We start from the raw sequence: 144179 nt of genomic DNA on the forward strand, positions 1-144179 counted from the left end.
AGCAGTCTATGAGAGACAGGGACATGGGGAGCAGTCTATGAGAGACAGGGACATGGGGAGCAGTCTATGAGAGACAGAGACATGGGGAGCAGTCTATGAGAGACAGGGACATGGGGAGCAGTCTATGAGAGACAAGGACATGGGGAGCAGTCTATGAGAGACAGAGACATGGGGAGCAGTCTATGAGAGACAGGGACATGGGGAGCAGTCTATGAGAGACAGGGACATGGGGAGCAGTCTATGAGAGACAGGGACATGGGGAGCAGTCTATGAGAGACAAGGACATGGGGAGCAGTCTATCAGAGACAAGGACATGGGGAGCAGTCTATGAGAGACAGGGACATGGGGAGCAGTCTATGAGAGACAGGGACATGGGGAGCAGTCTATGAGAGACAGGGACATGGGGAGCAGTCTATGAGAGACAGGGACATGGGGAGCAGTCTATGAGAGACAAGGACATGGGGAGCAGTCTATGAGAGACAGGGACATGGGGAGCAGTCTATGAGAGACAGGGACATGGGGAGCAGTCTATGAGAGACAGGGACATGGGGAGCAGTCTATGAGAGACAGGGACATGGGAAGCAGTCTATGAGAGACAGGGACATGGGGAGCAGTCTATGAGAGACAGGGACATGGGGAGCAGTCTATGAGAGACAGGGACATGGGGAGCAGTCTATGAGAGACAAGGACATGGGGAGCAGTCTATGAGAGACAGGGACATGGGGAGCAGTCTATGAGAGACAAGGACATGGGGAGCAGTCTATGAGAGACAGGGACATGGGGAGCAGTCTATGAGAGACAGGGACATGGGGAGCAGTCTATGAGAGACAGGGACATGGGGAGCAGTCTATGAGAGACAAGGACATGGGGAGCAGTCTATGAGAGACAGGGACATGGGGAGCAGTCTATGAGAGACAGGGACATGGGGAGCAGTCTATGAGAGACAGGGACATGGGGAGCAGTCTATGAGAGACAGAGACATGGGGAGCAGTCTATGAGAGACAGGGACATGGGGAGCAGTCTATGAGAGACAAGGACATGGGGAGCAGTCTATGAGAGACAGAGACATGGGGAGCAGTCTATGAGAGACAGGGACATGGGGAGCAGTCTATGAGAGACAGGGACATGGGGAGCAGTCTATGAGAGACAGGGACATGGGGAGCAGTCTATGAGAGACAAGGACATGGGGAGCAGTCTATCAGAGACAAGGACATGGGGAGCAGTCTATGAGAGACAGGGACATGGGGAGCAGTCTATGAGAGACAGGGACATGGGGAGCAGTCTATGAGAGACAAGGACATGGGGAGCAGTCTATGAGAGACAGGGACATGGGGAGCAGTCTATGAGAGACAAGGACATGGGGAGCAGTCTATGAGAGACAGGGACATGGGGAGCAGTCTATGAGAGACAAGGACATGGGGAGCAGTCTATGAGAGACAAGGACATGGGGAGCAGTCTATGAGAGACAGGGACATGGGGAGCAGTCTATGAGAGACAAGGACATGGGGAGCAGTCTATGAGAGACAAGGACATGGGGAGCAGTCTATCAGAGACAAGGACATGGGGAGCAGTCTATGAGAGACAGGGACATGGGGAGCAGTCTATGAGAGACAGGGACATGGGGAGCAGTCTATGAGAGACAGGGACATGGGGAGCAGTCTATGAGAGACAGGGACATGGGGAGCAGTCTATGAGAGACAGGGACATGGGGAGCAGTCTATGAGAGACAAGGACATGGGGAGCAGTCTATGAGAGACAAGGACATGGGGAGCAGTCTATGAGAGACAAGGACATGGGGAGCAGTCTATGAGAGACAGGGACATGGGGAGCAGTCTATGAGAGACAGGGACATGGGGAGCAGTCTATGAGAGACAGGGACATGGGGAGCAGTCTATGAGAGACAAGGACATGGGGAGCAGTCTATGAGAGACAGGGACATGGGGAGCAGTCTATGAGAGACAGGGACATGGGGAGCAGTCTATGAGAGACAGGGACATGGGGAGCAGTCTATGAGAGACAGAGACATGGGGAGCAGTCTATGAGAGACAGGGACATGGGGAGCAGTCTATGAGAGACAAGGACATGGGGAGCAGTCTATGAGAGACAGAGACATGGGGAGCAGTCTATGAGAGACAGGGACATGGGGAGCAGTCTATGAGAGACAGGGACATGGGGAGCAGTCTATGAGAGACAGGGACATGGGGAGCAGTCTATGAGAGACAAGGACATGGGGAGCAGTCTATCAGAGACAAGGACATGGGGAGCAGTCTATGAGAGACAGGGACATGGGGAGCAGTCTATGAGAGACAGGGACATGGGGAGCAGTCTATGAGAGACAGGGACATGGGGAGCAGTCTATGAGAGACAGGGACATGGGGAGCAGTCTATGAGAGACAAGGACATGGGGAGCAGTCTATGAGAGACAGGGACATGGGGAGCAGTCTATGAGAGACAAGGACATGGGGAGCAGTCTATGAGAGACAAGGACATGGGGAGCAGTCTATCAGAGACAAGGACATGGGGAGCAGTCTATGAGAGACAGGGACATGGGGAGCAGTCTATGAGAGACAGGGACATGGGGAGCAGTCTATGAGAGACAGGGACATGGGGAGCAGTCTATGAGAGACAGGGACATGGGGAGCAGTCTATGAGAGACAGGGACATGGGGAGCAGTCTATGAGAGACAGGGACATGGGGAGCAGTCTATGAGAGACAGGGACATGGGGAGCAGTCTATGAGAGACAGAGACATGGGGAGCAGTCTATGAGAGACAGGGACATGGGGAGCAGTCTATGAGAGACAGGGACATGGGGAGCAGTCTATGAGAGACAGGAACATGGGGAGCAGTCTATGAGAGACAGGGACATGGGGAGCAGTCTATGAGAGACAGGGACATGGGGAGCAGTCTATGAGAGACAGGGACATGGGGAGCAGTCTATGAGAGACAGGGACATGGGGAGCAGTCTATGAGAGACAAGGACATGGGGAGCAGTCTATGAGAGACAGGGACATGGGGAGCAGTCTATGAGAGACAGGGACATGGGGAGCAGTCTATGAGAGACAGGGACATGGGGAGCAGTCTATGAGAGACAGGGACATGGGGAGCAGTCTATGAGAGACAGGGACATGGGGAGCAGTCTATGAGAGACAGGGACATGGGGAGCAGTCTATGAGAGACAGGGACATGGGGAGCAGTCTATGAGAGACAGGGACATGGGGAGCAGTCTATGAGAGACAGGGACATGGGGAGCAGTCTATGAGAGACAGGGACATGGGGAGCAGTCTATGAGAGACAGAGACATGGGGAGCAGTCTATGAGAGACAGGGACATGGGGAGCAGTCTATGAGAGACAGGGACATGGGGAGCAGTCTATGAGAGACAGGGACATGGGGAGCAGTCTATGAGAGACAGGGACATGGGGAGCAGTCTATGAGAGACAGGGACATGGGGAGCAGTCTATGAGAGACAAGGACATGGGGAGCAGTCTATGAGAGACAGGGACATGGGGAGCAGTCTATGAGAGACAGGGACATGGGGAGCAGTCTATGAGAGACAGGGACATGGGGAGCAGTCTATGAGAGACAGGGACATGGGGAGCAGTCTATGAGAGACAAGGACATGGGGAGCAGTCTATGAGAGACAAGGACATGGGGAGCAGTCTATGAGAGACAAGGACATGGGGAGCAGTCTATGAGAGACAGGGACATGGGGAGCAGTCTATGAGAGACAAGGACATGGGGAGCAGTCTATGAGAGACAAGGACATGGGGAGCAGTCTATGAGAGACAAGGAGATGGGGAGCAGTCTATGAGAGACAAGGACATGGGGAGCAGTCTATGAGAGACAAGGACATGGGGAGCAGTCTATGAGAGACAAGGACATGGGGAGCAGTCTATCAGAGACAAAGACATGGGGAGCAGTCTATGAGAGACAAGGACATGGGGAGCAGTCTATGAGAGACAAGGACATGGGGAGCAGTCTATGAGAGACAGGGACATGGGGAGCAGTCTATGAGAGACAGGGACATGGGGAGCAGTCTATGAGAGACAAGGACATGGGGAGCAGTCTATGAGAGACAGAGACATGGGGAGCAGTCTATGAGAGACAGGGACATGGGGAGCAGTCTATGAGAGACAAGGACATGGGGAGCAGTCTATGAGAGACAGGGACATGGGGAGCAGTCTATGAGAGACAAGGACATGGGGAGCAGTCTGTGAGAGACAGGGACATGGGGAGCAGTCTATGAGAGACAAGGACATGGGGAGCAGTCTATGAGAGACAAGGACATGGGGAGCAGTCTATGAGAGACAAGGTCATGGGGAGCAGTCTATGAGAGACAAGGACATGGGGAGCAGTCTATGAGAGACAAGGACATGGGGAGCAGTCTATGAGAGACAAGGACATGGGGAGCAGTCTATGAGAGACAAGGACATGGGGAGCAGTCTATCAGAGACAAGGACATGAGGAGCAGTCTATCAGAGACAAGGACATGGGGAGCAGTCTACGAGAGACAAGGACATGGGGAGCAGTCTACGAGAGACAAGGACATGGGGAGCAGTCTACGAGAGACAAGGACATGGGGAGCAGTCTATCAGAGACAAGGACATGGGGAGCAGTCTATGAGAGACAAGGACATGGGGAGCAGTCTATGAGAGACAAGGACATGGGGAGCAGTCTATGAGAGACAAGGACATGGGGAGCAGTCTATGAGAGACAAGGACATGGGGAGCAGTCTATGAGAGACAAGGACATGGGGAGCAGTCTATGAGAGACAAGGAGATGGGGAGCAGTCTATGAGAGACAAGGACATGGGGAGCAGTCTATGAGAGACAAGGACATGGGGAGCAGTCTATGAGAGACAAGGACATGGGGAGCAGTCTATCAGAGACAAAGACATGGGGAGCAGTCTATGAGAGACAAGGACATGGGGAGCAGTCTATGAGAGACAAGGACATGGGGAGCAGTCTATGAGAGACAGGGACATGGGGAGCAGTCTATGAGAGACAGGGACATGGGGAGCAGTCTATGAGAGACAGGGACATGGGGAGCAGTCTATGAGAGACAGGGACATGGGGAGCAGTCTATGAGAGACAAGGACATGGGGAGCAGTCTATGAGAGACAAGGACATGGGGAGCAGTCTATGAGAGACAAGGACATGGGGAGCAGTCTATGAGAGACAAGGACATGGGGAGCAGTCTATCAGAGACAAGGACATGGGGAGCAGTCTATGAGAGACAGGGACATGGGGAGCAGTCTATGAGAGACAGGGACATGGGGAGCAGTCTATGAGAGACAGGGACATGGGGAGCAGTCTATGAGAGACAGGGACATGGGGAGCAGTCTATGAGAGACAGGGACATGGGGAGCAGTCTATGAGAGACAGGGACATGGGGAGCAGTCTATGAGAGACAGGGACATGGGGAGCAGTCTATGAGAGACAGGAACATGGGGAGCAGTCTATGAGAGACAGGGACATGGGGAGCAGTCTATGAGAGACAGGGACATGGGGAGCAGTCTATGAGAGACAGGGACATGGGGAGCAGTCTATGAGAGACAGGGACATGGGGAGCAGTCTATGAGAGACAGGGACATGGGGAGCAGTCTATGAGAGACAGGAACATGGGGAGCAGTCTATGAGAGACAGGGACATGGGGAGCAGTCTATGAGAGACAGGGACATGGGGAGCAGTCTATGAGAGACAAGGACATGGGGAGCAGTCTATGAGAGACAAGGACATGGGGAGCAGTCTATGAGAGACAAGGACATGGGGAGCAGTCTATGAGAGACAGGGACATGGGGAGCAGTCTATGAGAGACAGGGACATGGGGAGCAGTCTATGAGAGACAGGGACATGGGGAGCAGTCTATGAGAGACAGGGACATGGGGAGCAGTCTATGAGAGACAGGGACATGGGGAGCAGTCTATGAGAGACAAGGACATGGGGAGCAGTCTATGAGAGACAGGGACATGGGGAGCAGTCTATGAGAGACAGGGACATGGGGAGCAGTCTATGAGAGACAGGGACATGGGGAGCAGTCTATGAGAGACAGGGACATGGGGAGCAGTCTATGAGAGACAAGGACATGGGGAGCAGTCTATGAGAGACAAGGACATGGGGAGCAGTCTATGAGAGACAAGGACATGGGGAGCAGTCTATGAGAGACAGAGACATGGGGAGCAGTCTATGAGAGACAGGGACATGGGGAGCAGTCTATGAGAGACAAGGACATGGGGAGCAGTCTATGAGAGACAGGGACATGGGGAGCAGTCTATGAGAGACAAGGACATGGGGAGCAGTCTGTGAGAGACAGGGACATGGGGAGCAGTCTATGAGAGACAAGGACATGGGGAGCAGTCTATGAGAGACAAGGACATGGGGAGCAGTCTATGAGAGACAAGGTCATGGGGAGCAGTCTATGAGAGACAAGGACATGGGGAGCAGTCTATGAGAGACAAGGACATGGGGAGCAGTCTATGAGAGACAAGGACATGGGGAGCAGTCTATCAGAGACAAGGACATGGGGAGCAGTCTATGAGAGACAAGGAGATGGGGAGCAGTCTACGAGAGACAAGGACATGGGGAGCAGTCTACGAGAGACAAGGACATGGGGAGCAGTCTACGAGAGACAAGGACATGGGGAGCAGTCTATCAGAGACAAGGACATGGGGAGCAGTCTATGAGAGACAAGGACATGGGGAGCAGTCTATGAGAGACAAGGACATGGGGAGCAGTCTATGAGAGACAAGGACATGGGGAGCAGTCTATGAGAGACAAGGACATGGGGAGCAGTCTATGAGAGACAAGGACATGGGGAGCAGTCTATGAGAGACAAGGAGATGGGGAGCAGTCTATGAGAGACAAGGACATGGGGAGCAGTCTATGAGAGACAAGGACATGGGGAGCAGTCTATGAGAGACAAGGACATGGGGAGCAGTCTATCAGAGACAAAGACATGGGGAGCAGTCTATGAGAGACAAGGACATGGGGAGCAGTCTATGAGAGACAAGGACATGGGGAGCAGTCTATGAGAGACAAGGACATGGGGAGCAGTCTATGAGAGACAAGGAGATGGGGAGCAGTCTATTAGAGACAAGGACATGGGGAGCAGTCTATGAGAGACAAGGACATGGGGAGCAGTCTATGAGAGACAAGGACATGGGGAGCAGTCTATGAGAGACAAGGACATGGGGAGCAGTCTATGAGAGACAAGGAGATGGGGAGCAGTCTATGAGAGACAAGGACATGGGGAGCAGTCTATGGGAGACAAGGAGATGGGGAGCAGTCTATGAGAGACAAGGACATGGGGAGCAGTCTATGAGAGACAAGGACATGGGGAGCAGTCTATGAGAGACAAGGACATGGGGAGCAGTCTATCAGAGACAAGGACATGGGGAGCAGTCTATGAGAGACAAGGAGATGGGGAGCAGTCTATGAGAGACAAGGACACGGGGAGCAGTCTATGAGAGACAAGGACACGGGGAGCAGTCTATGAGAGACAAGGACACGGGGAGCAGTCTATGAGAGACAAGGACACGGGGAGCAGTCTATGAGAGACAAGGACATGGGGAGCAGTCTATGAGAGACAAGGACATGGGGAGCAGTCTATGAGAGACAAGGACATGGGGAGCAGTCTATGAGAGACAAGGACATGGGGAGCAGTCTATGAGAGACAAGGACATGGGGAGCAGTCTATGAGAGACAAGGACATGGGGAGCAGTCTATGAGAGACAGGGACATGGGGAGCAGTCTATGAGAGACAGGGACATGGGGAGCAGTCTATGAGAGACAAGGACATGGGGAGCAGTCTATGAGAGACAAGGACATGGGAAGCAGTCTATGAGAGACAAGGACATGGGGAGCAGTCTATGAGAGACAAGGAGATGGGGAGCAGTCTATGAGAGACAGGGACATGGGGAGCAGTCTATGAGAGACAAGGACATGGGGAGCAGTCTATGAGAGACAAGGACATGGGGAGCAGTCTATGGGAGACAAGGAGATGGGGAGCAGTCTATGAGAGACAAGGACATGGGGAGCAGTCTATGAGAGACAAGGACATGGGGAGCAGTCTATCAGAGACAAGGACATGGGGAGCAGTCTATGAGAGACAAGGAGATGGGGAGCAGTCTATGAGAGACAAGGAGATGGGGAGCAGTCTATGAGAGACAAGGACATGGGGAGCAGTCTATGAGAGACAAGGACACGGGGAGCAGTCTATGAGAGACAAGGGCACGGGGAGCAGTCTATGAGAGACAAGGACACGGGGAGCAGTCTATGAGAGACAGGGACATGGGGAGCAGTCTATGAGAGACAAGGACATGGGGAGCAGTCTATCAGAGACAAGGACATGGGGAGCAGTCTATGAGAGACAAGGACATGGGGAGCAGTCTATGAGAGACAAGGACATGGGGAGCAGTCTATGAGAGACAAGGACATGGGGAGCAGTTTGTGAAAAGAAGGGAATGCTCTTCAGGTCCATACAATAAAAATGTCGCAGTGCGACACCATAGACTATCATTATAAAAATTGTCGCGCGACAAATGTAGCAGTGTAGTTGTGCCCTATGTGTCATGCGACTTATTGTCACGCAACACATGCCGTCGTGTAGCCCTAGTCTAAAGCTGACCTACAGCAGTGAAGAAAAATGGCTGGGTTGTTATGGGAATGTAACGCCTAAGAGTGGCATTACCACCTTTTTGCACCCCTCTACTATCTCCTATGGGTGTTTCTGTGTCATCTTATGCATCTATTTCAATGTCCTGCAAAAATGTGGTCTACCAGCAGATGGCAGCAATCTTGGCAGAGCTAGTTTTCCAAGAGTGGAGCCTTCTATCCATTCTGGCCCTCTCTAGAGAGGGAGGTGTTAGTTACGGCGGGTTCAGACCTGAGCGTACTGAACGTACGCTCAGTACGCGCGATTGTACGGGCGTTTACAATCGCGCGTAGGACAGAAGCGAACGCCCATTGTCGCGTGTTCCCGGAAGTCTATGTACGGGAACGCGCGACACTACGCCCCAAAAAAGCTCCTGAACTTCTTGGGGCGTCGGTAGTTTTACAGCGCGATCGTACGCGCTGTAAAACGCCCAGGTGAGGACCATGCCGATAGGGAGGCATTGGTTTCTCCTTGCTGAGCGTTTTACAGCGTGTAGGAACGCGCTGTAAAACGCTCAGGTTTGAACCGGCTGTTAGAGTTAGTCTAGCTTACCCCCTGTAAAGGGAAGGCTGTGTGCCGGCCAGCAGAGCCTGTCTGCTCGGCTGGGCCCGGAGGCCTGAGCTGAGTGCTTCCAGAGACAAAGATAAAGCTAAAGATCCCAAGACGGAGATAAAGAAATAAAGATAGAGTCAGACTACAGAAAGTAAGTACTTCAGCAGAAAGGAAAAGTTTATATTTAATCCTGATAGCACCGCCGAGCTAAGAGAGTGACAGATGTAGCAGAGCCGAATGTGTTTGCCTGCCAGAAGTTAAGCCAAAACCTGCTAGTAACCAAGATAAAGTTGGAAGATGGTTCCCTGATGCAAGTTTATTCAAGTAAAGCTGTTTCAACTTCAATAAAAGTCTAGACTCCATTCATTTCTTCAAAATTCCTCAACCATTCACCCTATTTGCACTGCTGCGGACGACTACTCTTGGGGTTCCGGATATCCAGGTAGGAGCACCGCACCTAAAGGGACACTATAGGCAGCCCTTACACCACTCTAGCATTCCTACACCTGGATTCCACCATCACCTTCTACATAGGGGGACTTAGTCCCTCGTTGCTGAAATGCAACTGGTGTCACGACAAAAACTCACATAACACTGTAGAAGAGACCCCTGGCGCTGGACCAGCCTGCTGCAGAAACCTGGAGTAAAACTGTGTGTATGTGGAGACTAAGGGCCTGCGAGCTTCTATTGGCTAATAAGGGACATGTGACCGTGTGGATGGCAGTTGGGATTTGAAGAGAAAGACTTGCAGGCTTGTATTGGCTAATGCAGGTCATTTTTGGGGAATATCTTAGGAACGGTATGTCCTACAGAGCTGTGACCCCCCACAAGATTTCTTTTCAGGTAGCAAGGGATGTGTATAACAAGTTTTGTTGAAATCGATGGTTGCGTTTTTGAGTGATCGCGGAACATACATACATGCACACACACACATATATTGTCACGATAGGTAGGTAAGCGGGGAAATAACCAAACACAGGAAAACAAACAGAACAAACGACTAGACCCAAGAGCTAGGGAGAAAAGGGTCACCTCCTAGCGATCCCTAAAAGCTTTCCCTAAACTGCTGTGCCCATGTGCATACCCTTATGGTGGATATGCACATGCCCTTGTGCCTAAACCTAAACACCCTGGGCAAACCCTAAGCAGCAGGGAAAAGGGAAGAGGCAACCTGCTTCTTCAAACTAGGAGGAAGAAAGCGTCTCTCTAGAGGCCTAGATAAAACACACAAAGGGAAATAACGGAAAGGACTTATCTTGAGCAGAGCTGGAGCAGACGATCCACCACACATCAAGAGCTTCCAGGAAAGAACTATAACCCCCACACAGGCCACTGGGGGAAGGAGGGATAAATAGCCTCACTAACAATGAAACCCAGTACACCTGAGGGAAGGTGGATCCAGCTCAAACCCAAATCAAAACAAACAGAGGTCAGACATGTGCAGCCAGTCTGACAGACCACCGCACATTCACAGGGCAAGGCGTGACATATATACGTCCTTCTTTATACTGTATATATAGATTGTAATATATCCTATTCATTTGCACTGTTATTGCACTGTATTTTCACTGCACTTTGGAAAGGTTTAATACACAGCCAGCTGATATTGAGAGACTTTGGGACTTTCCAGCCTGTGAACTGAGAAACTAGGAATTTTCCACTAGAGTCATAAGAGACTTTGTAGAGCCAAAGCTTGTTTCACACTTGCGTGAAACAGATCCGGCAGGCTGTTCTGGCCGGAAACAGCCTTTCGGATCCGTACCTGATGGGTCCTGCCAGCATTCGAGACAGCCTGCCGGAGTGTTTCATGCAAGTATAAAACAAGCCTAAGTTTTGGAGGGGAAAAAACAGACACAGTGAACTTTTGACCGTCCGATTTAGCTCTGTCAGAAGGATGTTTATGTCTGGAAACTGCTTAGTCTTTCCCATTGACTTATATCGAGGCACAATACAAGTCTATGGCAGCCTTGAACTGCAACATTGTTTCTATTAGACTGTGCTTCTCCAGCTTCACCCCTTCCACTAGAAGTTTCTGAATCAGTTGGAAACTGTATAAAAGTAGAACCGTCAGAGCCCCTAGTGGTCTGCAGAAAGGCACCAGTGTTTAGCAGGAGAGACTCTGACAGAATGCTCGAGTGACCAGAAGAAGATGCCAAGATTGAAATACTCTTCCACAGATCCTGGGAAACCAGCCCTTTGTCCAGGGAGCTAGCCTTCTGAGAGAGAGGATCAACTAGCTCAGGCTATTCCTCAGCACAGAACCTTCTTCTGCCAGAGAAGATACTGGAGAAGCCAGCTCAGTGCACTGTATTGTTTTGCATGTGAGTTCCTCCAGTAAAGAAGCACACTGGTTTACTGCAGACCCTGACTCTGTGGAATTATTTCGCATTGGGGTGCACTACATCTGCATGCCCTTCAGAGAGCAGCAACACCAGGTGATATTTCGACATTGTCTGAGGGGCTCGGCATAGTGTTGGAACCACCCAAAACCTGGTCACTGCACCATTGAACGAGTGGTCATACATGGTCAGATTTACTGTCGAGTACAATTTTATAGGGACAAAATATCTGCAATGATTGGAGTGATTTATACATTTCATCTTAGGAATAATCAGTAGTGATGGTCATCAATCATCATCATGTTTGTGCACAATTTAGGGGCCCGTGCATTTTACAGATCCATGTTGCATAGTGCATGACAAGCATGCTGCCTGGTAGGGTTGATCATTCTGGTTAAAACGACTCTTTTCTTTTGTCTGTATGTTAAATAGCTGCAGAGATATCAGCTTTTTTATTCATACACAAATGAGCATGTTGGAGCACCAAGGGGCGGGGATGAAACCTTGGAGCACTGTCTTTGACCAGGCTAGACATCAGCATGCTGAGGACAGAGCTGTGTCCTAGCATATACATATCATATACACTACTTACTATAGTCTTATCATGTTGAGAATAGAGGTTTTCTATATTTAGAAAGCTAATACATATTACTGGTTTATTCACAGGCACAGTACATGATTATAAAGAAAACAGTAATATGTGTTAGCTTTCTAAGGCTGGAAAACCTCTATTCTCAATATAGCAAGGCTATAGCCTTTTATTATGGGTTAAATGAGGGAGAAAAAAACTGAGTAAAAAATCCAGAAGTCTCAGCTGGGATTTGAACCTAGGACATCTAGATGCTGACCACTTACCTCCAGGCTATAGCCTGATCATATTTAGAAAAGCGGTTTTCTACACTTATAAAGCTAATACATATTACTGGTATCTTTATAATCATATTGTGCCTATGAATAAACCAGTAATATTTCTAAGTATAGAAAACCTATATTCTCAACATGGTAAGGCTATAGTAAGTAGTGTATATGATATGTACATACTATTATAGTGTCCCACTTCAGGTGGATGGGAACACTCTAAAATTGTCTGTGCCAGCCTATGTCATTTTGCACTATTTATTGTTTTTTCCTTTGTCACAGCTGCTAAATTCCTATTTCAGGCTGGTGAATGCATTACATACATCCAACACTAGAGGTCTCTGTAACACCATGTATATAGGTCAGCACACAGGAAGTTAGAGAGATTAGGAGTTAGGAGGAGAGGAGACAGACTTGGCTCTGTCCTCCTGGGCCTAGCCCAGGGAGTGAAGCTACTTCAACCTTTGTAGTCTAAGACTAGGACTTATTGATCCTTTACTGTAATACCCCTTTTCATGGACCCTTCCGGGGTTTAAGAGAATAATTGCTGTATCTTGTGCAACCTTTTCAAAGAATGGAGCAGAGAGTTTGCCTGCCATAAGGGAGACCGCCCTTGGGTTGCTGAATTACTGAATATTGCTGAAGTGCAGAATAGAAATTACAGAGTATCCAAACTATTATTGAAAGGCTGAGTAACCAGAGTAAGATCAGGAACCAAGTACAAGTAAGATCCTCACTCCTACATAGTTGAGCTGGAACCTACATACACCACCTCACTGATCCTGTTACTGGGATTTATAGCTTTACCATCTGTATTTAGGACAAAGTGCTGCTATACTTATTGCAAGACAAGTAAAATTCCTATTTGGTTCAACTACTTCCTCTCTCATCATTTAACTCTATCTCCTAATTGCACCTTAGGGTGCTGGCGTCACGAACAACACCGGGGCCCAGCCACCAAAGCACACTAAGCATACCCACTACCATCAATGGCACCTCAACTTCCATCTGGCTGGTGTTTCCTGCAATAGAGAGTGCCCCGGAGGATTTAGTGCTGTCTTCCCCTCCACTGCACGCCGACCCAGGGAGTTGCAAAAAGTGAGTACAACTTCTACACCCATTGGGCACACCATTCCACTCACATACTGCCCCTGCGGTCCGGCACGTTGCACTAGGACACAGCTCTGCCCTCAGTATGCCAATGTCTAGCCCTGTCAATCAAGGGGAGGGGGAATGTGCAGAGCACAGGGGTGTTACGAAAGCAGTGCTTCAAGGATTAAGCCCCATTTCCTGATACCTCAACGTGCTCATTTGGATATGAATACAATGCAGATAACTCTGCAGCTGTTTAACATACAGACAAAAAATATATATCTTTTTAATCAGCATGATCAACCCTACCAAGAAGTATGCCTGGTTTAATAGGGTTGATAATGCTGAAGGAGGCTCTTTAAGCCCCAGGAAAGTCCCACAAACTGCCCATTTTGGGTTACATTTGCAAAATTCCGCCTGCTTCCCAGGACTGCTGGCAACTTCTCATCGAGACCTTTAATCCAGACCTGATAATGTGGAAAAATACTCTTATTCTGGATCAACAATATTTTTTCACGTAGTCTGATGTGACATGTCTTGGGCAATCTATGGAAAGACTTATAATACTGGGGTTTTCTTATGTGGCCCAGATGTTCTGTTACCTCTGACCCCCTATAGCTACACCCCTGCAGACGTACATACACCCCCCTTCTCAGAGCACTTATGGGCGCTGGAGCCCGCGCGGCATCATGGCACCACATTCCGTTAGTGCTCATGGGGAAAGCCACCCTCCATGCGCTGTGCAGGAGATCTGCTAGCTCTTCCGGGGGTCTCTTTTTCCAGGATCCTTGCAGATAGTCCAGGAGAGTAAGCAATTCTCTTATAGATTCCTCTGCCATCTGAAAAAAACATAAAACACCACAAACGCCATCTTATGTCTCGTATACATGCCTTTATTGGATAAATGGGGCTGAAGGCACCGGAGCGGGTGCGTCCACTACGTCCACACGGAAGCATGTACCAGGAAACATTCACAGCAAAGAAACACGTTCCAGATAAACCACCCTCCACATGAGAAAACGACCCCCCCCGCAAACCGTATGTACAAAGAGACATGCCGCGATGTAAGACTAACCAAGCAGGGATAACACAAGCCGCGCCGCCATGCTGTTAGTGTCTTGTGCAATACGCAAAAAATAATAAAAATAAAATAAATATAAATGTAAAAAATATTACAAGGAAAATAAAAAGCGCATTATTAAGGCACTTTATAATGTACGGACGCTACAAATATAATATCTACAGGTCACGATGTAGACGTGCTAGAAATATGAGATCGAAAATCCTGCTCTGCCTTATCTGACGCTATGGCCATCGTTGTAGCTCACCCAGCTTCCTGAGTGGCAGTTCTGTCTAGTCAGGTATCCGACTTGCCCCAGCGCGCCATACAGGTTTGTAAAAGAGGGCACGGCGGTCATTTTGGTCGTCAACCATTTTTACCCTGAAGTCCTTAAATGAGGCGTGCTTGTGCCTCCAAGTCTACACTATGGAGGCGACATTACAGAATCCATTACCCCCTCATCAACTGTGGGGTCCAACGTTACTGCAATCTAGGGCCTATGCAATTGGTAACTCAAGGGATTGCTAATGGCCTGGTGTAGTTCCCCTATCTGTCCAGCAGGTGGCAATGTTGACTGATGTTCTGCTATGCCCTGTGCGCTGGGATGGAAATTATGGCGGATGATATAAATATTTGCTGCTGATGGAGACACATTTGGCGTTAGAACATGAACTTAATGACTCGTTACGTTAATTAGACCGCGTGCACTGCAATATTAAATATTATCTGTGGACAGATTCCACTTACCAGTGCAACATGTACTGTTCTGGACTGGAATGATGGAAATATTACACTGGGGGCACCGGTTCTAGGTGTGATGAGCTATCAAGCTATCTGCATACTAGACGGAGCTTCCTCACTATATAGCACCATTATTCTGGAGGCATATACAGCATAGGCTGCAGCCTCAGGGACCGTAAAATTCAAGAAGCATCCGTAGAAGAGTTGAACTTGTCATTGGACTGTAATAAAGTTCTAATTTTACCAGCAGTCCTATGTAAAAACACATATAGCGTAGTATAATTTAATGAATTGCGCTAAATTGCGTACTCAGCTCTGCTACATCTGTACATTACCGCAGTGCTGCAAAGCCTGCCGCCTTCCCTATTCTAAAGTATAAGGCGGCCGCACACATCACGATACTAGTTCATGAACCAACCGGAAAAGGTGATCGGTTCATTATGTGCGCGCCGCTAACCGGTCGGTTCCGATCAACGGAAATCTGCTCCACTATTCGGAATAGTGGACTGGTAGAGGTGAAGGAATTTTACATTCTGTCTTTGCCCACTTGTAATAGGAGGACGCTGAGGAATGTGGTTTGTTCAGCTCACGGGAAATTGCTGGAAACTTGTCAGAATTTTTTTTTTTTTTGCATTGTTTTTCATTGAAAAAAAAATATTGCATTATTGGTATAAACAACGTCAAGGATCTGGGGGTGTAGGATGATGAAGGTGACCCGGATATCTGCTCTCTGAGTAAAGGTGGGATAATACAGTGACCGCAGTCCATGGGGAGGATATCCTGAAATACATCGTTTCAGGAAAACACAAGCAGAGAATGACAATTTCCTAAATACTGGAACATGCTGTTCCTCTCTCTGCCACCAGATGGCAGTCAACACCACGATAAGTAAATTGCAGCAGAGCAGAATGAGCATAAACTGCAAAATTTTGCAAATGATATTACATAAATATCACTGATCCGCGTACGTTGACGTACTCTAATGGTCTGCATCCTATGATGAAGAGTTTTTTTAGGGAAACGTTCAAGACTGATCTAAATTACCCTTTGTAGGCTATGTTTCATGTCCTAATAACATGGTCGTAAAACTGCCATAAAATATTTTATTGCTCTTCCCCCTCCCCCGGCTTTTTGTGTAGTTGTACTGTGGATTTATGAAATCTCGTGCACGTCCGATATATAAAATATAACGTCTAATGTACATCCCATTTACAGCTGCTGCTGGATCACAACAGTCTAAGGATCCCGCAACCCTAAAGAGTAGTAGATCTATGGAACAACCGCCCAGCAGTTGCGGGTAAAAATCTAAGTGAATCTCACTTGTTTTTAGGTCCATTGTTCTGTCTTAAGTAATTTCTTAATAAATCTTTGTAAGGTCAGAGTTGTTTTCTTGATACAGAGTTCCAAATCCTCTGGAAAGAGATAGTGTAGAGCCACCACTAGAGGGAGCTCACTGCATACTGACTTATTATTGAGTGGAATGTACTATAGTCAGCATGCAGTGAGCTCCCTCTAGTGATGGCTGCAGGTAACCACAGTTTTATCATTTCAGTGGGCAGCACGGTGGCTCAGTGGTTACCTAAGGACAACATCTGCATGGAGATGGAATGTTCTCCTCTTTTTTGCCTGGGTTTCCTCTGGTTTCTTACCCCATTCCAAAGACATACTGATAGGGAACTTACATTGTGAGCTCCATTGGAGACAGCAAGCAGTGATAATGTCTGTAAAGTGCTGCAGAAAATATCAGCACTATAGAAGTCAAATAAAAAAATAATAAGTCTTTTTCTAGGCACTTGCAGCCACCACTAGAGGGAGCTCACTGCATGCTGTCTTACCATTGAGTTTAACGGGTCATTCCCATCTCACTAAGATATGCCCCCAATGTCTGATAGGTGCGGGTACCCCACACCTATACTTAAAAAGGAGCCCGCAAAGTCCCAGAGGGCGAAACCACTTCGCTATTTTCGGCAATCCCGATTAAATGGATGGGAAGAGCAGCCACCGCTCCATTCACTTCTATAGGGCTGACGGAACTAGCCGAGCTAGCACAGAATGAATGGAGGGCAGCTGCGCATGCGCTGGGACTTTGCGGTCTCATACTTAGCATAGGGGCAGGTCATAGCGGTGGGACCCGCACCTATCAGAGAATAGGGGCTTATGCTAGCGATATGCCCCCAATGTCTCAGATGGGAATAACCCTTTAATGTACTGTATAATCAGCATGCAGTTAGCTCCCTCTAGTGGTGGTTGCAGGTAATCAGAATTTTATCATTTAAATCTCTCTCTGTGCAGGAGATTTGGAGCTTTGTATCAGAAAAGTATATATAGCTTCAAAAGATTTATACACTCTGCTTTTGAGAATTTACCGTAGAATTTAGAGGGCCGCTGTTAAAATCCATTTTACTATTTTCTGCCCATTTCAATTATATATATTTTTTCCTCCATTCACATCCAAAGCAAGGTCAAGAATCCTCCTGTGAGCAGAGAAAAGCGCATAATAAGGGCTCAGGTGACAATTACACAGAGATAAACCTCTGTTTCCAAACAGCAACCCCTTGAAAGCAGCTCCGTATGTGAATGGAGAGAAAGGCACTGAAATAAGACACAAAAGTACAAAATCTGTGACACAAAGGATGTGGAAAATGTCTCGATGAGGTGACAGTGTCCGACGTATTCTGCCGACTTTAATTTTTTTTAAAAACTATTTTTTATTTTCAACCTTTTTGAAAATGAAATTTTTTGAGCGCCACTGTAAAAATGAAATAAAATAGTTTAAAAATGATATTTTTTTTGTTTTTGTTTTAGGCTTTGAATAATTTGTCCCACCATCTAATGTGTATGGAGGCCTCCCGACTCTCCCCCAGCAGCAGATGTCTGGGTAGGGAATGACTGGGCTGCTGGATTTCAATATGCCTGATCCTTTCTTTTTCTCTCAGGGGAGATAAGCCGCTGCCAGAGATGTCTGATAGCGGATTCCTCCCCTACATGCTTGGCCGGTGAAGGATGGTCTGTGCGGGAGGATTACATAAAAAGGGACATCTTAAAGGGCAACTCTAGTCACTGCTGATTTTAACACCAATCCTTCCTAAGTCACACGGTGAAGATATAGCGAAAATTTATTTTCCTTAACCCCTCCAGGGTGGAGCCTCGATTTCGTACAACTGGGAGGAGCTTCCTCCTGTGTTCATTGTCGCCCCCTGCTGAGCAGAGCGGAGAAGAGAAGTGACAACTGCTTTACAGTAAGTGCATTGTTGGCTCACAACGGCCTCAACCTTACTTTAAGATATCAATACTGCCCCCTTGGACAAGAACATAGAACTGCACAGGTGAGTCTTAAAACCTGCACACCCTTTATACGGTGACGACTGATCCAAAGAGCTTGCAATCTAATGACAATGTTTTTTTTAAACAGACAGATCAGGCCATGATGACACAACCCGGCACGGCACCTAAAGGACCCCCTCATTACACTCCGTCTTGAACACGGTGCCGGGAACCTACAGACAATGGAAGCAGCCATTTTGTGGGCCGTACCACTGTTCTTTTAAGAAGGAGCCACGAAAAGATCTCCTGCATCCTAATAACAGGCTGCGCTCGTGAATAATCAGCTTCTGGGAATAAAAATGGCGGCTTCCATTGTCCTTCGCCGGCAGGCGGGTAGGAGTTAGAAGGGTAATTATAATGGAATAAAATGAGGTGACGGATAAGAAGACGACGAGACTCGAAACGCGTTAGTCTATAGAATATTCTGGTAAAAAAAGAAAAGTCTCTTTGTTCTGGTGACTATTTACAAAAAAATCTGCGATAGGCCTTCATCAGCCCTATTACGGTAGGCCGGGTTTCCAGTATCCGTAAGCGGGTGATCCCTATAAACGTCCTGTAGTGCATTCATGGAGCGTCAGTCTGGAGCAGGGTGGCCCCCTCCACCACCCCGCTAATTGCCATCCTTCTCTTCTGCCATCTCTCTGAGGATGTCTATCAGATTATCCAGTCCGCACAGGTAGCCGTCCTCCCGGTTGCCCTCCACCCAGGCTATCCTGTGGTTCAGCTCCTGACCGTCCGATAACGGGGTGGTTTTTCCAAAGTCGATCATCCAGACCTTGGCTTTTTCCTTCTTATCGTGGATGAAAAGTAAGGAGCTCCCGATGACCTGAGGGAGGAACACAGGGGGGAAAAAAGTTTACAATTGGGAGGAGTCACAACTCTTGTCCCCGCCCATCCTTCCTGTCCCATTTAAAGGGGGCTTCCACTCAAAACAATAATACAACCTGTGCTGTGATGGACCTAAAGACATCATCATTATATACTGAGCAACTAAGCACTTTCTGGATCTGCGGAGCCACCTGGTGCATCACTTGACTCCTCTCAGCCAATCAGCAGCCCTGAAAAACATCATGTGATGCAGTGCGCGATTTCTGTTTGCAAGATGTTGCAAAGTGCACCTCCCATGATGCTAGAGAATGTGGATGCAGCTTTGGAAGTGAATGGAGAACAACATTCACAACACGTCGGCCTATTACCAGGTGATACTCCCGCGATGCTATCACGTGAAACATTACTGAGTCGCCGTCTCGCCGTTCCCATTTGACAGTGGGTGGAGCTACATCGTTGTGGGTGGGCAACCCGAATGTTTTCAAAGCAGCTTTGGATGTGAATGGAGAAGAAAAAAACGTAAAATATCCCAAAATGGGTTGGAAAGCAATAAAACAAAGTGTACGTAAAGTGACGCCACTTTTTATGAAGATGTAAATGCGGTCTAAACGTAACCAGTTAAGTAAATTATGCTCATCTCACTCGAATGCCTGAGTTCCTAATTCCTGCGATCCCCTAAGCTAATGTACTTGGCGCTGCGCTCGCTCTGGTGTGCAGCCGGCGTAAGACTATTAACGCTTATAAATAGATAATGAGGCCTTTGTTGCAGCACAAATGAGTCAGAAAGAAAAGATTAAGAGATATTGTGTTTCAACAAAGGACCATATTTAGCAGCTCCCCTCAATATAGGCCCCGAACGCGCAAACCGGAGAACGCCCGACCGCTAGACACATAATAAGCCCCGGCCAATGAGAACCAAGTAACATACAGATGTGAGAACTTCACATACAGTTCCATTTCCACCAGCATTTTGCAGGTTAAGTCCTCATGCACACGACCGTTGTTGTGTTCCGTGTCCGCTGTTCCGTTTTCCGTGATTTTCTGCGGACCCATTGACTTTCAATGGGTCCGTAGAAAACTCGGCTAATGCACCGTTTGTCATCCGCGTCCGTGATCCGTGTTTTCAGTCCGTCAAAAAAATACGACCTGTCATATTTTTTTCACGGACAACGGTTTGCGGACCCATTCAAGTCAACGGGACCGTGAAAAAACGCGGAGGCACACAAAATTGTCACCCGCGTCCGCGCGTCCGTTTTTTTCTCTATCATTTGCATGGCAAACTTGACTTAGACTTTTTTTTACTTTCCTTCATGTCTGGTGATCCTCCAAAAAAAAAGGAAGACACACGGAAACAAAAACGGAAACGGATCACGGAACAACGGAACCCCATTTTGCGGAACGGAACATAACAACGGTCGTGTGCATGAGGCCTTAGCCACATTTTTTTGCGGCTCGGATCCGGATCCATTCACTTCAATGGGGCTGTAAAATATTCGGATAGCACTCCACGTGCTGTGCGCATCTGTTGCTCCGCTCCATGGCCCCGCAAAAAAAATAGAACGTGTCCTATTCTTGTCCGTTATGCGAACATTTCTATTATGGGTGGCCCGTTCCGTTCTGAAAATTGCGGAACGCACAAGGGCGGCATCCGTGTTTTTGCGGATCCGCAATTTGCAGACCGCAAAACACGCCACAGTTGTATAACTCTACATGAAAAGCTGCACACCTTTGTCTATACTTTGCTTTACTATTTTTGCCCAATTTCGAGACATTTTCTGTTGTTTCATCCACTTATAGATATAGCTGCTGTCCGGATTCCTGCTGGTTGCCCTGGGAAACAGACCTCAGTTTAGCCCCGCCCATTTACAACCTAGTGACCAAATGTATTTTCTTTCTATTGTCCGTTCCGTTTTCTTTTTTTTCGGACCGAATGCGGAACTATTCATTTCAATGGGTCCGCAAAAAAAAAAAAAGGAAGTTACTCCGTGTGAATTTAATTTCCGTGTGTCCATTCCGCAAAAAAAATAGAGCATGTCCTATTATTGCTGCATAAAGCACAAGGATAAGACTGTTCTATAAGGGGCCAGCTGTTCCGTTCCGCAAAATACGGAATGCACACGGACGTCATCCGTAATTTTTGCGGACTGCAAAATACATATGGTCGTGTGCATGAGGCCTAATTCAGATCTAACTGTATATTTGCGACCTTATTTACCCATGCTGTGCCCCTGTGTCTGTAACGGACATTGGACCTTTCTGCATTGAAGAAAGAACATCAAGAACCTCTTTAGCCCCGCAGGCTGGAACCCACAGAGTCAGTAATATTCTCTGGGATTGGTCCAGCCAATGCTCTAGAACAGTGTTTCTCAACTCCAGTCCTCACGGCCCACCTGTCGGTCACGATTTGAGAATATCCCACAGAATGAATACCTGGGGTGAGTCCCGATGCATTGACAATAAGGATATTACCTGTTGAATACTAAAGAAATCCTGAAAACATGACCTGCTGGATAGAAGAAGATGGGAGTTGAGAAACTTGGCTCTAGAACATTGTGTAGATGGGAGTTGAGAAACGCTGCTCTAGAACAACAAGTATCAGTAAGGCTGGAAGGTTCAGCAATAATCTCAAACTCCATGGCTCAGTAATACACAGGAACCCTAATTATCAGCAATGCCTTAGGACCCCACAGGATAATGTTGCTCCAGAACCCCAATATTGGTGTAGGACATCAAATGCTACGCTATCAGCAAGGCTCAGTGTCAGTAGTGTTCTACTGCCCCAAGTTTTATATAATTAGACCTCAAGTTGCAGGAATGTTCAATATTGTTCTGGAATTCCAAGTGTCAGTAATGCTCATGAACCCTAAATGCTCTAGAACAGACATCCTCAAACTGAGGCCCTCCAGCTGTTGTAAAACTACAACTCCTACAATGCCCTGCTGTAGGCTGATACCTGTAGGCTGTTCGGGCATGTTGGGAGTTGTGGTTTTGCAACAGCTGGAGGGCCGCAGTTTGAGGATGCCTGCTCTAGAACCACAAATGCTCTTAGTCCCAAATGCCACAAGTGTTCTGGATTCACACATTCACTGTTCTTGATTTTTAGTATATCTTTGGAATACCAGGTGTATATTATACTTTAGAACCCCAGTAGTGATGCTCTGGAACCTATAAGCATCTTCCAGATCATCTAACATCAGTTATGCTTTATGATCACAATAGTCAGTGAAGCGCTAAAACCCTAATTGACTCTTTGTGACCACCATGTTGGTAACACTGCTGGAACCCGACCTGTCTACTTTGCTCTAGAACCCTAAGTATTAATTGTCAGGAATCAAAAATGTTCTCCAAGGTCTGTCATCTCTGCTCTGGAATGACGATGGATGCAATGCTTTAGAAACTCACAGGTCGCTCTAGGTACCCGTAAAGCTACATATCAGTAAGGCTGGTGTCACAGATAGCTTTTTGTTGCAGTTTCTAATGCACTTTTTGTACACAAAACCAGAAGTGGATCTGGCAGGAAGCAGAAGTAGAAGTCCTTCCTTTATAAATCCTATTCCCTTCCAGCCTGCCTGGCTTTGGGTTAAAAAAAAACTGCAACAAAAACGGCACGAGAACCACCACAATGCTCTGGAATTCAGAAAGTTAGTTAAGCTCTTGAGCCTAAATAATCTTGGTACTATTCCGGATCAAAAGTATCAGTAATGCTTTACAGCCACAAGTACCAGTGAGGCTGTGGAACCATAATACCAGTACTGCTCCAGAACACCATGTACAGTACCAAGAATGTTCTAAATCACCAAGTATCAGTAATGTCCTAAAACTCCAAGTATTAGTAATACTCCAGGACACAAGAATCAGTGTTGTTCTACTGTAGATTAGAACACACAGTTTTGCTGTAGAATCACAAATACCAAAAATGCTCCAGGACAGCAAGAACCATTAATGCTCCAAAAGCCCAATCCAGTAATGATCTAGAATCCCAGAAATGCTCCAGAACACAGGGTAAAACTGTAAAACCACAAATACCAGTAATGTTCTAGAACCACAAGTACCAAAACACCATGTACAGTACCAGTAATGATCCAGAACGCCAATTACTATTAGTATTCCAGAACTCCAAGTATCAGTAATGTTCTAGAACTTTGAGTACAAGCAATGTTCTAACACTCCAAATATCACTGTAAAACAAAACATGCAATGCAACATCTCTCTGCAAACCAAATAAAGTACAAAAATGCATAACAATTGCTGCTATACTTATAAATTAGAGATGCTTGGCAAATCGTTTTGTACAAAATTATTTGAGCCCGTCTGCCGCACGTCAAGGCGATCTCTGTAAGACGGGTTCCTAACACTAAATTCTACCTGTTATGTGCCATGACGGCTACCATACAATTCAGGGAGTGTAGGTTCCACATGCATGCTGGGCCTGCTTTAATTTCTGTCATCTTTGGTGCCAAAATGGCCTCCATTATATCCAAGGAATGCAGGTACCAACATGCATGCCGGGCCCACTCCACACCACTCCTGGTGCCAAATAGCCACCAAAGAATGCAATGAGAGTCCACAACTATATCTCTCCTGGTGCCAAATGGCTTCCAGTGAGTGAGGGAGAGCAGGCCAAGCTATATACTCACACTGATTAAAATCAGCCTATGGGGCAGACGAGCTGGTCCAAATATCAGTAATGTTCCACTAGAACCTTTTATGTCACCACTGCACTACTGTTTTTGTACAAGTACCAGTAATAGTTTAGATTAGAACTTCCAAGTACCAATACTGAAGAAACACAAGTGGCCGTAATGCGTCAGAACCACAAGTAATGCTCTAGAACAACAAGTACTAGTAATGCTCTAGAACCACAAGTGCTAGTAATGCTTTTAAGTTACAATTTGTACCCCGATTTGTTACCAGAACAGCTGAGGAACCCCACATGCTTTGTAAAACTAACTAATGCCTTGGAATAATGAGTGCTGCGAAAATTTCAAACCTCCTAATGCTCTGGAACCCAATATTCCCATAATGCCCTCTTATCTAGATGTTAGCCGATATGTCGGTGATGAGAATATACAATGTTATATCTGTTCTATATGTCCTGACTGATGTCCGGTTACAGGTCAGCTCGAACTGTAGGCTGGTACCACATACAGCATGGCACTATCTGAGCCATGTCTGTGCCCTGGCCACTGATGTGAAGCACTGCATACCATAGTGAGGTACACATGCAGCACCCCAGAACAGGGTTTCTGCAAGAGGGTAAATTGTTGTAATGTTATGTTAAGAAATGGGATTTACTGTGTTTGCATACCTAATAGCACTGCGTGGATGAGGCAGGGTTAACACCTTGATTCACCCTCATTAGGTTGCTAGGAGATGGACCAGAGTCCATTCCCTAGAGGGAGAGGGTATATGCTTGGCTGAGGAACAGAGAGGATCTCCATGTGCTTACTCCTCAGAGCTAGGCTCGAGTTTCAGAGAACCATCATCTCTGAGATTACAGTTACCCAAGCAAGGCACTGTACTACAAAAATGCTCCAGGGAGAAATAAATCTAGAAGTTCCAGGATCCACAAGGCCGTGCATTGAAGTCTTTTAGCAAGGTATTGTGCTTGTTTATGTCGGAAAGATACTTAACTGCTGTGAGAGGGAACACTGCTAATGCACCCTTCCACTCTCTGAGATGGTTTGGACAGCCGTGTCTTAATCCTGCACCCCTCAGTACGGGAATTACAGAGATGTATACCCAGAACCTTAATGTCAGCCTGAAGTTCTGCAGAGAGACTTTAGAAAGATGGAGAGGAGTACTATAACCCTCATCATTGCTGCTAATCTTACATTGCCATTTGGGAGGAAATGCACTGTAATCTGCTTGGAACTGGGAGCCTATGGGGTATCACTGTGAGGATTGCCACTGTGATCCATGTATATCATTGCCTGAGCTACTACCACTCCCATCCTCCACTTGCTCCTCCTGCACTCGCTGCACATGCCATGAAATATTTACCTTTCCAGGTACATGTTATATGAGCAAACAGATGGCACAGAGCAGACATAACTTTATATAAAGAGGTAAATATGTGCCCTCCCTGCAGCAATGTGATTATGAGAATCTCCGGGGAACACCTGCTGAGATGTCTCCATAGAAGGAAGAAGGAGACGTAAGAATGAAACATGGAGAAATATGCAGGCCTCATATCAAGCCTGTCTAGCAGTAAGATGGTCTTCGTCGCCTATGGCAACCAATCAGAGCGCAGCTTTCATTTCTCTAGAGCAGTTTGAGAAATGAAAGCTGAGCTCTGATTGGTTGCTATGGGCAACACTATTAGACTGCTGTTATAAACAAGGCTTCCCATCAGTCCAGTATCTGAGGATTCAGGGGTGTGAATATCTATGCAACTGCAATAAGGTGACATTGGAACAGCCAGTAATGCTAATAAATGGGTGTTAATATACAGCTGGCCTTATGTGTTACAGGGAAAGCTGGGTGACCATCACTTCCCTTCTTTAGCAGATATTCCTCCATGCTGATTCTGGGAAAGCTGGGTGTTTGTCACCAAGCTTTTACACACTCCTGAATGGGAAGTCGTTCTATGTGAGCAAAATTACATTCCATGCTCAGAAAACATTTAACTTCTGGGCAGATTTGCCGTTCAGGAGTCTAGGAAAGCTGAGCGACAGCCCACGTGGAAGATGTAACAACAGCCATACTGGTTGTCACCCAGCTTTCCCAAATGACATGTAGCCACGTTACATTCCTTCCTAAATTTCATTTAGCAGCCTTGCCCACCTGGGGTCTGGGAAAGCTGTGTGACAACCCTTGGGGAAGCCTTACTGGCCACCATATTGGTTTTCAGCCAATTTGCCCAATATTACATTCCCTCCTCTATGTCCCTGCATAACTGGGCCGACTTGTATATCTGGGAAAGCTGGGTGACAACCTCTGTGGAAGCCTTACTGTTGGCCATATTGGTTGTCTCCCAACATCACAGTCCTTCCTCCATTTCACTTAGTAACTGGACAGATTTGTACGTCATCTGGGAAAGCTGGGTGACAACCCCCGTGGAAGCAGCCCTACTGATAGTCACCCAGCTTTCCGGAAAGATAACTCAGAAGCTTGTCCTGACAGGACCTCATCTCATTTTCCGTATTTGATTTCTCTCTCCGCAGAGTCATCCATGAAGCCAGCGATTGTTGCCTGCGCCCGCCGTGGCTTCCATGGAATATTTCGTCTTCTTGTAGAATTCCTCTCCATGGGAGATGCTGACTTTAGATGACCCCCTCTGAAGGGCCGAGCGTCCCGGCCTGAGAGACCGGCCCGCCTCAGGGAGACACTGGGGAATATTCATCTCGTCTTCCATATAAATAAACATGGGGTCGCTGACAGAATTCTCATTATCATCGGCTTAAACAATATTTGCTCTTGTTGCTAGGCGAGCGGAGCCGGACCCTGCAGAATACGGGTGACTGCCATGTCGGCGGCTGACGCAACCCGCATTCCACCAGTGAGCGGCGGGGGAGTCTATTCTTTTGTCAATAAAGCTTTGTAACGGTAACACAATCACTTTGTGTTTTAATTTCTCACCGTCTTCAATATCTCTGCTTGCTGTCAGGGAATGGACGCATTGTTGTTTACATTCACAGGCCTGAAAACCTGTCCTGACCTAGTCCTGCTGCAGTCCAGCACAGGGCAGAGAGGTTTGTGCTGCTGCTCTGATGGATACATTGTAACAGACCACCAGCTGTGATGTTTCCATTCACTTTTTAGGGTCCATTCACACGTCCGTAAGTGTTTTGCGGATCCGCAAATTGCGGATCCGCAAAACACGGACACCTGCAATGTGCGATCCGCAATTTGCGGATCCACACATCACAGACACTATAAGGCTCCATTCACACGTCCGCAAAATGGGTCCGCATCCGTTCTGCAATTTTGCGGAACGGGTGCGGACCCATTCATTCTCTATGGGGACGGAATGGATGCGAACAGCACACAGTGTGCTGTCTGCAGCCGCAATTGCGGAGCGCGGCCCCGATTTTGGGTCCGCAGCCCCGCAAAAAGATAGAGCATGTCCTATTCTTGTCCGCAGCTTGCGGACAAGAATAGGCATTTCTATGGGGGTGACGGGGTGGTGTGTTGCGGACCCGCAATTTGCGGGTCCGCAACACACCACGGACGTGTGAATGTAGCCTAATAGAAAATGCCTTTTCTGGTCCGCAATTGCGGACAAGAATAGGACATGTTCTATTTTTTCCAGGAACTAAATTGCGTATCCCGAAAAAACGGATCCTGAAAAAACGGATGCGGATCCCGAAAAAACAGATGCGGATCCAGGAAATGTGGATTTGCATCCGTTCCAGCCCCATTGAAAGTGAATGGGTCCGCAAATTGCGGAACGAATGCGGACCCAAATTACGGACGTGTGAATGGACCCTTAATGTAATGTTACCAAATCTGAAAACATTGTAGCAAATGTCAATCAGATTTGCGTGAAAAACATGTAAATGTATCAGGGTCTACACTTGGGTCCTGTCCTGATCCAACCCAGTCCTGGTCGTGTGACGGATACACAGGTGCACGGCCCACTACAGCCGTGTGCCGATCACATGACCAGCAAATGATGGTTCCTATTTAATGACAGCAAGCAGAGATTTGGAAAATTGTAAGGAATTCATACAGAAAGTATATTGGAAAATTGTCTCATTTTTCATTCACACGAGGTATTAGCTGAAACTGGAGCATCCCTCTAAATGCAAGAAACTTCTTCTCTGCCCATCGTGCTCATCAGGGACGTTGAATTACCCTTCTACCCTCTTAGCCCCTGGTGCTCAAGGTGATGAAACAAGGTGCATGTCATTAAAAATGTAGTATAGCCAGTGAGCTATTCAATAAAATGTATCTGTATAGCGCCACCTGCTGTTATTCTCTTCCTTATTTCTTGTCCACCGTACTTAGGTGGCCGCACGCGCTCAGTTTAAATCTTCAACTGCCACCAGCTATATCTACTGTTAGAAGCTGTGGCAGTCACAGGGAAAAAGCTATGACAGAAAGGACATTCCCTATAAGGGTCCATTCACACATCCGTGTGTGTTTTGCGGATCCACAAAACACGAACACCGGCAATGTGCGTTCCGCATTTTGCGGACCGCACATCGCCGGCACTATAATAGAATATGCCTAATCTTGTCCGCAATTTCGGACAAGAATAGGACATGTTCTATTTTTTTTCTGGAACGGAATTGCGGACCCGGAAGTGCGGGTCCGCATTTCCGGATCCGGGCAGCACATTGTGCGGCCCCATAGAAATGAATGGGTCCGCAATTCCGTTCCGCAAAATGCGGAACAGAATTGCGGACGTGTGAATGGACCCTAAGGAAGAACACGACCCCTGAGCTGCCAGCATGAAGAGAATCTAGCAGAACAATGAGAGCAATGAATGGGGAGATCTCTGGATCCATGTGAGGTACAGGGCTGGTTCTGGCTTTAGAAAGAGGTCGTCATGTACTACACTGCTCAAATAAATAAAGGGAACACTTAAACAACACAATGTAACTCCAAGTCAATCACACTTCTGTGAAATCAAACTGTCCACTTAGGAAGCAACACTGAGTGACAATCAATTTCACATGCTGTTGTGCAAATGGGATAGACAACAGGTGGAAAATATAGGCAATTAGCAAGACACCCCCAATAAGGGAGTGGTTCTGCAGGTGGTGACCACAGACCACTTCTCAGTTCCTATGCTTCCTGGCTGATGTTTTGGTCACTTTTGAATGCTGGCGGTGCTTTCACTCTAGTGGTAGCATGAGACGGAGTCTACAACCCACACAAGTGGCTCAGGTAGTGCAGCTTATCCAGGATGGCACATCAATGCGAGCTGTGGCAAGAAGGTTTGCTGTGTCTGTCAGCGTAGTGTCCAGAGCATGGAGGCGCTACCAGGAGACAGGCCAGTACATCAGGAGACGTGGAGGAGGCCGTAGGAGGGCAAAAACCCAGCAGCAGGACCGCTACCTCCGCCTTTGTGCAAGGAGGAACAGGAGGAGCACTGCCAGAGCCCTGCAAAATGACCTCCAGCAGGCCACAAATGTGCATGTGTCTGCTCAAACGGTCAGAAACAAACTCCATGAGGGTGATATGAGGGCCCGACGTCCACAGGTGGGGGTTGTGCTTACAGCCCAACACCGTGCAGGATGTTTGACATTTGCCAGAGAACACCAAGATTGGAAAATTCGCCACTGGCGCCCTGTGCTCTTCACAGATGAAAGCAGGTTCACACTGAGCACATGTGACAGACGTGACAGAGTCTGGAGACGCCGTGGAGAACGTTCTGCTGCCTGCAACATCCTCCAGCATGATCGGTTTGGCATTGGGTCAGTAATGGTGTGGGGTGGCATTTCTTTGGAGGGCCGCACAGCCCTCCATGTGCTCGCCAGAGGTAGCCTGACTGCCATTAGGTACCGAGATGAGATCCTCAGACCCCTTGTGAGACCATATGCTGGTGCGGTTGGCCCTGGGTTCCTCCTAATGCAAGACAATGCTAGACCTCATGTGGCTGGAGTGTGTCAGCAGTTCCTGCAAGACGAAGGCATTGATGCTATGGATTGGCCCGTCCGTTCCCCAGACCTGAATCCAATTGAGCACATCTGGGACATCATGTCTCGCTCTATCCACCAACGTCACGTTGCACCACAGACTGTCCAGGAGTTGGCAGATGCTTTAGTCCAGGTCTGGGAGGAGATCCCTCAGGAGACCGTCCGCCACCTCATCAGGAGCATGCACAGGTGTTGTAGGGAGGTCATACAGGCACGTGGAGGCCACACGCACTACTGAGCCTCATTTTGACTTGTTTTAAGGACATTACATCAAAGTTGGATCAGCCTGTAGTGTGTTTTTCCACTTTAATTTTGAGTGTGACTCCAAATCCAGACCTCCATGGGTTGAAAAATTTGATTTCAATTTTTTTTATTTTTGTGTGATTTTGTTGTCAGCACATTCAACTATGTAAAGAACAAAGTATTTCAGAAGAATATTTAATTAATTCAGATCTAGGATGTGTTATTTTTTTGTTCCCTTTATTTTTTTGAGCAGTGTATATGAAGTCTGATACATTTTTTACATCAATCATGGGATAACCCCTTTAAGCCTGGTGCATGAAGGCCCATGGCATGGACCAGCCCCCCCCCCCCCGTTGTTTTTCAGTAGGGAGGGCGGGTGGTGTTGTCCCACTGCAAACTCTGTGAATAGGGGATGAGTGTCTGAATGCTGGAGCCCCCATCGATCAGGAGACCTGGGGCGCTGTATCACCTGTTTTTAGTGAGTTGAATGGAGTGGAAGCGTGCATGCGTGACCACTGCTCCATTCAAACCAGGAAACACGGCTTCCCCGATCTCCTGACCAGCAGAAGTCTCAGCAATCAGACATTCATCCCCTATTTATAATAGGACAACCCCTTTAAGTAAGAGAACAGGAATGACCACTCACCTCATGGGTCTTGAAGAAGAAAGACTGTTCTAACGTTCTCCTTATATCTTCTAGACAATTCAGGTAAGACGTCTGCAAACACAAAGGAAAAGCTTTTTTTGGATGGCAGTCACACTTAATGCACATGTGAAATTCTGCTGGCTGCTGCCTGGAATCAGTCAGCACCGCGCTGACAGACACCCCCCTGAGGTCACATAATGCACTGTGTAGTGTGAACACCGCATCTCTCGCAATGCACTGCAACATAGCATGTCCCATAAAGATGATGAACCAGTAGAGCGAAGCAGAGAGATGCAACCAACCAGCAGAAATCTGAATGCTGCTCTGGATGTGACTGGAGTATTAGGAGTGTCAGAGAAGTCAAGACCATTTGGAAAGTTTCTTTACTGCAAAATAATTACCCTCCAGCGATCCCTGTCTGCCAAATTCGGCCGCTGCTCTCTCTGTCGAGGTCCATTGAGTTTGACAGGGAGAGCAGCAGGCCTGTATGGGGGTCAAGGTAGAGGTGGGTCAAGCAGTCCTGACACTATCTCCCAGCAGGGGGCAGCACTTACTAGAATCATAACATTAGCTTTTGTAAACTCTCTGAAGGCGGCCATGACTTGGTCCCGGGTTTTGGTCTTTTTAAAGTCTTTGTTCACAGTTCCATCTTCCTTCTGCCAAAGAAAAAGAAAAGAGTATAAGATGATTTACAGGACCCCAATATGAACAGGAACAGCTGCAGTTTAAAGCATGGGTGAGAGCAGCAAACTAAGCCTCTGATAAGACTAAGACCCTGTTCACATAACGGTTGAGCTTTCCATGTATACGTTGGGAGGATTTCCACATGTATATAGGTTCCCATGTTGCCCCCCCTCCGGCATGTGCCTAGCCTTTAAATACGCACAAAAATAAAAGCAACGGCCGAAATAAAGGTCAAGGGTCGTCTATAAAAGATCCAGGACAGAGGGCGGCAGAAGTTCAATTAGAGGCAAAGCAAGTAAAAAAATATATATATTATTTTAATCTTTTGCTGCATCATGTTGCCAGCGTGACACATTTTAAAGGTCATTCGTGGTTTTGTGGTCAGCTTCCGAGTCCCGGACGTACCAAAAAAAAGAGAAGAAAAGACCATATTGTCAACACAAATATCTCCTGCAAAACTGAGGCGGCCATTTAAATAACAATAATGCAAATCTAATTTATAAATACTTATTTTTATAAAAAAATATCCTTTTTATCCTACGCTGTAATGGGGTGGAATGTTACCATGTGGCGGTATAATATAATGTCAGCAATATTTGGCACTCCAGCTGTTGTGTAACTAAAAGCCACTTTAATAACACATTGCAGTTGGTAAATTAAGAAGTAGTCCCCGCCCCTGGAATGCCCCAAAACCAAATAGGTATGCCCATGTATGGGAGGGGGTTAACATAGGTCCCCGTCCATTTTCAGCCTGAATTTGCAGGAACGGTCCATGCAAACTTGGGACTGTTGGAAACTATGAGTCCACGCCTGTAGGAGAAGGTTTGTAATATACTTCCTGTTCGGAAGTTGTGTGGATCGGCATCCCAGGAACCAGGTCATGTGATGCTCCTCTTCAGGTCTGGGCTATGGATGGGGCGTCACTTCCGCTATGGATGGGCCTGAACCATTCCTCTAACTGGTGTATATGCAAACTCCTGAATCCCTGCACCAGGGAGAGGAATAGCCCTGGCCCCACCCACCTAGGACAAAAAGCTTTGGATGATCCCTTCAAACATATCCTGTTGGGTTAATTTAAAGGACATATGTCAGCAGGATCAACCTTATTAAACTAGCCCTAAGAATTGGTAGGGCTGACCCTGCGGACCTTTCTTTTCCCGATCTGTTGCTGGGTTTAGGAGAAATAAGTGTTTTAAAAAAAATATGTAGATCAGAGCTTAAGTGCACTGAGGGCGGTTTCTAGTTACTCATTGCACCCGGGCTCCTCCGCTCTGCTTCCCCCTACACCTGGATGCCATTGCCTGGCCATGTGAATCAAGTAGCCAGGGAGGCAGATCAGAGAAGCTCGGGTGCACTGAATGACTAAGGCCGGCCCTCAGTGCACTTAAACCCTAATTTCTATACTTTTCAAATTGCTTATTTCTCCTAAACGCAGCAACGGATCGGGGGGAACAAATGTCTTAAATCAGGAGGGTCAGCCCTATCAGGCATTGTGGCTGGTTTACTAGGGTTGATACTGCTGTCAGATGCTCTTTAAGATATAAAAGGGTGGTCACCCATAGGTGCTGTGTAATGCTTTAAACTTGCCCCGTCAATATCGGTGGGGGTAAAAGAGGTGAAGTGATATAAAAACTGCCGGCCTTAATCCCCCCAAACATTTCATAAATGACAATTACAAGGCCTCGCGACAAGTCAGAAAAATGTACGAAGAGGGCAATAAATGAGTCTATAATTGGTCTACGATGTAGAGAGCGGCATTTCTGTGCTGGCAGCGGACCCCGGGCACAGGTATTTCTTTATTAAATCTCCAGGTATTTAGCTGCTGGCAACATTCACACTGCACTCCATGTAAGGAGAGGTTCCAGACGGCGTGGTAAATTGAATTTATTTCACATTGAACCCAAATATATCCCCCACCCGAACCGCCATCCTCTGAGTGGGAGGTACATAAAAAATTCTTAATATATTCACCTATTACGGTATATCTATCTATCTATCTATCTATCTATCTATCTATCTATCTATCTATCTATCTATCTATCTCATATCTATCTATCTATCTATCTATCTATCTATCTATCTATCATCTATCTCCTATCTATCTATCTATCTATCTATCTATTATCTATTATCTATCTATCTATCTATCTATCATCTATCTCCTATCTATCTATCTATCTATCTATCTATTATCTATTATCTATCTATCTATCTATCTATCTATTATCTATCTATCTATCTATCTCATATCAATCTATCTATCTATCTATCTATCTATCTATCTATCTATCTATCTATCTATCTATCTATTATCTATCTATCTATCTATCTATCTATCTATCTATCTCCTATCTATCTATCTATCTCATATCTATCTATCTATCTATCTATCTCATATCTATCTATCTATCTATCTATCTATGTATCCAGAGATAAAAAAAATCAGCCAGCAGCACTCCAATATTGCAAGGAAAATCGTGTGGTTTATTGACCCAAAGTCAAGCGACGTTTCGACAGCTTGTTGCTGTCTTTATCAAGCCTGATTGATAAAGACAGCAACAAGCTGTCGAAACGTCGCTTGACTTTGGGTCAATAAACCACACGATTTTCCTTGCAATATTGGAGTGCTGCTGGCTGATTTTTTTTATCTCTGGATACATAGATAGATAGATAGATAGATATGAGATAGATAGATAGATAGATAATAGATAGATAGATAGATAGATATGAGATAGATAGATAGATAGATAGATAGATAGATTTTTTTATCTCTAGTTCATTGGACCTAGGTGCTGGTCCTCACTGGCCGGACGTGCACCCCACGCTTCTACAGTGTGCTGCTTCCTCGTTTTCCAAACTCTATCTATCTATCTATCTATCTATCTATCTATCTATCTATCTATCTATCTATCTCCTATCTATCTATCTATCTATCTATCTATCTATCTATCTATCTATCTATCTATTATCTATTATCTATCTATCTATCTATCTATCTATCTATTATCTATCTATCTATCTATCTATCTATCTATCTCATATCTATCTATCTATCTATCTATCTATCTATCTATCTATCTATCTATCTATCTTATATCTATATATATTGCACATCCATACATAATCAACCTTTCCCCTATTCATTTGTTGGTGTCAGTCTACACTGGCAATCTGGCATTCTGTTCATGAACCATGCCAACTGTACATTTATGACCTATGTAGCAGGTACTTCCCGCACCATGCTGTAAATGGACAGTGGGGCAGCCGCAGGATCAGTACCCGTGCCATCACCTGCACATGCCAGCTGTCATACATAGCTGACATCCTGCCACAACGTCCACGCACAACAACCACATCATATCTTAGGGCTCATTCACACGGCCGCGGTTTGGTTCCGCACCCGAGCCGCATTTTTTGCAGCTCGGATGCGGACCCATTCACTTCAATGGGGCCACAGAAGATGCGGACAACACTCCATGTGCTGTCCGCATCCGTTGCTCCGTTCCGTGGCCCCGCAAAAATGATGTCCGTTTTGCGGACAAGAATAGGCATTTCTATAAAGGGCCGTCCCTTCCGTTCCGCAAATTGCAGAAGGCACACGGGCGGCACCCGTGTTCTGCGGATCCGCAATTTGCGGACCGCAAAACACGGCATGTTCATGTGAACAAGCCCCTTTAGGCTGGGATCAATTCATGTTTTTGCCATCCGTTTAACATATACGTTGGGGGGGGGAAAGGATACAAAAGCGCAGCACACCACGCTTTTATATCCTGCAGAGTCCAGTATAACGTTAACGTTTTTTTTTGTGAATGGATGCCGCTGTATGGCATCAGTCTGAGGCATCCGTTACGTAAACGTTTTTTGCACACATTAATGGATGGCAAAACCGTGATGTTTCGCAGAGGCAGGGGGTCCCTCTGTCACCCCATCTGCACCTCTATGATGTCCCTGCAGGGCGCCTATGGGTTCCTTGATCTCATGGTTCCTGCAGTCTGACCCCGCAGGAGATCATACATTTGGATGGGTGATAAGTGTCCACAGGCCAAACTAATTAAGGGGTTAAATGGACATTGATTCTCGTTAATGCTGAATCCACCATCGAATAAAACTCTAGCCACAGTGCACACTGCAGGCGGCAACACCCTTCATGTCAAGTGACATAAACACTCCCAACTCCAGGCCCTTTCCTAAAGGAAACTGAGTGACACGACATGATGGACGGACAATACACATCCTGCAAGGTCCAGCTAGTCAACCTCCAGCACCGTACGCAGCATACATCCTTCCTGAGACACGTATAGGACACGGATGTTATGTCACAATGTCCCGTGTGATAGAGTAATAGCATCAAGGCGACATAACACAGTAAAAATAGAGGTAATACGGACAACACGGCCTTCGAATGGAGTCTGGAAAAGCTGATATGAGCAGTAAACGTGGCCATAATGGTTGTCACCCAGATTTCGTGGACCTTTGCAAAAATAGCCACCGCAACAGAATAGAAAAGGCCAATATCTCGGTATCTTTGACTTTTGCCTCTAAGGTCTGATTTACTGACATATATCAATTTTCAGAGGTAGGCGGAATGCCCCTTTAATTCTTGCCTGTACCTTTATGCCTTCGATTCTGAAGCCTAGGGTGGCGGTGGAGCTGATGGTCTCCCTCCACGTCATGTATCGTGGTTTGGTGACGGCCCTCTGCTGGTTCTCTTCTTCAGTTGGGGCACTGGGGTCGACCTCGGTCATCTTGACGTACATGTCCTTCCTCAGGCTCGGCTTCTTCCTGGCTTTGGTCAGCTCTTCTTCTAAGTAGGTTCTGTATAGAATAACACAATGGAAAATGGCGGTAGATTTGCTTCCGAATGAATTATTAAAGCGTGCAGCCCCCCCCCCCCCCCCCCCCCAATGGGCTCGGACCCCCACGATCAATGTGAATTTTGATCAAAAAGGGTCTTTAAAAGGATTCTTTAATCTGGATAACACCTTCTCTGAATGGTGATCTGCAGGGGAGGAGCTGAAAAACCCCCAGCGATCATCTGTAGGCAGCCGCACATTACTCCTGCAGTGGCCACTAAAGGACAAATGAGGTATTACATGGTCCTTTTCAAATAAATGGCTGTGCTGAGTCCTCCAAGGCAGGAGACAATCTTCTAAGTCTCCCATCCCTCAGGGACTGTGATGGTACATGATGACCATGTCAAAACCACACGCTATAGTCGTTAAATCTGGTACTGTTTGGACCTGGAGGGGGCTGGATTATGAGATGTTTTGGATAACTGAGCTCCAGTCACCCTACCTCCCAACCATCCTGGATCTGGCGGAAGAGTCACAGATTTTGGCAGCTGTCCCGTGTTCCCAGGACAGTTGTGGCATGTGCCAATTTCAACTGTATCTACGTCCTGAGGACACTCCCTGCTCCACCATTCCCTGGCCGGTGCCGTGACGTCATCGTGCCTGCTGGGCTGAGTAGGAAAGTGCACATGCTTGGGATCATCCTATTGCCTGTGCACTCTCCTGCTAAGCTCGGCAGGAGCAATGCTGATGACATGACCGCATCGCGGCTGCGGCTGGGGAGTGTGGGATGAGCTCCATTCATCTGGGGAACGGGGCTAGGTGAATATTACTTTTTTATTTTATTAACACTATGGGGGAAACATTATTGTAACAGGGGCATAACTACTGTTTGGAGGCACTATGGGGGTATTCTACTGTGCGGCAGCATTAAGATGGCATTCTACTGCGAAGGGGGAATTAAGGGGACATAACTATTGTGTGGGGCACATAGAGGACTGGGCAGGATTGGGTGTGTATTGATCGGAGTTAAAGGCATGTCGCTACTGTTGTCCCTCTGGATTTTTCAAAAGTTGGGAGGTGTCTATTCACATTTACATCGGCAATTCTATTTTTCTATTCCACTGGTGGAGATGGATCTGTCACATGATAGACACCCTTGGTGCCTGAATGAGCCCACTGATTATAATCGGGACTGTCTCACAACATAACTAGGTTATCAGATTTTTTATTGTTTTACTATCAAGTTCCAGATTAAAGGAATCGCACTGTGGTTATACTGGGAAGAACAGTGTCAACTGAAGACCTCTGGGCTGCCCTTAGATCCTGACCTCCGTGCCCCTGATCCCTGCAGCGGGCTCTTAGGAAGGGCAGGGTGTGCGCCTCATTGTCCATGTATTTTGGACCCGCTGGCTTTGGGCTCTGCGCTGGGTATTGTCGACAATGGAAACTTGTGGGCTGATGGACTTAACAATAGCCTGGGTAATTATTACACTGATGAGGAAAGAGTTTCCAGCGAGCAAACAGGAAGAGGAGCCGAGGAGATAAGGAGGAACCACCGAGAAAAGCCAGCATTGTACCATGAAGATCAAGGTCTTGGAGAATTAATACGACAGCCTCCACCTGGGTGACCTGTGATGACCGGATACATGGACACATCCCAAACACGTGCAAAAGTCCTCCACTGCAAACATGTCAGTCTATATACAATGGGGTACTTGGCGTAGAAAATGGTGCAAATATGTGTGCTTGTTTATAAAGCCACTGGCTGCCCCTTTCTGGTATGTTTTCCGCATGTCAGTTTCCAGATGAAGCCTGTGGCTGGCTCTGTTATGGGGCACTGTGTCTGCGGATGGCTCTGTTATGGGGCACTGCGGCTGGCTCTGTTATGGGGCACTGCGGCTGGCTCTGTTATGGGGCACTGCGGCTGGCTCTGTTATGGGGCACTGTGGCTGGCTCTGTTATGGGGCACTGCGGCTGGCTCTGTTATGGGGCACTGTGGCTGGCTCTGTTATGGGGCACTGCGGCTGGCTCTATTATGGGGCACTGCGGCTGGCTCTGTTATGGGGCACTGCGGCTGGCTCTGTTATGGGGCACTCTGGCTGGCTCTGTTATGGGGCACTGCGGCTGGCTCTGGTATGGGGCACTGCGGCTGGCTCTGGTATGGGGCACTGGTGCTGGCTCTGTTATGGGACACTGCGGCTGGCTCTGTTATGGGGCACTGCGGCTGGCTCTGTTATGGGGCACTGTGGCTGTCTCTGTTATGGGACACTCTGGCTGGCTCTGTTATGGGGCACTGTGGCTGGCTCTGTTATAGGGCACTGCGGCTGGCTCTGTTATGGGGCACTGTGGCTGGCTCTGTTATGGGGCACTGCGGCTGGCTCTGTTATGGGGCACTGCGGCTGGCTCTGTTATGGGGCACTGCGGCTAGCTCTGTTATGGGGCACTGTGGCTGGCTCTGTTATGGGACACTGTTGCTGGCTCTGTTATGGGACATTGCGGCTGGCACTGTTATGGGGCACAGCAGCTGGCTCTGTTATGGGGCACTGTGACTGGTTCTGGCACTACATGAACCCCATTATTTTTTCACAGCCCACAACAAAAAAAAGCCCAGAACAATGCTCGTTACTAACACAAAGTCATCAGAATTTCTTTGCTCCAGTGGCATATTTCAGGGGCACTGTGACTGCGGGCAGGGCTCCGGTCTGCAGTTATCACTGTCAGCATAGACACATGTAGCCTCGCTTCCTTCCATCTATATACGGCGCACACCCACGCACTATCTGGCTTCTGACAGCTACTTTAACCCCTATGATGCTGGACCGCTCTGTCACTGTGGTCATGAGCTGCCACATCCATGGATCTCTGCCACAACCATGACCGGATTGAATTATCTTTTACTTTTACAGTCGGCATCTGAATTTCTCCCCCCATAAAAGAAATTCTAAAATACATATTTATTCTGTATGTCAGTGAGCCCCACTGGGTCTGTATTTATTAAGCGAGTCTGGGGTCTGTACTAGTTTATGAGGTCTGGTCTTGGATCTGTATTTATTTAGGGGGTCTGTATTTCTTTATGGGGTTTGGTGTGGGCTGTATATTTATTATGAGTCCTTGTTTGGAGTCCATATTGGTCTGGGGGGTCTGTATTTATTTAGGGGTCTGGTTTGGGTCTGAATTTATTTAGGAGGATTGGTCTGGGGTCTGCGTTTATTTAGGGGTCTGTATTTATTTAGGGGGGTTAAGGTCTGTATTTCTTTAGGTGGTCAGGTCGGAAGTCTGTATTTATCCAGGGGGTCTTGTCTGGGGGTCTGTATTTATGAGGTCTGGTTTGGGTTTACATTTAGGAGGTCTGGTCTGGGGTCCATATTTATTAAAGGGGTCTGGGCTTTGTATTTATTTAGGGGTCTATGTATATTTAGGGGGTCTGATCTGGGGTCTGTATTTATATAGGAGGTCTGGTCTGGGGTCTGTATTTATATAGGGGGTCTGGTCTGGGGTCTGTATTTATATAGGGGGTCTGGTCTGGGGTCTGTATTTATATAGGGGGTCTGGTCTGGGGTCTGTATTTATCTAGGAGGACTGGTCTGTCTGGGCTCTGTATTTAATTAGGGGGGTCTGGTCTGGGGTCTGTGTTTATTTAGGAGGTCTGGTCTAAGCTCTGTATTTATTTAGGGGGTCTGATCTGGAATCTGTATTTATATAGGGAGTCTGGTCTCGGGTATGTATTTATTTAGGGGGTCTGGTTGCGGGTCTGTGTTTATTTAGGACGTCTGGTCTAAGCTCTGTATTTATTTAGGGGGTTTGTTCTGGGGTCTGTATTTATTTTGAGGGTATGGTCTGGGCTCTGTATTTATTTTGAGGGTATGGTCTGGGCTCTGTATTTATTTAGGGGGTCTGATCTGGAATCTGTATTTATATAGGGAGGCTGGTCTCGGGTATGTATTTATTTAGGGGGCCTGGTTTGGGGTCTGTATTTATTTCAGGGGTCTGGTCTAAGCTCTGTATTTATTTAGGGGGTTTTGTTCTGGGGTCTGTATTTATTTTGAGGGTATGTTCTAGTCTGAAGGTCTGTATTTATATAGGCTGTGTGGTCTGGGCTCTGCATTTATTTAGGGGGTCTGTTCTGGGATCTGTATTTATTTTGGGGGCCTGGTCTCTGTATTTATTTAGGAGGTCTGGTCCATCGTCTGTTTTTATTTAGGAGGTCTGGTCCGGGGTCTGTTTTTATTTAGGAGGTCTGGTCCGGGGTCTGTATTTATGTAGGGGATCTGGTCTGGGCTCTGTATTTATTTGGAGGGGGGGGGTCTGGTCTGGGCTCTGTATTTATTTAGAGGGGGTCTGGTCTGGGCTCTGTATTTATTTAGAGGGTCTGGAAAATAAATAGTTATATATACCCCTCAGTCATTTGGCAGAGCCCATAGAGGTGACAGCACACACACACCCTAAGAAGAGTTGGGGTGGAGGTAACGTCTATTGACCGCCATATTGGTACTTTGGGTGGTGATTTAGTTTTTCCAGGTGCACCCATTTGTCCACCCTTGATAGGACGCTGTACAGATTTCCTAGTCTGTTCTAGTGATTAATCTTTCATTAATGGGTCCCCATGTGACTTTCAGACAAAAATCTCACCTCACACCCATCTTACAGTCCATGACACAGGGGCTTTCGAACTCCGAGAGCAGATCTTCCATCTGGTTGTACTTCTCGCCATCTTTCAACACATCTCCATGATAAGCGGGTACATAAGGCTTCAGGATGTCAGTCATCAGCTGGCTCAGGCAGCGCTGCTCACAGTCACAGTGCTTCTTCAGGATTTTACCATTGGCGCCTGCTTTAAAACTACCTATAGATCCAAGGATATAAAACCAGTCAGCTTATGGGAAAACGGAGGGGGGGGGGGTACAAACTATTGAACCTGCAGCCGTGCTGCCTGAACTAATGGAAGCTTATCGCTCCAAAGAGATATAGGTTAATGGTGACAATGCATGCCACCAGCCCAAATGGAAACAGCCATCATTTTCACAAGATTCCAGCCACAAGATGGCGTCATGTCATTCTCATACCTGCATGTCCTGCTAGCTGGACCCATGGATACTTCTTCTTGAATGACATAACAAAGGGCGACCAATGCACCATGTTCTTGATTTTTCTCCATGATTTGCTCTGCAAATTAAAGATCATTATTGATGTGAGAGTTGGGTATCATTTTCTATTATTACCATTTGTTTCCTTTTTAATAATATTTTTTAATTTATAAACCGATATATATATACTGTGGGGACTCGCTCTGGTAGACAGGATTAGCGGACGCAGTATAGAGGCAACAACAAGTTCTTTGGATCACACTTTAGGAAAGTGACAAAACAAACAGTCATAAACAAGCAAAAAGTCACCTTGCGGTGTTGGTGGTAATTCACACCATGCGGCAATTCTGCCTCAAAGAGTCCTTGCTGATAACAGCTCCAACCTGTTTTCACGCCAAACAGGTAGTGAGCCTTCATCCAGACACAAGGCTCCCAGATCCCAACACAGAGACCTGGCATCTGAGCCCAGCTGCCTATTTAAGGACAGCCAGGTGCTGCCAAAACCCAGACCGGCATTCAAAATCTGGTCCGGTATTTGACCTCACCTGGCTGTAAATCAGCCCAGCAGCACATGCTGGGAGGAAAATACCTGTTTTCCCAGACCAAACCTCTCACTGTGTCACAATATATATATTTTAGATAGATAAAAGACCAGCAGCGCGATGTGGGACAGTACATCGTCCTGCTGGGGAGCGCCGGCAGCTGAGCTGTGGGCATCGGAGGAACCAGGTGAGTATTAACTGTTTATTTTGTGTTCTTTTTACTTCCTCTGAAGGGGGCACATATCTGGTGTAACCACTGTGAGGAGGCACATATCTGGGCATAATTGCTGCGAGAGGGTATATCTGGCTTAACCACTCTGAGGGGGCACATATCTGCCATAACTACCGTAAAGAGGGCATATTAAGGCATAGCCACTATGAAAGTGGCACATCTGGGCATAGCTACTGTGAGGGGCACAATGTAAGCATTACTACTTTGAATGTGTGGGCATTCCTGACTGGGAACTTAAAGTGGCCCTGGAAAAAAATACTAAAAGTGGCCCCGTTTTGTAGTTGGGTCCAAATTGATGGAAGGCAGGGCCAGCAATACCATATTGTGGCACATTATACCACCGCAACAGATCCACATACCACAGTCTGTCACAAAATACTGCTGCCAAAAGCACAAAATACATCGCCAAGAACATCCACTGGCCGGCCGTGAGGAGGGCTCAGGCAGCCCCCTGGGCATTAGCCCACCGGGAAATTTCCCTATAAGGTCTATAGCCAATCCGCCCCTGACTATTGTTAAGGGGGCACAATGTGGGCATTACTACTGTGTGCTGGCACAATAAAGGATTGATTACTATGTGGGGTTATAAAGGGGACCGGGTGTGTATAATTATATTTTTGGTGGAGTTATATGAAAAAAAATTGCACATATTGTCCCTCTTTCTGTTTTTTAAAACTTGGGAGGTACGCCACCAGTATATGTCGATACAGGTTTCATGTAGTTGGAGGCTGCAGTAAAAATAAAATTATGACCAAATGGAAATTTAAAAAAAAAACCTGTAAAATCCAGACTTGGTTCCTTAATTGCTATTTTCTACCATTAGATATTACTCTTTTGCGATGCCTTGGAGGAAGTGTTGGGCTCCCTGTGCGGAAGTGTTCTGCCACGTACAAAATATCCATACTTCACAAATGTCAACTACACAGACTGCACGGCAGAAGAATCACCGGCTGAAGACCTTATCATCATGGAGATCCGTGGGGTTTGTGCCGAGACCTTAATTGGTGGCCGATCGTCAGGATAGGGCATCAGTATCTAATAAATGAGGGATCTGAATCCCTGGGAACCACCTTCATCACTTCAAGTGACAAACTGGTATTTTAAAGGGGCTGTCTAAAGGAATAATGATGAGACTGACTCAGCACTGTCCACTTTGAACAATCAATTTTCAGTAGAAGTTTCTCCCCGCAATAAGCTGATCACAGGACACCCTCTATTGCCGAGACCCCAGTGATCCACTGCAATATGTGGGAGAAGCAAGCAGCCAGTATTCAATTAATCCTACAGCGCCACCACAGGGGAGATGAAGCATTACACAGTACTTCTTTTAATCAATGTCTGTGTCATGCATGGATGTGCCAGGTCCTCCACACAGAGACACTCTTTGAAGCCATTCTAGGCTCTAGCAGATGAGTGAGGGTCCTGAATATCAATCCAGAATTTCTGAGTAGGGTATCTGAAAAAGAGTTTTCAAAAAACAAACAACCCCTGGTATCTTTGACTAAGAAGGTGTCAAACACTAAAATTAAAGGCCATCTGCTATCAGTATCAATCCTATTATACCAGGTAGGATTTTTCCTGCTGATTAAAATGATACCTGTCTTGTGAAAATCGGTTGTGGCGTTCCCAAGGAAAAAAGACTTTTATTCTTTATGCAAATTAGGGCTTCATTACACTGAGGGGCGTGGTGTAATCCCTCAGATTCCTAGTGCTGACCACGCCCCTTGGTGCATGGAAGTCCTCATTTGCTTTAAGAATAAAAGTATTTTTTCTCCAGAAAGCCATAACCGATTTTCATAAAACAGGTATCATTTTAATCAGCAGGATCAACTCTATCAGGCAGTAGGCCTAATTGAATAGGGTTGATCGTGCTTACAAGTTATGTGAACTTTAGCTAATATGGATCAGGGTTCAGGAACCTTTAAAGATTACCACAACCCATTAGTTAGGAGCATGGTGATAATTTCAGGGGGTGGGATCATCACATCATCAAAAATTTGTATTTGGGAGGGAATTATTTTTTAAATAATATTGTGAATGCCCCTTTAAATTCACAGGATATATTATGCATGAGAATGAAGAGGTAATGCTCTTTTAAAGAGTGGCCACCTCTTGACACCCAGCGGTCGGTATTATTCTATTGTACGGTACCGAATATGTAAAAGTCTATAAAAGACAATTTCAAGGGGAGAGAAGAGAATGGAAAAAAATGTCATGTTTCACAAGAACCAAGAAAAGAAATCTTAAAAGTGTTCTCATTTCCAAGTCCAACAGCAGGGAAACAAAGGTCTGCATATTGTAGGAGAACATGCTGGGAATACTGAACTGTTCCCCAGGATGGAATGTGGAAGCCTCCTGCCTGCATGAAATCAGCGGCCACCGCAATCGTACATGATGAGTGATGGAGTAATAAGATACAGCACAAGATCGGCCAAAAAGGGTCTAAAATTGTCTATTATACTATAATCTTCTCATATACAATCCATATAACATGCGTTAAAGTATGAATGCCATAACATACAGTAAAAATGCCCAAATATAAAAAAAAACTAAAAAGCGTAATATGCATAATAAATGTCATAATAGACAGTAACTGATGCCCTAACATGATGTATAAGGGCCTTATATACAGTAGCAATGGGTTAACGTGTAGAATGAGTAGCCTAATTCACATTATAACACCTACTTGTCAAGTATAAATGACCTAAAAAAAAAGTGTAAAATGGCCTAATATACAGTATAAAGGCCTAATCTACAGTAGCAATGACCTAATACATAGCCCAAAATACCCTAAAACACAACATAACACTTATGCATAAAGCAACAATTACCTAATATACAATACAAAGGTATAATAGACAGTAAACATAGCCTAAAACAATAAAATAACATGCTATAATATATAAGAGTAGTATTCCCCTAATATATAAAGCACATAATATATGATATAAATAGCCTAAAACACAGTAATATACTTCACACCCCAATATACAGTAGTAATGGTTTTATATACAGTGTATAGACCTAATATACAGTCTTAATACCCTTATAATAACAAAGTGGGGGTCATTTAAGAAGGCCCCACGTTATAAAACTGGTGTAAAAAAGTTACAATAGGTGACAGCCTTTTCGCTAAATATTTTTATACTGGCTACCTCAAAAAAGGGGGTGGGGGGGTGGGCTCGGGGTAGGCAGGGCATTCGGCCCTGGTAGATATATCATTATTTTAGACCAGATTTCTGGCATACTGTAAATGATGACTGAAATCAATCGGCGGTGCACAGGAAGATCCAAACCAACGTAGACAAATGACCCCAAGTATGTCCAGATAATCAATCACAGAAATAGGCGAAATTTCGAAAAATTTTATTTGGCCGATTCGCTGAAACTCACAAAGAAATTCAATTTGTTCCGAATTAATCCATCACAAATCGCTATAGAAACATAGAAACATAGAATGTGTCGGCAGATAAGAACCATTTGGCCCATCTAGTCTGCCCAATATACTGAGTACTATGGATAGCCCCCGGCCCTATCTTATATGAAGGATGGCCTTATGCCTGTCCCATGCATGCTTAAACCCCTTCACTGTATTTGCAGCTACCACTTCTGCAGGAAGGCTATTCCATGCATCCACTACTCTCTCAGTAAAGTAATACTTCCTTATATTACTTTTAAACCTTTGCCCCTCTAATTTAAAACGGTGTCCTCTTGTGGTAGTTTTTCTTCTTTTAAATATTCTCTCCTCCTTTACCGAGTTGATTCCCTTTATGTATTTAGCAGTTTCTATCATATCCCCTCTGTCTCGTCTTTCTTCCAAGCTATACATGTTAAGGTCCTTTAAGCTTTCCTGGTAAGTTTTATCCTGAAATCCATGTACTAGTTTAGTAGTTCTTCTCTGAACTCTCTCTAGAGTATCTATATCCTTCTGGAGATATGGCCTCCAGTACTGCGCACAATACTCCAAGTGAGGTCTCACCAGTGTTCTGTACAGCGGCATAAGCACTTCACTCTTTCTACTGCTTATACCTCTCCCTATACATCCAAGCATTCTGCTGGCATTTCCTGCTGCTCTATTACATTGTCTTCCCACCTTTAAGTCTTCTGAAATAATTACTCCTAAATCCCTTTCCTCAGATACTGAGGTCAGGACTGTGTCAAATATTCTATATTCTGCCCTTGGGTTTTTACGCCCCAGGTGCATTATCTTGCACTTATCCACATTAAATTTCAGTTGCCAGAGTTCTGACCATTCTTCTAGTTTTCCTAAATCCTTTTCCATTTGGCGTTTCCCTCCAGGAACATCAACCCTGTTACATATCTTTGTGTCATCAGCAAAAAGACAAACCTTACCATCGAGGCCTTTTGCAATATCACTTATGAAGATATTAAACAAAATTGGTCCCAGTACAGATCCCTGTGGAACCCCACTGGTAACATGACCTTGTTTTGAATGTTCTCCATTGACTACAACCCTCTGCTGTCTGTCACTCAGCCACTGCCTAATCCACTCAACAATATGGGAGTCCATGCTCAATGACTGCAGTTTATTGATAAGTCTTCTATGTGGGACAGTGTCAAAAGCCTTACTAAAATCTAGATATGCGATGTCTACTGCACCTCCACCGTCTATTATTTTAGTCACCCAGTCAAAAAAATCTATAAGATTTGTTTGACATGATCTCCCTGAAGTAAACCCATGTTGTTTTTCATCTTGCAATCCATGGGATTTTAGATGTTCCACAATCCTATCCTTTAATAGGGTTTCCATTAATTTGCCTACTATTGATGTCAGACTCACTGGTCTATAGTTGCTCGATTCCTCCTTACTACCTTTCTTGTGAATGGGCACGACATTTGCCAATTTCCAATCTTCCGGGACGACTCCTGTTACTAATGATTGGTTAAATAAATCTGTTAGCGGTTTTGCCAGCTCACCACTAAGCTCTTTTAATAATTTTGGGTGTATCTCATCAGGCCCCTGTGACTTATTTGTCTTCACCTTAGACAGCAAACTTAGAACATCTTCCTCTGTAAAGACACATGCATCAAACGATTTATTAGTCATCCTTTCTAGTGGAGGTCCTTCTCCTTTTTCTTTTGTAAAAACTGAACAGAAGTATTCATTAAGGCAGTCGGCTAGCCCTTTATTCTCTTCTACATACCTTCCATCCTTTGTTTTTAATTTAGTTATTCCTTGTTTTAATTTCCTTTTTTCATTTATATATCTGAAGAATGTCTTATCCCCTTTTTTCATAGACTGAGATAGTTTTTCTTCTGCCTGCGCTTTAGAAGTTCTTATAACTTGCTTGGCCTCTCTCTGCCTAATCTTGTAGATTTCCTTATCTTCATTGCTCTGGTATACCCAGGCTACTCTGCCTAATCATATTCTTCCTACTTTGTGGCCGAATTTCAGGTGAAGGCTTGGAAGTCAACCCTTTCCCGACGTCGGCGGCCGAGCATTTAGAAATGGCACCCGTTGATGTGTGCAGCAGGCACAATGGTGTTTTGAAGAGCAGACACCCTGCAGTAATGTCCGCAATCGGCGGTAATGCCGTTCGCTGACTTTTAACCCTTCAGATGCCATGGTCATCCGGGTGTGCTCCGGCTTTTCCCTGATCGGGAGAGCTGGAGCATGTATGCAGCAGCCCCTGTCCTCCTATGTGATGGTACCAGAGATGGTACACAGCATTTAGCCGGCAAAACCTTCCTCAAAGCAATAAAATTAAGGAATTCACAACAGGGATGACCATAATCCCATGTGGATCCCTCCATAAGGTCCGGGATCCCTCCTTACTATGAACCTAAGGATATTTCGCTTGTAACATTTTTAGGGTTAAAATCAGATGCCAAACATGGTGGATGGATCGATCAAACATGGCCGCTGGATTATTGCAGCAACACTGTCCCTAGCACATGAGCACTTGCCACGTCTGCTTAGCTCACGGTGAAATGGCGGAGACCGCTCGGGATGAGACTTTGATAGGGGATGGCTACCTGCGGATTGGTAGGCTGCACGGCATTATGGGTGATCTCGCGTTCCTGGGCTTCTTACTTTGACTTTGTAACACATGCAACCGCCATTTTAGGCAAACCAGATTCGTTACCAAGATGCACAAGGAAATTCGGTTTCATTGCGAATCAAAATTATGAACCAAATTCCGCTTCGAATACTTCATGTCGATCAAAACCAATCAATAATTAATGAAAAGCCCAAAAAAAGTAGCAAATAATGGCAAATGCGATTTTTTTTTAACAATTATTATTACGATTTTACAACACATTCGCCACTTGCCAGAAGTGGGCGGAAAAGTGGATATAGTTAGCTAAGTTAATTAGGTGTATGCCTGACCTATTTCTTAACAATGCGCTGAATTTATCAAATAGTGTGCGTCGTTTGAGGAATCGGGAGCAAATTACATCAACGAAAAAACTGGCATCAAAATTTCCCCCTATATGCAATTACGGATTATAATATGGGCAATGAGGGTGGCCGTCTGGCTTCCTGAGGGCCCATGGCTGCCCAATGACTTGAAACAAATTGCATTTCTATCTCATCAAAACTGCTTAGGGCACTGTTCTGCAGAAGGACCTGGACACGGTCACATGACCACCGCAGGTCCTCAAGCCACAGGAGAAGGCAGCAAACAGAGGCAGCAAAGTTGCTGTTTTTAATATGTATGGGGTCAGATCTGAGGTCTTTTTTAGTTTGGGGGGGTCTGTATGTATGGGGTCAGGAGTATGAATTTATTTAGGAGATCTATATTTAGAGGGGCTGTGACTGGGGAATTCCCAGTTACCAATGCTATCAGAGAAATTTTAGGGAACACTCCAGGACCTATAGTCTACACTTCTTCTTGTTCTGATAGTGGGGGAAGATGCATCTCATAGCTGACATGCCTTTTTTCATGGAGTACCCCTTTAAATGGTGCTGAAACCATACATTCAGCACACGGTTACTATACATAATAGCCTCGGAATCCTATAAATGGAAAATAAATGACGTCCAACACTGTGATAACCGAAATGTTGACCTTAAATCTGATATTTGAGCACAATGGCCACATTTTAAGCTATTGTTGTCCTTGGGTGTTGTTTAAACATCTTGTTTAGCAGCCACACCTTTTGTTTCCAGGGCCGAGATTCCTGGAAGATGTTTAGCCTGGAAAGATCATTTGTGGGAGATCCTTGTATTTGCCTGTTACGAACCAGAGTCCAGTATTAGCACAGTTTAACCCCTTTAAGACCTGGGAACCATTTTTCATACTACTGTATCTAAGATTCACACTCTGTGGTTGTGTGGACTGTGCGCCACCAGTAGTTGGGCACTGCTGCCTATGTACAAGAATATAACACCATATAATACTGCTCCTATATACAAGAATATAACTACTATAACACTGCTCCTATATACAAGAATATAACTACTATAATACTGCCTCCTATGTACAAGAATATAACTACTATAATACTGCTCCTACGTACAAGAATATAACTACTATAATACTGCTCCTATGTACAAGAATATAACTACTATAATACTGCTCCTATGTACAAGAATATAACTACTATAATACTGCCTCCTATGTACAAGAATATAACTACTATAATACTGCCCACAATGTACAAGAATATAACTACTATAATACTGCCTCCTATGTACAATAATATAACTACTATAATACTGCCTCATATGTACAAGAATATAACTACTGTAATACTGCCTCCTATGTACAAGAATATAACTACTATAATACTGCTCCTATGTACAAGGATATATCTACTATAATACTGCTCCTATGTACAAGAATATAACTACTATAATACTGCTCCCATGTACAAGAATATAACTACTATAATACTGCTCCTATGTACAAGAATATAACTACTATAATACTGCTTCCTATGTACAATAATATAACTACTATAATACTGCTCCTATGTACAGTACAAGAATATAACTACTATAATACTGCCTCCTATGTACAGGAATATAACTACTATAATACTGCTCCTATGTACAAGAATATAACTACTATAATACTGCTCCTATGTACAAGGATATAACTACTATAATACTGCTCCTATGTACAAGACTATAACTGCTATAATACTGCCTCCTATGTACAAGAATATAATTACTATAATACTGCTCCTATGTACAAGAATATAACTACTATAATACTGCCTCCTATGTACAAGAATATAACTACTATAATACTGCCTCCTATGTACAAGAATATAACTACTATAATACTGCTCCTATGTACAAGAATATAACTACTATAATACTGCTCCTATGTACAAGAATATAACTACTATAATACTGCCTCCTATGTACAAGAATATAACTACTATAATACTGCCTCCTATGTACAAGAATATAACTACTATAATACTGCCTCCTATGTACAAGAATATAACTACTATAATACTGCTCCTATGTACAAGAATATAACTACTATAATACTGCTCCTATGTACAAGAATATAACTACTATAATACTGCCTCCTATGTACAGGAATATAACTACTATAATACTGCTCCTATGTACAATAATATAACTACTATGATACTGCTTCTATGTACAGGAATATAACTATTATAATACTGCTCCTATGTACAAGAATATAACTACTATAATACTGCTCCTATGTACAAGAATATAACTACTATAATACTGCTCCTATGTACAAGAATATAACTACTATAATACTGCCTCCTATATACAAGAATATAACTACTATAATACTGCTCCTATGTACAAGAATATAACTACTATAATACTACTCCTATGTACAAGAATATAACTACTATAATACTGCTCCTATGTACAAGACTATAACTACTATAATACTGCCTCCTATGTACTAGAATATAACTACTATAATACTGCTCCTATGTACAGGAATATAACTACTATAATACTGCTCCTATGTACAATAATATAACTACTATGATACTGCTTCTATGTACAGGAATATAACTATTATAATACTGCTCCTATGTACAAGAATATAACTACTATAATACTGCTCCTATGTACAAGAATATAACTACTATAATACTGCTCCTATGTACAAGAATATAACTACTATAATACTGCCTCCTATGTACAAGAATATAACTACTATAATACTGCCTCCTATGTACAAGAATATAACTACTATAATACTGCCTCCTATGTACAGGAATATAACTACTATAATACTGCTCCTATGTACAAGAATATAACTACTATAATACTGCTCCTATGTACAAGAATATAACTACTATAATACTGCTCCTATGTACAAGAATATAACTACTATAATACTGCTCCTATGTACAGGAATATAACTACTATAATACTGCTCCTATGTACAAGAATATAACTACTATAATACTACCTCCTATGTACAGGAATATAACTACTATAATACTGCTCCTATGTACAAGAATATAACTACTATGATACTGCTTCTATGTACAAGAATATAACTACTATAATACTGCTCCTATGTACAAGAATATAACTACTATAATACTGCTTCTATGTACAGGAACATAACTATTATAATATACTGAATTTTATAAATACATTTTGGAGATAAGATATAAATCTCGTCTGTCGTTCTCTTCTGCTCTTATATATTGAGTTCTATATTTGACAACAGATGCTGCACACCAGTGCCAGGATATGGAGGGAGCAGAACAAATGTTCTCTGGTTGGAGATGCCACCTGGCCTTAGTCCAGGTATTAATAATGGTTCATAGTTGTGAGAATTTCAGTAGTGAGGAGGTGACAAAAATTATATATGTTTTATAGTATTTTTTTTTTAATGAACAAAACAGTTATATGGCATAATACATAATACATATATAAATACATCTATTCTGTTGGTCTAAATTATGATTCCTGCAATTAGTGCACTGTAAGGCTGTCATACAGTGACATCCTAGAGACGGCACGGTGCTGGATACTCCCACCCATTAGATCAGACACTGAACCCTGAGCATCTATGCATTGTATGGAGCTGTAATAGGGAACCCATATGCTTCTATGGGGCAGTACTATCAGGCACCATATTACGGAGTATTACTTCTAAGTGAGAACGTCTCCATACTATGGCATTGTATGAGGCATCATATGGCAGCTTACAGAGGGTCCATATTCTCACAGCAATTTTGCCGCTTCAACATTTGACAGACAGATTTGTAAATTTTGTACAATCTGTGTAGAAATTTGTATATTTATTTGTGTAGAATTTTTACGTCTTTTTATTTATTTATTTAAAATTACTTTTTGGTAAATATTAAATACCGTATGCAATCTTTTTTTCACATGCTACTCCACATGTCAGCTCTTCTGACATGTACGCTATAGGGCAGGGATGCCCAACTTGCGGCCATCCAGCTGTTGCAAAACTACAACCCCCAGCATGCTCGGACAGCCTACACCTATCAGCCTACAGCAGGGCAAGGTGGGAGTTGTAGGTTTGCAACAGCTGGAGGGCCGCAGGTTGAGAATCCCTGCTATAGGGAATCACTGTATTCCCCTGAGATTAAAAAAAATTCTTAGATCTCTGTGTTGGGTTCATTCTGACTGAACTGACAACTGGGTGTAACCAGCCAGGGGGAAAGTGTGTCCCTTCTTAGTCTCGCCAGCACTGATTACGAAGGGATGAAGGGACACCCCACCCCCCCTGACTGGTAACACCCAGTTGTCAATTCCGTCATAAATTTCAAGGAGACAAAAAAGACAAAAAAACATCAATTTCTAGGAGGAATAATAGGCACAACACAAATCTCTAAGAAAAGATGTTCCAATATGTTTGTTTTATGGGATACTTAAAGAAGCACTCCCACAAAAATCTTTATTCCCTGATGTGTTAGAAAGGTACATGATATCAACTGTGCTGAAGGTAATTTTCTTACCAGTGACTGTGTTTGTGAGTTATAACCTCTCTTCTGATCCTCAGCTGTGTCATGTCTTTAGCACTCTCCAAATAGATTCATTCTTATGTGTGGACAGGTAGCCAGTTTCTCTATGTATTCCTATGGGAGCCTCAGTTTCATAGGAAGGAATAGAGAAGTAACTGACTTCCTGTCCTGTGTCAGATGGAGATCAGAGTGCTGGTCACATGACACAACTGAGGATCAGAAGGAAGATTATAACTCACAAATACAGTCACCGATAAGAAGATTGCCTTCACTACACATCATGAACCTTTCTAACCGGTCATAGAATAAAGATTTTTGTGGGAGTGCTTCTTTAATCATTGACTAGAACACACATGTCAGAAGAGGTGACCACTCCTCTTTACATAAAAAAAATAGAGAAAAAATAAATTATATATAAAATTAAATAAAATATATATTTTTATCAGCGTGTCCTTAAAAAGTAATTTCAATTGACAATTTTTTTTCCAGGATGAAACAAATAAAATATATAAGAAGCAAGTTTAAAAGAACAAAAAAAATGTAAAAATATTAAATTAAATTTCTGTGAAATCCATTTTTCATTTAATATTTTCACAGTGTGATGCTATATTGTATATGACTCCCGTGCAGAGATCAGATCCTCGAAGAACTCCCTGCTTCTTGCTTTTAATCCCCATACGTTTACATAATAGTTTCCTATCCGCGTACCCTCCAGTCCTCACCCCACGAGCACCAAAGACTTCAAGCGTCGAGTCCATTGTGTAACTTGGAGTGTTAACTTAATAAACATCTCACCAAACCCTGGGGCGGAGAGGAACCCTGCGAGACGCGCTCTACAGGCCTCTGTGTATTTACTCTGGCCTTTAAATAGCAGAACAAATGGTTGTTGAATTTTCCATTGCTACCAGCGCTCGCCTAATCTCCCGCAGGGTTTCCCTGAGAGACCATTCTGCCCGTCCGCAGGTGAAGAACAAAAAGATAAGAAAAGCTTCATTATTATCATCTCTATGATTAGAGTTTTTGCCCATCCCCCTCCTCCGTTTGGACACACTAGTGCATTACATGAGTTGTTCGGTGCAAGCCTAGACAGGCCTTGACGGCGCTCAGCGGCGCCTTCCTGGAACACCATGTAACCTGCAGAAAAGGAATTAACCCTACTCGCCTCCTGATGTCTTTATGTGAAAAATAAGACATTGATACAATGTATCCAACAGCTCTGTTCTACAGTATTAGACATGGCTAAATCCTCATGGGCGTGGCTCTGTTCCATGGCCAATGAAAATAATTGAGTGACCGCTCGGAATACGGCATTAATATCTGATAGGTGGGCGTCCGACCCCCAACACGATCACTCTGGTGAACACTGCGGCCTCTTCCAAGGTCAGTGGCATCATGTTCATCATTAAAGGGGTTGTTCGGGTTCAGAGCTGAACCCGGACATACCCTTATTTTCACCCAGGCAGCCCCCCTGAGGCTAGCATCGGAGCATCTCATGCTCCGATGCGCTCCCTTGCCCTGCACTAAATCGCCCAGGGAACGGCCTCTTTTGTTTATCATAAGACACTGCCGGGCGGAAGCTTCAGCCCGGCAGTGTGTTCGGTGACATCACCGGCTCTGATGGGCGGGCTTTAGCGCTGCCCTACCTGTTTTACTGGCTAGGGCAGCGCCAAATCCCGCTCATCAGTGCCGGTGACGTCACCGGGCTTCCTGGCAGCCCCATGGAGAGCCCCGGTACGTCACCGGATCTCCAAAAAATGCATTTGCCCTGCGCGATTTAGCTCAGGACAAAGGAGAGCATGAACTGCTCCGATGCTCAAGTCAGGGGGGCTGCCGGGGGGAAAATGGAGGGATGTCCGGGGTCAGCTCTGAACCCGGACAACCCCTTTAGGGAAATAGGCCTGGGCTGCAATACCAAGCACAGCCACTATACAATGTACGGCGCTGTGCTCACCAGAACACTTCATCCTCTTTAAAAGCGGAACTGGGAGTCTGACCCCCACTTTCCTGAGGACAGGTCATCAATATTTTACACCTGGAAACCCCCCTTGAGATAATTGTTATTATATTGAAATCCATTTTTTGCAATGAATCCCTTAAAGATAAGCCAATCACAGTGATCAACCGTAATCTGCTTGACAGCAAGTGTTCAATTTCCCTACAGCACCACCACAGGAGAAATAAAGTATTACAACATTTCCTCTGGAATCCATGGGCTGTTCACGTAAGGTATGGCTGGCTAGTGTCCTCCATGGTGAGAGACGCTCTTTGTAGCCACTCTCTGCTCCAGCTTATGGATCAGCATCCTCATCAGAGGACCCTTTTATTAACTTAGACTTCCCTAAAGACAATTAAAGGTGCAGCAATGAGTTATTTGAGGGGGCGGGAGTCACGTTTATACAGTGCATATATTATCTCTGGGAATAAGTAATAGGCTTTTCCTTTCTATTTCCCACAATGACGAAGGAACGAGGGCGGCTTCTGTGAGCCATTGTCACTCAATTGTGTGACCACGGTTGGCGCCTTGTACGGAGTTTCATAAAAGGGAACTCCCATTGGTCATCCATACACTCGCCAACAGCGTTTGCTTTGTGTCAGGGCCCTGATTTTATAAATAGCAGTAATGTTTGCCAGCCTCGTACAAAGCACACTTGTTTAGCTAAGCCTCGGTTTACTTTTCCATCCTATGCTACATCTGTCAACACATCCATATTTCATGAGCTCCACGACTGATGGGGGTGGCACAAAGGACTCTTGACAATGGGGTTTTCTGCACTAAATGTGATGAATTATAGGATTTCAGCGCTAAAATTCAAAAAGTCACTGAGTCACTGTTACATAGGCGTCCCGTTTGAGTTGCTGCTCTGCTACTTTTATTAGGAACATTACTCTTTGAACAACTACTATTCTCATTTTTGCCTTCACTACCACTCCCCTTCTCTCCCGGCTCTTCTCAATGCAAATCAGCTTCTTCTATAACTCTGTGCTGATGCTGCTGAGCAATTAGACTTCTAGCTTGCAAAGGTGTGCTGTTTCCTGTTGTCTGCTCGTGTACCGACCTCTGCCTTTTTACTATTGTGTCCCTCTGCTGGCGGCACTGACCTCGGACCTGTTTCACCGATTCGCATGAACTCTGCCTGCCCTGACCTTGACCTGTTACTATGTGTTTTGCCTGTTCCTTCCGGTCTCTCATGGGTCACCTATCATCCACACCAGGACTACTCCAAGAGTTAGTGGCCTGGTGGTTCCCTGCAGTAAAGTCCACATCCCTGTGTTGAGGTTAAAGGGTGAATACCGGAGAGACTTCACAATAATGCCCTTAGATTTAGCCCAAAGTCAAACCAGTTAGTTGACACACCCACTGCCTTAACAGTTGCCCCTTCCACAATTACTGTCACATAGCTATCCTAGATCCCTGATTGTGCCCAGAGAGGTAAAAGTGGGCATCACTGCCTAATAGAGGCAGTAGAGAAATGTAGTAGAAAAACTTTTCCTTTGTGAATTCAGTGGTGCCACATGCAGCAGGCCTGTACGGGGGCACACCCCCATATCGTTTTGTACTATGGTGGTTTGGACCATCCGAATGTTGTCTCGGCCCCATATGTCGTAAATATTATACAGGCAAAGTTTCCAGGGAAGATTAACTCCATCACATGGCATCGGATGTAGCATGTGTGTTGGTATTGGAGGAATAGGGCACCATGGGTTTCTACAGGTGCCATTTTATAGCTCTAAGGTCATGTAAAGCTGAACCCTGGGGCCACTTTGCGATTTAAGACAATGGTTGACAACCCCTGTATGAAGTGTAATAGCAGCTACCTAAGTTGTCACCCAGCTCTTGCAGAAACAGATGCGAACCAGGAGAAGGAGGTCATGTGTAATGATCCAGAGTGCCATTACCACTCCGTACCCCTCTACTGTCTTCTATGGGCTAACACAGTGTCATCTTATGCATTTATTTCAGTCCACTACAATGTGCATTGCTGTTTCTATGCAACTGTTATTGTTCATGTAATGTACCTGGTTCACCAGAAGGTGGCAGCAAGCATGGCAGAGCTACATTTGCAGAGGATGGAACCTTCTTCCCATTCTCTTCTCTCCCATTAAGGCCTCATGCACACGACCGTGGTGTGTTTTGCGGTCCGCAAATCACGGATCCGCAAAACACGGATGACGCCCGTACGCGTTCCTGCAATTTGCGGAACAGCACGGACAGCCTTCAATATAAATGCCTATTCTCGTCTGCAAAGCGCGGACAAGAATAGGACATGTTATATTTTTTTAGCGGGTCCACGGAACAGGGCAACGGATGCGGACAGCACGCGGAGTGCTGTCCGCATCTTTTGCGGCCCCATTGAAGTGAATGGGTCCGCATCCGAGCTGCCAAAACGGACCCAAACGGACCCAAACAACGGCCGTGTGCATGAGGCCTAAGGAGGAGTTTAGTTAGTTAGAGGTCAGTGGAGAGTGCCCCCTGATTGGGGAAGAAAGCAGGTCCATGTCCCTGCTGGACGTGTCCTGCCTAAGCCAGCTAGAGCACCTTCAGCTCTGCTGGACACAGAGGCCAGTCTAAAGCCTCTGAAGCCAGGAGGTATAGATTCCCTGGTATTAATCTAGAGTCAGACTACAGAGAGAAGTTGCAGCATAAAGAAAGAAGCAAAGTTATACAGTCAGCCTGTCAGCACAGCAGGGCCAGAGAGCAACAGATGTAGCAGAGTGAGTTTGTTTGCCTGCCAGAGTTAATGCCAACGCCTGCTGGGATCCAAGACAAAGCCTGAAACTGTTGGAGAAATGTTTATTCAAGTAAAGCTGTTATTGAACTTCATCACAAAGTCTGGACTCAATTTATTTCTTCAAATGCCTTGATTATTCCCCCTATTTGCTCTGTTTTGGATGACAATGCCTGGGTTCCAGCGTATCCAGGTAGGAGCACCGTGACACGTGCAACAACATTAAGGGACATTTAGGCCACCCTACATCACTTTGGCATTCCTACACCTGGGTAGCATCTACTACATCACTAAAAAGGGGCCCTGTGCCCTTGTTGCTTCACTGCAACTGGCGTCACGAAAAACATTTATTTTAAGGGACCCCTGGCCGTTGCCGTGCGTCGCACATGGTTGCCAACGGTCCTGAATTTGCTAGGATGGTCCAGAATTTTCAGAGAGAATCCAAAAAAATCCTACTCTTCCTGGCTCAAAAATGGGTGGTGTTTCTGTAAACCCTCACCAGAAGTGGGTGTTCGGGTTTCAAAGGCCCCGAATTTACCAACACAGATGTTGGTATGTATGGCCAAGCCTTGCATTCTGAGGTCTCTATATGTGCGGTCTCTATGGCACCCATACTGAGCCATTTATAATATAGATGTTTTCCTTTGTGGCCGAGGGACTTTTGGGCCCCCTTAAGCACCAGGGCCCAGGAAAACTGCTACCCTATAGTGTCGGGCCATAGTTCTGCTTTACCTTTCAGGGGCCACAGATGGGTGACAACCATTTTCTGAACACGTGACCCCTTATACATTCTCATCCCGTATAACATAGAAGACACAACAGTAGGGGTGTTACTTGTTGCAACACTTTTTGACGCAGAGCAGTGGACCTCTCCATTTGTTGAGTTTTCAAGAAAAATAATTACTGATTTTTGTCAAACTTGTAAAAAAAAAATTTATGTTAAAGTCAAATTTGTTACCCGTCTGTCTCAGACCCATCAGAAGGAATTTTCTGCTTGATCAAATGTTGTTTTAAGGAGTCGGAAATGTCAGAACGGCTCCGAGGTCGGAATTTTCACGAGGAATTTTGAAGTCAAATGTTTAACAAATGAGAACTTTACCGACCGCAGGAACAGAATTTCCATCGACTTCAAAGTGAACATTAATATTTATTTTCTCTGCGAATTTCCAATGACATAGAAGACCTCTGAGTGATGGTGGCAGACTGCGCCCGGGTGAAAGCTCATCCGCAATAGTCCGGTAATCCAGCGCTGGATATTCCGGCACAGAACTGCAATATAGGAAGAAAATTTTTTTTGGGGCCGTATTCCTGAAGACTCTCTACCCTGATATACCCTTGCTCATATTTTCCTATGACTATCCGTTAATCCGAAATAATGAATAATCTGTCACAGATCACGTCCCATTGTGGCCGAATTAAAGAAATTTTTAAAGTTTAATGTTATTTTCCCATTACTGTTCTGTAGTGATGCATCTGAAGGGTGTAGTACCTTTAAATGTGACACATACACCTGCCCTGGGCCGAGATAGATAGATATGAGATAGATAGATAGATAGATAGATAGATAGATAGATAGATAGATAGATATGAGAGAGATAGATCGATAGATAGATAGATAGATAGATAGATAGATATGAGAGAGATAGATAGATAGATAGATAGATAGATAGATAGATAGATATGAGAGAGATAGATCGATAGATAGATAGATAGATAGATAGATATGAGAGAGATAGATAGATGATAGATAGATAGATAGATAGATAGATAATATATAGATAGACAGACATAAATAGATATGAGATAGATAGATAGTCTTTTTTCTCGAGAACGTCACTATTGATTTTCACAGGACATGTATCATAAGATAGATAGATATGAGACAGATAGATAGATAGATAATAGATATGAGATATAGATAGATAGATAGATAGATACAGTTGCAAGAAAAAGTATGTGAACCCTTTGGAATAATATGGATTTCTGCACAAATTGGTCATAAAATGTGATCTGATCTTCATCTAAGTCACAACAATAGACAATCACAGTCTGCTTAAACTAATAACACACAAAGAATTAAATGTTACCATGTTTTTATTGAACACTCCATGTAAACATTCACAGTGCAGGTGGAAAAAGTATGTGAACCCCTAGACTAATGACATCTCCAAGAGCTAATTGGAGTGAGGTGTCAGCCAACTGGAGTCCAATCAATGAGATGAGATTGAGATGTTGGTTACAGCTGCGCTGCCCTATAAAAAACACACACCAGTTCTGGGTTTGCTTTTCACAAGAAGCATTGCCTGATGTGAATGATGCCTTGCACAAAAGAGCTCTCAGAAGACCTACGATTAAGAATTGTTGACTTGCATAAAGCTAGAAAGGGTTATAAAAGTATCTCCAAAAGCCTTGCTGTTCATCAGTCCACGGTAAGACAAATTGTCTATAAATGGAGAAAGTTCAGCACTGCTGCTACTCTCCCTAGGAGTGGCCGTCCTGTAAAGATGACTGCAAGAGCACAGCGCAGACTGCTCAATGAGGTGAAGAAGAATCCTAGAGTGTCAGCTAAAGACTTACAGAAGTCTCTGGCATATGCTGACATCCCTGTTAGCGAATCTACGATACGTAAAACACTAAACAAGAATGGATTTCATGGGAGGATACCACAGAGGAAGCCACTGCTGTCCAAAAAAAAACATTGCTGCACGTTTACAGTTTGCACAAGAGCACCTGGATGTTCCACAGCAGAACTGGCAAAATATTCTGTGGACAGATCAAACCAAAGTTAAGTTGTTTGGAAGAAACACAAAACACTATGTGTGGAGAAAAAGAGGCACAGCACACCAACACCAAAACCTCATCCCAACTGTGAAGTATGGTGGTGGGGGCATCATGGTTTGGGGCTGCTTTGCTGCGTCAGGGCCTGGACGGATTGCTATTATCGAAGGAAAAATGAATTCCCAAGTTTATCAAGACATTTTGCAGGAGAACTTAAGGCCATCTGTCCACCAGCTGAAGCTCAACAGAAGATGGGTGTTGCAACAGGACAATGACCCAAAGCATAGAAGTAAATAAACAACAGAATGGCTTAAACAGAAGAAAATACGCCTTCTGGAGTGGCCCAGTCATAGTCCTGACCTCAGCCCGATTGAGATGCTGTGGCATGACCTCAAGAAAGCGATTCACACCAGACATCCCAAGAATATTGCTGAACTAAAACAGTTCTGTAAAGAGGAATGGTCAAGAATTACTCCTGACCGTTGTGCACGTCTGATCTGCAACTACAGGAAACGTTTGGATGAAGTTATTGCTGCCAAAGGAGGTTCAACCAGTTAATAAATCCAAGGGTTCACATACTTTTTCCACCTGCACTGTGAATGTTTACATGGTGTGTTCAATAAAAACATGGTAACATTTAATTCTTTGTGTGTTATTAGTTTAAGCAGACTGTGATTGTCTATTGTTGTGACTTAGATGAACATCAGATCACATTTTATGACCAATTTGTGCAGAAATCCATATAGCTCCTAAGGGTTCACATACTTTGTCTTGCAACTGTAGATAGTCTTTTTTCTCGGGAACTTCACAATTAATTTTCACAGGACATGTATTATTTTAATCAGCAGACTCAACCCTACTTGGCTGCATGCCTGGTGTAATAGAGTTGATCCTGCTGGCCATACCCACTAATTATCTGTCAGTTGAGTGCCCGTTCATCTCCAGGTATATCTCCAGACCCCACCATACACACTCTGCTCAGCTGGGTATGCATGTGTCCTGAACGGGGAGAGTCCCTGACAGACACGTCTGGCAGCTGCTAATCTCCCTGAGATAATGTGTATGGCCGGCTTAGTGGGACATGATAACACAGTCCTGATCTGGATTTATCCGTCTTATGATAAAACGCTATCTGCGGAGAGTCAAGTAGACAAAAGAGAAGAAAAACTCAGTACAATGTAAACTACGAGGCTAAGATTTCCTTTATATTAATCTCTGGTCAGATTTTATGTCAACAGTCTGCTGGACGGCGTACAAGAACGGGAGAACCGCGGACTTCCTCCGCCAGTCTAGTCCCGGAGCAGACTCCTGCCGGGGGCCCCAGACTATTCCTCCCCAATAGGACGGACAGCAGAGATCTCATCTATAGAAACATCTAGAACATCTTTCTTTCATGGAATCTTTTTACCTTTTTTTCCAGTGGAATTATCCGCTGAGGCTGAGTGGAAATACTGCCTTGTTCACAATGTCATGGGATGATGGCTGCAGTTAGCGTGAAGCCCTGTACACTTTCCACCAGTGTCGGACTGGGGTGCCTAGGGCCCACCAGTGGAATTGATTTTGGGGGCCCACTCTACCACTTGCCTCACGTGTTTCTTTAGAACTGTATTGTGCACCGTACAATATCAAAGTGTTTCTTATTAAGCAAGTTGATAACTTAAAGGGAACCTGTCATGTGGATATTTGATTATAATCTAACTAATTATATACAATCATTAACTACTAAAAAGTACCTTAGATGTATTCACTTACTGGTGTGACAGATGTTTACCTCCTAATATACACACAAAGATGCCGCATGCCGCATGCTAATGAGCTGATTTGAGTCCAGCGTGATGTCATTGAGTCCAGCGTATATTTAATTCAGAGCTATAGCCACTCCCCTGCCCACCTGCTGCTGATTCATATGGAAAATAACTGTCATTCAGCAGCAGGTGGGCGGGGAGAGTCAGGAGCTCATGAATATTCAGAACTCATCATTATCAGCTGGAGCTTTTCAATACAAGATGTTGGCAGATTGACTGGGTCAATTAAAGAAAGTGACCCAGCATTTTGCTAAGAGAATCAGTCACTTATTTATGTTGCCCTTAGTTAGGACACCATAAAACTGGTGACAGGTTCCCTTTAAGGAGAGATTTATCATCTCCCTTGCGCCAGAAAATTTACTTATTGAAAAAAAAAGTCATGTGTGCCTCTTTTTTCTCTGCACTCACCACTTGTCCAAAAGGGAGCATGGCATGGGGCGCAGTCATCGACAGAGACAAATCTATCGTCATTTACACCAGGTGCAAATAAAGACAGAAATCCAGAGGCAGACTGGCCAAAAAACCTACAGGGAATTTTTCCAGTGGGCTGATACCCATAGGGCCACCCAATCCCTCCTCACTGCCGGGTACATACTACTGGGGGAACTGTAGGGGTCATTATCATAGAAAGTCCAGGCAGCATGCTGAAGGTAGGGTTGGCTTGGTGTTGTGGCCCACATCTCACTTCCTAAGCTGTGTTATCCTGGATGACCTCCCGTGCACATATCTACAGGGTATATAGGAAGTCTGTAAGACAACGGTCATTATCTCCCCTTCTCTTTCCTATCCGCTATACAGTGCTCTAGATATAGGACCTGCTGTGGGATCGCGGCTGTACAGGATTTATTCCCCTGTGCTATCTGCAGGATCTCTTAATCAGACTGCTCTCTACGGCAGACACTATAGGGGCTGATTTACTAAACCTGTCTAATATCTGGGCAGCTTAAAAGTCCTCCAAATACAGTTGCAAGAAAAAGTATGTGAACCCCTTGGAATGATATGGATTTTCTGCACAAATTGGTCATAAAATCTGATCTGATCTTCATCCAAGTCACAACAATAGACAATCACAGTCTGCCTTAAACTAATAACACACAAAGAATTAAATGTTACCATGTTTTTATTGAACACACCATGTAAACATTCGCAGTGCAGGTGGAAAAAGTATGTGAACCCCTAGACTAATGACATCTCCAAGAGCTAATTGGAGTGAGGTGTCCGCCAACTGGAGTCCAATCAATGAGATGAGATTGGAGGTGTTGGTTACAGCTGCCCTGCCCTATAAAAAAAACTCCCACCAGTTCTGGGTTTGCTTTTCACAAGAAGCATTGCCTGATGTGAATGATGCCTCGCACAAAAGAGCTCTCAGAAGACCTACGATTAAGAATTGTTGACTTGCATAAATCTGGAAAGGGTTATAAAAGTATCTCCAAAAGCCTTGCTGTTCATCAGTCCATGGTAAGACAAATTGTCTATGAATGGAGAAAGTTCAGCACTGCTGCTACTCTCCCTAGGAGCGGCCGTCCTGTAAAGATGACTGCAAGAGCACAGCGCAGACTGCTCAATGAGGTGAAGAAGAATCCTAGAGTGTCAGCTAAAAACTTACAAAAGTAAAAGTAAATTCTCCAATTTGTGCAGAAATCCATATCATTCCAAAGGGTTCACATACTTTTTCTTGCAACTGTATATGGCAGTGGCCCAGGTTGATCGACCAGGTGCAGTTTTAGGAACATATTTCCAACTTTACACCGCAGACTGGATGCCTTACTTTGTGCTAACATGTTGATACCATTTTAGCACACAGTATTGCACTTTCCACATAAACCACGCCCCAGTTCCAGTAAGCCAGGCCCCTTACAGAGTGAGGTAGAGATTGATAACATAACTTAGAATGTTTCTTTCACATTTTCTGCTTTAGGCATCGACATTTCCAAGTTTTCCTTTCTGTTCCAGTATTTTTGATGCCAAGAATACCCTGGTGTGCAGTGTCAAAATTGCCAGTTAAAATCAGGAAATATTTTGCGATGTTCACACTATGCCATGGGCAATTGCAACAGTTAAAAACTTTTCAGTGTGTGCTGTGTACATTGGGAGCGGACTCAGCAGTAATCTCATTATCACCATAGGGTACGACTACAATGAAAGCAGACAGCTCCAACTCTCTCCTCCCTCTCCTTGCTCTATTGCAAATGGCATAGAGTATGCTCACTACATCCTCCTATAGAGGTTAGTAAGTCACTTTCTTAGTATTTTCTACAGTAAAAAGCATAGTATAGTAAACCTACTGCAGTTAATTTTTATTAGAGATGGGACGGGGGATTCGTCGAATCCACGAATCCCTCGAATCTTGCTGGATTCGTGGGATTCGTGGGATTCGTGGACTCGAATCCCGACGTAATTTACCTGAAAGGAATCCGACGAATCCCAGTGGGAGGGACTGGGAGGAGGAGCTGGGGGCCGGTACGTTCACTGTGCTCTGGCCCCTCCGCTCCAGTACAGTTATAAAATGTGTAATTCTATTAATAATGATACATGCTGCCCCTCTGTCTGTAGTACATTCAATATTTCCTACTTACAGGGCTACTGATATCGTAATGCAGGCCGGCCGGGCAGACGAGCGGCAGAGTGACTGACTGACGTCACCTGCCTGCGCCGCCTGCTTTATGAATGAAGCAGGCGGCGCAGGCAGGTGACATCAGTCAGTCACTCTGCCGCTCGTCTGCCCGGCCGGCCTGCATTACGATATCAGTAGCCCTGTAAGTAGGATATATTGAATGTACTACAGACAGAGGGGCAGCATGTATCATTCATTATTAATTAAATTACACATTTTATAACTGTACTGGAGCGGCAATGGGGGGTCTGTGGATTACACTGTTAAGGGGGGGAGGTCTGTGGATGGTACTGTTATGGAGTGGGGGGGGGGGCTGTGGATGGCACTGTTATGGAGTGGGGGGGTCTGTGGATGGCACTGTTATAGGATGCGGGATCTGTGGATGCCAGGGGGAGAGGTGAGAGGCACTATGATACTGGCACATTATGAGGGGAGATGGCACTATGATACTGGCAAATTATGGGGGGAGATGGCACTATGATACTGGCACATTATGGGGGGAGGTGGCACTATATATAATACTGGCACATTATGGGGGGAGGTGGCACTATAATACTGGCACATTATGGGGGGAGATGGCACTATGATACTGGCACATTATCGGGGGAGGTGGCACTATAATACTGGCACATTATGGGGGGAGATGGCACTATGATACTGGCACATTATGGGGGGAGATGGCACTATGATACTGGCACATTGGGGGGGAGATGGCACTATGATACCGGCACACGGGGGGGAGGAGAGAGGCACTCCGCACTTAATACTGGCACATGATTAGGGGGCATCTATGGGAACACTTACTGGCACATTATTGGGTGGCACTGTGGGGCCACTTCTTATTGGCACATTATTGGGGGGCACTATGGGGGCATCTACTGAGGCCACAAAGAAGGGGTATTTTATATGGGGGGCTCTGTGTGGTACTAGTATTATCAGCGGTATTATCTGTTTCTGCAGTATAGTATTGGGGAGCACAGCGGAACAGTATTGGGGGTGTTAGGATGATTTGTCCAGAAGATGGGAGGATGATGGGAAAGTAGTAAACTAAGATTTTTTTTTTTGTCAAACTGCATAGACGAAAAATGGCCGAAAAATGGTGTCTGGTCTGAAGGGAGAAGATGAGGACAGAGAACATCTACATCAAAGAGACGTCACTGGATGTAAGAGGTATGGGGCGCTGTATCACCCTGTATGTTCTGTAGTGATAGGAGCAGGGGTCATAGCAGGGGTCATCGCGGTCATATAGGGTGCGACCGTGACTGGGAGGTGGAGGTTCAGACAAACTGACGCGGTCTGACTTTGTTTCTTACACCGTGCGTTCACACAATTATGTACAGGATTCGTAGGATTCGAGATTCGAAAGATTCAATATATTCGAGAACCTTTTCGGATTTGGATTCTTAAAAATTGGATTCGTCCCACCTCAAATTTTTATAAAGTAATTTTTTTTTATTAATATCAATTATGATTATTCTTTCTGAGTATTAATTAATGAGCCATACTGTATGTTTACCGCGAACAATGTGTCCTCACAGTGAGCAGATTAAAAGATTACAGTGAAAAAAAAATATCTAACTTAAAATGCTATCACCACAATTGTAGGCAAAACACTTCACACCCACACAATAAAGCAAGGAAAAAAACACAGAAAAGTGCTAAAAAAACAAAAATAAAATTATATTTTGAAGGGATTGTTCAGGACTAAACTTTTGATTAGGATAGGCAATGCAATATCTGATCATCGGGGGATCGACACATCGAATGATCCCGCCCAGAACTCCACAGCGCCATCCATTGTGTAGTGGACGGAGATGGTTACTACAGCGCTGCTCCTAGTCACTTCAATGGTAACCAGCGCCGTCCACTACACTACAGAGCTGGCTGATCGGAGGGGTGACAGGAGTCGGACCCTCACCAATCAGACAATAATGTCCTATCCTAAGAACGGGCCAACAATATGAAACTTCCGGAGAACCCCTTTAAGTTTACACTAACTACAGACCCCGGCTGTGCTCTCTCGCTCTACTCTGTGAACACACAATTATGAAGGGAAATACTCAGTGTGTATTTCTGTTTACTGCGCCGCTAGATACTCAGGGGAAGTGGTTTTTGACCCCGAGGGGAAACACTCGTTTTAAACAGGAAAATGGAACCCTTAATTTTCCATTGTAGCGGTGCACACATAATCCACTGATGAACCAGCACAGCAGAGAGAAACTGCGCATTCTGACTGCACTATACGGTATACACTACAGTAGCAGGCTGTCATACAGGCAGTTCTAGAAGTACTCTCTAAATGACTCTTCATGTGCTGGGACATTATAATGTTTTTTGTGACATATTTATAATTATGTAGGGGGCAGTATTATATTATATTAGTATTATAGTAGTTATATTCTTGTACATAGGGGCAGTATTATAGTAGTTATATTCTTGTATATAGGGGCAGTATTATAGTAGTAATATTCTTGTACATAGGAGGCAGTATTATAGTAGTTATATTCTTGTACATAGGAGCAGTATTATAGTAGTTATATTCTTATACATAGGAGCAGTATTATAGTAGTTATATTCTTGTACATAGGAGGCAGTATTATAGTAGTTATATTCTTGTACATAGGAGCAGTATTATAGTAGTTATATTCTTATACATAGGAGCAGTATTATAGTAGTTATATTCTTGTACATAGGAGGCAGTATTATAGTAGTTATATTCTTATACATAGGAGCAGTATTATAGTAGTTATATTCTTGTACATAGGAGGCAGTATTATAGTAGTTATATTCTTGTACATAGGAGCAGTATTATAGTAGTTATATTCTTGTACATAGGAGCAGTATTATAGTAGTTATATTCTTGTACATAGGAGGCAGTATTATAGTAGTTATATTCTTGTACATAGGAGCAGTATTATAGTAGTTATATTCTTGTACATAGGAGGCAGTATTATAGTAGTTATATTCTTGTACACAGGAGGCAGTATTATAGTAGTTATATTCTTGTACATAGGAGCAGTATTATAGTAGTTATATTCTTGTACATAGGGGCAGTATTATAGTAGTTATATTCTTGTACATAGGAGGCAGTATTATAGTAGGTATATTCTTGTACATAGGAGGCAGTATTATAGTAGTTATATTCTTGTACATAGGAGCAGTATTATAGTAGTTATATTCATGTACATAGGAGGCAGTATTATAGTAGTTATATTCTTGTACATAGGAGCAGTATTATAGTAGTTATATTCTTGTACATAGGAGGCAGTATTATAGTAGGTATATTCTTGTACATAGGAGCAGTATTATAGTAGTTATATTCTTGTACATAGGAGCAGTATTATAGTAGTTATATTCTTGTACATAGAAGGCAGTATTATAGTAGTTATATTCTTGTATATAGGAGCAGTATTATAGTAGTTATATTCTTGTACATAGAAGGCAGTATTATAGTAGTTATATTCTTGTATATAGGGGCAGTATTATAGTAGTTATATTCTTGTACATAGGAGCAGTATTATAGTAGTTATATTCTTGTACATAGGAGCAGTATTATAGTAGTTATATTCTTATACATAGGAGCAGTATTATAGTAGTTATATTCTTGTACATAGGAGCAGTATTATAGTAGTTATATACTTGTACATAGGAGCAGTATTATAGTAGTTATATTCTTGTATATAGGGGCAGTATTATAGTAGTTATATTCTTGTACATAGGAGCAGTATTATAGTAGTTATATTCTTGTACATAGGAGGCAGTATTATAGTAGTTATATTCTTGTACATAGGAGCAGTATTATAGTAGTTATATTCCTGTACATAGGAGCAGTATTATAGTAGTTATATTCTTGTACATAGGAGCAGTATTATAGTAGTTATATTCTTGTACATAGAAGCAGTATTATAGTAGTTATATTCTTGCACATAGAAGGCAGTATTATAGTAGTTATATTCTTATACATAGGAGCAGTATTATAGTAGTTATATTCTTGTACATAGGAGGCAGTATTATAGTAGTTATATTCTTATACATAGGAGCAGTATTATAGTAGTTATATTCTTGTACATAGGAGCAGTATTATAGTAGTTATATACTTGTACATAGGAGCAGTATTATAGTAGTTATATTCTTGTATATAGGGGCAGTATTATAGTAGTTATATTCTTGTACATAGGAGCAGTATTATAGTAGTTATATTCTTGTACATAAGAGCAGTATTATAGTAGTTATATTCTTGTACATAGGAGGCAGTATTATAGTAGGTATATTCTTGTACATAGGAGCAGTATTATAGTAGTTATATTCTTGTATATAGGGGCAGTATTATAGTAGTTATATTCTTGTACATAGAAGGCAGTATTATAGTAGTTATATTCTTGTACATAGAAGGCAGTATTATAGTAGTTATATTCTTGTATATAGGGTCAGTATTATAGTAGTTATATTCTTGTACATAGGAGCAGTATTATAGTAGTTATATTCTTGTACATAGGAGCAGTATTATAGTAGTTATATACTTGTACATAGGAGCAGTATTATAGTAGTTATATTCTTGTATATAGGGGCAGTATTATAGTAGTTATATTCTTGTACATAGGAGGCAGTATTATAGTAGTTATATTCTTGTACATAGGAGCAGTATTATAGTAGTTATATTCTTGTATATAGGAGCAGTATTATAGTAGTTATAGTCTTGTACATAGGAGCAGTATTATAGTAGTTATATTCTTGTACATAGGAGGCAGTATTATAGTAGTTATATTCTTGCACATAGAAGGCAGTATTATAGTAGTTATATTATTATACATAGGAGCAGTATTATAGTAGTTATATTCTTGTACATAGGAGCAGTATTATAGTAGTTATATACTTGTACATAGGAGCAGTATTATAGTAGTTATATATTTGTACATAGGAGCAGTATTATAGTAGTTATATTCTTGTATATAGGGGCAGTATTATAGTAGTTATATTCTTGTACATAGAAGGCAGTATTATAGTAGTTATATTCTTGTATATAGGAGCAGTATTATAGTAGTTATATTCTTGTACATAGGAGCAGTATTATAGTAGTTATATTCTTGTACATAGGAGGCAGTATTATAGTAGTTATATTCTTATACATAGGAGCAGTATTATAGTAGTTATATTCTTGTACATAGGAGCAGTATTATAGTAGTTATATACTTGTACATAGGAGCAGTATTATAGTAGTTATATTCTTGTATATAGGAGCAGTATTATAGTAGTTATATTCTTGTACATTGTGGGCAGTATTATAGTAGTTATATTCTTGTACATAGGAGCAGTATTATAGTAGTTATATTCTTGTACATAGAAGGCAGTATTATAGTAGTTATATTCTTATACATAGGAGCAGTATTATAGTAGTTATATTCTTGTACATGGGAGCAGTATTATAGTAGTTATATTCTTGTACATAGGAGGCAGTATTATAGTAGTTATATTCTTGTACATAGGAGGCAGTATTATAGTAGTTATATTCTTGTACATAGGAGGCAGTATTATAGTAGTTATATTCTTGTACATAGAAGCAGTATTATAGTAGTTATATTCTTGTACATAGGAGACAGTATTATAGTAGTTATATTCTTGTACATAGGAGCAGTATTATAGTAGTTATATACTTGTACATAGGAGGCAGTATTATAGTAGTTATATTCTTGTACATAGGAGCAGTATTATAGTAGTTATATTCTTGTACATAGGAGCAGTATTATAGTAGTTATATTCTTGTACATAGGAGGCAGTATTATAGTAGTTATATTCTTGTACATAGGAGGCAGTATTATAGTAGTTATATTCTTGTACATAGGAGCAGTATTATAGTAGTTATTCCTGTACATAGGAGGCAGTATTATAGTAGTTGTATTCTTGTACATAGAAGGCAGTATTATAGTAGTCATATGGAATTATTTTATGGTATTATATACTTAGTATGGCTACAAGGTAATCATGGGCAACACTATATATTTTACATTCCTGCATCAGAGATTTGGGGGCTGGTTAGACATTGCTTACATCAGGGTCTTGAGAAGTTGCAGTTTGCTTTGCTCTGAGGTTGGGGAGACTTTGGGTACTTATTGAAGTAAGTGGATGATGAACAACTGAAATATTTCGGATCAGCAAACAATTGCTGCTGGAATCCTCTGATCTTTGAGATGTTGTCTCATGCACATAGTGACTTTACTCCCATCTATGTAAATCATCGGTCAGTGAGAACCAACCTGAAGCTAAAAATAATTTAGGAAGAGCTATTCGGATCTGCTGTGCAGGAGGGCACACAATTAGCAGTGTGGAAATCATCGCCATTTATTGTATAGGTTAAATAAACATATTTTTAACTTGTGCTATATCCGATGTTTGCAACACATAAATGTAATATAGCACGATTGTGCCAATAATCTCCCCCTTTTATCTGCTCTATGAACAGATACCCTCCAGGGTTGCCAACCAGACTTCTTCTTCTTTCTGGACAACTTATCCCCAAATCACGGACAGACAACATTTTTACGGACAAACAGGAAAACCATAATGAATGATAAACATTATAAGTAATACATGTCTATAGCTCAATATACTGATAACAACTCATAATCATCATAATTACCACCAAAATAATCTAGTCAAGTACCACCAGCCTGAAAAAAATCACGGACACATCTATTTTTTTTCACGGACACAGGAAAAAATGTGCCTATTTTTACGGACTGTCCACAAATTCTGGACGGTTGGCAACCCTGATACCCTTCCTCCTTCTTCTGAATATTCACTACACACAAAAAGTTAGGGATATTTGGCTTGTGGGTATAATTTCAGGTAGAATCTAAAATGCACTCTAAGGTGGACTTAATGTGATCTTCTCTAAACTTTTTAATGCACATGTCCAATTGTTCAATATTTCAGTACTTTTTGCACAACTTGCTGTCCTCTAATAAGGAGCTTAACGGCAAAATTCACAACAGGTGTTTGATCCATGAATCGCCCAATAAATTTTCTGGTTTAATTAGAATTGGTATTTAAACAGTCCTCCTCATCATGCTGTTCACATTATGACATCATGAGACCAAGATGACACCTAATAATTGATCAACAGTACCTCGCCATTGCGAGGCTTCAAGCAGGAGGTTCCCAGACAGAAGTGGCCACTGAGCTTAGAGTGTCACAGAGTATCATCAGCAGGTTGTATCAGAGATACAGAGAGACTGGAAGAGTCACAGAAAGGCAGAGAAGTGGACATCCTTTGGCCACATCCCACACTGATGACCGCTTCGTTGTGATCAATGCCCTGCGGAACTGGATGATGAATTCCACACAACTCCAGGCAAATTTAAGGGAGGTGAAAGGCCCCCCAAGTGTCAGTCAGACCATTCATGATCTGCCTGGTAGACAACCTGCAAAGGTACTTGACCACACCACCAGGCACAGGCGTCATCGTCTTACATGGGCCAGGGAGCATCTATGCTGGATCAGGGTCAGTGGGCATCAGTGCTGTTCACTGATAAAAGTCAATACACGCTGAGCAGAAATGATGGCCACCAACAATGTTGGAGACGTCAACGAGAGCGCTATGCATCAGCCAATGTTGTCACCAGACGAGCCTTTGGTGGTGGTGGTGTTACAGTGTGGACAGGCGTGTCTAGTCAATACAGAACTGCTGTACACTGTGTGAATGGTCCAGTGACAAGCCCATACTACTTGAAGAACATCATTAATCCAGTCATTGTGCCTCTGCATGAACAACACAGGCCTAATTTCATCTTCATGGAGGACAATGCACCAGCTCATCCAGGTGGCAGGCATCATTAGGGAATGGCTGCTGGAGACTGGGGGACCTCAAATGGAGCGACCTGCACTTTCTCCAGACCTGAATCCCAGTGAAAACCTATGGGATCAGCTGAGTCGCCGTGTAGAGGCTCATAGCTCTGTACCCCTTCAAGAAGAGTGGGATACCATGCCTTAGCAGACAATAAGTCGACTTGTGAACATCAGGAGACGTCGTTGTCAAGCTGTAATTGATGCTCAAGGCCACAGGACAAGTTACTGAGACACTGACATTTTGTGGGGGTATACCCAGCACTGGTGTGGGCTTTTGTTTCAGTAAATTGTTGAAGATGAGGAAATCACCATTGCTGCTTCTACTTAAAGGGAATCTGTCACCTGGTTTGAGCATATTAAACTGTTAACATTGCAATGTTCACTAAACTACCTTCATTCCAGCATGGGTCTTCTTTCTCTTATTCATGTTGTTCATGCTAATGAACCTTCAAGGTGCCCAGAAGGGCGTTATTCCTCTCCCCCAGTGCCCAGCCCGCCTTTATTTCAAGCCCAGCACGCCTCCTCATAAATAAATTTACTCCCACGCCGCTCCCTCCGCTACGTCATATAATTTATTCAACAGACGAACCTTGCGCCCTCTTTTCTTGCCCATGAAATCTCGCGCAGTATCGCCGACTGCCTGCGCCTGTCCGATCCTACGGCTCCTGAGGGCAATAGCGCTCTGAGTACGTCACTGGGCTCGGCGCATGCCTATTGACACTATTGGAGCCGTAGGATCGGACAGGCGCAGGCAGTCGGCGATACTGCGGCTGCGCAAGATTTCATGGGCAAGAAAGGAGGACGCAAGGGGTTCGTCTGTTGAATAAATTATATGACGTAGCGGAGGGGCCGGCGCTGTTCGGCTCGGCTCGGCTGTGGGAGTAAATTTATTTATGAGGAGGCATTTAAGACGGGCTGGGCACTGCAGGGGGGCCTTACTGGGCTCTAGAGGAGAGGAATAACGCCCCTCTGGGCACCTTGAAGTGTCATTAGCATATCTGAAAAATCGCTTTTTTTATCTAAATGACAACATAAAAAAAGAAAGAAGACCCATGCTGGAATGAAGGTAGTTTAGTGAACATTGCAATGTTAACAGTTTAATATGCTCAAACCAGGTGACAGATTCCCTTTAAATGCCCGACTTTCATGATATAATATCACTTGAGCCAGAACTTTTTACTATTTCCATAAATTTCACCCGAAAGCCAAATATCCCTAACTTTTTGTGAGTAGTGTAGATAGATATGAAATGGATGGCTAGATAGATACCGTATTTTTTGCTTTATAAGACGCACCTTTTTGTCCCCAAAAGTGGAGGGAAAATAGCTGTGTGTCTTATAAAGCGAATACTAGTGAGCACTTCAATTATGGAAGCGCTGACTGGTATGCTGTGTCGGGAGAGGGGAGTGAAGCACTGCGAGTGCTTCCTGGACTCACCCTCCCTGGTCTTCCTTCTTGGGCAGCGGGGCACTGTACTGACCGCGTACAGCGTCAGGACGCAGTGAGCGCACTATGACCCGACGTTGTACGCAGTCAGGTTACTGTGCAGCGCCAGCCAGAGAAGACAGGGGAGCGCAACTTCTAAAGAGACCCCCGGAGTGGAGCCTCAGCCAGGAGAGGTAAGAAAAGTTTTTTTATTTTAAGGTCTGATCGGAGGTCTGATGGGGGTCTAGTATGGGGGTCTGAAATGGAGGGCTGATGTGAGGTCTGAAGAAGGTCTGATGGGGTTCTCATGAGGGTCTTATATGAAGGTATCATGTAATGTCCTGATATGGAGGTCTCATGTAATGTCCTGATATGGGGGTCTCATGTGATGTCCTGATATGGGGGTCTCATGTAATGTCCTGATATGGGGGTCTCATGTGATGTCCTGATATGGAGGTCTCATGTAATGTCCTGATATAGGGGTCTCATGTGATGTCCTGATATGGGGGTCACATGTAATGTCCTGATATGGGGGTCACATGTAATGTCCTGATATAGGGGTCTCATGTGATGTCCTGATATGGGGGTCACATGTAATGTCCTGATATGGGGGTCTCATGTAATGTCCTGATATGGGGGTCTCATGTAATGTCCTGATATTGGGGTCTCATGTAATGTCCTGATATGGGAGTGTGATGTAATGTCTTAGGCTCCATTCAGACGTCCGTGAATGTGTCCGCATCCGTTCCACAATTGTGCGGAATGGGTGTGGACCCATTAATTCTCTATGGGGACGGAATGGATGTGGAAAGCACACTATGTGCTCTCCGCATCCGCATTTCCGGAGAGCGCCCCAGAACTTTCGGTCTGCGGCTCCGGAAAAAAATAGAATATGTCCTATTCTTGTCCACAATTGCGGACAAGAATAGGCAGTTCTATGGGGGTGCCGGCCGGGTGTATTGCAGATCCGCAATACACTACGGACGTGTGAATGGAGCCTTAGGGGTCAGATCTGAGGATTTGATATGGGGGACTGATCTGAGGCTCTGATATGGGGTCTGATCTGAGAATTTGATATGGGGGTCTGATCTCAGGCTCTAATATGGGGGTCTGATCTGAGAATTTTATATGGGGGTCTGATCTCAGGCTCTAATATAGGGGTCTGATCTGAGAATTTTATATGGGGGTCTGATCTCAGGCTCTAATATGGGGGTCTGATCTGAGAATTTTATATGGGGGTCTGATCTCAGGCTCTAATATGGGGGTCTGATCTGAGAATTTTATATGGGGGTCTGATCTCAGGCTCTAATATGGGGGTCTGATCTGAGAATTTGATATAGGGGTCTATCTTCCTCCTTTAAAACCTGGGGTGCGTCTTATCAACATGTGCGTCTTATAAAGCAAAACATACGGTAGATAGATAGATATGAGATAGTGACAGCAAAATATTAGGTACAAGAACCCTTATTATTATAGTAAAATGGACAGACAGCCCTCCCCGCACCCCATTGTCAGGGACCAGACTGGTGACACTCTCCATGTGCGGCTGCGTCCCGGCCAATAATGATAATAATTACCACTGGCAGCATCTTCCTGCTCCTTTCTATCGTCCAAAGCCGAGGCTGGGAAATGTCCGGCTGTCAGGAAAATATTCAACAGGAAAGAAGTCATCTCGGCCGCTCGCCCCACACGACAAACACTCTTTTGTCTGAGGAGAACACAACAGATTTTTCTAACAAGGGAAGTATGGGATAATGTAAAGCTCGGAGACAACGGGAAGGAAGAGACGGAATTCAGAGAGATGACGCGAATCCGCCAGGTGATCTGTCTCCCTGATTTAACGGAAGCGTTACAATTATTAATGAGATCGGGGCTTCAAGGGATGAAACACAACCAAGTCCCAAAGATTCGAGTGCAATACTGTGAATAAATATGTCAATATCAGCCTGGAGCATCGTTTATTACCTCTGTTAATCCTTCTGGAAATCCTCCTGGAGTGTGCCTCTACACAGGCTAGCATTGCCAGCACTGATTGGATACTGTCAGACTATGCGTGGACACGTGCTATTGAGTGCTTATACATATATATATAATTCCAGTTGGAATAAAAGGAGTAATGACACAATGTAGAGGGCCAGGAAAAACTATTGTGTGAGTAATACAAGTATTTACTAAAACTGTCAAATCTACCTGCTGTATATTCCGCCTGGTCGCCATGGCGTGGCCTTTATGCGCAGTTTATATGACGCTGTATCTACACATGTAACGTAAATGTTACTGGAAAATCTCATGAAGCTTTCACTCTCGAACAAACTACAAGTGTCAGAGTTTGCCTTAAGTTTCTGAGCTCTGAAGTCCTCATGAAAGGTCACAGCTTTCCATGGAGAAGAGTGTCACTGTGCACACAGCACGTCGTGTTTCACTGTGTCAACAAACCAGGCAGCAATACATGACAAGGGATGCCCTGTGCAGGGACGGGTCGGAGTAATGCTGGCTCCTGTCTATCTATCTATCTATCTATCTATCTATCTATCTATCTCTATCTATCTATCTATCTTTATTCTTGCAGTTTTTTCTATCACTGTGTACATACATTACTTATCCTGTACTGATCCTTAGTTACATCCTGTATTATACTCCAGAGCTGCACTCACTATTCTGCTGGTGCAGTCACTGTGTACATACATTACTTATCCTGTACTGATCCTGAGTTACATCCTGTATTATACTCCAGAGCTGCACTCACTATTCTGCTGGTGCAGTCACTGTGTACATACATTACTTATCCTGTACTGATCCTGAGTTACATCCTGTATTATACTCCAGAGCTGCACTCACTATTCTGCTGGTGGAGTCACTGTGTACATACATTACTTATCCTGTACTGATCCTTAGTTACATCCTGTATTATACTCCAGAGCTGCACTCACTATTCTGCTGGTGGAGTCACTGTGTGCATACATTACTTATCCTGTACTGATCCTTAGTTACATCCTGTATTATACTCCAGAGCTGCACTCACTATTCTGCTGGTGCAGTCACTGTGTACATACATTACATTACTTATCCTGTACTGATCCTGAGTTACATCCTGTATTATACTCCAGAGCTGCACTCACTATTCTGCTGGTGGAGTCACTGTGTACATACATTACTTATCCTGTACTGATCATGAGTTACATCCTGTATTATACTCCAGAGCTGCACTCACTATTCTGCTGGTGCAGTCACTGTGTACATACATTACATTACTTATCCTGTACTGATCCTGAGTTACATCCTGTATTATGCTCCAGAGCTGCACTCACTATTCTGCTGGTGGAGTCACTGTGTACATACATTACTTATCCTGTACTGATCATGAGTTACATCCTGTATTATACTCCAGAGCTGCACTCACTATTCTGCTGGTGGGGTCACTGTGTGCATACATTACATTACTTATTCTGTACTGATCCTGAGTTACATCCTGTATTATACTCCAGAGCTGCACTCACTATTCTGCTGGTGCAGTCACTGTGTACATACATTACTTATCCTGTACTGATCCTGAGTTACATCCTGTATTATACTCCAGAGCTGCACTCACTATTCTGCTGGTGGAGTCACTGTGTACACACATTACTTATCCTGTACTGATCCTGAGTTACATCCTGTATTATACTCCAGAGCTGTACTCACTATTCTGCTGGTGGGGTCACTGTGTACATACATTACATTACTTATCCTGTACTGATCCTGAGTTACATCCTGTATTATACTCCAGAGCTGTACTCACTATTCTGCTGGTGGAGTCACTGTCTACACACATTACTTATCCTGTACTGATCCTGAGTTACATCCTGTATTATACTCCAGAGCTGCACTCACTATTCTGCTGGTGGGGTCTCTGTGTACATACATTATATTACTTATCATGTACTGATCCTGAGTTACATCCTGTATTATACCCCAGAGCTGCACTCACTATTCTGCTGGTGGGGTCTCTGTGTACATACATTATATTACTTATCCTGTACTGATTCTGAGTTACATCCTTTATTATACTCCAGAGCTGTACTCACTATTCTGCTGGTGGAGTCACTGTGTACACACATTACTTATCCTGTACTGATCCTCAGCTACATCCTGTATAAGGCCTCATGCACACGACCGTTGTGTGCATCCGCGTCCGTTCCGTCATTTTTCACAGTTTAGCGGAGGTCCCATTCATTTCTATAGAGCTGTGAAAAAAAACTTATAGTCCTCTGTTTTTTCTCCGCGTCCGTGATCCGTGATTCCAGTCCGTCAAAAAAATATAACCTGTCCTATTCTTGTCAGTGGAAAACGGAGGACAGACCCATTCAAGTCAATGGGTCCGTCAAAAAAAACGGATGCACAACTGGTATGTCATCCGTGTCCACGTCCGTGTCCGTTTTTTCTACAAGACCTTGGTGCAATAAAATTACACTTTTCATTAACCTTCCTTTTTTTTCCCCTGTCAGACAAAAAAAAAGGAAGACACAAGGAAACACAACTGAAGCAAAATCACTGACAGTGAAAAAACACTGTCGTGTGCATGAGGCCTTAATACTGTTCGTTGTCAGACATCCATCAAACAGTTTAGCTGACTTCCTATATTATAGAGGGCAGTTGGTTTTTTCCTACATCAGATGATGACTGTACAGCTCCTGGTGTATAGATGATACTTCTCAGAATGTAAAATACCAGAGCACAAGAAATAAACCTGTGCCAAAATCTAACGGACAAGACGTCAAGGAAATAATAATCTGTCATTCATGTTGTCTGTGTAGTGATAGCAGTAATTACATGTCCATTCAACTGTCAACACAGCTCTGGTGACAAATGATTCTAAATATCACGGGTGACCACCCAATCGCTATCCATGTCACACAAAAAAATCTTTTATTAGCACAACATTTTTAGGGCCAACATCTTGTGTCAATTCTTGTACTTAATCCTCTGCCTAGACATAATTCATAAACTTTGGACTTCCTGCAGCCACCACTAGAGGGAGCTCAGGAGCTGACTGCATACACTGAGCTCGATTATAAAGCTCCCTCTAGTGGTGGTTCTCCAGTTTTAGAATCATTTGCATAGCTCCACCCACTGTGCTAAGAAGACTGAATTGGTCTTTGTTTTAGTCCAGTGGACTGTTTTTGGTTCTGTGCAACCATAATCTTAATGGTAACACCAAAAGACTTAAAGGGCTGTTCCAGCCTGATGCACTTATCACCGATTCACTGGCTAGGTGATAAACGATAGATCGCTGGCTATCTGACTGTTAGAACGCCCCCGCGATCGCCAGGACGGGGACCCCGTTTCCCCCCGGCCACAAGCTAGAAAGAATTTGATTGGATCAGCAGTTGGACACGCCTCTTGCCCCTATGACGGAAACAATGACAACACATGATGGAACACATGACCAGCCCATATGTCTCTACTGTCCTGACTGTTTGCTTCAATGTATCAGTGCAGGTAAAATATCTTATTTCGAAGCCTAGGCCGTTTAGCTCACAGAGGATTGTCTAGACAGTTACATTGTAACAAGCCTTCAGCTGTCACAAGTATTTCAACCACCAGAAGAATTTTCTCGTTCACTGACAGAAAGCAGAGATTGTGAAAATGGAGAGGAATTGAAAAAACTAAGTATATTAGAAAGCTGCATGTTACAATGATTGAGCGTTATTATAGAAAACTGAACAAAACCTTTCATTTCACCTACATATGAGTGATGTATGTACAGTCCATGGTGCTGTGTACCATACCGACATATAGTGCCCAAATAAAAGTGTAATACACAGCCCACATACCACAATATAGTGCCAAAATAATACTGTCATATACAGCCCATATAATATCATTATATACTGCCAAGAATATACTGCAATATACAGCCCACATTATACCACTATACTATACAGTGCAGGAATAATATTGACACATACAGTCCACATAATATCATTATATACTGCCAAGACAATACTGTCATATACAGCGCACATAACACCACCATACAGTGCCGGAATAATATTGACACATAAGTCCCACATAATACCATCACATACCGCCAAGACAATACTGTCATATACAACCCAGCCTGGACGGCCCGAAACGCGCCCTGTGAACCACTGTTGTCTGAAGATTAAAGTATACCATTAAGAGCAAGCACGTTTGCTGGGATTATTCCTACTACTCATATGGGGATTGCCCCTTTCCCGTGCAAACATCGATACGAAGGTTGTGAGCTGTCTGATCTGGATTTTGGTCAGAATAATACTGACATGTACAACCCAAACCATACCACCATACAGTGCTAGCATAATACGGTCATATACAGCCCACATAATACCACAATACCGTGCCAACATAACACTGCCATATACATGCCATATCATACCACCATACTGTGCTAGCGTAATACTGTCATAAACAGCCCACATAATATCATCATATACTGTCAATACTGTAATATACATCCCATAACATACCACCATACAGTGCCAGAATAATACTTTCATTTACAGCCCACATAATACTTCCATAGTGCCAAGATAATACTGCCATATAAAGGTCATATAATATCACCATACAGTGCCAAAGTAATACTGCCATATGCAACCCAGATAATACCACCATACAGTGCCATGTCATATACAATTTACATAATACCTAGGAATACCCTAGGAAATGGGGACCCTGAGCAATTGTCCAAGTCTATGCGTCCATAGACACATTTCTAAAAATTGTCTCAAAGAAAAAAATGTCTTTTTCGCCTGTAGCAACCAATCACAGCGCAGCTTTCATTTGTCAATAGCAGAATACGAAATGAAAGCTGGACCGTGATTGGTTGCTATGGGTGCATACCAGAATCACACCCATATTTTGTCTCTCACAGCAACCAATAAGAGCCCAGCTTTCATTTTTTCTGAGCAGTTTAAGAAATGAAAGCCGAGCTCTGATTGGTTGCTATGGGCAACATCGACAGTTTGAGGCCCAGTTTCTCTTTCTACTTTTACCTCTACTTTTTCCAATAATATGAAATCATAAGTGAACAGCTAGTCGAGCAATTCCCTGATTTATTCAAAATGACACCATTTTTGGCATTCCCTATGGGTCATGACAGGCTCATTGTCTACTATTTGTAGTCAAGACTGAAGTTTTTTCCGCTCGCCCTTCCCCCATTGCTCGTCAGCTCAAATTAATTTTCCATTATAGAGCAGGAAATTCTCTGAGGTCACATTTTTTTGGGGTTTTCATATAAAAGTTCCCATTTAAAGCACAAAATGTATAAAAAAGGGAAACAAAGAAAAACCTTCTAGGGTCACGGCAGCCTTAAAGGGGGTAGTCTGAGATTAAAAAGACAGGGCTGCCGTTTTCCGTACACAGCGCCACTTCTGTCTATAGGTGGTAATGCAACTCAGCATCATTTGAATGGGACAGAAGCACAATACCAGACATCGCAAGGACAAGAGCGGCACTGTTTCTAGAGATGGCGGCCATGTTTTTGTAGCCGGAGTGGCAAAGGTCCATCGGTAGGCACCAATACATCCCTCCTGTCCTATACTGCTGCATATACAGACAGATTTATGAGGGTGTCAAAGCTAAGGGTCACTATAATGGTGACTCCAACCAGCTTTCCCAGAAACGGAAAAGTTACCCTCTTCTGTCAAAATGTCAGGATTTCATACAACTTGGGTTCATGTGAACGTAGGTTTAAGCTGTTCGTTTCATCTCTCTCAGGGAAAGCTGGGTCACAACCAGCACTACTAACAGGCACCCAACTTTCTCAGACCCCTGAATGGCCAATCGCCCTCATGAAGTGTCCGAACAATGCCTTAAAGGGGTTGTCTCCTCTCACGTTCCATAAGTCCTATTAGGAACGGCTGGAAATGCGTTAGTGTGCTGCATCCTAAACACTGGAAAACTGATAACTATGGCGTAAAATCTCCACGAGCAGAATTGTCAATATATTCATCTGGTTAGCAACCGGGATGGACAGCCATTGTCACCAGATGAGAAGTAGTCGTCCTCTACAATGGTGCAAGGCGTTGTTTACCTTAGATAAGCCGTGACCATGCAACCGCTGGAGGACTACAACTCCCAATATGGACTAAGGGGCTTGCTTAAAGAGGGGTTCCAGATGTATGTAATTAAAGGGTTTGTCATACACCCTTTATTAATAAAGCAGCTCTGGGTCTTCATCACTAAACATCTCTTGCTCTGGAGGACCCGTCCTGTCCTGCATCACACAGACAGCCCATGGATTTGAATGGACACTGTGTAATGCTGAATTCCCCCTGTGGGGGGCGCTGCAGGTAAAACTGAACACCTACTGCCAGGTTTCCCCACAGATTACAGTTGATCGCTGAAAGTCTTTGTGATCTGCTCATAGTCAAGTGGCCCTTCTAACAAGTAGGGATTGTCCAAAGCGGAGAACCCCTTTAAAGCTTATTCCTCCGATCTTTACTCGCGGTCAGTGAATGGAACATTCTAGTTTAGATCCACTAGCTGAAACCCCCATACAGACCTAATACTAAATATGCTCTTATTATTGTTTGCTACAGCTTACGATGACAGGAAAGGAGGCGGGGCTGTGACAACATCTCAGTTTAAAAAAAAGAGAGTGGTTGTCACTATGAAATAAACTATCAGGGTATTTTTGTCTCAGGCTGCATAGATAAACCATGAGTGTTGTAACTAAGCAACAGGGACATTTTTACATATTTAGTGGTGATGGGTATTTAAAAGAAAATTCCATAATTGCCCAGAATATATGAATAGTTAAAGGGGTCCTCCATAGACAATGCTTTAATAAAAAGCTGATTATGGCGTGTACGGCTGCTGGGATTCCCAGTGATCAATCTGCTGGAAAGCTGGGCATTAAAGGGGCTGGCCAAGCTTTTAATATTGATAACCTATTCTCAGGATAGGTCATCAATATCAGATTGGCGGGGATCCGACACCCAGCACCCCCGTCGATCAGCTGTATGAAGGGAAGGTACGCGCTTCCTGCTTGCTGTAGACATAGGAGCAGTGAGCAGGAAGAAAGAAGGAGAATCCCTTTAAGTGTTCAATTCTCCTGCAGCGCTACCGGAGGCGATATGGAGGATTACACAGGTCTCAATGAAAGCAATGTAATGCAAAAACATGCTGGATCCTCCAAGGGGGGGGCGCATGAAAAACTGCAACAAAAAGCGTATAAAAACGCACCAAAACCGCAATAAAAGGTGGTCTTTTTTTGTGTGGTTTTGGTGCACATTTCATGTAGATTTTCTACATACATATCTGCACCTTGTGCAGGTACCACAAGGGTGTGGCTGCACACGGTGTGGATTTGTGTGCAGAAAATGTAAAAGGAATCTGCACCAGAACCTCATTAAAAATGCACATAAATCCGCACTATTTAGTGCAGTTTTGGTGCGCTTTTGAGTTCATGATGCAGTTTTTGCTGCAGAATTGATGCAGTTTTGCTGCAGGTCTCACCCTTCTACTGAACAGAGTCCAAACAAAAATTTGCCAAAAAAAAGGACATAAATCCACACTATTTATTGCAGTTTTGGTGCATTTTTGTGCTGTTTTTATGTGTTTTTTTATGCAAATTTAGGTCTCATGCACTTGACCGTGTGCTGGCCGGGCCTGTGCTGCAGACCACAAATTGCGGTCCGCTATGCACGGGCACCGACCTTGGGGCTGCCCCATGCGGATTGTGGACCCATTCACTTGAATGGGGTCCATGATCCACATCCGACGGTCCGCACTGCAAAAAAGTAGTGCATGCACTACATTTTTTTTGCGGTGAGGAGCCATGAACAGGAAACCCACGGAAGCACCCCGTAGTGCTTTCATGGGCTACCGATCTGTGCCTTCGTTCTGCACCGCGCCGCATCTCCCGGATTGCGAACTCATTCAAGTGAATGGGACTTCATCCGTGATGCAGGATGCACACTGGGTGCACAGGGGCGGTGCCCGTGTATTGTATGCGGGCCGCAATACGGCCACGGCCGGGCAACGAGCTCTTAATGTGGTTTTTCTGCAGGTCTCACCCTTCCATTGAATAGAGTCCAAACAAAAATTTACCAAATAAAGAGGGCATAAATCCACACTATTTATTGCAGTTTTGGTGTGTTTTTGTGCTGTTTTATGTGTATTTTTGTTGCAGATGCAGTTTTCCTGAAGGTCTCACCTTTCCCTTGAAAAAAAACCTAAAAATAAACGCAAAAACAACTGACATGCCGCACAACAGGTCCATTTCTGACTGTCACTATGAGGGGCTTGAATATTCTGCCCTGTTGCAAAGGATCATGGTCCCTCATTTTAAGTCTATGTTTTTTTTGTTTTTTTTATAATGAGCGGAATGCTACATTGATACATAGATGCAATCGATAATTAAGTGACCCCCCCATGCCAATCCCCACCGTGCACCGAGTTTTACTGCATCTGTGTAAAAAGTTTCTGCAGAGCTGGTAACCACATGCAGCGTGAAGTTTCCACTCCAGATTAAGTGTGCCTCGCCCACGCCCTGCCCACCAAACACAGGAGGCTGTGTTATAGCGTGACATAACATGGCAGTGTATACAGCCAGGCACAGACACCTTTAACCCTTTCCACAGACGTAGTTCCTACAGCATCCGAGCCCTTATCTCGCGCCATTCACATCACAGAGCTCAGAAATCCCGGCTCTACTGGTCAAACTGGGGTTTGGGCACTGCCTGTATTGTCATACTATGACACTATTTTGACACTATACTTTGACACTGGTTTGATACTATAATAAAATAATAAAAATATGAAGAAAAAATATCTATATTTTATGTCATTATAAATCCAAAAATAATACAAAAATATAAGAAAAAATAATGTCATTATATTCTGCCTCTTCTTCTATGTTGATTTTCCTGCCTGATGCCTGAATAAATGATCCATGTGTAATGCTTCAGTTCTCCTGTGGGGGCACTGCAGGAAAATCGCCCAGTTGCTGCCAGTCTTCTCTACGGATAACAGCTGATCTTTGCAGGCCCCAGAAGCAGGGGGGGGGGGGGGCCTTCTCACCAAAAAGGGACCATCTATAGAGGACTTCTTTAACAAGCAGTTTTGTAGGTTTGTGAGATTGAGGGATTTGAAACAAGAGGCTTTTTAAAGGGGTCCTCTGCTTTAGACCATCCCTTGACAATAAGATGAGCATAAAGTGTCCACCTGCTGAAACCTCCAGCAATCGGCTCTGATCGATGGGGAAACCTGAGAGGAAGTTTTAAATCTCCCTACAGGGCCACCACAGGGCAAATAAAGTATTGCCCCCTCCCTATTCCAATCAATGAGCGGTCTGTGTATTGCAGGACAGGACAGGTCCTCCAGAGCGAGAGAGGCTCTTTGTAACCGTTCTCCACTCTGGGCCAAGAAAGGATCTTGATCAGAGGGCACGCCCCTCCTCCTTATATTAACCCTTAATTCCCTAATAGGGTGTAAGAAAATGTTTAGCTGGACCAGACCCCCTTGTTCCTGCTCCCTCTAAACCACATTTGCCCTCTAATGCATCAGGTATGAGCCTGTCCTGGTAATCTCAGATTCCTAAAGAACATTTGTCTATGCAAATGTCCGGCGCAGAATCTGGCTTCCAGCGGCCACGTTTCTCTACTCCTTTCATGTCATTTGCATTCATTAAGCGGTATATACGCTCTATGGCAGCGTCAGATTCATACCACGCTCCCTGGTCAGGCCTGAGGGGGTTCACAGTGGTTCTGAAATTAAATGGCATCTCCATCTGCGCAACCACCTTTTGGAAAAATGAAAATTGGAGCAACGTTGCGAATGATATCAACTAAAAATCCGTTACCGTTTGGTGTCTACAGCTTCCAGGCAGTCCTATGTGTCTCCATGGTAACAGACTACAAACAAAGCCTAAGTAGTCCTGCACTTGTACTCCCTCCCATCTGAAAGCTTCCACTTCCTAACCAAACCACCCTAAGAATACCGCAATACGGCGCTGTGTGGCGGCACAATGTGGAGACAGAGTATGGCTAAAGTCTATGCGATTATAACATTCAATGGCAAAAAAATAACCCATAAATAACCCCTCGAAAAATATGGCCACTCAGGGTGGAAAATTTAGAAACCCTGGTAGGGGAGCCGCCCGTTACGTGAGGTGATTTATTCCTACCCAATTGTTCTCCATCCTAGATTGTAATCCAAAAATTGGCTGGAAACTATTTCCCAGTTCCACCAGTACAGTTATTAACCTTGCTGGGATAAGGTTTTCAGAGCTGGAAAGTACCGTAATACTACAGGCATATCTTGTACTGTCATCAAAGGTTCGATGTGGAAAACCAGTCTCTCCGGCTGCTGCGTCCAATAATCGGGGGCGGACGGGGTGAAGACTGTAACTGGACAGACGCCAGGAACCTCCACTGATATCTCCATGAAAGGAAACACCAATTCTGACTACAATCCGAAGAACGTACCGTCCAGAATTTGATTTAAAGGGGTATTCCCATCTCAGACAATGGGGGCTAGGATATGCCCCCATTGAATATCGCTAGGATATGCCCCCATTGAATATCACCAGGATATGCCCCCATTGAATATCGCCAGGATATGCCCCCATTGAATATTGGTAGGATATGCTCCCACTGAATATCGCTAGGATATGCCCCCACTGAATATCGCTAGGATATGCCCCCATTAAATAATGCTAGGATATGCCCCCATTGAATATTGCCAGGATATGCCCCCATTGAATGTTGCTAGGATATGCCCCCATTGAATATTGGTAGGATATGCCCCCATTGACAATTGGTAGGATATGCCCCCATTGAATATCGCTAGGATATGCCCCCATTGAATATCGCTAGCATATGGCCCCACTGAATATTGCCAGGATATGCCCCTATTAAATATCGCTAGGATATGCCTCTATATGCTTCCATTGAATATTGCCAGGATATGCCCCCATTGAATATTGCCAGGATATGCCTCCATTGAATATTGGTAGGATATGCCCCCATTGAATATCGCTAGGATATGCCCCCATTGAATATCGCTAGGATATGCCCCCATTGAATATCGCCAGGATATGCCCCCACTGAATATCGCCAGGATATGCCCCCATTAAATATCGCTATGATATGCCCCCATTGAATATCGCTAGGATGTGCCCCCATTGAATATCGCTAGGATATGCCCCCATTGAATATCGCTAGGATATGCCCCCACTGAATATCGCCAGGATATGCCCCCATTGAATATCGCTAGGATATGCCCCCATTGAATATCGCTAGGATGTGCCCCCATTAAATATCGCTAGGATGTGCCCCAATTGAATATCGCTAGGATATGCCCCCATTGAATATCGCTAGGATATGCCCCCACTGAATATCGCCAGGATATGCCCCCATTGAATATCGCTAGGATGTGCCCCCATTGAATATCGCTAGGATATGTCCCCATTGAATATCGCTAGGATATGCCCCCACTGAATATCGCCAGGATATGCCCCCATTAAATATCGCTAGGATATGCCCCCATTGAATATCGCTAGGATGTGCCCCCATTAAATATCGCTAGGATGTGCCCCCATTGAATATCGCTAGGATGTGCCCCCATTGAATATCGCTAGGATATCCCCCCATTGAATATCGCTAGGATATGCCCCCCCTGAATATCGCCAGGATATGCCCCCATTGAATATCGCTAGGATATGCCCCCATTGAATATCGCTAGGATGTGCCCCCATTAAATATCGCTAGGATGTGCCCCCATTAAATATCGCTAGGATGTGCCCCCATTGAATATCGCTAGGATATGCCCCAATTGAATATCGCCATGATATGCCCCAATTGAATATCGCTAGGATATGCCCCAATTGAATATCGCTAGGATATGCCCCCCCTGAATATCGCCAGGATATGCCCCAATTGAATATCGCTAGGATATGCCCCCATTGAATATCGCTAGGATGTGCCCCCATTGAATATCGCTAGGATGTGCCCCCATTGTCTGATAGGTGTGGGACCCAGCTGAAATTAGGTGCCAGGATGCTTTGCAGCAAGATCCTGCATTCAAACCTCTCCTGGAGTGGGTGTGTCTTTTCCTTCAGTGTTTAAAAAGAAAACGGCCTTTGTTGCCCATGGCAACCAATCACAGCACAGCTTTAATTTTACCAGAGTAGCTTAAGAAATGAAAGCTGAGCTCTGATTGGTTGCTATAGACAGCTTTGATAAATGACGCCGTCTCTCTTTTTAAATTCAGCTTTAGAAGTCACTAGAGTATATAATATCTATCTAAGCCTATTGTCTTTTTGTAAAAACAGGAAGTATTTCAGACAATGAATTCTAGATGCAGCTCTGGATGTGACTTGAGACATAGAAGAAAATATTTGGATTTTAAGGACACTATTAAAACCCTATCCAGATCTATCTGCTGCAGGGGCGTTGCTAGGGTCTCAAAAGATCTGGGGCCCAAGCTCCAATGCATATGGCCCAATTCTCTAAGTCAACCAATCGGCCCCCCCAACCGCTCCCCCGCAAACACTGGCACTGAAAACATTTTACTGTACTCGCTATACAGCAGCACATACCTCTCACATCCAGGGCCTCCCAGGTGACGTCTCCTCGGATGTAGATCTTCTCTGTCATCATCTTCTCCACTCGGTCCGGACAACTTCTCTCAGCTGCCTCGTCTCTGCAGAGTGTGACACACAGACATCTTAGCTTCCTCACTTTTCTGTGCCCCCAAATACTATCCTGAAGAAAAATTAGTGCCATACAGATAATCTTCCCCATAGTAACAGTACTCCTCATAGTCCCACCAATAGTATTTTCTTTTTAGAATGCTCTCATTAGTAATACTGCCCTCTACAGTGCCCCCAACTGTGATAGTGCTCCCCAAGAGTGCCCCCCGTACAGTATTAATAATGCCCTTACAGAGCCTCTAGTAGAAATAAGGCCCCCTATTGGTATTAAAGCTCTCTACAGACCCCTCAGTAGTAATAAGGCCCCCCATAGTGCTCTTAGTAGAAATAAGGTGGATCTATAAGTCCCTCCTACAGAGCCCCCAGTAGTAATAAGAACGCCTAATGTCACCTGGATTTAAAATGCTCCCCAGTGCCCCCAGTATTTATATCGCCCCCTACTGTTATAATGCCCCCACAGTGCCCCCAGTATTTATATTGCCCCCTACTGTTATAATGCCCACACAGTGCCCCCAGTATTTATATTGTCCCCTAATGTTATAATACTCACCCTGAAGTGTCCCCAGCATTTATATTCCTCAGTTTACTGTCCTCAGAAATTATAATTCCTCAGCTCCTCCACCATACAGTCCCATGTAAATACCATCACACCATCTCTTCAGCCCCCTCCAATATACAGTCCCATGTAAATAACATCCCTCTCTATCTACAGCCCCCTCCAATATACAGTCCCACGTAAATAACATCACCCCCTCCCCAGCCTCCGTCAACATACAGTCCCATCACCCCCATAATATTCTGTCCCATGTATTCAGTCCCATATAAATAATATCACTCCCTCCCACAGCCGCCTCCAACATGCATTCCCATGTAAATAACATCAACTTTCCTGTCCCAACTTTCAGTCCCATGTAAATAACATCACTCCACCTCACTGTCCCATGTAAATAACTTTCCTCCCTTCAGCCCTAACATACAGTCCCAGTTAAATAACTACAACTCCCAGCATTGCTCTGCCTCTCCCTTCACTTACCTCTCCTCATGTAGCAGACCTCACCACAGCTTCTTCCCAGGACTTCTCTTCACTGCTGAGCGTCCTCTCCTGCACTGGTCACATGATGGTGACATCATCGCAGGTCCTTTTCAGCTACTGCATTTAGAACTGATCACATGACCTGTGATGTCATCACAGGTCCTTCAGCTCTTGCAGGGCATTAGATTCAATTGTATTGCCGACCTGAGGACTGTTGTATCTATCTGGCAGGCAGGACATTCGGGGCCTGGGACAAAACATCAGAGGCCCAGGCCCCAAATGTTTTAACCTAGCAACGCCCCTGTGTAAACCCACTGCATGGTGAAAATGAGTATTAAAAATTCTGCATTTTCAGCTCTGGATGTGACTGGAGACATACAAGAATGTATTAGCATTTTTAGTTAGCAAAATTGTATCCAAATCTATCCAAACACATTTAAACCTACTGCATTATTAAAAAATAGTATTTTCCTTAAAATTTCCATAAAATGTGGGACTCTTGGCAGGATTCTGAATGTAGCTTTGGATGTGACTAGAGAAGTAAAACAATGCATGTGGATTGTCAGGACTAGGGATAAGCGAATCGACTTCGGATGAAACAACAACCTAACCAAACCTAATCCAGATCTGATTCTATTACCTTTTTAATAATTAGTAGATTCAAAAAGAAATAGGCCTCTCGGCAGGTATTTCGGAGATGCTGAGTTCTGAATGTAGCTTTAGATGTGACCAGAGAAGTATAACAATGTTAGGGATATTCAGGACACAATAAGTGGACAAACTTCATCCAGATTTATGTGATTCCATTGTCTTTTTTTGTTTTAAGTGGCAGATTCATAAAAAACAGACCTCTTGGCAGGTATTTCAGTCATGCTGAATTCTGAATGCAGCTTTGGATGTGACTAGAGAAGTAAAACAACATATGTGGATTTTCAGGACACTATGATTGGCAAAACTTAATCCGACTTAAGATCAATACAAGATGAGTAAAGTATTTGCAAAGTGACTCAATACTATATTATCAAGGTTTCTGCAGCAGCGCTGCCCATTCTCCGGTTTTCGGCACTTCTAATACTGTGTTTATTGTGCCAAATCTGATTTGTCCCTATGACACTGGCTGACCTGTTACATGTGCGCTTGGCAGCTGAAGACATCGGTCCCATGTTCCTATGTGCCCGCACTGCTGAGAAAAAAAAAGAAGTTTTAATATATGCAAATGAGCCTCTAGGAGCAACGGGGGCGTTACCGTTACACCTAGAAGATCTCTGCAGCTGCCACGCCTTCTGCACTTTGACAGGACCATTAGATTGATCACGCTGCCTGGCCCTGTCAATCAAAGTGCTGAGGGCGTGGCAGCTGCAGAGACTCTCTAAGTGCAACGGCAACGCCCCCGTTGCTCCTAGTGGCTCATTTGCATATATTAAAACATCATTTTTCTCAGCAATGAGGGCACATAGAAACATGGGACCAACACGGATGCCTTCAGCTGCCAAGCGCACATGTAACAGGTCAGCCAGTGTCATAGGGACAAAACTGCTGACAGATGCCGTTTAATTTTTATTATGTTTGTTTATTATTCAATTATGTCAAAAATGTCATCTTCTGTCAAGCTTTACTGCGTCACAGGTCAGTTGAGCATCAGGTTGAGATGCAATGGTGACCATGTCGGAACTTGTCACCCAGCTTTCCCGGGAGCAGATAGAACGGATTGGAATGTGTAACAATATGGCGGCATCCCGGAAGTCGCAGAGCACGCATCGGCCATAAATCACACATAACAAAGAGTAGCTTCCCACCGAGGCCCTGTTTCCTGTGACACACGCCGCTCGATGGAGTACAGCCGCATTCCAGGGTCTAATATGCATTGAAGTATATTTTCTTTGGCCGGGCAGCAGCTATAGACAGACGTATAGAGGATCGCAGAAATAGCTACTCTGTTTTTTCTGGATTTCGTCCCGCGGCTTATGTGCTATTTTTATCCCACCGCTCAATACGTGTTCCATAAAAAGCGAATTCTGCCATCACCGCAGCCGCCTCCGGCACCCCCGTCCCGTGGATAGGATTTAATTCTGCACCGCAGTTCCTGGATCCCTGCAGAGGACTGACAGCTGCTCTCTGGACCTGGCGGCACTACATGATTCAGCATGCCCTGCTAGCCTTGCATTGGATGATGTACTTGTGTGCCACCATACAGTGCACAAATAACTCTACCATATAGTGCCTAAATAACGGCGCCATATAAGATGGTGACCCAATAACAGTGCAATATGTTGTCCAGTGCATTGTCCTACAAAATGTACTGTAAAGTGCCTAAGTAGCAGCGCCACCTAAATACCACCATATAATGCTCCAATAATACTGACATACAGCCACCAAATAGCATACAGTAATCTAATAACGTGTTATATACTGGGCAAATACCACTTCAATATAATGTTATATAGTGCCGTCCCCATCATGGATGGCATAAAATACTGTATCTGTGTTGCACAATGTAAGTACCGTCATACAGCACTCTCAAATAATGCCAACATACAGTCACCAAATCACAGCTCCATACATATACTCATCTAATAACATGCTACACATAGGACAAATAGCACTTTAATACACTGCTATATAGTGTCGTCCACACCATAGACTGCAAAAAAACACCGTATCAGTGCCACACGATGTAAATTCCGCCATAGAGTGCTCAAATGTTACCAACATACAATGACCAAAAAACAGCTCTATACATACGGTAATCTAATAACATACCATAAATTGTGAAAATAGTACTTCAATACAATGTTATATTATGCTGCCCTCCCCATAGACTGCACAATATACTATATCCGTGTTGCACGATGTATATACCGCCATACAGCGCTCAAATAATGCAAACATACAGTGACCAGATAACAGCTCCGCATATGCAGTCATGTAACTGCTTTACACTATACGTTGGGCCAATAGCGCTTTAATATAATGCTATATAGTGCAACCTCCTCCATAGACTGCAAAATGTAATCAGTGCCACACAACGTAAATACTGCCATAGAGTGCTCAAATAATGCCAACGTATAGTGACCAAATAACAGCACCATATATACACTCATCTAATACCATGCTATATATTGGCTAAATAGCACTTTAATACACTGCTATATAGTGCCATCGCCACCATAGACTGCAAAATAACACAGTATCAGTGCCACACAATGTAAATACCGCCACAGAGTGCTTACATCATACCAACATATAATGACCAACTAACAGCTCCATACATCAATCTAATAACATATTGTATATTGGCCAAATAGCACTTTAATACAATGCTATATAGTGCCGTCCCCACCATAGACTGTAAATAACACAGTATCAGTGCCACACAATGTAAATACCGCCACAGAGTGCTTACATCATACCAACATACAATAACCAAATAACAGCTCCATGCTATATATGTGCATATAAGGCCTCATGCACACGACCGTTTTTCGGGTCCGCATCCGAGCCGCAGTTTTTGCGGCTCGGGTGCGGACCCATTCACTTCAATGGGGCCGCAAAAGATGCGGACAGCACTCCGTGTGCTGTCCGCATCCTTTGCTCCGTTCCGTGGCCCCCCAAAAAAAATATAGCATTTCCTATTCTTGTCCGTTCTGCGGACAAGAATAGGCATCTCTACAATGGGCCGTTCCGCAAATTGAGGAAGGCACACGGGCTGTTTTTTGCGGATCCGCGGTTTGCATGAGGCCTATTACTGCTATATGGTTATTATTAAGATTCCTGGCAGTTGCAAGCCTGGGGTACCCAAGACACAGGTGACCCCCCCTTCCAGGTCGCAGGACCCTTGGGCTAGGCCTAGAGTTTTGCAGCAGTTTCTTTCCGGAAATCCGAAGGGGGTCTTCTCTCTGGCACAGGTCAAAATTCCCTTTAAGTGCTGATATTTTTATAGCGATAACTAGAGCCATGTGTTCGGTCCCCGACCAGGGAAACATCTGTACGGAATCGCCATGTTTTCCGTGATAGCTCCTGTATCCTCAGGGCACATACCAGCAGATGGACCCCTTCCACAAAGTCCCAGGCGGCGCGTATGTATAGCTTGAGAAAATTAGATTGTAAGCTCTTCTGACGCACATTAGGGGTCAGAGTATCAATTAGCTTTTGCGACAGTTTTTTGGGCTGAATAAAGGGTCTCATTTCTCCTATGGGAGTCTCCACCCGCAGATTATCCTCCGAGATGTAAACCAGGACACGCAGAGGCCGCCATCCATCTCTACGTGTGATTTATATCAAGCTGACAATGTTTGCAGATGCCCTGAGGACCCTGGAAGTTGTCAGCGCAGATCCCACTATTCCTGACATCCGCACAGCGGATAACACCGCTCAGCCCAACACAAGTATTTAGGTTACAGTGCGGTATGTCGTGACCGTGCCACCTTAAAGTCGTCCTCCTCTGGAATACCATCAGACATGTCAAAGAAATATGATCGGTGGGTGTCCCGTACCTGGGAACCGGTGGAATCACTTCTCAGAGCATGCTTGGTCATTCTCCATTGATATCTATGGTTCAATCCCCCCCACCCCACCCCAAATGTCTGGGGATGCATGCTGAAACTTTAATCCTGATTCCAGCAGATCCCTTAAAGGTGCATTGTTTTCTTTAATCCTTGCAGACAACCATCGCCTGTTTTGTGATCGGCAAATTGCGAATCCACAAAACACGGATACCGGCCGCACGCGTTCTGCATTTTGCGGAACGGAACATCCGGCCCATAATAGAACAGTCCTATCCTTCCCTGTAATGCGGACAGGAACAGGACATGTTCTATATTTTTGCGGGTGCCACAGAACGGACATACGGATGCAGATGGCACATGGTGTGCTCGGCCCCACTGAAGTGAACGTGTTCGCATCCAACCCGCAAAAAAATGCGGATCGGATGCAGGGAGAAAAATTACGTTCATGTGCATGAGCCCTATAAGGAATTACGTGAGTATACAACGAGGCTGGATGACAGCTACGGAGATGTGCCTGCACATAGCAAAAATCGAATAATACTGCCATATTGTGCCCACATAGCACCACCATATTATGTCCATGTAACAAAGCCATACAATACCCAAATACGAGAACTTAGGGCACATATAATTATGCTATACGGTGCAAGTAACACAGCCATGTTGAGCACAAATAATCCTACAATCCTAGAAAGTTCCAGTGCATACACTATACTCTGCCCAGAGAACACAAGCCGCGCTGTCACCATATAACACAGCCATACAATACCAGAACTGTACTGCACATAAACTACACACCATACTGTGCCCCAAAAACAACCTTGTACTTTGCCCAAACAACATAGCCATTCATTGTACAAGTAACAGAAAGTTACAGGACATAAACCATACGCCATACTGTGCCCAAACAACATGTCATACCGCGTCCATATAACACAGCCACAAACTGCCCAAATACCAGAAATACACCACACTGCGCACCAATCACACAGCTATACTGTGACCATATAACAAAGCCATAAAATGTCCAGAACTTACTGCAGATTTATACCGCACTATGTCCAAGTAACACCACCCGCCATACAGGGCCCATATAACAAAGCCATAAAATGTCCAAATACCAGAACTTACTGCAGATTTATACCGCACTATGTCCAAGTAACACCACCCGCCATACAGGGCCCATATAACTCATTACATGGCCAAGCACCAGAACTTTACGCCATGCTATGCTCCAATAATACAACCATACTGTGCAGATATAACAAGGCCATACCATTCTGTGCCCCAATACCGCAGCCAAATAATACCAGTGCACAAGCCGTATACCATACTGTGCCCACACAACACATGCCATACTGCGTCAATATACCGTAACACAGTCATAAACCGCACAAATACCAGAATAAGGCTACTTTCACATTAGCGGCAGCCTTCTCCGACCGGAACAGCCTGCTGGATCCGTGCTGCCACTGCCGAAGTCCGCTCCGGCCCCATTCACTATAATGTTTGCCGTGCTGCGGCCGGACCTCCAGCCCGCCCCCATTATATAATGGGGCCGGAGCGGACTTCGGCAGTGGCAGCACGGATCCGGAAGAAGGCTGCCACTAATGTGAAAGTAGCCTTATAAAGTGCCTAAGTAATACACCAAACTGTGCACAAAAACCATAAAATGCCCTCAAAAAAACAGAACTTACAGAGATACATTTACACCACACCGGGGGCGCACCACCAATGAGGCCAGGTGAGGCGATCGCCTCAGGCAGCACCAGGTAGAGGCAAGAGAGGGGCAGCTGAAGGGCCAATGGCTGAAGGGAAAGGGTTAGGTTTAAGAAATTGGCTTTGGGGGGGGGTTCAGTTTTCGCCTCAGGCAGCAGAAAGGCTAGGTGCACCCCTGCACCATACTGTGCCCAAATAACACCGCCATACAGGGCCCATAGAAAACAGCCATTACATAACCAAGCACCTGAACTTTACATTGTCTAAACTATACGCCATGCTCCAATAATACAACCATAGTGTGCAGATATAACATGGCCATACTGTACCCCAATAACACAGCCATGTAATGCCCAAATAGCAGAACTGTACAGTGCACAAACCATACCCCATACTGTACCGAAATAGCAAACAAGGTCAAGACGTGAGGCTATCCGTTTTCTGCAAACCCCCCCCCCCCCCCCCCTTCAAATTCAGCCAATGATATTTGGTTGGTCGATGGCAAGTTGTATTGCAGATAAGAATCTATTGAGAGGGCCCCAAGACATAAAAACCGTCATTCAGATGATATGACCCATTTGCGCCACATACTGCACTATAGTCACCGCATAGTACCGCCAGTGACCTAAGCTCACAGCTTGTCATTTCACATCTTAATTCAAACTTCTACAAAAAAAAAAAAAAAGTCTGTGTAGGAAGGTTCTGTTTTCTTGGTGAAGGTCTTGGGCGCCATGTGCAGGTTACGTAGCTGAAGCAGGGTGTGGTGGAATTGCTGCAAGGGCTGGGTGCAAAATTTTAGGTCATATCTCCTCAAATGCATAAAGAAAAAATGACCAAAATCTACAGATCAAACAGTGGGGGCTACTGACTGACATGGTCACATAAGGCTTGTCATCCAGCTTTCCACAGACCCTGAATGCTGACGGCCTTTTTCTAAAATTCTAGCATTTTAATCGTGAACCAGATAGCTCAGGATGAACAAAGCCAAAGGCTTCTTCCGTGCACAGAAGAGTGAAAGGACAGATACAAAAAGCAGAAGTACAAAGGTAACATCCACGAGGTATTTCAAATCTCCTGATAAGAGAACAGCACAAGAAAATCTGCATCCAAACAGAAAATACTATAAAAGGGGCATTGCAAAAGTATTCAACCCCCTCCCCCCTTCCTCTCCCATACGTCAGTCTGACAGCACAGAAGAAAAAAAAAAAGAAATGATAAAATGCTGTTTGCGTAAGTATTCAACCCCTGTGTGGGAAGCTCCAAGTTCTAGAAATTGACCTAACAGCTGGCTCACCATTGACCTTTACTTGTGAAATTAAGAAAACAACAGCAACAAAAAAAAATCCTGACCATTGGTCTTTTTTCAAGAAGTGAAAATGAAGACCAAAAGCCTAAGGAACCTGAACTGACAAGATGGACATTCAAAGAACTATATTTTTGTGGGGTTGAATATTTTTGCAAACCACTGATACAGTTTAAAATGCATATAAAAAGTATTCCACCCCTCAATTAAGGCATTATGAATGCAGGTGGTTACAGTATGTAAGTCTTGAAGGGTGGATGCTTTTCTTACGGCATTAGACATATGGCTACATGATCCACAATCATCTGATGGTTGCAACAACAACGTAAAACCAACAACATATAAAAACAAACAAAGGAAAAAAATGTCGGCAATTTGGACGAGACGCAATGTAAAACAATATAGCTTGACTAAGAACATAATGCAGCTCCTGTTCAGCTCTGCTACATCTGTACCATCAGCCTAAACAGAAAGCGACATAGATGAGGAACACTCACCACTCTTGGCTTTTGTTCAATGGTTTGTAGAAACGGGGTGCTGTGTGCGGGGGATTTCTCGGGATCGCTGGATACGTCGTCCTCTGAGTCATCCCAAGATGAAGAGAAGCCAGTAGATGAAGCTGAAGACGAGGATAATTTCCTAGGTAGATTAGCAGGATTGATGCTTAGGATATTAAAGTCCTCTTGACCTTCAACGTCTTCCCCATGGTCAGTGACTATGACTGCTGGAATAGGTCCTGGAGATACCATCTTAGGTGGGATAGACTTGCTTGAATTTTCCAGGGAGTTGTTGAGGTTTTGCTCAGATTTGGTTAAATTGTAAGTTCTAGTTGTGTCTTTTTCACTACATGGGGCCACTGATGGTGGTACTAGAACCACTGATGGTGAAACTGATGAAGTTCCTGGAGCCATTATGGGTGACACTTGGACAACTGATGGTGATATTGGTGATGTAGGGGTTGATGTTCCTTCCAAACTGGAGGAAGATGATTTAGGTCCTCTATCATGAATAAAACTAAACACACTATCCTCCCGCTTACCAAATCTTAGAGGTGACGGGGACCTGCTACCTAGACGAGGGCTCCTAAGAGCTGGAGAAACTGGGCGGTTCCGGGCTTGAATATGTGCTTCGAAGAGTCCCACAACCTGGTTAACCTGAACATTTTGGAGCTCCCGTTGTAACTGAGAAAGACGTCTCTTCTCTCCGGATTCCACAAGTCCCATTCCTGACCCATGGCCGTGCCCAAACCCCAACAAAGACCCCGATCGTGAATCTATCACAGAGACCGCTTCCCCCACATTCCCGCCATGAAGTCGTAAAGGCGAGGGGCACCTTCGGACTCTTGACAAACTCGGAGAATGGTCATCTTTGCCGTTAAAACTAGGGCTACGACTTCTTGAGGTGGATCGTTCTCCCGACTCGGGAAAGACAAAGGAGGTTGTGTTGTTGTTCCTTGGAGAGCTACCGGGACTGGTGGCTCCGGGGCTATGGAGAGGCAGTGGAGAACGGACCAACAGTGGACAATAAGTGCTACGTCTCTCTGGCATGGGCAACACCGGTCTCTGGCTCGTCTTCGTCACACTGTTGTTATTCATCATGACCAAGCTATTCAAGGCATAGCAATACACAGCCATAGTCCTGTGAGGAGAGGAGCGGTGGACACGGGGTGTGCTGGGCACCACCAGCTCAGGCAAACAGGTCCCAAAGATGTCTTCTCGTCCACAACATTGCTTGAAAAGTTGATGAGATGACTGCTCGGCTGGGCACCTGCCCAGACCTCCATAAACAAATCAGCTGTAAATGAGAAGAGAAGAGAAAAATGTAAATACCTTTGACGAGATTCTCTGGACTGACGAAGAGATCATGAAAAAAAAAAAAAAAAGTCTGCCGCTTGGCGAGTTCACTGCCGTCATTCACGCCGATGAAAGGAATCCATTTGCATATACCTGCCCAAGACTTACAACCTGTACCGTAAACAAGTCCTGATGTCAGACGCAAGAACAGGCTTGTAGAACCATGTCAGAAATGTGAGCGAGGCCTCCAACAGTCACTTCCCTCTCCAGAATTTAACCTCTTATGGGACGTCTGAGTCATGTTAGACTCTGAATATTTATGGTACGGTTTTGGAAAACATACGGTAGCCACTTAGGTTTAATTGTTGATCATTTTTTAAATATTTTTTTATATATTTTTTATTTTTTTACACCATAAAATTAATATTACAAGGGGGAAAAAAAAGGAAGAGAATTTTTTGAATTTATTTTGTTTAACCCTTTTGTGTTTCAGTAGTGATTCTGCTTCCATTCCGTTTGGTTTCCGTTTGCGATCCATTTTTTTCATATCACACAAACGGAAACGGAAGCATACAATAATGTTTAAACAGCAAGTACCTAAAAAAATTGGGCTGGGCATAAAATTTTCAATAGATGGTCCCGCATTTCGTATGCATTCCGTTATTTTGCGGACCCATTGACTTGAATGGAGCCACGGAAAGTGATTTGCGGGCAATAATAGGACATGTTCTATCTTTGAACGGAACGGAAATACGGAAACGGAATGCATACGGAGTACCTTCCGTCGTTTTTGCGGACCCACTGAAATGAATGGTTCCGCATACGGACCGCAAACGGAACACACAAAAAATGGAATGGAAGCGGAAAGAAAATACGTTCGTGTGCATGAGCCCTAAGGGAGGGAAATCCTTGTAAAACTGAAGAAGAGTCTTTGTTCTCACCACTACAGCGACGCTATATATTACATGATTTATAGCGCCGGTAGTAATGGAAGAATTAGAGGATTTTTTTTTTAGAGGAGGTGGGAGATATAAATAAATGAGCAAAAAATGATGCTAAAATAAAACTTTAAAAAAAGGCAAATTTTTTTTTTTCCCATTTTCCGACCTACAAAATATTATTAGATCAGCTTTATAACCTAAGAAATTACTTAACCTTTCAGGACCAGGACCTTGAGGACCAGATAAAAATGTCACCTTTTTGGAATGGATTTTTATTTATTTATTTATTTAAAAAAATTTCTTTGTTTACTTTTTAACAATTTTTGCAGGACACGTAAGACTTTCTTATTATTTAATATTATTTATTAAAGGGGTTGTCACACAAAAAAATTCAACATTTTTTAAACCAGCGTCTAGATATTTGATTTATTGTATATTTGGAGCCATTTCCTCCTCTGCCGCATAACCGCCACCAGGCATAGCCCGGCTGAAGGACCTATACATAGTCACACGTAGAACTTGAGGACATGAGAAGGGATGACCCATCTTCCAGTAACAGGATGAGAGCCTGACGTCTGGCGCGTTTCCAGCCCTGGTATTATGGAGAACCAGTTTTAGTGACAGGTGATTGCTCCGCACAAGGCAGGGATGTTTGTACTGCAGAGAATTATCCGTCCGCTGTCCACGGGCGGGATACACAGGGGATTCCCCGGCAGCTGGCATCCGCTCCATAAACACAAAACTACATGAAGAGACTGTGCACCAGAAATAGAACCGCCATACACCCATTACACGTATCGGGCACGGGGCATCATGTGGAGTCACCACCAGCGTGCTGCAGCGGAGAGGCCCGACTCCAGTGCAGCTCTGGAGTATAACACAGGATGTAACTCAGGATCAGTACAGGATAAGTAATGTAATGTATGTACACAGTGACTCCACCAGCAGAATAGTGAGTGCAGCTCTGGAGTATAACACAGGATGTAACTCAGGATCAGTACAGGATAAGTAATGTAATGTATGTACACAGTGACTCCACCAGCAGTATAGTGAGTGCAGCTCTGGAGTATAATACAGGATGTAACTCAGGATCAGTACAGGATAAGTAATGTATGTACATAGTGACCCCACCAGCAGAATAGTGAGTGCAGCTCTGGAGTATAATACAGGATGTAACTCAGGATCAGTACAGGATAAGTAATGTAATGTATGTACACAGTGACTCCACCAGCAGAATAGTGAGTGCAGCTCTGGAGTATAATACAGGATGTAACTCAGGATCAGTACAGGATAAGTAATGTAATGTATGTACACAGTGACTCCACCAGCAGAATAGTGAGTGCAGCTCTGGAGTATAATACAGGATGTAACTCAGGATCAGTACAGGATAAGTAATATAATGTATGTACACAGTGACTCCACCAGCAGAATAGTGAGTGCAGCTCTGGAGTATAATACAGGATGTAACTCAGGATCAGTACAGGATAAGTAATGTAATGTATGTACACAGTGACTCCACCAGCAGAATAGTGAGTGCAGCTCTGGAGTATAATACAGGATGTAACTCAGGATCAGTACAGGATAAGTAATGTATGTACACAGTGTCTCCACCAGCAGAATAGTGAGTACAGCTCTGGAGTATAATACAGGATGTAACTCAGGATCAGTACAGGATAAGTAATGTAATGTATGTACAGAGTGACTCCACCAGCAGAATAGTGAGTGCAGCTCTGGAGTATAATACAGGATGTAACTCAGGATCAGTACAGGATAAGTAATGTAATGTATGTACACAGTGACTCCTCCAGCAGAATAGTGAGTGCAGCTCTGGAGTATAATACAGGATGTAACTCAGATCAGTACAGGATAAGTAATATAATGTATGTACACAGTAACTCCACCAGCAAAATAGTGAGTGCAGCTCTGGAGTATAATGCAGGATGTAACTCAGGATCAGTATAGGATAAGTAATGTAATGTATGTACACAGTGACTCCACGAGCAGAATAGCGAGTGCAGCTCTGGAGTATAATACAGGATGTAACTCAGGATCAGTACAGGATAAGTAATGTAATGTATGTACACAGTGACTCCTCCAGCAGAATAGTGAGTGCAGCTCTGGAGTATAATACAGGATGTAACTCAGGGTCAGTACAGGATAAGTAATGTAATGTATGTACACAGTGACTGCACCAGCAGAATAGTGAGTGCAGCTCTGGAGTATAATACAGGATGTAACTCAGGATCAGTACAGGATAAGTAATGTAATGTATTTACACAGTGACTCCTCCAGCAGAATAGTGAGTGCAGCTCTGGAGTATAATACAGGATGTAACTCAGATCAGTACAGGATAAGTAATATAATGTATGTACACAGTAACTCCACCAGCAGAATAGTGAGTGCAGCTCTGGAGTATAATACAGGATGTAACTCAGGATCAGTACAGGATAAGTAATGTACTGTATGTACACAGTGACTGCACCAGCGGAATAGTGAGTGCAGCTCTGGAGTATAATACAGGATGTAACTTAGGATCAGTACAGGATAAGTAATGTAATGTATGTACACAGTGACTGCACCAGCAGAATAGCGAGTGCAGCTCTGGAGTATAATACAGGATGTAACTCAGGATCAGTACAGGATAAGTAATGTATGTACACAGTGACTCGACCAGCAGAATAGTGAGTGCAGCTCTGAGGTATAATACAGGATGTAACTCAGGATCAGTAGAGGATAAGTAATGTAATGTATGTACACAGTGACTCCATCAGCAGAATAGCGAGTGCAGCTCTGGAGTATAATACGGGATGTAACTCAGGATCAGTACAGGATGAGTAATGTAATGTATGTACACAATGACTGCACCAGCAGAATAGTGAGTGCAGCTCTGGAGTATAATACACGATGTAACTCAGGATCAGTACAAGATAAGTAATGTAATGTATGTACACAGTGACTCCACCAGCAGAATAGTGAGTACAGCTCTGGAGTATAATACAGGATGTAACTCAGGTTCAGTACAGGATAAGTAATGTATGTACACAGTGACTGCACCAGCAGAATAGTGAGTGCAGCTCTGGAGTATAATACAGGATGCAACTCAGGATCAGTACAGGATAAGTAATGTAATGTATGTACACAGTGACTGCACCAGCAGAATAGTGAGTGCAGCTCTGGAGTATAATACAGGATGTAACTCAGGATCAGTACAGGATAAGTAATGTATGTACACAGTGACTCCACCAGCAGAATAGTGAGTGCAGCTCTGAGGTATAATACAGGATGTAACTCAGGATCAGTAGAGTATAAGTAATGTAATGTATGTACACAGTAACTGCACCAGCAGAACAGTGAGTGCAGCTCTGGAGTTTAATACAGGATGTAACTCAGGATCAGTACAGGATAAGTAATGTAATGTATGTACACAGTGACTTCATCAGCAGAATAGTGAGTGAAGCTCTGGAGTATAATACAGGATGTAACTCAGGATCAGTACAGGATAAGTAATGTAATGTATGTACACAGTGACTGCACCAGCAGAATAGTGAGTGCAGCTCTGGAGTATAATACAGGATGTAACTCAGGATCAGTACAGGATAAGTAATGTAATGTATTTACACAGTGACTCCTCCAGCAGAATAGTGAGTGCAGCTCTGGAGTATAATACAGGATGTAACTCAGATCAGTACAGGATAAGTAATATAATGTATGTACACAGTAACTCCACCAGCAGAATAGTGAGTGCAGCTCTGGAGTATAATACAGGATGTAACTCAGGATCAGTACAGGATAAGTAATGTACTGTATGTACATAGTGACTGCACCAGCGGAATAGTGAGTGCAGCTCTGGAGTATAATACAGGATGTAACTTAGGATCAGTATAGGATAAGTAATGTAATGTATGTACACAGTGACTGCACCAGCAGAATAGCGAGTGCAGCTCTGGAGTATAATACAGGATGTAACTCAGGATCAGTACAGGATAAGTAATGTATGTACACAGTGACTCCACCAGCAGAATAGTGAGTGCAGCTCTGAGGTATAATACAGGATGTAACTCAGGATCAGTAGAGGATAAGTAATGTAATGTATGTACACAGTGACTCCATCAGCAGAATAGCGAGTGCAGCTCTGGAGTATAATACGGGATGTAACTCAGGATCAGTACAGGATGAGTAATGTAATGTATGTACACAATGACTGCACCAGCAGAATAGTGAGTGCAGCTCTGGAGTATAATACACGATGTAACTCAGGATCAGTACAAGATAAGTAATGTAATGTATGTACACAGTGACTCCACCAGCAGAATAGTGAGTACAGCTCTGGAGTATAATACAGGATGTAACTCAGGTTCAGTACAGGATAAGTAATGTATGTACACAGTGACTGCACCAGCAGAATAGTGAGTGCAGCTCTGGAGTATAATACAGGATGCAACTCAGGATCAGTACAGGATAAGTAATGTAATGTATGTACACAGTGACTGCACCAGCAGAATAGTGAGTGCAGCTCTGGAGTATAATACAGGATGTAACTCAGGATCAGTACAGGATAAGTAATGTATGTACACAGTGACTCCACCAGCAGAATAGTGAGTGCAGCTCTGAGGTATAATACAGGATGTAACTCAGGATCAGTAGAGTATAAGTAATGTAATGTATGTACACAGTAACTGCACCAGCAGAACAGTGAGTGCAGCTCTGGAGTATAATACAGGATGTAACTCAGGATCAGTACAGGATAAGTAATGTAATGTATGTACACAGTGACTTCATCAGCAGAATAGTGAGTGAAGCTCTGGAGTATAATACAGGATGTAACTCAGGATCAGTACAGGATAAGTAATGTATGTACACAGTGACTGCACCAGCAGAATAGTGAGTTCAGCTCTGGAGTATAATACAGGATGTAACTCAGGATCAGTACAGGATAAGTAATGTTTGTACCCATTGATTCCACCAGCAGAATAGTGAGTGCAGCTCTGGAGTATAATACAGGATGTAACTCAGGATCAGTACAGGATAAGTAATGTAATGTATGTACACAGTGACTGCACCAGCAGAATAGTGAGTGCAGCTCTGGAGTATAATACAGGATGTAACTCAGGATCAGTACAGGATAAGTAATGTAATGTATGTACACATTGACTGCACAAGCAGAATAGTGAGTACAGCTCTGGAGTATAATACAGGATGCAACTCAGGATCAGTACAGGATAAGTAATATAATGTATGTACACAGTGACTGCACCAGCAGAATAGTGAGTGCAGCTCTGGAGTATAATACAGGATGTAACTCAGGATCAGTACAGGATAAGTAATGTATGTACACAGTGACTCCACCAGCAGAATAGTGAGTGCAGCTCTGAGGTATAATACAGGATGTAACTCAGGATCAGTAGAGGATAAGTAATGTAATGTATGTACACAGTGACCCAACCAGCAGAATAGTGAGTGCAGCTCTGGAGTATAATACAGGATGTAACTCAGGATAAGTACAGGATAAGTAATGTAATGTACTGTAACAATGTATGTACACAGTGACTGCACCAGCAGAATAGTGAGTGCAGCTCTGAGGTATAATACAGGATGTAACTCAGGATCAGTAGAGGATAAATAATGTAATGTATGTACACAGTGACCCAACCAGCAGAATAGTGAGTGCAGCTCTGGAGTATAATACAGGATGTAACTCAGGATAAGTACAGGATAAGTAATGTAATGTATGTACACAGTAACTGCACCAGCAGAACAGTGAGTGCAGCTCTGGAGTATAATACAGGATGTAACTCAGGATCAGTACAGGATAAGTAATGTAATGTATGTACACAGTGACTTCATCAGCAGAATAGTGAGTGAAGCTCTGGAGTATAATACAGGATGTAACTCAGGATCAGTACAGGATAAGTAATGTATGTACACAGTGACTCCACCAGCAGAATAGTGAGTGCAGCTCTGAGGTATAATACAGGATGTAACTCAGGATCAGTAGAGGATAAATAATGTAATGTATGTACACAGTGACCCAACCAGCAGAATAGTGAGTGCAGCTCTGGAGTATAATACAGGATGTAACTCAGGATAAGTACAGGATAAGTAATGTAATGTATGTACACAGTAACTGCACCAGCAGAACAGTGAGTGCAGCTCTGGAGTATAATACAGGATGTAACTCAGGATCAGTACAGGATAAGTAATGTAATGTATGTACACAGTGACTTCATCAGCAGAATAGTGAGTGAAGCTCTGGAGTATAATACAGGATGTAACTCAGGATCAGTACAGGATAAGTAATGTATGTACACAGTGACTGCACCAGCAGAATAGTGAGTGCAGCTCTGGAGTATACTGTAACTCAGAATCAATGTGTGACCCACCACATTTGTGGTAGCAGGCAGTATTCAGTATGCAGTGACAAGCTGTATTCATGTCCTTGTGGCTCCTTCTGTTCTCCTTATGTCCCTAGTTTTGCCTATGATCTTCATCCCTCTGCAGCGCTCCAGTTGATCATCACTTATTAGGGTGACAACCAGTATTGTTCACCATTGCAGTCCCCAGGAATGTCCAAACTGGTGTTCTAATAATTAACCCTTTAAACCCACACCATGCTACATTCCCATATTCGTGTGAGCAGAGTACAGCTGACTGTGAGGGGTCCTGCTGCAGGATCCCCTAGAAATGCATGCCCCCTATTGTTTTTCAGCACATTGACAAATGTATTTGCCCCCTGTTATGTACCCTGCCTGACCTATACCCGCACACACCTGCGCTGTGTGTATTCACAGTACATTGTACCTGAAGAGTGACGATCTCCTGCTGAGCATTATGCTGCTCACACCTCTCATTGTTGTCATGTCGCTGCTGAGGTTCGAAATACGCTAAAGGTCACCGACTATTGTAACTGAGCATCCATTATACTCTATCAGGTGCTAATATTCTGGGCAATTGCATAAGTAGCAATTACCTTAGGTAAACTTATATTAGGATCTCTTCCTTTAAAGGGGCAAGGGTTAAATAAGTATTCCCGGGGCAATGGAAATCTTTCATCTTTATTATTGGATCCTCCCGGCTTGTGTAGGTAGTGATTATGAAGATATGAGGGAATTGGTATGTAAGCAATTCCCTAAAGCTCCTCTTAAAATACAGTATACATTCATACTTTCCAATAATAAGTGTATATCGATGCCCAGTAACCTGTAGCATCTTATAATTTACCTAATATTGAGGAACACGCTTATACCAGTGGATCGCATAAATAGCAATTGCTCATTTATAATATATGTATTGGAATTATTTCTTTACAGTTGTGGGACAAGAAGCCTAAGTTCTGTCTGCTTCACCAGTAGGGAGAGAGTCTGGTAATGGATATAGATTGGGGAATTGCTATTTGTGCACTTTTCTAATATTCTAATAGGCTCAATAATAGGTAATAGTTAATATAATTAGGGGCAGGGGCGTTACTAGGGTCTCAAAAGATCTGGGGCCCAAGCCCCAATGCATATGGCCCAATTCTCCGAGTCGACCAAACGCACCCCCAACCAACCCCCCCAGTAGAAATAAGGCACCCTATTGTTATCCCAGTGGTAATAAAGCTCTCTACAGACCCCTCAGTAGTAATAAGGCCCCCCATAGTCTTAGTAGAAATAATGTGGATCTATAAGTCCCTCCTATAGAGCCCCCAGTAGTAATAAGAACGCTTAATGTCCCCAGTATTTATAATGCCCCCTACTGTTATAATGCCCCCACAGTGCCCCCAGTATTTATATCGCCCCCTACTGTTATAATGCCCCCACAGTGCCCCCAGTATTTATAATGCCCCCTACTGTTATAATGCCCCCACAGTGCCCCCAGTATTTATATCGCCCCCTACTGTTATAATGCTCACTCTGAAGTGCCCCAGTATTTACATCGCCCCTACAGTGCCCCCAGTACTTATATCGCCCCCTAGTGTTATAATGCCCCCACAGTGCCCCCAGTATTTATATCGCCCCCTACTGTTATAATGCCCCCACAGTGCCCCCAGTATTTATACCGCCCCCTACTGTTATAATGCCCCCACAGTGCCCCCAGTATTTATATCGCCCCCTACTGTTATAATGCCCCCACAGTGCCCCCAGTATTTATATCGCCCCCTACTGTTATAATGCCCCCACAGTGCCCCCAGTATTTATATCGCCCCCTACTGTTATAATGCCCCCACAGTGCCCCCAGTACTTATATCGCCCCCTACTGTTAGAATTCTCACCCTGAAGTGCCCCCAGTATTTATAATGCTCTCTGCAGTGCCCCCTGTAGTTATATTCCTCCATTTACTGTCTTCAGAAATTATAATTCCTCAGACCCTCCACCATAGAGTCCCATGTAAATACCATCACACCATCTCTCCAGCCCCCTCCAATATACAGTCCCATGTAAATAACATCCCTCTCTATCTACAGCCCCCTGCAAAATACAGTCCAATGTAAATAACATCACACCATCTCTCCTGCCCCTCCAATATACAGTCCCACGTAAATAACATCACCCCTTCGCGAGCCGCCTTTAACATACAGTCCCATGTGAATAACATCACCCCCTCAATATTCAGTCCCATTTAATAATATCACCCCCCAGACAACTTCAACATGCAGTCCCATGTAAATAGCATTACCCCTCAACATTCAGTCCCATATAAATAATATCACTCCCTCCCACAGCCACCTCCAACATGCATTACTATGTAAACAACATCACCCCCTCAACTTTCAGTCCCATGTAAATAACATCACTCCACCCACTGTCCCATGTAAATAACTTCCCTCCCTTCAGCCCTAACATACAGTCCCAGTTAAATAACTACAAGTCCCAGCATTGCTCTGCCTCTCCCTTCACTTACCTCTCCTCATGTAGCAGACCTCACCACAGCTTCTTCCCAGGACTTCTCTTTACTGCTGAGCCGTCCTCTCCTGCACTGGTCACATGATGGTGACATCATAGCAGGTCCTTTTCAGCTACTGAATTAAGAACTGATCACATGACCTGTGATGTCATCACAGGTCCTTCAGCTCTTGCAGGGCATTAGATTCAATTGTATTGCCGTCCTGAGGATGGCGATACAGTTGTATCTATCTGGCAGGCAGGACATTCTGGGCCTGGGACAAAACATCAGGGGCCCAAGCCCCGAATGTTTTAACCTAGCAACGTCCCTGATTAGGGGTAATCGGACAATTGAGCGGACAACAAGCCTAGGTCCTCTGTGCTTGAGCAGAAGGGAGGAAGTCTGATAATGGGTATAGATTGGGGAATTGCTAAATGCGCAATTTCCTAATATTCAAATAGGTTAAAAATAGGTAATAGTTAATACAATTAAGAGTAATTAGATAATTGAGTGGACAGCAAGCCTAGGTCTTCTGTGCTTGAGCAAAAGGGAGAGAATCTGATAATGGATTATAGATTAGGGAATTGCTATTTGTGCAATTTTCCAAACAAATAGATTAAATAATAGGGCATGGTTAGTATAATAAGGAGTAATGGGACAACTGAGTGAACATCAAGCCCAGGTTCTCTGTGCTTAAGCAGAAGGAAGAGTCTGATAATGGATATAGATTGGGGAATTACTATATGTGCAATTTCCTAATATTCAAATAGGTAAAAAAAAATGGTTATGGTCTATATCAGGGGTGCACAACCTGCGGCCCGGGGGCCACATGCGGCCCTCGATACCATTCTGTGCGGCCCCCAACCATCTGGTAACAGACATGTATGTCTATGTCTTACAGCTGCTCACATGTATCTTTCATGTATTGTCCCATTAGATGGGAATACTAGAAGTGTAACTAGACATATATGATACATACTGTATGTTCAATATTCCAAAAATATAGTATTTCAGTTTGTAATACCTCTTCAAGTTTTATTTTCGGCCCTTGGAATTGCTTTAGGCTGACAATGTGGCCCCCAACCAGAAAAGGTTGTGCACCCCTGGTCTATATAGTTAGGAGTAATCAGACAAACGAGCGGACAACAAACCTAGGTTCTGTATGCTTGGACAGAAGGGAGAGTCTGATAATGGATATAGATTGGGGAATTGCTATATATGCAATTTCCTAATATTCAAATGGGTAAAAAAAATATAATTATGGTCTATATAATTAGGAGTAATCGGACAAACGAGCGGACAACAAACCTAGGTCCTCTGTGCTTGAGCAGAAGGGAGAGTCTCATAACGCATATAAATTGGGGAATTGCTAAAAAATTAACTATGGTCAATAACTTCTGTTATTCAGAACAGATCCAGCAGCCGCCACAACTATTACCTTCACAATACCATGGGGGTTTCAATCCACCGATGAGGCGGCCGATAAATAGTGCTCCGTGGCGACAAAACCTTTCCGTAAATGGCAACTTGGAACGTATCCTCATCTCAACCGTCATGGCGATTGCCAGCAACCGCTACTTGATAGAAACGAGAGCGATCAATCCGCTAAATTACGGTTTCGCGCCCCCTCCGCCTGCGGGTGTGCAACAAGTTAGCGACCAAGATATCGGGCGCTCCTGATGGGCGAATATCATTATTCCCATTGCGAATCGTAGCGAGAGTGATCCAGCAGATGCATAACCAGTGCACCCTGTACACAGACTGACATCTGCCCACGCAGGGCACCCGGCGGCGGGCACCCATGGCTCATAAGGTGCCCTAAGACCGCCCCATGTGTTTATAGTAGGGATACAGTATTGCAACGTGCATGTATCTAAGCGCAGGCAGTGTGATACGCCTTACCTGCGCAGGAGGTGACTTCTAGGACCTAATCCCTGGTGTCCAGCTCCTCGTCCTCTACCTTTTTCTTCTGCGAGGTCTTCTCGCCTTTCTTGCCAGCAGCCACAGTTTCTTCTGCAAGAAGACAGTCCTGGAGTCAGAATCCAGCCTGGGGGTCCATGGATGTGTGGAGGGAGCCGCTCGGCTGCTTTCCTTTGTGCCTCCCTGCAGTGTTTGTTTAATGTGCAATGTACAAGTATGTAGCAGGAAGGAAGTTGTGTAGTTTGTCTGGGGCTGAACTCAGCTCTACAAGCTTCCTTGTACTGGGGGAACTGAGAAAGTTTCCATTGTCAGGACACACTGCAGTGCACCCTCTGCTTGCAGCCCTGCTACTTTCCACTGCCTGTGCCTGGGAGACAGCAGACTGCTTTTCTCTCCTCTCCCATCCAATCACTGGATTTGCAGGCGGCAAGAGGAGGACACACCATGTCTAAAAGCAGAAAAAGAAGAATTGTATGAATGGCTGCCCCGGGGGGCACCCTCCCTGGCACCGGTTCAGATGGCTGGCGAGGGCTGTGAACCCGGGATGCCAACAGCCGTCAATAATTTTTTACATGGGGTGAAGCGAAAGGAAAGATGTGGAAAGCAGATGTTATAATGCACCCTGACCATTATAACATGCAGCTGAAACAATGTATCGAAGCCTGTCATGAGTGATACTGCCTGCTGAATTGGGGTATCTAAGCCTATGATTTCGTGCTGCAGAGCTTGTGTATTTTATTGGCCTATTATACTGTATGTAACACTGTCTTTTAAGCGAATATATTAAAGCCGAATACATGGCTGGGCTGGTGAATCTAAGCCTGCCGTGTGGGATACTGTCTGCTGAGATGCTGTATCTAAGCCTATCCTGTTGAATAATATCTGCTGAATTCTGTATCTAAGCCTATGGTGTGTGAGACTGTTTGCTAGGGTCCTTGAGGAGAGGAGCAACAGCGGAGGCTATGAGGAGAGGAGCAGCCACAGCAGGAGCCACGAGGAGAGAAGCAGCCACAGCAGGTGCCACGAGGAGAGGAGCAGCGACAGCAGGAGTCATGAGGAGAGGAGCAGCCACAGCAGGAGCCACGAGGAGAGGAGCAGCCACAGCAGGAGCCACGAGGAGAGGAGCAGCGACAGCAGGAGTCATGAGAAGAGGAGCAGCGGCAGCAGGAGTCATGAGGAGAGAAGCAGCCGCAGCAGGAGCCATGAGGAGAGGAGCAGCCACAGCAGGAGCCATAAGGAGAGGAGCAGCAACAGCAGAAGCCATGAGGAGAGGAGCAGCTGCAACAGGAGGCATGAGGAGAGGAGCAGCCGCACAAGAGGCATGAGGAGAGGAGCAGCCGCACAGGAGGCATGAGGAGAGGAGCAGCTGCAGCAGGAGCCATGAGGAGAGAGCAGCCGCAGCAGAAGCCATGAGGAGAGGAGCAGCCACAGAAGGAACCATTAGGAGAGGAGCAGCCACATCAGGGGTCTTAAATAGAGTAGCAGCTACAGCAGCACACATAGGAAGAGAAGCAACCACAGCCATGAGGAGAGAAGCAGCAACAGCAGGAGCCATGAGGAGAGTAGCAGCCACAGCAGGATCCATGAAGAGAGGAGCAGCCGCAGCAGGGAACACAAGGAGAGGAGCAGTCACAGTAGGAGCCATGGGTTACTTACAGTTTGTAGGATGACCCTGGGCAGCGTACAGCAGTGATGGAGAGACTGGCACAGTAGTCCTCTGGGGCACTCTCAGTATATAGGGACCAGGCCTGATGGTGGGTGAGGTGCCCTGGATGTTGCAGATGCTTAATGTGCCTGGGGCAAGGTCCCTTTAAGGTTTGTGACGCCAGTGCCTGTAACGGTGGCACACCGATTGGTAGTAGTAATAAGTGAGGAACACGGTGTTGTGGTGAACCAAACTTTTCTTTACTAGTAACAGTTCAACTTTGTACAGTTGGTGGTCAATACAGTTCCATATAGCAGGTTCTCATCACAAGCAGGCTTTACATCAATGGCAGGTATACTGTTGCTTGCAAGATACTCAGAGGGTAACAACAACACACACAGATCAGGCTGTACCTTCTCCTCAGAAATACTGTACACTGTTCCTCAGAACTCCTGTCTGGTCTCATCCCAAGGCCCGGATGCCCTAATGCTGGCTTTTATCCTTGGTAACAATCTTCCTCAGGTATTAATCCTTCTGCCCTGCAGCTTACTTGACTAGCTGGAACACTGGCTCTGCTTGGCTTGTGGGAACTGCAGGTTTCTCCCAGGAGGAAAACTCTTCTCTTGGGGTGAATCTTCTGAGCCAACTGAGGCTCAGGAACTTCAGGCAGGCTATACTCCTTCAATAGCCTCCTAATGGCAACTAGAAGCCTGGACTGTCTAGCTGTCAGGAGGAGGCCCTCAGCATGTCTCTGGCTGGTGCCCTCTCACTTCTGTCTCTCCACAGACTCCTGACTACAGACTAACTCCTCCCTGTCTGGGTCTAAGTATATATACTAGGTGTTCCCTAGCTCCCTCTAGTGCCTAAGATGCTGAACTACACCCTAATAGGCCTGCTGCACATATCACAGGGAAAATACACAAAATGCATTAAAATGTACTGTGAAATACAATGCCACTGTTCCACAGGAGGTGGAGAACAACGTGGCCCAATTGACCCTTGTGTAGTGCCCACATTTACCTAGTGGGACACTACACAGCCACAGCAGGAGCCATGAGGAGAGGAGCAACAGCGGAGGCTATGAGGAGAGAAGCAGCTGCAGCAGGGACCACAAGGAGAGGAGCAGTCACAGCAGGAGCCATGAGGAGAGTAGCAGCCACAGCAGGGACCACAAGGAGAAGAGCAGCCACAGCAGGACCCATGAGGAGAGAAGCAGCCACAGCAGGGACCACAAGGAGAGGAGCAGTCACAGCAGGAGCCATGAGGAGATGAGCAGCCACATCACTGGTCTTAAATAGAGTAGAAGCTACAGCAGCACACATAGGAAGAGAAGAAACCACAGCCATGAGGAGAGAAGCAGCCACAGCAGGGGCCATGAGGAGAGGAGCAGCCACATAAGGAGCTATGAGAAGAGGAGTAGCCGCAGCAGGAGCCATGAAGAGAGGAGCAACCACAATAGGGGTCATGATGAGAGGAGCAGCTGCAACAGGGTTTCATGAGATGGAGCAACTGAAACCCCATCTGAAGCTGACAGTATAGCGTGCTGGCCTGCAGGGGAGGCATGGTGGCTACAGGAGCGGAGGATAGGAGTAGTGGCTGTTGCAATGAGAGTGGTTACAGTCCTCATGGTGGCTAATTTCTTGCTCCAGCTCTCCCTGAGCCATGCAGTAAATAGATGGGCACAACCCTTCTTCTTTGGGAGTGCATAGGGTGTCTTAACTTGTGTTCCCTCTGCAGCAGCAGGGTATGGAATGCTTTAAGCTGGGTTACCATGCTGTAGCCATATAAATCCTCCTTCTTTAGTGCTTTCTCTCTCTCTCATTGATTGTAAGCTCTTGCGAGCAGGGCACTCATTCCTCTTGTTTTAATTATTGACTCATCTGTTGCTATGTTATTTATGACTGTTTGTACATGAACCCCTGAACTGTAAAGCGCTGCTGAATATGTTGGCGCTATATAAATAAAGATTATTATTATAGGTGATGGGACTTCAGGGCTTGGTGCTGGTGTGTGGAGGAGAGGAGCACATAGAGACTGCTCCTTACCTCCTCCCTCTCTACAGCTTGTCTGACTAGAAACTTCTTGAGCTGGGGAGTGGGGCCAGTCCACACCCTAAGCTCCAGAGAGGGCTGGGCCAGGGTGGTCTTAGACTTACTAGGTGCACAGTACATTACATTAGCATGATGAACATTACATAACAAAAGACACTTTGCAGATACCCCCAGGTAATTCTTAGCAGTTAGTTTTTCTGGCAGATTTATCCCCAGGAATGTTGTTTTCCTGGCGAATACTTCTTTTTAGGGCCTACCTGGCAGAGCACTCCAATTCAGGTCTTCACTCTAGCTCAGTCTGCAAGGAACTCTCTAACCAGGGCGCAGCCTGTCTCCTACTAACTCATGCTGCCAGTTAAAGGGGTTGGCCACTTTCTGGTGTTTGTTGGCCAAAGTGTATATAAGATGAATGTATGGCACTTACTAATATAGCCTTTGTTGAAATTCTGCACCATTTTCTATATTTCATAAGGTACAGAAAGTCTTTTGTGCTATCCACACAGAGGTCTTGTCCATAAAATGGCTGCTGATGGAGGGTCATGTGACCAGGCAAATCACCCCCATGTGATGTCTCCTCCATCCAAACACACTGCACCTGCACTGAATTCCAAACAGAACAAGTGCAGATGGTGAGACCCCACATGGAGGTGATGTGCCTGGTCACATGACCCTCCATCGGCAGCCATTTTATGGACAAGACCTCTGTGTGGACAGCACAAAAGACTTTCTGTACCTTATGAAATATAGAAAATGGTGCAGAATTTCAACAAAGGCTATATTAGTAAGTGCCATACATTCATCTTATATACACTTTGGGCAACAATAACCAGAAAGTGGCCAACCCCTTTAACTATTTCCTCCATACATAGCCTTTCTGGATCACAAAGTGCATAAACCACAAAGAACATACCAATACGCATTTAAAAGTAGTGACCGTAAGTACTGTAGCATTATCCCTTTAGCAGTGGTGGGTCACTGCAACAATACGAGTTATTGGCTTCTGAGGTCTGTCATTTTTTGGGTTACATCTAGGCCTAGACAATGACTTTGGTCTTCACACTTACCGCTGCATCAGATCACTTCTATTGCCCCATGTCTTTGGCCTCCTGGCACTTCTCTGGACTTATTTCCACCATTCTTTTCCCTCTTCCCATCCTCTTTGGTTCCCTTCCTCCACTTACCCATTTTCTTCCTTGTTCTTGGACCTTTCTCTTAGTGTCTCTCTCTCTCTGCTCTTCTTGGGGTTTTACCCATCCTTATTGCCTTCATCCTACTTGAGCTTTTTACTTTCTTCTTCAAGCCTATGCCTTCCCTGTGGGTTGGTTTCTTCCTCCTCCTTGGACATTTCTTTCCCCTTCTTGGGTCTCTGTCTAGCCCATCTTGGGCCTCTTTCGATCCTGCTTTTCTCCTTCAACTTCTTCTCTCCTTTATGCCTTCCCTGTCAGTTGATCTCTTCCTCCTCCTTGGACATTTCTTTCCCCTTCTTGGGTCTCTGTCTAGCCCATATTGGGCCTCTTTCCATCCTTCTTGTCTCCTCCACTTCTTCTCTCCTCTATCCCTTCCCTGTGGGTTGGTCTTTTCCTCCTCCTTAGACATTTCTGTCCCCTTCTTGGGTCTCTGTCTACCCCATCATGATCTTGAGCCTCTTTCGATCCTTCTTTTCTCCTCCAACTTCTCTCTTCTATGACTTCCCTGTGAGTTGGTATCTTCCTCTTCCTTGGGTCTCTGTCTACCCCATCATGATCTTGGGCCTCTTTCCATCCTTCTTGTCTCCTCCACTTCTTCTCTCCTCTATGCCTTTCCTGTGGGTTAGTCTCTTCCTCCACCTTAGACATTACTTCCCCCTTCTTGGGTCTCTGTCTACGCCATCTTGGGCCTCTTACCATCCTTCTTGTCTCTACCACTTCTTTTCTCCTCTATGCCTTCCCTGTGGGTTAGTCACTTCCTCCTTCTTGGACATTTACTTCCCCTTCTTGGATCTCTGTCCACCCCATCAGGATCTTGGGCCTCTTTCCATCCTTCTTGTCTCCTCCACTTCTTCTCTCCTCTATGCCTTCCCTGTGGGTTAGTCTCTTCCTCCACCTTAGACATTACTTTCCCCTTCTTGGGTCTCTGTCCATCCCATCTTGGACATATTTCCAACCTTCTTGTCTCCTCCAACTTGGGCTTTTCTTCCACCTCTTTGAGCCTATATTCTCCTTTTTGGGCATCCCTTTTCTTGCTCTTAGACAAACTTCTAGCCTCCATGGACCTCCGTTCTCCTTCATTGAACCTCTTTCCATCCCCCTTGCCTCTCCCCCACTTGGGCTTTTCTTCCCCTATATATATTTGGGTGGGTGGGTGGGGTGCTGGCTGCTTGATTATAACGGTCCTGATTACAGTCACACCCTCTGAAGCTGTATTTTCACATACCTGTACTTTCCTTCACTATTCTTTGTACCATTCTATATGATTTCCCTTTTCCTATTTAGAACTGTTTTCAAAATTCTGCTGGTTGCCCATGGAAACCGACAACACTTTAGCGCCACCCTGCTGTCAGACATGTGACTTAACAGTTTTACTTATAATGTGCATGTATTCTCTGAGCTCCCATAATGCACTGCTCTCTGGAAATATGAAACTACCAGAATTCTGAAGGTATTTAATGTGACTGGAGAAGAAAACATCACACAACCCAATATCAATGCAAGATACATAAAGCAAAGTATTTACAAAGTGACTAAAAATTTGATGTAGATTTTAGAGGTGGAATGGTGTGAATGGTAGCTGAAAAGTGGAGTTTCCCTTTAAGTAGCACAGGATTGCATGTGAGGATACTGGTGTTTGCACTGTGTTTTATGCATGTGGTTGGAGGATTATGGTCGTGATGGAAGGAGATCTCTGTAATTTTGACTCTCGTAGAACACAAGGTATCTATAGTAACCCGGGAGACATTGTCCCGTAAAGCTGGGTGACTATATAAGGGATGCGTCACAGCGTCACCCTATGTCCCTGTCTATATGGTTACATGTCCAGCCGTGCGCACTGTATACATAATCGTTGCTGTATAGGAAAGAAAAAACAAAGTAAAAAACAAACACATATTGTTTGTGTGTTCTGCTGGTATTGAATTAGAGCAAATGAACACCCAGGGAGCGGCCGGCCAGGAACGACGGAGCGGGAACACTCATTGTACTAAAGCGTCAGTATGGTAGTGTAAAGTAAAGGTAGAATATACAACTGAGATTCAACCTGTAGTGTTAAGTAGTGTCTTATACACTAGTCACAGCCAAAGCTGCGTTCACAATCCTGCTGGATTCCTGTGGCCAGAGAGCAATGCAGTGACAGTTAGGGTACGGCCACACATAATGGAAGATTCTATGCCTTTCAGAGGGGGAAGGCGACTGACTCGGGAGCTTAGTGGCGTCTATATTTATGGCAGTCAGTGTGGAAAGGAAATTGACTGGAAACCTACCGTCAACTATCTTTATGGCTGTCGGAGGTTAAAGGAGACTGGGAAACTTACTGGGGACTATATTTACAGCTTCCAGAGGGGGAAGAAAACTGACTACTGTACTTAGTGGGGATTATATGTATGGCTGTCAGAGGGGGAAGGAGACTGACTGGGGAACCTACTTTGTTCTATACTTATAGCTGTCAGTGTGGGAAGGAGGCTGGCTGGAAACCTACTGTGGACTATATGTATAGCTGTCAGGGGGTGAAGGAGACTAGAGAATTTACTGAGGACTATATGTATAGCTTCCAGAGGGGCAAGGAAGCTGATTAGTGTACTTACTGGGTTGAATATTTATGGCTGTCAGTGTGGGAAGGAAATTGACTGGAAACCTACTGTCCACTATCTTTATGGCTGTCAGAGGGTGAAGGAGACTGGGGAACTTACTGGCGGTTATATTTACAGCTTCCAGAGGGGGAATGAAGTTGACTTGTGTACCTACTGGGGGTTATATTTATGGCTGTCAGAGTGGGAAGGAGACTGACTGGGGAACGTACTGTCATCTATACTTATGGCTGTCAGTGTGGGAAGGAGACTGACTGGAAACCTACTGTGGAAAATATTTATGGCTGTCAGTGGCTGAAGGAGATTGGAGAATCCAGAGGGGAGGGATACTGACTAAGAAATTTACTGTGAGCTATATTTACGTCTTTCAGAGGTAGAAGGAAACTGACTTGTATACTTAGTGGGGATTATATTTATAGTTGTCAAAGGGGGAAGGAAACTGATTGGAAGCCTACTGTGGACTATATTTATGGCTGTCAGTGGGTGAAGTAGACTGGGGAACTTACTGAGAACTATAATTACAGCTTCCAGAGGGGGAAGAAGACTGACTAAGGAACTTATTGGGGATTATATTTGTGGCTGCCAGAGGGTGAAGGTCACTGACTGAGGAACCTTTCGGGGACTATATTTACAGCTGTCAGAGGTGGGAGGAGACTGATTGGCGGTGTGATATGGAGCAGGAGGGGTCCAGCACATAAAGACTGCATATGCATGGTTTTGGAAGTTGTAGAAATGGTCCATGTGACACTTCCCATCAGCCCACCCTCTATAGTTCCCTTCTCGTCACCCCCCACCCTCTTTATCCCATAGCTGACATTCACTGTACAGGTCAGAGGTTTATAAGGACGGCAGCACATGATGTATTATATGTACGCCCATTCTCTCAGTATTAGCAGCCGGCTGTCGGGCAGCCCTGTAATCACATTTAGCGAGCTCGATGAGATCACATGGATGTATGGTGTCAGCCGGCAACAGGTCGGGTAATGAGCAGAGCCAGGATCATCTAAATTAAGACAAATTTAAACCTACCCAAACCAAATTAGGTATGATGTGCGAGCGTGTGTCATAGATTAACCCTCTGTACATGCTGGATCCCACGGCACACAGTCCTGCGGAGATTTCCTATTTATAAGGAGAACATAAGAAAGATGTGTAAGAACTTGTCAGTGAAGACGTCTCGTGCCTAAGAAAAATAATTACCTGTGCTCTGCGGATGTGAGCAAGGTCCAGACATCCAAGCCTCTGGCATCCACCGCAGAGAGTTCCCAGTGCTCTTCCCTTTACAAGAGAAGATATAATTAGTTCTGATTAGTGCCAACATTTAACAGAGGTGGAGTGTATCTAAGCCTATTGGGCGACACTGTCTGCAGAGCTGGTGTATCTAAGCCTATGCTGGGTGATACTATCCGCTATTACAGGAAAGGCGTGCTGCTGAGCTTGTGTATCTAAGCCTATTGGGTGACACTGTCTGCAGAGCTGGTGTATCTAAGCCTATGCTCGGTGATACTGTCCGCTATTACAGGCGTGCTGCTGAGCTTGTGTATCTAAGCTTATCACGTGTGATGTCTGCAGAGGTGGTGTATCTAAGCCTACCCTGCGTGATACTGTCCGCTGTTACAGGAAAGGCGTGCTGCTGAGCTTGTGTATCTAAGCCTATCATGTGTGTTACTGTTACTGGAATGGAGTGCTGCTGAGCTACTGTATCTAAGCTTATGCCATGTGGTATTGTCTGGAGAGGTGGTGTATCTAAGCCTGCCCTGTGTGATACTGTCTGCTGTTACTGTCTGCTGCTGAGCTACTGTATCTAAACTTATCGTATTGTCTGCAGAAGTAGTGTATCTAAGCCTATCAGGTGATACTGTCTGCTGTTTCAGAAATGGACTTCTCCCGAGCTGGTGTATCTAAGCCTATCATGTGTGATACTGTGATTTTACAAGAACAGAGTGCTGCAGAGTTTGTGTATCTAATCTTATCACCCATGGTACTGTGTGCAAAGCTGGTGTATCTAGGCCTATCATGTGTGATATTGGAATGGAGTGCTGCTGAGTTACTGTATCTAAGCTTATCACATGTTGTATTGTCTGTAGAGGTGATGTATCTAAGCCTATAAGATGATAATGTGTGCTGTTACAGGAACGGAGTGGTCCTGAGCTGGTGTATCTAAGTCTATCATGTGTGATACTGTGATGTTACAAGAAAAGAGTGCTGCTCAGCTAGTGTATCTAAGCCTATCACATGTGATATTGTCTACTGTTACTGGAATGTACAGTAGTGCTGCTGATCTACTGTATCTAAGCTTATCATGTGTGGTATTGTCTGCAGAGGTGGTGTATCTAAACCTACCCTGTATGAAACTGTCTGCTGCTGTTGGGTTCAAGTATCTTAGCCTATCATGTGCGATACTGTCGCAGAGCTGCTGTATCTAAGGCTATCCTGTGTGATACTGTCTGCAGAGCTGGTATACCTTAGCCTATCGTGTGATACTGCCACAGCATTATCCAGTAGTATATATGACAAACGACAGACACGTATATACCCAAGAGGAGAGCTCACCTAATGCAAGAGAACTCCTCGTCTGCCCCAGTCAGGTATACAATAATATAAGTACAGCTGGTATAACCTGGGCATCTCCTGTATATAATTATATATGTACAGCTGGTATAAGTTATACATCTTCTTGTATATAGTGATATGGACCATGCTGGTATAACCTGGGTATCTCCTGTATATAATTATATATGTACAGCTGGTATAAGTTATACATCTTCTTGTATATAGTGATATGGACCATGCTGGTATAACCTGGGCATCTCCTGTATATAATTATATATGTACAGCTGGTATAAGTTATACATCTTCTTGTATACAGTGATATGGAGCATGCTGGTATAACCTGGGTATCTCCTGTATATAATTATATATGTACAGCTGGTATAACCTGGGCATCTCCTGTATATAATTATATATGTACAGCTGGTATAAGTTATACATCTTCTTGTATATAGTGATATGGACCATGCTGGTATAACCTGGGTATCTCCTGTATATAATTATATATGTACAGCTGGTATAAGTTATACATCTTCTTGTATATAGTGATATGGACCATGCTGGTATAACCTGGGCATCTCCTGTATATAATTATATATGTACAGCTGGTATAACCTGGACATCTCCTGTATATAATTATATATGTACAGCTGGTATAAGTTATACATCTTCTTGTATATAGTGATATGGACCATGCTGGTATAACCTGGGTATCTCCTGTATATAATTATATATGTACAGCTGGTATAACCTGGGCATCTCCTGTATATAATTATATATGTACAGCTGGTATAACCTGGGCATCTCCTGTATATAATTCTATATGTACAGCTGGTATAAGTTATACATCTTGTATATAGTGATATGGACCATGCTGGTATAACCTGGGCATCTCCTGTATATAATTATATATGTACAGCTGGTATAAGTTATACATCTTCTTGTATATAGTGATATGAAGCATGCTGGTATAACCTGGGCATCTCCTGTATATAATTATATATGTACAGCTGGTATAAGTTATACATCTTCCTGTATATAGTGATATGGACCATGCTGGTATAACCTGGGCATCTCCTGTATATAATTATATATGTACAGCTGGTATAAGTTATGCATCTTCTTATATATAGTGATATGGAGCATGCTGGTATAACCTGGGTATCTCCTGTATATAGTGATATGGAGCATGCTGGTATAACCTGGGCATCTCTTGTATATAAATATATATGTACAGCTGGTATAACCTGGGCATCTCCTGTATATAATTATATATGTACAGCTGGTATAACCTGGGCATCTCCTGTATATAAATAGATATGTACAGCTGGTATAAGTTATACATCTTCCTGTATATAGTGATATGGGCCATCCTGGTATAACCTGGGCATCTCCTGTATATAAATATATATGTACAGCTGGTATAACCTGGGCATCTCCTGTATATAATTATATATGTACAGCTGGTATAAGTTATACATCTTCCTGTATATAGTGATATGGACCATGCTGGTATAACCTGGGCATCTCCTGTATATAATTATATATGTACAGCTGGTATAAGTTATACATCTTCCTGTATATAGTGATATGGACCATGCTGGTATAACCTGGGCATCTCCTGTATATAATTATATATGTACAGCTGGTATAAGTTATACATCTTCCTGTATATAGTGATATGGACCATGCTGGTATAACCTGGGTATCTCCTGTATATAATTATATATGTACAGCTGGTATAACCTGGGCATCTCCTGTATATAATTATATATGTACAGCTGGTATAAGTTATACATCTTCCTGTATATAGTGATATGGACCATCCTGGTATAACCTTGGCATCTCCTGTATATAAAAATATATGTACAGCTGGTATAACCTGGGCATCTCCTGTATATAATGATATATATGTACAGCTGGTATAAGTTATACATCTTCCTGTATATAGTGATATGGACCATGCTGGTATAACCTGGGCATCTCCTGTATATAATTATATATGTACAGCTAATATAAGTTATACATCTTCCTGTATATAGTGATATGGACCATGCTGGTATAACCTGGGTATCACCTGTATATAATTATATATGTACAGCTGGTATAAGTTATACATCTTCTTGTATATAGTGATATGGAGCATGCTGGTATAACCTGGGCATCTCCTGTATATAATTATATATGTACAGCTGGTATAAGTTATACATCTTCCTGTATATAGTGATATGGACCATGCTGGTATAACCTGGGTATCACCTGTATATAATTATATATGTACAGCAGGTATAAGTTATACATCTTCCTGTATATAGTGATATGGACCATGCTGGTATAACCTGGGCATCTCCTGTATATAATTATATATGTACAGCTGGTATAAGTTTTACAGCAAGACACGGAGGCTCATATTGCTATATTTTCCACCAATAGCAGCAAAGAAGAAATTTACATAATCATAACAATAAAGGCCCCTCCCCTAACAGATCCTATAATAAGCAGTGTCCTCTTCAGTAACTTCCTCTTTCTTTGCTGCTCCACCAAAGCTAAGTAACATCTATATATATATAATGTTTTGTGCATGTGTCTGTGGCTCAGGTATATTTCTCTGGGCCTCAGTTACCCAATGGAAACTGTATTTCTCCCTGGGTTTTGTTTATGGGGGCTCTCCCCCTGTTTTATTGTTGATTATTTTGCCTTTGCGCTTATTTCTGCGCCGTACTGTATTGGGGGTACATCCCCCCTCTCTCCCCGTTTAGTTTCCTGTCTGCTTCCCCTTTAGATTGCGGCGTCTTTGCGGTTTTCTCCCTGTCCCTTATCTTTCATTGCGGCCTGTTCCGGCGCTTTGGAGGCGTTCCTCCAACTTATTCCCTTCCCAGTCCTCTTACCTCGCTCCTGTGCGGCTTCCGACTGATTTTCCCGCGGGTCGCGAGATCTCGCGAGATCTCGGCGGCCATTTTAGGAAGCTCCGCCCGTCTTCTCGCGGGATTTCGGCGTTCGGCTGCATTGCGTTTCGGTTTCACTTCGGCTCCTGCTCTGCGGCCTCTGGGGTGACTAACCCCTCATCGTCTAGTCAGGTGGGATTTCGTCTGTCTACCCCACCGTCCCACCGTCCTTTAGGGCTACCATTAGCTTTATACCCTAGCTTAGTCTCTTAGATTTACCTGCCATTTATTATCTTGGCCATGTCCTCTGATCGCTCCCCCTCTGTGCCTAATCCCCCCCCCCCCATCCACTGGGGAGCCCAGCAGGCCAGACTTCAATGCTCAGGCCATTGAGTTACAGCGCTCGGTCTCCAGCGCTATTATTGAGGCCATGGGATCCATGTCCTCCATGATCTCCCAGACCATCTCCCAGGCCTTGTCTGCCCATGCTCCTGGCCCCTCTAATCAATCTCCTGTGAGATCTAATCCGCAGCCTGCCATTTGCGAACCTCCTGTAACCCAGGAGAATATGATTGGTGTGATCCAAGCCAACCATGATAGCGTGCTTAGATCGCGCAAAAGAGCCTTACCGCGCCAGGCAGAACGGGCGCGCACGTGGAAATGTGCTAGAGCACAGACTAGTGATGTGGATTCAGATGCAGAATCCGATATGGAGGCTTTTGCGGAGGCGAGCTGCCATTCTGAGGAGGAGATAGAATCTGATTTTCGAGGTACCGCTGGCCCTATGCCCTCCACCTCTGGGTCCGTGGTTCCGGCCTCCACTGCCCCTAATGCAGCTTCCGCCCTTTTGGACCCCTCTGGGGCCCCATTATTTGACCCCGACGCCCTCCACCACCCTAGGTCAGCGGAGATACTATTTAGAGCATTGGGTGCGCCGTCCTCTAAGCAAAGAGGCGCGCAGCAAGCTCAGATCTGAGTGCCCCAGACCATTGATCCCCAACAAGGTCTGTGAGACCCCAGCGGTCGATCCCAAGATGACTCAATTCTTGGCGAAATCTGGCTGGAACCCCCGTAAGGGGTTGGATTCAGCTATTAAAAGCTGTCAGGACAAGCTCCTTGACATTTTTGGCCCCCTTGCCAAAATATTTGAAATGGCCGAATCGGCCAGAGCGGACGGCTCTCCGATAGATCCGGAGGAGCTTACTGGCTGGATACAGAGAGCCATTTGTATCGCGGGCAGCACCAACTCCTCCCTGGCCATTGAACGGCGTAAAGCCATACTGTTCAAGATTGACCCGAAATTGGCCAACCTGGCACTCACTGAGGCAGGGAAGGATGCCCAGGGTCTGCTTTTCGGGGATTCCTTTATCAAGGACCTAAGCAGATATGTAGGAGCATTTACTGCCCTGGACAAGGCCCAGTCCTCCATGCGTAGGGTCTTTCAGGGACGGGTCTCCACTAGGGCCGGCAGTAGTAGGGGCCGTCTGTCCGGCCGCTCCAGTTTCCAGGCCCGCAGCTCGGGCAGACGCTCCTTTAAACCAGAGACCACCCTTCCAGGACCAAAGGAATCCTCCTCCGTTCTTCCCGGCCAGAGGCGGCCAATGGCGTTCCAGGTCCGTTAGAGGGAATCCGAATTTCCGAAAATCCTTCGGTAAGTCTTTCCCCAGTGGGGACTTCTTTGGTTCCTTGTGTCGGGGGCAGACTCCGTCTTTGTTCCCACGTTTGGTCCATCATTACATCAGACCCATGGGTGCTGAACACTGTGCAGGGGTTCCACATAGAACTTACGGTATCGACAAATCTCGTCCTTTCACCTCCACCACTTCCTCTGGCGCTACCAGACAGGGAGCTCGTGGATTTAGAACTGTATTCCCTTTTTCACAAAAGTGCGATAGAAAGGGCCCCTCCTACCCCGGGGGGTGTTCTCAGCCACATTTTTCTAGTGCAGAAAAAGGGTGGGCAAATGCGTCCGGTGATAAATCTTCGTGCCCTGAACTCTGTAGTGCGCTATCGCCACTTCAAGATGGAGGGGATTCACCTCCTTCGGGACTTGCTTATTCCGGGGGACTGGATGGTGAAGCTGGACCTCAAAGATGCCTATCTGACGGTCCCAATAGCCTCTTCGTCCAGGGACCTCCTGCGCTTCCTGTGGAGGGGCGAAGTGTGGCGCTTCACTTGCCTTCCGTTCGGCCTTTCTTCGGCGCCTTGGTGCTTTACCAAGCTGCTGCGCCCGGTCATGGCCTGGCTACGGAGTCGAGGGGTGCGTCTAGTCATCTATCTAGACGGCATCCTCATTATGCATCAATGTCAGTCGACTCTGCTACAGCATCTCCAGTGGACCTCGGACCTTCTGACGGGTCTTGGATTTCTACTCAACCCCGAGAAATTCTGCCTCACGCCGGCTCGACGGATGGAATTCCTGGGCTTCACGGTGGACTCTGTTGCGGAATCTCTCAGTCTTCCGTCAGAGAAGTTGCGGACGATACGCAAGGAGTTGAGGCATGCTCTCTCAGCTACCTCCCTAGCCCTACGCCACCTGGCTCGCATCATTGGTCTATTAGCCTCCTCTATCCAGGCAGTCTTCCCCGCTCCTCTCCATTATCGGGCTCTACAGCGCCTGAAGATCGCCCACCTTCGTGCCGGGGCCTTGTTCGCAGACGCGGTGGTTCTGGATCAGGAAGCTCGGGAAGAACTTCGTTGGTGGATAAGCAACTTGGAAGCCTGGAACGGCAGAGAAATCTTCGGATTCCAACCGGAATTCACGGTGGAGTCGGACGCGAGTCTCCAAGGGTGCCCACTGCGAGGGTATTTCCACTGGGGGTCGATGGTCGGAGACCGAGACCCATCTTCACATCAACGCTCTGGAACTTCTGGCGGGCTCGTTTGCCATCCGGAGTTTCACCAAGGGCATAGCTCACGCATGCATCCGTCTACGCATGGACAATGTGTCGGCGGTCCGCTATGTCAATCACCTAGGCGGCACCCAATCGGCTACCTTGGCCCGACTGGCGAAAGAGTTCTGGTCCTACTGTCTTTCCAGGGACATCATGATTCAAGCGGAGTACCTTCCGGGCCTTCACAACTACCGAGCGGACCGGAGTTCCAGATGCTTCACGGACGGCAGCGACTGGAGGCTGGCACCGAAGATGTTCTCCATGATCTCGGACATCTGGGGTCCTTGCTCCATAGACCTCTTTGCGTCCCGGCTCAATACTCACCTGCCCAGGTTCTTCAGCTGGCGCCCGGATCCGGAAGCAGAGGCGGTGGATGCGTTTCTCCAGGACTGGTCCTCAGCCCTACATTACGCGTTTCCACCGTTTGCCATGATCCCGAGGATGCTGCTACAGACTCGTCGTCAGGTTGCGGAATTTGTGGTGGTGATCCCCTTCTGGGGGTCTCAAGCCTGGTACCCGATCCTCCTGGAACTCCTAGTGGATGTACCTCTCCTCCTTCCCGCTCGGACGGATCTCCTCCAGGACCCTCTGGGTGCTCCACATCCCCTGCTGGTCGACGGCTCCCTTCAACTTCTGGCGTGCCGATTCTCAGGACTCCCGGAGAGGTCGAGGGAATTTCGGAGGCAACTAGACGCCTCCTGGACAACGCTTGGGCTCCCGGCACCCGAAAGTCTTACCGGGCAGCTTGGGGATCTTGGGTTAGCTGGTGCATGGAACGGGACCTGGATCCCGTTTCGGCGCCTGTGACCCATTTGTTGCAATTCCTTACGTCTCTTTTTGAAGCGGGAAAAGCTTATCGGACCATTAATTTGTTCCGTTCAGTGATTTCTTCTACGCATCAGGGTTTTGATGGAGTTCCGGCGGGTCAACACCCTTCGGTGTCACGCCTACTACGTGGCTCACGCTTGGCTCGGCCTCCTCGGTCTCGCTTCACCACTACATGGGATGTTTCTCTGGTCCTTTCTTTCCTCTCTGCGTGGCCTGAAAACGAGGCTCTTTCCCAGCGTCAATTGTCGGCCAAGTTGCTGACCCTCTTTTGTCTCATTTCTTGTAAGAGGGTTTCCGATGTCAGGGCTCTGGATCATGATGCGAGGTCCTTCACTCCCGAGGGCGTCACATTTCACATTACGCGGCGCACCAAGACCAATATTCGGTCCGTATCGTATCCCTGTTTCTCGTCTTCTCCGGCGCTCTGTCCGGTTGCCTGCTTGCGGGAATATGAGTTGTGCACTCGGGCTCACCGCTCTGCGGATGCCCCACAACTGTTCCTCTCTATTCGCCATCCTTTTGGCCTGGTGTCTAGTCCCACCTTGGCGCGTTGGATGAAGTGGGTCATGTCCCTTTCTGGGATTGATACGGCGGTCTTTACCGCTCATTCGGCCAGGGGCGCGGCTGCCACTGCCCTGGCTGTTTCGGGGGCTCGGTTGGAGGACATTCTGCGTCTGGCTGACTGGTCTAGGGCCACGACGTTCAGAGAATTTTATTTTCGTCCGCCCCCTCATGTGTTTTCATCTATTATTGATCAGCTTTGAACTTGCAATATGAGCCTCCGTGTCTTGCTGTAAAACTAAATGATTTTCCTATTCCATGACGTAAAGTCATAGTTTTATTAAAGACACGGAGGCGAGTATTGCCCGCCCTGGGTTTTTCCTGCCCGCCGTTTTACTGTGTGATTATTATTGGACTGTTTACATTGTCTTTTATTGTTATTTATTACGTATATTTATATTACTGAATATTTATGGTTCTGTTTATCAGCGACCTTACAGTGTACGACCGTTTCCAGAGTCGATCTTGTTCAGTTTCTGCCTGCTTCTTACAATGGCTATATTATTTGCTCTGTTTCTGGTTGAAGTTTCCACGGCGTATGGAGTTCTACGTTGTTCCAGGTTTCCTGAAGTGTTGGCCAAGTTGGCTTGAATTCTACGGTTTGATGGACCAGAATGGTTGTCGTTTCTCGGGTCCAGTTCCCGGTTACGGTTCCAGTTACGGTTATGCGGTTGGTGTCGCGGATACAAAGAAAGAGGAAGTTACTGAAGAGGACACTGCTTATTATAGGATCTGTCAGGGGAGGGTCCTTTATTGTTATGATTATGTAAATTTCTTCTTTGCTGCTATTGGTGGAAAAGTAAAGAAGGAGATAGCAATACTCGCCTCCGTGTCTTTAATAAAACTATGACTTTACGTCATGGAATAGGAAAATCCTTTAGTTATACATCTTCTTATATATAGTGATATGGACCATGCTGGTATAACCTGGGTATCTCCTGTATATAATTATATATGTACAGCTGGTATAAGTTATACATCTTCTTGTATATAGTGATATGGACCATGCTGGTATAACCTGGGTATCTCCTGTATATAATTATATATGTACAGCTGGTATAACCTGGGCATCTCCTGTATATAATTATATATGTACAGCTGGTATAAGTTATACATCTTCTTATATATAGTGATATGGACCATGCTGGTATAACCTGGGTATCTCCTGTATATAATTATATATGTACAGCTGGTATAAGTTATACATCTTCTTGTATATAGTGATATGGACCATGCTGGTATAACCTGGGCATCTCCTGTATATAATTATATATGTACAGCTGGTATAAGTTATACATCTTCTTGTATATAGTGATATGGAGCATGCTGGTATAACCTGGGCATCTCCTGTATATAATTATATATGTACAGCTGGTATAACCTGGGCATCTCCTGTATATAATTATATATGTACAGCTGGTATAACCTGGGCATCTCCTGTATATAATTATATATGTACAGCTGGTATAAGTTATACATCTTCTTATATATAGTGATATGGAGCATGCTGGTGTAACCTGGGCATCTCCTCTGTATAATTATATATGTACAGCTGGTATAACCTGGGCATTCTCTGATGTATTTGCAGCTGGTATAATTTTTACAACTCTCCGACACTTTCTCCACAAATATTCTGACCGTGAAATCACTTCATTTTGGGCTTGAATATTCAAGACGTATTGGAAACCATATTCATCTTACTGTTGGCCAGACATGTGGGAACTTTGTGTAATTTGGCTACACCCTCCTCCTTCCTCCCATACAAGTTGAAGCCTTCAGACACATTTGCAGTCAATAAGATACGGTTTTCTGTGTCTTGGAGACAATGAAGCTGGTGCCATGTAGCATTTATTTCAGCCCTGTTATATGGCATGAGTCCTGATACATGGTTCTATGTATGGGTCAAAACATGGTTCATTTAACTCTTACATGTGGAGTATTCTTGATAAAGGGGTTCTTTGCAGTCAGATGATTAATGCTGGTTCGGCTCCTGGCACCCCTGACAAGGGGTTGCCCCACAAAAAAATATTTTGTAGTTTTAAAACCAGCACCCGAATCTGAATTCTTTTGTAATTGCATGTAATTAAAAATGTTGCATAGCTACTGAGCTATTCAATAAAATGTATCTGTATAGCGCCACCTGCTGTTTGTTTTTTTCTTATTTCTTTGTCCTGCAATCTGAGATGGCCGCACATGCTCAGTTTCATCCTTCAACTGCCTCCTTAACTGTGATAGGGAGAGCATGGACACTCCCCCTGAGCTGTGATAGGCAGAGCATGGACACTCCCCCTGAGCTGTGATAGGCAGAGCATGGACACGCCCCCTGAGCTGTGATAAGCAGAGCATGGACATGTTCCCTGAGCTGTGATAGGCAGAGCATGGACAAGCCCCCTGAGCTGCAGCAGAGAAGACACTCCCCTTGAGCGGTCAGCTTGATATTAATCTAGCAAAGCAATGAATGGGGAGATCTCTGGATCCATGTGAGGTCCAGGGCTGGTTCTAGCTTTAATAGAAGGAGATTGTAATGTACTATAGGATGCCTGATTTTCATTTTTGGCATTAGTCATGAGATAACCCCTTTAAATTTTCATAATTCAAAAATATTATGGTGGGGAGGGACCCAGTAAAGGGTGTGGCCTGTAGAATAGGGGTAGCTTATGTCCAAAATGTTGCTCACACCGCAACAGCAATGTCTCCAAAGCCCATTTCCAAAAGTATGGCGCCATTTTGATGGACACATGGACGTCTCGAGCCAACCAGACCATCTTCACTCTAGGTCATAGGTATTGAGAGGAGGATCCTCCTCCATGATATCTACGGTCATAATAGGGCGTAAGTAGAGAAAGAAGTATATTGGAGAACATATGTGCAGCGACCTGTGAGCAGCCATCGCGGAGGATTAGAGTGGTAGTGATTCTAGCTGTCCCAGACAATGACACTGTTGCTCCCTAAGGCCATGCAGTGAAAGGAGGGGGCACCCTTTCTTCCTTGGGGCACACCCTGGTTCTGTGGCTCCTGCCTGATGGTAACTGGCATGCCTGTGATGTTAGGTGTTCAGATGGGTGCAAGGCAGAGCGTGTGGGGTGCAAAGTGCAATGGCCAGCATAGAGTGCAAAAGTCAGTAACCAGGCCACATTAAACAGAATGAACCTCTCTTTTTACTGTAGTGCAAAATGGGAGTTGTAGTACATCCAATGATAGCAAAACACAGTTCTAATTGTACACAGTGGAATTATCTTCCAGATAGCGATGTATGGATTTGGGCAAGGATGGGAGTTATGGTCCTCTTCTTTCTCTATCTTGCTTAAAGTCTTTCTCAGTAGACTCTATGGCTGGCAACTGTACTTTTGCAATCATGCCTGTAATGTGCACAGCGGCGTACAGGTTGAGCGATACGACTAGCCAAGTCAGTCCTTAATTGTGTAGGGTGTGTTAACTATAATCCCTCCACAGCAGAAAAGTCTATATTGCCCTTAATGGCGGTTGCCTTACTGACAGGAGAGGTCGGACCGGGGGCAAGGCCAAAGGGGAGGTCGGCATGACGGGGGTTTGGTTAGGGAGCCCCCCATCTAGGGATTTGGTGATTTGAGTTTAGGGGGGGTGGTCTTAAGGGGGTTATATAGGGGTGAGGAGAAGGAGGACAGGCGCCATTTTGTGGGTTTAGTTAGCTCAGGTAGCTGACCCAGCGCTGCAGGCATCCCCTTAGTATCTTACTATGGTTGACGTGGAGGCGATGATTGCCGCGGCAAATTCCCGCGGACCAGGATGGCTGCACTAGCAGCTTCAAGGGCTTTTAGGGAGGCAGAGGAGGCTTCTGCTTCGCCTCCGCTAACTTCTTGCCGGCCGCGGCGGACCAAGCCACTGGCCCGCGCGCCTTGGCTGGGAAGGAATCCTCCAAGTAGGCGGGACTCGCGGGGTGGCCGGCCCCGGTCACCCCCTCCTCAGACAGGCGGCGTGGGAGCGGCGGGCTCACCTTGGACTCCAGGAGGTGAGGGGACTCCCCTGCGGGAGCAAGATGAAGTCCGGAACGGGGCTGCTGCGGTTCAGGAGGTAGCAGGCCCTAGTCTTCTCAGGAGCAGCATCGTGCTGGCTCCGCCCCCCCCCCCCCCCCCCTCAGGCATCCGGGAGCAGTGATTGTTACGTCCCTGGTGGTGGATCCGCTGGGGGACCTGCACTTGAAGATTGTAGCCGGGCATCTGGAAGCAGTGGAGGTTACATCCCTAGTGGTGGCGCAGCTAGGGAATCTGCATAGGATGACGTCTATCCAGGACCTTCAGGATCTGCGCAGAGGACCGTTCGGCTGTATTCCGGATCTGCGGCTGATGGGAACACGGCACCCAGGTGAGATTGCTTGGGGATCCGTATTGCCTAAGGTAGCGTGTGGGGGGGGGGGGGGGGGTAGGCCCCCCCTCGGCGGATTTAGGTAGGGGCTTGGGTCAGTTATTAGGTGGCCTGGTGGGTTTATTGTCAGGGTTGGGGGCGACTGGGGGGTCGCCGTTGCCCGCTTGGGGGGTAGGCGGAGGTGTTAGGGGTTCGGGGGGAGCTGGGTCGGGGACAAGTGGCAGATCGGTGTCAGTCGAGACCCAGGCGGGGGGGGGCCGGGGGAGGACGAGTCGGTTAAGGTAGATGATAGGGCAAAAGGGGAAGTTTACGTGTGTTTTGAGGGACCACTGGGAGCACATTTAAAGCAGGAGGTCTGAGAATTTTTTTTGGAAAGGACAGTATGTGGAAATTCTTTTCCTTGCTTCTGTTGGAAAATTTTTATTTGGACAGGGCCAAGAGGGATGACAGTAAAAAAGAGGAGGAGGAAAAGCAGCGGTATTGTTTGATCCTGCGCACTTTTCCTAATTGGTTGCAGGCGTTTGCAATCTTGGCGAGCGTGATAGGTGAAAAGACGCCGGAGTGTTGCTCGGCGCTGTTCTGTTACCTGGATGCAATTGGGGAAGTGTATCGTGAGTATGGGGGTCAGGCGTGGATCCGCTACGACGAGCAGTTCAGGCAGCGGAAAGCGGTTCGGCCTAGCATAAGGATATTGCATTATGGTTGAAGATCTCGGCCCCGGTTAGGTTAGGTCTGTCCTTTCGTGGGGAATCGGGGGGTGCAGGCCAATCCGGTTTGACGACAGCATCCTCTAAAGGATTGTGCTTCTTGTTCACCGAGGGGAGCTGTAAATTTGGAGGGAATTGCAAGTTTAAGCATGAGTGCTCCACGTGCGGGGGTGGTCATGGAGCCACACGTTGTTTTAGGGGAAATAGACAAAAGGGCGGGGATAATAATAACAAAGTGGGAGACACCGGTGTAACGGACCGTTTCAGCAGACAAGGGGTTAAAATCCGTTTAGGCGATAAGCCCCTTTCTGAGAGACAGGCACAGCTACTACAGGATACACCAAACTCCCGAACTGGATACAAAATAGCACTCCAAACTGGAACCTCACGAATAGCTGCTAGCAGACGAACAGGGATCAGCTTACACTTCTGGCAATCGGTCTTCTAACAGCATACAGCGAATCCCCCCAATAACGAGACAAGGCTCCGTGTTGAGGGTCAAGCAGTGGTCTGACTGTACTTCACGTACAGCCTCTTTTATTCATAAACCACAAACATATTACTGCCCACAGGGGTTTGAAATACAACCAATCAGTAATTTACAACACATACAATGTAACTACAGCAACCAATCGTTCACACCCCCAGAGGACCAGAATGAAGACTGTGACATAGGACAAATACAACATATCCCCACAATGCATCATGGTCTCCTCCTCTCTGTCCCGGAGACAACCTGAGGAGCAATCCAATTATCTCTGAGGACAAAGGGAGATCGCCAATACACATGTGAGGACAACAGAACAGACATCACCATTTAAACACACAATGGGACAATGGCACAATAGAAACACACCCAGCATTTTCCTCCCAAGCTGACAAGTTACACTTATTATAAATTGTTACAACTTTGTGAGTTTACATTGGCCATACATATAACTTACATCAATTTAAACAGTATAACTTGGGGACAAACCTATCCAAAATTCACTTGAATCGGTTCAGGGGTTTAAAAGTTAGTATATGGCCCATAATCCTGGGGCAAGAGGCCAGCAGCCAGTCCTCTCCAAAACCCAGTGGCGAGGTCGGTTTCGCCACACATCTCCCCCCCCCCCCCAGGGAAGACTAACCAGATACCTGACCTCACGTCGGTCGGTACCTGAGTTATTCTGGCAGCCCACCCACAACCAAATACTGGACCTGTTGACTTTAGTAGCCTGTCTCTGTCCAGTGAGTCCACCAAGGTTATGTTGGAAGCTGGTACTCTCGGTCTCTGTGTTGCTCCCTGGCTTGGAGTGGAGGTTGCTTTGTGGGCAGGTATCAGCGGTACTCTGCCCTGGTGCCAGCGCTACCACGGAAGAAGCCTGGTTGGAGCCTGGTTGTTGGAGGGGGAGACCGACTGTCTCTACCCCCTGTGCTGTAAGTGCAGAGACCACGGTCCCATCTGCACTGTTGTGGGGCTTACTGTCTCCCCCTGGTGCGTTAAGCTGCCGCTGGGGAGAGGGGGTAACAAGCTCCTCTCCCATACATACTTCCAGCCGCTGGGGAGGGCGACCGACCGTCTCCGCTCCTAATACAGTGTCCTGTTGCTGGGGAAAGGAGACTGGGCTCTCTATTCCCTGCTGGACACTCTGCCGCTGGGGGACAGGACCGACTGTCTCTGCCCCCTGTAACTCCGCCTGCCGCTGGGGAAAGGAGACTGGGCTCCCAATCCCCAATAATTCATACGGCCGCTGGGGAATGGAGACTGGGCTCCCAATTCCCAAAAAATCATGCTGCTGCTGGCGGGCAGGAACAACTACCTCTGCCCCCTGTAACTCAGCCTGCCGCTGGGGAGGGAGGACGCTGCTCTCCTCTCCCTGCACTTCACACTGCCGCTGGGGAATGGAGACTGGGCTCCCAATTCCCTGCAGGACCGGTGGAGAGACCTCGGTCCCATCTCTACCGGCCACCTGGGGTCCTTCCCAGTAACACTCTACAATATCTGCCCAGCTGAATGGGTCTGGATCTGGGTCTGTCACCTTACCGTCCTGCTGAGCCTTCTCAATGGAGTGGAAGAGATCTCGGTAGTCCTGCTCCAGTTCCCACTCCAGGGTTGCTAGGTGAGCCAGGTCTTGCTCTACCTCATGGGGGTCATCCCACTCATGCCTAGCCTCCCTCTCATAGAAAATGTCCTGAAGTCTGGACTGTGCAGGGCTCCCGAAGTCAGGCTCTGCAAAGGACTCCCATAACAAGCCAGGACCATAAAACTCCTCTCCCTCTGGCTTGTCATGTTCAGCTGTCCAGGGTATGTACTGTGCCATATACCACCAAAGCGCCTGGTAGGCATCCTCCAGCCATAGCTCCTGCCATACCCGGTGCTCTAGTTCCTTCACCCATTCCTCCAGGGGCTGCTCTCCCAGGAAGGGCATCCGCAGGGCCACTTGCTTCTGCAACCGCTGCTCTTCACTGGGGAGACTCTCACCCCGCTGGTATTGTAGATTATCCAGGGCCTGGTACCAGATGCCTTTCCTTAATGCATCCCGGCCATCCAGGTCCTCCTCCTCGTATAACACTGCTGGTTCCATCCTGCTGCTGTCAGAGACGCTGTACTGGGACATGCATTGTCCTTAAATTGTAGAATCCACAGAAATGGTGTCTCCTGTAGCTGTCCTTCTGGCTGTAGGAACGATCCCGCTGCTTGCCACCAATGTAACGGACCGTTTCAGCAGACAAGGGGTTAAAATCCGTTTAGGCGATAAGCCCCTTTCTGAGAGACAGGCACAGCTACTGCAGGATACACCAAACTCCCGAACTGGATACAAAATAGCACTCCAAACTGGAACCTCACGAATAGCTGCTAGCAGACGAACAGGGATCAGCTTACACTTCTGGCAATCGGTCTTCTAACAGCATCCCCACAATGCATCATGGTCTCCTCCTCTCTGTCCCGGAGACAACCTGAGGAGCAATCCAATTATCTCTGAGGACAAAGGGAGATCGCCAATACACATGTGAGGACAACAGAACAGACATCCCCATTTAAACACACAATGGGACAATGGCACAATAGAAACACACCCAGCATTTTCCTCCCAAGCTGACAAGTTACACTTATTATAAATTGTTACAACTTTGTGAGTTTACATTGGCCATACATATAACTTACATCAATTTAAACAGTATAACTTGGGGACAAACCTATCCAAAATTCACTTGAATCGGTTCAGGGGTTTAAAAGTTAGTATATGGCCCATAATCCTGGGGCAAGAGGCCAGCAGCCAGTCCTCTCCAAAACCTAGTGGCGAGGTCGGTTTCGCCACAACCGGTAAGTTTGGAAAGGATGGAACCGTTTCTAAATAGGTATCCAGACAGAGCGTGGCAGAATTTTTGAGGGAGGGGTGTGGCGAAAGCCACTTCGCCACGGTGTTTTGGAGGGGGCTGTTTGCCCGCCTCCTGCCCCTGGATTACGGCCCTTTAAGATACTTTTACTAACTTTTAAACCCATGAACCTATTCAAGTGAATTTTGGATAGGTTTGTCCCTAAGTTATACTGGTTAAATTTATATAAGTTATATGTATGTACAATGTAAACTCACAAAGTTGTAACAATTTATAATAAGTGTAACTTGTCAGCTTGGGAGGAATATGCTGGGTGTGTTTCTATTGTGCCATTGTCCCATTGTGTGTTTAAATGGTGATGTCTGTCCTGTTGTCTACACATGTGTATTGGTGATTTCCCTTTGTCCTGAGAGATAATTGGATTGCTCCTCGGTTGTCTCCGGGACAGAGAGGAGGAAACCATGATGCAATGTGGGGATATGTTGTATCTGTCCTGTGTCGCAGTCTCCCTTCTGGTCCTCTGGGGGCGTGAACGATTTGCTGCTGTACTTACATTGTATGTGTTGTAAATTACTGATTGGTTGTATTTCAAAACCCTGTGGCCAGTACTATGTTTGTGGTTTATGAATAAAAGAGGCTGTACTTGAAGTACAGTCAGTTCTGCTTAACCCTCAAGCGAAGTGTCGTCTCGTTCTTGGGGGAATTGGATTGTATGCTGATTGCCAGGAGTGTAAGCCGATTGTATGCTTTTCCTGTTCCGCGGTTTCCAGGATTCGTGTAGTTTGCAGTTCGGCAGACTGGTGCTTGCAGTAACTGCCTGTGCATGGAAAGGAGAATATCGTCGGAACGGAGTTGTGTGCTGAACGGTCCGTTACAATTGGTGGCAAGCAACGGGATCATTCTCACGGCCCAGAAGGACAGCTACAAGGCAACACCAGTTCCTGGATTACAAACTGAGGGCAACGCTAGTACCCGTACAGCGCCCCTATCTACAAAGGAACCAAAATCAGCAGAGCAAGCATGGAGCCCTGCTACACTCAGGAGGAGTTTGATAGAGAGGTTAATGGGGTGCTGTCTCTTTTGGGACCCAACCCTGCGGAGGGCCCCGTGCAGATCGTGAAGTGGAGGATCAGAGAGTACCTGCAGGCCATGGCAGCGGTAAACAGGGGGGAGATACCCCAGCAGCCGAGCAAGTTCCCGGGAGCTGAAGATGCCGTCCTTGCTCCCCAGCGGCAGTGTGAGTTACAGGGAGATGAAGGTGCCGTCCTACCTCCGCAACAGCCGAGTTTTGTATTGGGAGCAGAGACAACCGGTCTCTCTCTCCAGCGGCAGTGTGTACCCTTAGGAGAGGAGACAGTTGGTCCCTCTCCACAGCAGCCAAGTGATCCACAGGGAGCTAAAGGTGCTGGCCTTCCTCCCCAGCGGCAGTGTGTCCTGCAGGGAGCAGAGATAGTTGGTCTCTCTCCCCAGCAGCCAAGTGAGTCCCAGGGAGCTGAAGGTACCGTCCTTGCTCCCCAGCGGCAGTGTGAGTTACAGGGAGCTGAAGGTGCCATCCTCACTCCCCAGCGCCAGTGTGTATTCATGGGAGAAGAGACAGTCGGTCCTCTCCCCCAACAGGGACCAGAAGTACCGGAGGTCGCGGACCTCATAAACTGGTCCTGGGAGGACTCCCAGCAGGCAAGGGGAGATGGGACCGAAGTCTCTCTACCAGCCCTACAGGGATGCTGGGCAGTCGGCCCAGATCTCCAGCGGCAGTGTGAGTACCAGGAGGAGGAGGTAAGCGATCCCTACCCTCCACAGCTAACCCCTACCGAGGTACTGAGGTCAGTAGAGGAGCCGTTAGCTTCCTCTGACCCCCTCCCAGCAGAAGAGCTGGCATCTGGGCAGAGCGCCGCTGGCCTCTGCCCTAACTTTCCCTTTGTCACCGGGCAGGACTATACCCCGGTTGCTCCAGCGGAAGAGCTGGCAACTGGGCAGAGCACAGTTGGCCTCTGCCCTTCTTTGTCCCCTTGTCCCAGGCTTGTCTACCTGCAGGTCCCCCCAGCTGAAGTGCTGGCACCAGGGCAGAGTACCGCCGGTCTCTGCTCACTCAGCGACCCACAAAGCCAAGAGACCAGTGCCCAACACAGCCATGTTGAAGCCATGGGACCGAAACAAGCTACAAAATTCCCCGGGTGCAGTAACCAAGTGTTGGGGGGGGACTGCACTGCAGATTGTATATTATTGTGGGGGAGCTGCCTTGTTGATTGTAATTTACTGTGGGTGGTTGACTCGACTAACTCAGGCACTGACCGACAGAAGGTCAGCTACCTGGTTAGTCTCCCCCCGAATGGGAAGATATGTGGCGAAAGCCACTTCGCCACTGTGTTTTGGAGGGGGCTGTTTGCCCGCCTCCTGCCCCTGGATTACGGCCCGTTAAGATACTTTTACTAACTTTTAAACCCCTGAACCTATTCAAGTGAATTTGGGATAGGTTTGTCCCTAAGTTATACTGGTTAAATTTATATAAGTTATATGTATGTACAATGTAAACTCACAAAGTTGTAACAATTTATAATAAGTGTAACTTGTCAGCTTGGGAGGAATATGCTGGGTGTGTTTCTATTGTGCTATTGTCCCATTGTGTGTTTAAATGGTGATGTCTGTCCTGTTGTCTACACATGTGTATTGGTGATTTCCCTTTGTCCTGAGAGATAATTGGATTGCTCCTCGGTTGTCTCCGGGACAGAGAGGAGGAAACCATGATGCAATGTGGGGATATGTTGTATCTGTCCTGTGTCGCAGTCTCCCTTCTGGTCCTCTGGGGGCGTGAACGATTTGCTGCTGTACTTACATTGTATGTGTTGTAAATTACTGATTGGTTGTATTTCAAAACCCTGTGGCCAGTACTATGTTTGTGGTTTATGAATAAAAGAGGCTGTACTTGAAGTACAGTCAGTTCTGCTTAACCCTCAAGCGAAGTGTCGTCTCGTTCTTGGGGGAATTGGATTGTATGCTGATTGCCAGGAGTGTAAGCCGATTGTATGCTTTTCCTGTTCCGCGGTTTCCAGGATTCGTGTAGTTTGCAGTTCGGCAGACTGGTGCTTGCAGTAACTGCCTGTGCATGGAAAGGAGAATATCGTCGGAACGGAGTTGTGTGCTGAACGGTCCGTTACAATTGGTGGCAAGCAACGGGATCATTCTCACGGCCCAGAAGGACAGCTACAAGGCAACACCAGTTCCTGGATTACAAACTGAGGGCAACGCTAGTACCCGTACAGCGCCCCTATCTACAAAGGAACCAAAATCAGCAGAGCAAGCATGGAGCCCTGCTACACTCAGGAGGAGTTTGATAGAGAGGTTAATGGGGTGCTGTCTCTTTTGGGACCCAACCCTGCGGAGGGCCCCGTGCAGATCGTGAAGTGGAGGATCAGAGAGTACCTGCAGGCCATGGCAGCGGTAAACAGGGGGGAGATACCCCAGCAGCCGAGCAAGTTCCCGGGAGCTGAAGATGCCGTCCTTGCTCCCCAGCGGCAGTGTGAGTTACAGGGAGATGAAGGTGCCGTCCTACCTCCGCAACAGCCGAGTTTTGTATTGGGAGCAGAGACAACCGGTCTCTCTCTCCAGCGGCAGTGTGTACCCTTAGGAGAGGAGACAGTTGGTCCCTCTCCACAGCAGCCAAGTGATCCACAGGGAGCTAAAGGTGCTGGCCTTCCTCCCCAGCGGCAGTGTGTCCTGCAGGGAGCAGAGATAGTTGGTCTCTCTCCCCAGCAGCCAAGTGAGTCCCAGGGAGCTGAAGGTACCGTCCTTGCTCCCCAGCGGCAGTGTGAGTTACAGGGAGCTGAAGGTGCCATCCTCACTCCCCAGCGCCAGTGTGTATTCATGGGAGAAGAGACAGTCGGTCCTCTCCCCCAACAGGGACCAGAAGTACCGGAGGTCGCGGACCTCATAGACTGGTCCTAGGAGGACTCCCAGCAGGCAAGGGGAGATGGGACCGAAGTCTCTCTACCAGCCCTACAGGGATGCTGGGCAGTCGGCCCAGATCTCCAGCGGCAGTGTGAGTACCAGGAGGAGGAGGTAAGCGATCCCTACCCTCCACAGCTAACCCCTACCGAGGTACTGAGGTCAGTAGAGGAGCCGTTAGCTTCCTCTGACCCCCTCCCAGCAGAAGAGCTGGCATCTGGGCAGAGCGCCGCTGGCCTCTGCCCTAACTTTCCCTTTGTCACCGGGCAGGACTATACCCCGGTTGCTCCAGCGGAAGAGCTGGCAACTGGGCAGAGCACAGTTGGCCTCTGCCCTTCTTTGTCCCCTTGTCCCAGGCTTGTCTACCTGCAGGTCCCCCCAGCTGAAGTGCTGGCACCAGGGCAGAGTACCGCCGGTCTCTGCTCACTCAGCGACCCACAAAGCCAAGAGACCAGTGCCCAACACAGCCATGTTGAAGCCATGGGACCGAAACAGGCTACAAAATTCCCCGGGTGCAGTAACCAAGTGTTGGGGGGGGACTGCACTGCAGATTGTATATTATTGTGGGGGAGCTGCCTTGTTGATTGTAATTTACTGTGGGTGGTTGACTCGACTAACTCAGGCACTGACCGACAGAAGGTCAGCTACCTGGTTAGTCTCCCCCCGAATGGGAAGATATGTGGCGAAAGCCACTTCGCCACTGTGTTTTGGAGGGGGCTGTTTGCCCGCCTCCTGCCCCTGGATTACGGCCCGTTAAGATACTTTTACTAACTTTTAAACCCCTGAACCTATTCAAGTGAATTTTGGATAGGTTTGTCCCTAAGTTATACTGGTTAAATTTATATAAGTTATATGTATGTACAATGTAAACTCACAAAGTTGTAACAATTTATAATAAGTGTAACTTGTCAGCTTGGGAGGAATATGCTGGGTGTGTTTCTATTGTGCCATTGTCCCATTGTGTGTTTAAATGGTGATGTCTGTCCTGTTGTCTACACATGTGTATTGGTGATTTCCCTTTGTCCTGAGAGATAATTGGATTGCTCCTCGGTTGTCTCCGGGACAGAGAGGAGGAAACCATGATGCATTGTGGGGATATGTTGTATCTGTCCTGTGTCGCAGTCTCCCTTCTGGTCCTCTGGGGGCGTGAACGATTTGCTGCTGTACTTACATTGTATGTGTTGTAAATTACTGATTGGTTGTATTTCAAAACCTTGTGGGCAGTAATATGTTTGTGGTTTATGAAAAAAAGAGGCTGTACTTGAAGTACAGTCAGTTCTGCTTAACCCTCAAGCGAAGTGTCGTCTCGTTCTTGGGGGAATTGGATTGTATGCTGATTGCCAGGAGTGTAAGCCGATTGTATGCTTTTCCTGTTCCGCGGTTTCCAGGATTCGTGTAGTTTGCAGTTCGGCAGACTGGTGCTTGCAGTAACTGCCTGTGCATGGAAAGGAGAATATCGTCGGAACGGAGTTGTGTGCTGAACGGTCCGTTACAAGGGGTTTTGGTTAGGTTTTAGGATTCCGTTTCACCCGTCTAGTCCGGTTTTGGTAAAGAAGAATTTAAAATCTGCTTTACAGCATCCTGAGGTGGTTTCTGGGAAGTTAGACAAAGAAGTGGGGTTAGGTAGGATGGCAGGCCCCTTTGCGGAACCTCCTTTGAGTGATTTACGGTTGTCCCCGCTGGGGGTGGTTCCAAAGAGGGAGGCGAATAAATTTAGACTTATTCACCACTTGTCATTTCCAAAGGGTTCGTCGGTCCATGTCGGCATTGAACCGGACATCTGTTCCGTGGTTTACGCCTCATTTGACGCGGCAGTGGCATGGGTGCAAAAGTTTGTAGCAGGGTCGTTGTTAGCGAAGACGGACATTGAAGCGGCGTTTCGGTTGTTGCCGGTACACCCGGATTGTGTGCATCTTTTGGGGTGTTTTTGGGAGGGCGGGTTTTTTGTCTACCGTTGTTTGCTGACGGGTTGTTTCCTATCATGAGAAGTTTAGCTCTTTTTTGGAATGGGTGGTGGCAGATACGACGAGGTGTAAGTCCATTATCCATTACTTGGATGACTTCTTATGTATTGGCCCCAAAGGTTCGAGGGTTTGTTCGGTGTTGTTGCACACGTTGGTTACGTTGTTTAATAGTTTTGAGGTACCGTTGGCTGTTGAGAAGACCGTAGGTCCAGCTACCGTCTTGTTTTTTTTGTGGATAGAAATTGATACCGTCAGGATGGAGTGTCGGTTGCCCTTGGATAAACTTACGGACCTGAAGAAGGAAGTGTCAAGGACGGGGCGTCTAAGAAAAATCCAGTTACGAGAGCTTCAATCCCTGCTAGGCAAGCTCAATTTTGCGTGCAGAATCATGCCTATGGGAAGGGTGTTCAGTCGGCGGTTGGCAGGGGCGACGGCGGGGGTGCCTATGCCGATCATTATGTGCGCTTGAGTAGCGAGTTGAGGGCTGATTTGCAGGTTTGGAGTGCCTTTTTAGAAGATTATAATGGGAGGTCAATAATGATCGGGAAGGTAATAGATTCTTTTGATTTTGAGCTTTTTACTGATGCAGCCGGGGGTTTTGGGGTGTATTGTAAGGGGCAGTGGTGTGCGGAAGTATGGCCACAGAGTTGGGTGACGAAGGGTTGGGTTAGAAATTTGGCCTTATTGGAGCTGTTTCCAATAGTGGTGGCAGGGAGGGGAGTTTTTTCGTAATAAAAAAATCCGGTTTCATTGTGATAATTTGGGGGTGGTTCAGGCGATTAACGGGCTATCAGCGTCGTCGGCTATTGTGGTTAAGTTGTTACAGTGTTTGGTGCAGGAATGCTTATTATTGAATGCATGGGTGGTGGCGGTGCATATATCAGGGGCTGAGAATTCCATTGCTGACGCACTCTCTCGTTCACAGTGGGAGCGTTTTCGTCAGCTGGCCCCAGAACCGGAGGAAGTCGGGCTGGGGTGCCCGGGTTGCCTTTGGGATCTGTTAGAAGGACGTAGCAGGGCTCATCCACTCATCTCTGGCGCCCGGTACGTGGGATACTTATGTTAAGGCGTGGCGTTGCTGGGAGGAATGGTGTGATAGGCTTGGAACCTGTGAAGGTGACCTGGAGTTCCCGTTATTGCTTTTCTTAGGCCACTGTAGAGAAGAGGGATGGTCGGTGTCAAAAATAAATAGGTATGTGGCGGGACTTGCATTTGGTTTTAAGTTACGCAAGATGGTTGACTTTACCAACTCTTTTTTGGTTAGTCGCGTTTTAAAAGGGTGGCGGCGTTTGCGAGCCGATAAGGACGGGAGGCATCCAGTCTCTTTTGCGTTGCTTCTGGGATTAGGGGGGCAGTTACAGGATGTCTGCAGCTCGTCTGGGGAGACGAGGCTGTTCCGTTTAGCTTTTTCTTTGGTGTTTTTTGGGGCCATGCGGTTGGGGGAGCTGGTTTCACCCACGTTTAGGCGAGCAGGGGGGTTGCTAGCAGAGGACGTTAAGTTGTGTTCAAAATTATTCAACCCCCACTGAAATTGAGTGTTTTGGCCAGTTTGACATTGATTTTGATTATTTCAGTCATCT

At 45.2% G+C, this 144179-nt stretch overlaps 1 protein-coding gene across 1 annotated transcript; it reads right to left on the bottom strand.

The window, feature by feature from the left end:
* Positions 1–19199: 19199 nt before the first annotated feature.
* On the bottom strand, positions 19200–111476 carry ITPKB (inositol-trisphosphate 3-kinase B). Its single transcript, XM_040430591.1, has 8 exons — positions 111115–111476; positions 98117–99413; positions 41465–41564; positions 41031–41244; positions 36219–36423; positions 31479–31580; positions 30925–30996; positions 19200–19444 (listed from the first exon to the last, which is right to left on the bottom strand). The coding sequence occupies exons 2-8, from the start codon at positions 99251–99253 to the stop codon at positions 19229–19231; spliced, it is 2046 nt and encodes a 681-aa protein (XP_040286525.1). The 5' UTR covers positions 99254–99413; positions 111115–111476; the 3' UTR covers positions 19200–19228.
* Between the last annotated feature and the right edge of the window lie 32703 nt (positions 111477–144179).

The sequence above is a fragment of the Bufo bufo genome, chromosome 4 (genome assembly GCF_905171765.1).
Source record: "Bufo bufo chromosome 4, aBufBuf1.1, whole genome shotgun sequence".
In the NCBI taxonomy this organism is placed as follows: domain Eukaryota; kingdom Metazoa; phylum Chordata; class Amphibia; order Anura; family Bufonidae; genus Bufo; species Bufo bufo.

What these genes read in the sequence shown, in the direction of transcription:
- ITPKB (XM_040430591.1), bottom strand. Translation starts at nt 99,253, where the DNA reads ATGGCTGTGTATTGCTATGCCTTGAATAGCTTGGTCATGATGAATAAC. An exon ending in GACTGTAAGATGGGTGTGAG is followed by an intron (nt 36,424 to 41,030) that starts GTGAGATTTTTG and finishes TATTCTATACAG; the next exon opens with AACCTACTTAGAAGAAGAGC. An exon ending in TCTTCTTCAAGACCCATGAG is followed by an intron (nt 19,445 to 30,924) that starts GTGAGTGGTCAT and finishes TTCCTCCCTCAG; the next exon opens with GTCATCGGGAGCTCCTTACT.